Raw genomic sequence first — 144,179 nt, 5'->3', positions numbered from 1 at the left:
CACTACAGGAAGGATGTAGAAGCCATAGAAAGGGTGCAGAGGAGATCTACAAGGATGTTTCCCGGATTGGGGAGCAAGCCTTATGAGAATAGGTTGAGTGAATTCGGCCTTTTCTCCTTGGAGTGACGGAGGATGAGAGGTGACCTGATAGAGGTGTATAAGATGATGTGAGGTATTGATCGTGTGGATAGTCAGAGTCTTTTTCCCAGGGCTGAAATGGTTGCCACAAGAGGATTTAAGGTGCTGGAGAGTAGGTATAGAGGAGATGTCAGGAGTAAGTTTTTTACTCAGACAGTGGTGAGTGCATGGAATGGGCTGCCGGCAACGGTGGTGGAGGCAGATGCTATAGGGTCTTTTAAGAGACTTTTAGATAGGTACAAGGAGCTTAGTAAAATAGAGGGCTAAGCCTAGTAATTTCTAAGGTAGGGACATGTTCGACACAAATCTGTGGGCCAAAGGGCCTGTATTGTGCTTAGGGGTTCTATGTTTCTATGTTTCCTAGGAAAGCACCAAGCTACTGCATTGACAAATTTCATGACATATGTTGGTGATATGACACTGGAGTCTGAATCCAGCCTCCACCATTGATGGCCTGCAACTTTAAATTCTCCAGTGTTGGAGGAAAAAAATGTATTTTTGAGTCACAAAGTTGAAGTGGATATAACTATGTTACTAAAAATACAAGAGATTCTGCAGACATTGGAAATCTTGAGAAACAGACACAAAAAGCTGAAGGAATTCAGTAAGTCAGGCAGCATCTATGGAGGGAAATAAACAGTTGACATTTCAGAATGAGACCCTTCGTCAAGACTTAAAGGAAAGGTGTTCAAATTTCAAAGTAAAATTTAAGAAGCAAGGGAGGCAGAAGAAAGGAAATTATAGGCCAATTAGTCTGGCTTCAATGTTTGGAAAGATGTTGGAGTCTTTTATTAAGGATGAGGTTTCATGTTACTTGACGCACATGATAAAATAGGCCAAAGTCAGCATGTTTTCTAAAGAGGAAATCTTTCCTGATAAGTCTGTTGCAATTCTTTGAGGAAGTAACAGGCAGGATAGACAAAAGAGAATTGGTGGATGATGTTTATTTGGATTTTCAGAAAGCCTTTGACAAAGTGCCATACATGAGGCCACTTAACAAAATATGAACACATGGTATTATGGGAAATGTACCAAAATGAATAGGAGACTGGTGACTGACAGAAGGCAAAGAGTGCAAATAAAAGGGGACTTTTCTGGTTGGCTGCCAGTGACTAGTGATGTTCTGTAGGTGTCGATGTTGGGACCACCCTTTTTATATTGTGTGTCAAAGATTTGGAAGAAGGGATAGATGGCTTAGTGGCCAGTTTAAGGGATGATACATAGGCAGGGAGGACAAGTAGTGCTGTGAAAACAGGGTGTTTCCAGAAGAACAGATTGGGGGAATGGGCAAAGAAGTGGCAAATGGAATATAATATAGGAAAGTGCATGCCATGCACTTTGGTAGAAGGAATAAAGGCATGGATTATTTTGTAAATGGAGAAAAAAATTAAAAACTCAGGTGCAGAGGGACTTGGGAGTCCTTGTGCAAGATTCCTTAAAGGTTAACATGCAGGTTGAGTCAGAGGTGAGGAAGGCAAATGATTTGTGTTGGGCACATGGCCAAGTGGTTAAGGCGTTCGTCTAGTTATCTCAAGGTCGCTAGTTCGAGCCTGTGGCAGCGTGTTTGTGCCCTTGAACAAGGCACTTAATCACACATTGCCCTAGTCTGTGCGAGGAGTGGCGCCCCACACAGACTTCCAATCTGCGCCTTGTAAGGCATGAAAATATCCGACACAGGCCTTTCATGGTCTGAGTCGACATTCCCCAAGGCAAATGCAGTGTTAGCATTCATTTCAAGAGGATGATAGTACAAAAGCAAACATGTAAAGTTGAGTCAAGGCATTGGTCAAAGCAATTGGAGTATTGTGAGCAGTTTTGAGAGCCTTATCTAGGAAAGAATGTGCTGGCATTGGAGCTTCACGAGAACATTTGAGGGGTGTTTGATGGCTTTGGGCCTATGCTCGCTGAAGTCTCATTGGAATTTATCAAATATTGAAAGGTCTAGATAGATTGTATGTGGAAAGGATGTTTCCTATACTGGGTGAGCCTAAGACCAGAATGCACAGCCTCAGAATTGAGGAACATCCATTTAGAACAGAGACGAGGAAAAAAATTCCTTAACCCAAAGGTACAGAATCTGTGGAATCCTTTGCCATAGATGGCTGTGCAGGCCAGGACATTGGATATATTTAAGGTGGAGCTTGATATGTTATTGATTAATCAGGGCTTTCAAGTTTATGGAGGGAAGTCAGGCAAATGAGGTTGAGAGGGATAATAAATCGGCCATGATGGAATGGGAGAAAAGACTTGATGGACTAAATGGCCTAATTCTGCTCCTAGGTCACATAGTTTTCTGAATTGATTTAGATTTTTAATAGCTATGGTTTTCAGCTTTTTGATAATCAGTTAAATCTTGCAAGACATGTTTTAGATGTACAGTGCTCAATAGTAAGTTGATTGAAGGATTGCTTTCATTATGAATCAGGCATTCTGACTTCTCCTTGATCTCTGATCCATTCTATAAATACCCAAAGCTTTTGAGTGGTGTTAATGTTATCTTCTGGGTCAATATATACTGACAATCAGTGTAAAATTGTGCCCTTGTTAAATGATGAAATAAAACCTCTCACACAAACAAATGCACACTTTAATTAAGATAACAACTCAATGAGCACCTTATTGGGTTGTTTCATCATTAGTGGGTTGACCCCTTACCCACTGTTTTGAATCTTCACATGTTAGGATCATAAGACCATAAAATATTGGAAAAAAATTGAGCCATTTTACCCATCCGGTCTGCTCCACCATTCAATCATGGCTAAATTATTTTCACTCTCTAGAAAGATGCTTCGAAGTATTTAATCAGTTTTAGTATTATGAGATGTAGTTTCTTTCCTAGTAATGTCTTCCTCTCATTTCTCATGGACTTTTTAAAACCAGAGGGTTTTAAAACTGTGGATCTCCCCCTCCCCCTCCCTCTTTCAAATCTCTTACTCTCTCTTCTTTCAGTTAGTCCTGATGAAGGGTCTCAGCCCGAAATGTCGACTGTACATCTACCTATAGATGCTGCCTGGCCTGCTGCATTCCACCAGCATTTTGTGTGTGTTGCTTGAAATTCCAGCATCTGCAGATTTCCTCGTGTTTGCGAAAGAAACGAGTATGTAGTTTTCTTGTTTTAGTGCCAAAGACAATGTTCTTCAAAACCACTTGAGTCAGGAAGTATCACTGATCACAGAAGCAATAACATATCCAAATGCTCCGGTTATAGTTTCAGGATTGAAAAGAATATTTCAGTTTGTTTTCTCCATTTCTAGACCACAGCCTTTCAATTGATAGAATGTGCATACACTGAATATGCAGCCTGAATTACGCAACATCCTTTCATTGCCAGGTTGTCGATCTAAGGTTAACGTTCAGTCAATTTGAAAGAGCTGAAAAGTATTCTGAATTTATTATTTTAGAAAGGGGACATTTGGAACAGAAAATTAAGGGAATATTTGATTCTACTGCAGATGTAATTATTTTCTGAGGGCCATAGCTGACAAAGCAAATTAGGAAGCATCCACACGTGCAGATATTTATGCCACATTCTTAACAGGAATCCAATAACCATGGTATCAGTAGCAAATCCACTTTGAAAGGATGGGCTATATTGCTGTCAAGCCCACTGAATGTGCCTGGCTGCCTGAGCCTCCTAGGCCCCTATCTATCCAGTCATCCCTGCTGGGCTCTCGCTGCTGCACAACTGGTAAATGAAACACACGCCACCTTACCAAATCAGATTCCTAATGGCAACCTCTTGTGGTTCCTGCAATAAAAGATTAATTTGCTTTATCAAGTTTAAACCTTAGTGGGCGATAAATCATGTCAGAAAGAAATAAAATGGTGAAAGCATGGTGTTCTCCTCACTCAAAGAGGCACAGCAATTGTTTTGTTATTTCCTCATCCCTGAGCTCCTTGCCTCCCCAGGCACACATTTTGAGAACATATATACTTGTAATAGTAGCCTTTTGAGTGCAAAACAGAATGCTTGGCAAGATTAAATTGAAGTTTTCAAAATCTGTCAGGATTTTTATATCAGAGCTATTGTTTGTGATCAGAAGCAAACTCATTTGTGAAATTTGTACAAAAATAATAGATAAATAGAGCTTTCATTTGCATTTGGATTAACTAAAATGTATCTTACCAATCACATCTTTATGCTTGTATAGGTGAAATTCTCAGCACAGTTTCATGCATATGCTCTCAGAGAGGATTGAAGATTGGCATGTAGCAGCTATCTTGTCTCATGTTGATTGTACTTTGGACAGAATCTTTACAATGATAGACTGTGAGTATGAGTGACAAAATCTTCAAATAGCATATTTCTGAGGCCTTTGTTTGTTGTGACAATGGACAGATGACCACAGAGGAATGTCAGAGATTATAGAGCCTATGATTCATAAAAAGAAGTGTCTCAGATATTAGGCATATACTTTGCCAAAGAAGAGAATGTTTCTAGTCTTCCTGCTATTTCCTGCCAATTTCAGTGCTGAGAGAATTATCTGTTGTTGGAGATTCAACAGGAGGCAGACTGTCACTTGTCTTTTAGTATTTGGATTATAGAAACGATAGCCAACAATTCTGTCATGGTAAAAGTTGCATTATCTTGAATAGGTAAGCAATCTCACTTTGTGGCAAATTATTTGATTCTGTGAAATTTGATGGTGCCAAATATTCAATCAACAAAATACTAATTGTATTATCTCATTTAAACCTTGGTGACCAGAGCTTTTATTGGAGGCGTGTTCAGTTATTATTCTATTGTTTTGTTATGTTTCTCTTAGCATTATTAGCTTGTGTCAGCAGAGGGCAGCCACTCTGTATGCTTGCAAGATATCAATGAGCATTTGTTCAACAGGCTTCCAGGAAAATACTTGTAACACAATGTAATGGAGTAAGCATGATAGCGGATATGACTTCTGTACTGTAGGGCCATGTAGTGAGTCAACTAATACAGGAATTGCTAAATGAATGTCCAGATCAGACCTTTTTTCCTAGTAATATTATTGGATTTTTTCATTACTCTTTTATGCAATTAGAGTCCTGGGCTTTTCCGGATCAGAACCAAAAGCATTTTTTCTGTAAGAATGATGTATTGCAGTCCAGAATTAATGCCAGCCCATAAGTGCTGCAGGTGATTCCAAAATAGGCAAAGGTTGCCAGCAAAATGTAATATTAAAACTAATGATAGTTATGAATGTTTCTTCTGATGCCTTGCCATTGAAATTTAGCAGGGTGTAACTGGCAGAGCCTGTGACATCTGTGCAAACTGTAATTGCTGTTCACGAGAAAAGGAAGCTTTCTTAAGGGCATCTTTTCATGGTCACCAAGGGATTTCAAAACACAATAATGTGCAGAATTTTTGTCGGACGTGCACAGTATTAAACTGGGTTTTAATTTTGGTCAAGTAATGAGATTTATACCTGCGTGGCATCACAGTACTGGAAGGATTACAGAAAATGTTGAGATATTCTCCACATCAAAAGTTGTTGCTTTTGAGACTCAAATTGATCTGTATCGGAGCCATGAAAGGTACTCAGGTTTATCAAAGAAAAAGAGTGGGACTGCCAAATGTAGATACCCATGAATGAGGATAGCATAGGCAAAATATGGTTTATGTCAGACACAGAGAACTTAATACAGCTGAAATGTGAAATAACTGAGAAACAGAGCAAAATTAAAGGTGAAACTGGAGGGTATGGGCAAATGACAGCAAATAAAATAAAATAAATAAAAAAAGTTGTATTAATATCTAAACAACAGGGAGATAATTCAGAAAAGGCAAGGGTCAAAAACTATTAGAAATCAACATGTTATGTAATATGAAAAGGAAAAGGAAAGGTACGTTGCATCTGGAGTTTCTCCTGTTAGCGGACTATTTCCCTCCACGCCTCTCTGACGTAGTGGGAACCACGTACGAGGCAAGTTACAGCAGTGGTTTGCCATTGCCTTCTGCCGGGTGAGTTTCCAAAGAGATCACCAGCTCGTAACCCAGCACGGATGGAAAGCGTGCCAGCTGGATTCGAACTCGGGACCTTTCATCCCGAAGTTCGGCACTGATGCCACTACGCCACGAGCCGGGTCAATGTAATATGAAAGCAAAATAAAACCATTAGATATAGGAGCAGAATGAAGTCTGCTCCGCCATTTCATCATGGCTAATCCATTTCTCTCTCAGCCTCATTTTCCTGTCATCTCTCCCATAACCCTTCATGCCCCAACTAATCTTCAGCGGTTTAATTGAGGCACGACTGCGCAAGTGCATGGACGTCAGCCAGTTAGAAAAGCGAGAACAGTTTAAAAGGAGACAGCTTTATAGAGCGGAGTCAGAGGAGCGGGCAATGGAGGAGTGGGCAACAGAGTAGAGGGAGACAGAGTAGGAGGGCTTTGGTTCAATGGGGCTTCGGCGATAACGGGTCAAGGAGAGGTAGGTTGCCTGTGCAGAATACAGACAGGAAATATGTGTGTGAGGCCACTGTTCTATGCTTGGTGTCAGATGTGGGATGTCTGGGAGATTCCCAGCCTCCCGGATGGCCACATCTGCGCCAGGTGCATTGAGCTGCAGCTCCTTAGGGACTGTGTCAGGGAAATGGAGATGCAGCTCGATGACCTTCGTCTGGTCAGGGAGAGTGAGGAGGTGATAGATAGGAGCTATAGGCAGGTAGTCACACCGGGGCCTTGGGAGACAGTCAGGAGAGGGAAGGGCAGGAGTCAGATACTAGAGAGTACCCCTGTGGCTGTCCCCCTTAACAATAAATATCTGCTTGAGTACTGTTGTGGGGGGGGGGGGGAAACAACCTACATGGGGGAAGCAACAGTGGTCGTGCCTCTGGCACAGAGTCTGGCCCTGTGGCTCAGAAGGGCAGGGAAAGGAAGAGGAAGGCAGCAGTGAGAGGGGACTCTATAGTTAGGGGGTCAGACAGGCAATTCTGTGGACGCAGGAAAGAAACTCGGATGGTGGTTTGCCTCCCAGGTGCCAGGGTCCGGGATGTCTCTAATCGCGTCCAAGATATCCTGCAGTGGGAGGGAGAACAGCCAGAGGTCAGGGTACATATTGGTACCAGCAACATAGGCAGGAAAAGGGAGGAGGTCCTGAAAGCAGATGACAGGAGGTTAGGAAGGAAGTTGAGAAGCAGGACCACAAAGGTAGTCATCTTGGGATTACTACCTGTGCCACGTGACAGTGAGAATAGGAATAGAGTGAGGTGGAGGATAAATGTGTGGTTGAGGGATTGGAGCAGGGGGCAGGGATTCAGATTTAGACCATAACACCATAAGACCATGAATCATTGGGACCTCTTTTGGGGCAGGTGTGTCCTGTACAAAAAGGACGGGCTGCACTTGAATCCCAGGGGGACCAATATCCTGGTGGAGAGGTTTGCTAAGGCTATTGGGGAGAGTTTAAACTAGAATTGTTGGGGAGTGGGAACCCAACTGAAGAGACTGGAGAAGAGGTGGTTGGCCCATAAATAGAGAAAGCTTGGAGACAGTGTGAGAGAGAGGATAGGCAGGTGATAGAGAAATGATGTGCTCAGACCAATGGTTTGAGACGTGTCTGTTTTAATGCAAGGAGTATTATGAACAAAGAAGGTGAGCTTAGGGCATGGATCAGTACTTGTAGCTATGATGTTGTGGCCATTACAGAGAATTGGATGGCTCAGGGACAGGAATGGTTACTTCGAGTGCCAGGCTTTAGATGTTTCAGAAAGGACAGTGAGGGAGGTAAAAGAGGTGGAGGTGTGGCACTGCTGATCAGAGATAGTGTCATGGCTGCAGAAAAGGAGAAAGTCATGGAAGGATTGTCTACGGAGTCTCTGTAGGTGGAAGTTAAAAACAGAAAGGGGTCAATAACTCTACTGGCTGTTTATTATAGACCACCCAATAGTAACAGAGGCATCGAAGAGCAGATAGGGAGCCAGATTCTGAAAAGGTGTAATAATAACAGAGTTGTCATAGTGGGAAATTTTAATTTCCCAGATATCAATTGGCATCTCTCTAGAGGAAGGAGTTTAGATGGGGTGGAGCTTGTTAGGTGTGTTCAGGAAGGTTTCTTGACACAATATGTAGATGAGCCTACAAGAGGAGAGGCTATACTTGATCTGGTATTGGGAAATAATATAGAACATAGAATAGTACAGCATAGTACAGGCCTTTCGGCCCATAATGTTGTGCTGACCCTCAGACCCTCCCTCCCATAAAACCCCCAACCTTAAATTCCTCCATATACCTGTCTAGTAGTCTCTTAAATTTCACCAGAGTATCTGCCTCCACCACTGACTCAGGCAGTGCATTCCACGCACCAACCACTGTCTGAGTAAAAAACCTTTCTCTAATATCCTCCTTGAACTCCCCACCCCTTAGCTTAAAGCCACGTCCTCTTGTATTGAGCAGTGGTGCCCTGGGGAAGAGGCACTGGCTATCCACTCTATCTATTCCTCTTATTATCATGTACACCTCTGTCATGTCTCCTCTCATCCTCTTTCTCTCCAAAGAGTAAAGCCCTAGCTCCCTTAATCTCTGATCATAATGCATACTCTCTAAACCAGGCAGCATCTTGGTAAATCTCCTCTGTACCCTTTCCAATGCTTCCACATCCTTCCTATAATGAGGCAACCAGAACTGGACACAGTACTTCAAGTGTGGCCTAACCAGAGCTTTATAGAGCTGCATCATTACATCGCGACTCTTAAACTCTATCCTTTGACTTATGAAAGCTAACACCCCATAAACTTTCTTAACTACCCTATACACCTGTGAAGCAACTTTCAGGGATCTGTGGACATGTACCCCCAGATCCCTCTGCTCCTCCACACTACTGAGTATCCTGCCATTTAGTTTGTACTCTGCCTTGGAGTTTGTCCTTCCAAAGTGTACCACCTCACACTTCTCCGGGTTGAACTCCATCTGCCACTTCTCAGCCTACTTCTGCATCCTATCAATGTCTTTCTGCAATCTTCGACAATCCTCTACACTATCTACAACACCACCAACCTTTGTGTCGTCTGCAAACTTGCCAACCCACCACCCCTCTACCCCCACATCCAGGTCATTAATAAAGATCACGAAAAGCAGAGGTCCCAGAACAGATCCTTATCGGACACCACTAGTCACAATCCTCCAATCTGAATGTACTCCCTCCACCACAACCCTCTGCCTTCCGCAGGCAAGCCAATTCTGAATCCATCTGGCCAAACTTCCCTGGATCCCATGCCTTCTGACTTTCTGAATAAGCCTACCGTGTGGAACCTTGTCAAATGCCTTACTAAAATCCATATAGATCACATCCACTACAGTACCCTCATCTGTATGCCTGGTCACCTCCTCAAAGAACTCTATCAGGCCTGTTAGACACGATCTGCCCTTCACAAAGCCATGCTGGCTGTCCCTGATCAGACCATGATTCTCTAAATGCCCATAGATCCTATCTCTAAGAATCTTTTCCAACAGCTTTCCCATCACAGATGTAAGGCTCACTGGTCTATAATTACCCAGACTATCCCTACTACCTTTTTTGAACAAGGGGACAATATTCGCCTCCCTCCAATCCTCCGGTACCATTCCCATGGACAACGAGAACATAAAGATCTTAGCCAGAGGCTCAGCATTCTCTTCTCTCACCTTGTGGAGCAGCCTGGGGAATATTCCATCAGGCCCCGGGAACTTATCTGTCCTAATGTATTTTAACAACTCCAAAACCTCCTCTCCCTTAATATCAACATGCTCCAGAACATCAACCTCACTCATGTTGTCCTCACCATCATTAAGTTCCCTCTCATTGGTGAATACTGAAGAGAAGTATTCATTGAGAACCTCGCTCACTTCCACAGCCTCCAGGCACATCTTCCCACCTTTATCTCTAATCAGTCCTACCTTCGCTCCTGTCATCCTTTTTTTCCTTCACATAATTGAAGAATGCCTTGGGGTTTTCCTTCACCCTACTTGCCAAGGCCTTCTCATGCCCCCTTCTTGCTCTTCTCAGTCCCTTCTTAAGCTCCTTTCTTGCTTCCCTATATTCCTCAATAGACCCATCTGATCCTTGCTTCCTAAACCTCATGTATGGTGCCTTCTTCTACCTGACAAGATTTTCCACCTGACTTGTCACCCATGAACCCTTCATCCTACCATTCTTTATCTTCCTCACCGGGACAAATTTATCCCTAACATCCTGCAAGAGATCTCTAAACATGTCCATAGTATATTTCCCTGCAAAAACATCATCCCAATTCACACCCACTAGTTCTAGCCTTATAGCCTCATAATTTGCCCTTCTCCAATTAAAAATTTTCCTGTCCTCTCTGATTCTATCCTGTTCTATGATAAACCTGGTCAGGTGTTAGATCTCTCAGTGGGAGAGGATTTTGGAGATAGTGATGACAATTCTATCTCTTTTACCATAGCATTGAGGAGGGATAGGAACAGACAAGTTAGGAAAGTGCTTAATTGGAGTAATGGGAAATATGAGGCTGTCAGGCAGGAACTTGGAAACATAAATTGGGAACAGATGTTCTCAGAGAAGAGTACAGAAGAAATGTGGCAAATATTCAGGGGATATTTGTGTGGAGTTCTGCATAGGTATGCTCCAACAAGAAAGGGAAAGGATTGAAATGTATATACTTTCAATGTCAAAGCATTGTATGCACTGAGATATCAACTTTTTTATCTTGTTGAGCAGAGTCATGAAACAGGTTTCAATCAATTCAGAATCATGTGGGAAGTCCCAGAACTGTGGTGTGCAAAGGCTGTTGTAAATCTAGTCAAGAAGAAAAGAAGAGCTTACGAAAGGTTAAAAAAACTTGATAATGATAGAGATCTAGAAGATTACAAGGCGAGTAGGAAGGAGATAAGGAATTAAATTAGAAGAGCCAGAAGGGGCCCTCAGAAGGCCTTGGCAGACAGGATTAAGGAAAAGGAAAACCTCAAGGCCTTCTACAAGTCTGTGAAAAGCAAAAGGATACGCCATAGAGAATAGGACCAATCAAGTGTGACAGTGGAAAGTGTGTGTGGAACCGGAGGAGATAGCAGAGGTACTTAACAAATACTTTGTTTCAGTATTCACTACGGAAAAGGATCTTAGCGATTGTAGGGATGACTTACAGTGGACTGAAAAGCTTGAGCATGTAGATATTAAGAAGGAGGATGTGCTGGAGCTTTTGGAAAGCATCAAATTGGATAAGTCACCGGGAGTGGATAAGATGTACCCCAGGCTACTGTGGGAGGTGAGGGAGGAGATTGCTGAGCCACTGGTGATGATCTTTGCATCAATGGGGACAGGAGAGGATCCAAAGGATTGGAGGGTTGCAGATGTTGTTCCCTTATTCAAGAAAGGGAGTGGAGATAGCCCAGGAAATTATAGACCAGTGAGTCTTACTTCAGTGGTTGGTAAGTTAATGGAGAAGATCCTGAGAAGCAGGATTTATGAACATTTGGAGAGGTGTAATATGATTAGGAATAATCAGCATGGTTTTGTTAAAGGCAGGTAAGGTCTTACGAGCCTGATTGAATTTTTGAGGATGTGACTAAACACATTGATGAAGGTAGAGCAGTAGATGTAGTGTATATGGATTTCAGCAAGGCATTTGATAAGGTACCACATGCAAGGCTTATTGAGAAAGTAAGGAGGCATGGGATCCAAGGGGACATTGCTTTGTGGATCCAGAACTGCCTTGCCCACAGGAGGCACAGGGTGGCTGTAGATGGGTCATATTCTGCATGGAAGTCGGTCACCAGTGGTATGCCTCAGGGATCTGTTCTGGGACCCCTACTCTTCATGATTTTTATAAATGACCTGGATGGGGAAGTGGAGGGATGGGTTAGTAAATTTACTGATGACACAAAGGTTAGGGGTGTTGTGGGTAGTGTGGAGGGCTGTCAGAGGTTACAGCGGGACATTGATAGGATGCAAAACTGGGCTGAGAAGAGGCAGATGGAGTTAAACCCAGATAAGTGTGAGGTGGTTCATTTTGGTAGGTCAAATATGATGGCAGAATATAGTATTAATGGTAAGACTCTTGGCAGTGTGGAGGATCAGAGGAATCTTGGTGTCCGAGTCCATAGGACACCAAAGCAACTGCACATGTTGACTCTGTGGTTAAACCGGCATACAGCATTCTTCTTCATCAACCATGGGATTGAGTTTAAGAGCTGAGAGGTAATGTTGCAGCTATATAGGACCCTGGTCAGACTCCACTTGGAGTACTGTGCTCAGTTCTGGTTGCCTCACTACAGGAAGGATGTGGAAACCATAGAAAGGGTGCAGAGGAGATTTACAAAGATGTTGCCTGGATTGGGGAGCATGCCATGAGAGGGCACAGTTTTAAGGTGCTTGGAAGTAGGTATAGAGGAGAGGGCGGGGTAAGTTTTTTACGCAGAGAGTGGTGAGTGCGTGGAATAGGCTGCTAGCAATAGTGGTAGAGGCAGATACAATAGGGTCTGTTAGGAGACACCTGGATCACTACACAGAGCTTAGAAAAATAGAGGGCTATGGGTATCCATAGGTAATTTCTCAGGTAAGGATATGTTTGGTATAGCTTTGTAGACTGAAGGGCCTGTATTGTGTTGTAGATTTTCTATGTTTCTATAATCAAGATCCTGTCAACCTCTGTTTTAACTATACCCAGTGACTTGGCCTTCACAGCTGCCTGTTGCAACAAATTTTACAGATTCTGGCTGAAGAAATTCCTCCTCATCTCTGTTCTAAATGGACGTCCCTCTCTTCTGACTCTGTGCCCTCTAGTCTGAGAATATGTAGATAAGAGCCTTCAGTGAATATACTTCAACTCTCATGATTGGGGGAAGGTACTCAGTTGATGTTTTATTTTAGGTAAGGGTGGAATAAATAATATATTAAATTTTGGAATATTTGGTTTAGCATCTTCAAAAATGATTTAATAACCAGGAATGGGTGAAATATAACTCAAGTTGTTAAAAGGAAGAGATTTGGAATTTACTGAGACTAAAGGTACAAATTTTTCAATGTGCCTTAGCAAACAACTGCTAATATTATGTTCTCATTTTAAAAAGAAAAAGAAGATGAGCTAAATAATTACGAAATAGTGTAACTTTACTGGTGAGTAAATTATTGGAATTTGTTCTAATGGATAGTATAAACCTTCAATTGAAAGGTGCACATTAAAGGAGGACAGTTAGTATAAATCTGACTGTAAGGGGAAACAGGGTGGTTTCTATCAGGACAGTATGTTTTGTCTACACAGGATATAGCAAGATTTTTGAAGTGGTTCCAGGTATCAGTTTGTTCAAAATTGTTAAAGACCATGGCATCTAAGGTACAGTACCAAATAGGACCAAAATTTGTTCAGTCATAGGAAGCAAATGGTAAAGATTGAGGGAGTGATTTTGTGGTTGAAATGTAGATTCAATATTCAAGTTTATTTGTCACATGTACATCAAACATACAGTGAAATGTGTCGTTTGTGTTGACAACCAACACACCCAAGGGTGTACCGGATGCAACCTGAAAGAATCACCACAAATCACAGCATCAAACATAGCAAGCCCACAATATTCAGCAGACCAGTATAGAGCATGACAAGCAACAAACAACAACAGCAAAATGAAATCACCTTCCTCCCATCCATCCACACACATGTACAGCAGATCAATGAAATACCAAATATAGAAGGAGATTTTAGTTGTCAAGTAGGGGACCGTGCACAATTCTGATTTGATGGGGATGGACGTGAAAGTACAGAGGAACATCTGGAAAACTTCTGAAATGCCTGCTTTACTGCCGCTGCTACTGTGTGGTCCAGAATCTCCAGAGGAGAAAGCCCCAAATGCCACCTGCTATCAGGGACTCAGGAGTCGATCGACTCGGGACTTTGAGACTTTTTTTTACCGTGCCCATGGTCTGTTCTTCATCAAATTATGATATTGCTTTGCACTGCTGTAATTATATGTTATAATTATGTGTTTTTTGTCAGTGTCAGTCTTTGGTTTGTCCTGTTTTTCTATGATATCACTCTGGAGGAACATTGCATCATTTCTTAATGCATGCCTGCATTTCTAAATAACAATAAACGAGAACTGAGTGTTCTCATAATCTAAAAAATCTAAATATAAAATAATAATTAATAAGTAAATCAATTACAGTATACATATGTTGAATAAATTAAAAAACATGCAAAAACAGAAATAATATATATTAAAAAAGTGAGATAGTGTTCAAGGGTTCAATGTCCATTTAGGAATTGGATGGCAGAGGGGAAGAAGCTGTTCTTGAATCACTGAATATGTGCCTTCAGGTTTCTGTTTCTCCTACCTGATGGTAACTTAGAATAGTACAGCACAGTACAGGCCCCTAGGCCCACAATGTTGTGCTGACCCTTAAACCCTGCCTCCCATATAACCCCCCCAAACTTAAATTCCTCCATATACTTGTCTAGTAGTCTCTTAAATTTCACTAGTGTATCTGCCTCCACCACTGACTCAGGCAGTGCATTCCATGCACCAACCACTCTCTGAGTAAAAAACCTTCCTCTAATATCCCCCTGAACTTCCCACCCCTTACTTAAAGCCACGTCCTCTTGTATTGAGAAGTGGTGCCCTGGGGAAGAGGCACTGACTATCCACTCTATCTATTCCTCTTAATATCTTGTATACCTCTATCATGTCTCCTCTCATCCTCTTTCTCTCCAAAGAGTAAAGCCCTAGTTCCCTTAATCTCTGAATCCCTTAATCTCATAATCTCATAATGCATACTCTCTAAACCAGGCAGCATCCTGGTAAGTCTCCTCTGTACCCTTTCCAATGCTTCCACATCTTTCCGATAGTGAGGTGACCAGAACTGGACACAGTACTCCAAGTGTGGCCTAACTAGAGTTTTATAGAGCTGCATCATTACCTCACGACTCTTAAACTCTATCCCTCGACTTATGAAAGCCAACACCCCATAAGCTTTCTTAACTACCTTATCTACCTATGAGGCAACTTTCAGGGATCTGTGGACATGTACCCCCAGATCCCTCTGCTCCTCCACACTACCATGTATCCTGCCATTTACCTTGTACTCTGCCTTGGAGTTTGTCCTTCCAAAGTGTACCACCTCACACTTCTCCGGGTTGAACTCCATCTGCCACTTCTCAGCCCACTTCTGCATCCTATCAATGTCTCCCTGCAATCTGCACTATCTACAACACCACCAACCTTTGTGTCGTCTGCAAATTTGCCAACCCACCCTTTTACCCCCACATCCAGGCCGTTAATAAAAATCAATATCATTAAAAATCAGGTCATTAATAACAGTGAGAAAAAAGGCATGCCCTGGGTGCTGGGGGTTCTTAATAATGGATGCTGCGTTATTTTAAATTTAATTTTTTTTGCTCAGCATAACAAAATTTTCAATTTCCAGATACATTTACACTTACATTTCTTCCTCTCACAGATATCAAGTATCAGAACACTTCCATCAAAATATAGACATCACCACAACATCCTATACAAAAGCCCTTATTAGTATAGCAGACAGGTTTACATCTACATACTGCAGAAAAGGTTGCCATGTTTTATGAAAACTATTTATTTTTGAGTGTACCATACATGTCAAAAAGTCCAGAGGAATGTATTCCATGATTAATTTACGCCAACCAAAAAGTCCAGGGGCCTTATCGGACATCCACCAAAGTAAAATGTTCTTCCTCGCACAAAAAGTCAGGATGTTAAAAAGTTTTTTCTGATGTGCATTAATAATACGACTGCCGGGTAAGCCTAAGAGAAAAGACACTGGGTCCAGTTCAAGCTCCATCTTCAGAATCTTTTCCACTTCACCCAAAATATCACTCCAGTATGCCTGAAGTTTGGGACAAGTCCAAAAACAGTGGGTAAAAGTTCTGTATTTTCCTTACATTTAGAACACACTGGAGAAACCCCCGTCTTAAATTTCAAGAGACGATCTGGAGTCAGATGGGCTCGATGCAGAATTTTGAGTTGCAATGCCTTAGTTTTATTACAAACTGAAATTTTCTTTGCATTGTCACAGATGTCTTCCCAAGTTTCAGCTGAAATTTCTACTCCCAGCTCTTCTTCCCAGACCCTTCCCAGCTGTTCAGCCTCTCCACAAGAACATTCCCTCAGGATGCCGTAAAAAGTACTGATGGAGACTTCAACCTTAGAACAAAACACTCTCTTTTCTATGTTAGAACTTTTAGAAATCAGTTAACAATGATGTTTTTTTTTCCCTGAATATAATCTCTTATCTGAAAGAAAAAAAAAATCCTTGCAACACACATCAAAGTTGCTGGTGAATGCAGCAGGCCAGGCAGCATCTCTAGGAAGAGGTCAGTGCTGGCGAAGGGTCTCGGCCCAAAACGTCAACTGCACCTCTTCCTAGAGATGCTGCCTGGCCTGCTGCGTCCACCAGCAACTTTGATGTGTGTTGCTTGAATTTCCAGCATCTGCAGCATTCCCCGTGTTTACATTTTTTAAAAAAAATCCTTGTTGGGTATATTAAATTTCTGTACTATTTTGACTAAAAGACATCATCATTCCTTCACCAAACAAATCTCCTAGATGGAAGATACCCTTAGAAATCCAAAGTTTAAATCCAGAATCCATTATGCCAGGCTGAAAATCTGGACTGCCGGTTATTGGAGTGAAGGGTGATATTTTCGCTGCGTTGCCCTCAATTTGTCACACCACCCTCCAAGCCCTGACTGTATTAATTGTTATTGGATTGCGACAATATTCCTTAACTAGTTTCATCTTATTGAGGAAAAGCAAATTAATAAGAGAGTATTTTGCTTGTGAAGCTTCAATGTCTTGCAAGTTGAGGAGGGGTCCCTGCAAACCCAGTCTACCACATAAGATAAAAAGGAACTTAATTGATATTTTTTGATGTCTGGAAAATCCAGACCCCCCTAGACTACTGGGAAGCTGTAACTTAAACATTTTAATACAGGGTCTTTTTATGTTCCAGATGAAAGAAACAAACCAGCCATTTATTTTTTTTTAAGTATTTTGTTGGGTAAAAATGACTGGAGTCATTTGTATTGGGTAGAGCAGACGAGGAAGAATATTCATTTTGAGCAGGGATATTCGGCCAAGCCAAGAAATGGGAAGAGTGATCCATCGCTCAAGATCCTGTTTGAATTTGTCAAATAACTGTGTAAAGTTAGCTTTCAAAAATTGATCAAACGTAGGTGTGATAAATATGCCTAAGTAAACAAAACCTGTCTGTGACCATTTAAAGGGGAAAACACCCTGAGTGTCAGGTACCTGCTGCAGATTCCCCAGAGTCATAGCCTCTGATTTAGTAAAGTTGATTTTACATCCTGAAAAGACACTAAATGAATTGATGCATTGTATAAGGTGGTGCACTGATATAGCAGGGTTTGGTAAGAAATTTAGATCATCATCCACATACAATCTAATTTTATGTGATCTTAGTCCTACGCCGCAGACAACACCACGGTGGTTGGTCTGATCAGAGGGGATGACGAGATGGCCTACAGGGACGAGGTCCAGCACCTGGCTGCGAGGTGTGCCGATAACAATCTGGCCCTTAACACTCAGATGACCAAGGAGATCATTGTGGACTTCAGGCATGCCAAGAGTCACACTCACGTCCCCATCTACACCAATGGAACTGTAGTGGAGCATGTATCAAGCTTCAAATTCCTTGGTGTCCACATTTCCGAGAATCTGACCTGGTCCCTGAACTCCTCTATCGTGCTCAAAAAGGCGCAACAGCGCCTTTATTTCCTGCGGAGCATGAAGAAAGCTCACCTCTGTCCCAGGATCCTGATGGACTTTTACTGCTGTAACATTGAGAGCATACTGTTACGTACCCCGTAACTGGGTTGCCAAACCAGCAGAAATGAATCACTCAGTTGGAGTCTGGATTACTAGAACTAAGAAAGTTTTATTAAAGAAACAAGCAACACAGTACTCTAATCAAAAGGATAATAAATGCAACAGTTCAGCAATGATAAACACACATGTACACAGAATTAAGATAACAGGATCAATCAAGCTCTATCGTTGTCTAGGGGTAAATGACCAATTTCAAAGTGACGCAAAGTTCAGTTCAATTTTAGTTCAGTTCAGTTCGCAGAGTGGGGGGAAGGAGAGAGAGAGCAAAACGAATGAATATTCAGACGGCTTCCACACACAGACCTTCGCAGTTAGCTTTCGTGCGAGCCCTTTGTGATGTCATCTGAGGTCACTGACCGTGACCTCTGTTTCCTGATACGAATCGTTTCCCTGTGGTGAATCTGGCACCCAGGCAAGGGTGGACACACACCAGGTTCCTGCCGATCGTGCCTTTCCACCCTGAGCGTCTATGGCTTGATCCCGCGATCAGCCGTCCAAAAGCTTCCCACCGACTTGTGAGAGGCGCACCGTTTCCAGGGTCTCGTTACCTCGGGTGTTGTGTGTGTGTCGCCTTAGCGAACCTGTCCCTTTTTATCCCCCTGCTGGGTTATCGCCTGTCCATCACTTCAAACAGTTCAGGGTTCAAAGGGGGAGCCGCTCTTGACAGCTCCCTCCTTCTGTTACTCTCTCTCCCGTCCCTTCATTACACATCTCCAAATGCTGCTCCATTGTTTTCCTTATCTCTCTCTCTCCTGAAGACAGGTGGCAGACCAACTGCTGGTCACACAGGACAACTAACATCTTAATCTATGTGTATTCTTGTCACAATACTCACCAACTGCATCTCAGTGTGGTATGGCGATTGTCCCGTATCGGACCGCAAAGCACTCCAGTGTGTGGTGAAAACTGCCCAGTGGATTATCAGCACCCAATTGCCCTCCATTGAGAACATCTACCATAAACGCTGCCTGGGCAGGGTGAAAAGCATTATCAGGGATGCATCTCACCCTAACCATGGACATTTTACTCTCCTCCCATCCGGTAGGTGCTACAGGAGCCTCCATTCCCGTACCAGCAGGCACGGGAAGAGCTTCTTCCCCGAGGCTGTGACACTGCTGAACCTCTCATCACAGCGCTAAGCAGTATTGCATCCATATTGTACTGCCTCAGTACTTTAATATATGTGTGTTGTAGCACTTTTTTTATTCGCAGTTATTTTGTAAATAATACTATTCTTTGCATTTCTGGTCAGATGCTAAATGCATTTCATTGGCTTTGTATCTTTAGTCAGCACAATGACAATAGAGTTGAATCTAGTCTAATCCTATGTCTGGAGCAGATATTTTGGGGTCTCGCCGAATAGCCTCAGCCAATGGCTCGATCACTAGTGTGAAAAGTAGTGGTGATAAAGGGCAGTTCCTCAGAAAACTAAAATTATCCGACCTAATACCATTATTGCTGCCGAAGGGTCATTATTAAGAACCTTCACCCACTTAATAAAATTATTGCCCAAACCAAATCGTTCTAAAGTGAAAAAAAGATACGGCCATTCGACAGGATCAAAGGCCTTTTCTGCATCTAAGGAAACAACCAAGCCGTCCACTACCTGTTGCTGACATGCGTGAATCACATTAAGTAATCTTCTGATATTGTTAGATGATCTACGGCCTTTTACAAAACCTGTTTGATCCTCTTCCATGATAAAAGGGAGAGCAGTTTCTAATCGCAATGCTAAGGTTTTAGGTAAGATTTTAAAGTCAACATTTAACAATGAAATAGGCCTGTAGGAGGCACAATCTTCAGGGCTCTTTCCTTTCTTAAGAATTAGGAAGATATTAGCTTCTCTCAATGATGGTGGGAGGAGACCACAATTAAATGCATGATTGAACATGTTTAGCATAGGGGATGCTGCCTTTTTGAGACACTGCTCCTTGAAGATGTCTTGGGAACTTTGTAGGCTAGTATCCAAGATGGAGCTGACTAAATTTACAACTCTCTGCAGCTTCTTTCAGTCCTGTGCAGTAGACTCCTCCCCCCCCATATCAGACTGTCAGAATGCTCTCCTCGAGACATCTATAGAAGTTTTTGAGTGTATTTATTGCCATACTAAATCTCTTCAAACTCCTATGAAGTATAATCGCTGTCTTGCCTTCTTTATAACTGCATCGTTATGTTGGAAACAGGTTAGATCCTCAGAGATCTTGACACCCAGGAACTTGAAACTGCTCTCTCTCCCTCTCCACTTCTGATCCCCTAACTTCCTCCAGTAACTTCCCTACAATTGATGTGAGACTCACTGGTTTATAGTTTCAAGGGTTATCCCGAGCTCCCTTCTTGAATAATGGAACAACATAAACTACTCGCCAGTCCTCTGGAAGCTCTCCTGTGACTAAAGAGGACACAAAGGTATTGGTGACCCCAGAAGACCCCAGAAGTCTCACCTCTTGGCTCTCTCAATACTGAGGTATATCCTATCAGATCTTGGGGACTAATCCACCTTAATGCTCTTTCAGATACCCCAAACTACATACACTTTTATGTCAAAAATGCACCTGCAAATTTTTCCCCTCCACAATGATCACTGTATCCTCCACGTCCTTCTTCTTGCTAAAGCTGATGCAAAGTACTCATTCAGGACCTCACCAACATCCTTCACCTCAAAGCAAATGTTCTCTGCTTTATCCTTGAGTGGTCCAGGCTGTTCCCTAATTATCATCTTTCTCTTGGGCACCATGGCAACATAGTAGTTAGTGTGATGCCATCACAGCCTGGAGCTGAGTTTGTAGTTCAACTCGAACATCATTTGTAAGGAGTCTATATGTCCTCCCCATGGAATACAAGGGATTTCTCCAGGTATTCTGGCTTCCTGACACAGTCTAAAGACGTACCAGTTAGTAGTTAATTGGTGATTGTAAGTTTTCCAGTTTTCTAGAGTTAAATCAGGTGCTGCTGGACAGTGTGGCTCGAAAAGGCTGGAAGGGCCTTTTCCACACTATATCTTGAAATAAAGAATGCCTTGGGATTCTCTTTAATCCTACCTGCCAAGGATGTCTTATGGCCCCTCCTGGCTTGTCTAATTTCCTCCTTGGTTTCTGGCTTCTTTATAATCCTGAAGTACTCTGTTTAATCTTAACTTCCTAACCTTACATACATGTCCTTTCTCTTCTTGACTAAATTCATCACCTCTCTCAACATCTAAGTTCTCTTATCTTGCCATCCTTGTCCTTCCTTCCTACTGTCCTGTATTCTGTGCAGTTGATCGCTAAACATCCTCCACATATCGAATGTGGACTTAAACCAATTAAATCACCCTAGTTCCTGCCAAATACACTTTTAATTTGCCGGCTCTATTATAATACTCCCCTGCAAGGTCCAGACTTATCGTTATACATTGCTATCTTAAAACTTAAGGAGTTATGATCATTGTTCTCCCACTAAAAAGTCCATTACCCGGCTGGGCTCATCATCAAGGACCAGATCCACTTTGGGCCATCCTCTTGTTGGAATATCTGCATATTGATTAAGAAATCCTCCTGGATGCATTTAACAAATTCTTCCCAGTCTAAACTTAATGCATGAAGGAGTCCCCAATCTTTATTAGAGAAGTTGATGCCACCGACGACAACAACATTCCCTGCATATCTATTTCTCATTATCCTGATGGATGTGTAGCATAATCACATCAGAATAATTGCACTTTTCTTGTTTTTTTTTAGTTTTACCCATGTAGATTGAGTGGATTAGCCCTCCATAATGACACAATGAACTCTCTAACTACAGCTATGATATTGTCCCTGATAAATTGTTCAACTCTCCCTTCCCCGCACAAATCCCTTTGAGCTCCTTCTCTATCCATTCTAAAACATTGAAACCCTAAAAAAACGCACCCATTCAAATTCAAGTTCGGGTTAGGGTAATTAAACTATACACATGTAAACCACCAAACGAAACAATGTTCCTCCAGCCCAGGTGCACAATACTGTATATATAACTCATACGCAGCACATAAAGTAATATTACCACAAATAAAATAACAAATAATAGGGTGCATTTATGACACAGTTAAAAAGTTCAAAGTTTTCAATAGGTACATTTAATGTCAGAGAAATGTATGCAATGTACATCCTGAAATGCTTTTTCTTTGCAACCATCAGTAAACAGTATAACACTACTGGCACTTCAGGTGCAATGAGACCTGGGTGCTGACAGGAGTTCTGGTCTGGGGAAGAAGCTGTTTCCTATCCTAACTGTCCTTGTCCTAATGCTACGGTAGAGATTATTGCACAGATGGGAGGGATTATTGACAATGATAAGGGCCCTGTGTACTTTAGGATCCTGCGCCTCATAACTGAATATCTTTTATGGGCACAATATTATGATCCACACTCTATGTTCATTGCCCATACCCATCATCGTCCTAGCACACACTTCAGCCTGTCCATCCTCTGAACCCTTCCAATTTCTGACCTAGTTTTCTGGCTCCCGTGCCCCGCCAAGCACTCTGGAACAGCACTAGAAGCCTCCTGGCCAAGTTATTGTGTAAGGTTGCAACCCGTCGCTCTTGTACAGATCACTCCTGTCCCAGAGGAGCTTCTTTTCATCTAAGAGCCCAGAACCTAGGCCCTGCCCAGTTCCTCAGCCTCTCATTCACCTGGTCTTTCTTTCTGTTTCTGCCATGACTAGCATGTCGCATTGGGAGTAATTCAGAGATTATTGCCACTGTGGTCCAGATTTTCAACCTCTTTCCTAATTCCCAATTCTCACTGTGCAGGATCTCTTTCCCCCTTTCTATCTATATCATTGGTGGCAATGCACTTCCTGACTTCCTGCTCCTTTAAGTAATGTTCTAACTGACCTTTCCTGATTATTATAGGGTCACTACTTAGCTCTCGGCAGCATACAAACCTCAAAGCAACACACACAAAATGCTGGGGGAGCTCAGCAGGTCAGGCAGCGTCTGTGCAAATGAATAAATAGTTGAGGTTTCAGGCCGAACCCCACTTCAGGACTGTAAAGGAAGGGGGAAGATGCCAGAAAAAGAGGTGGGGGGAGGGGAAGGAGGATAACTAGAAGATGATAGGTGAAGCCAGGTGTTAGGAAAAATAAAGGGCTGAAAAAGAAGAAATCTGATAGGAGAGCAGAATGAACCATAGAAGAAAGGGAAGGAAGAGGGGACCCAGGGGCAGGTTGCAGACAGGTGAGAAGATGTAAGAGGCCAGAGTGGGGAATAAAAGAAGAGAAGAGGGGAAAACAATTTTTTTTACTAGAAGGAGAAATTGATATTCTTGCCATCAAGTTGGAGGCAACCCAGGTGGAATATAAGGTGTTGCTTTTTGACCCTGAGAGATTCACAAATGAAGTCTTGCCTCATCTGGAAGGACTGCTTTGGGCATTGAATGGAGCTGAGAAAGAAAGTGAATGGGCCAGGGTAGCACTTTGGGTGCTTGCAGGGATAAGTGCCAAGGGGGATGAATGGACAAGGGAATCATAGTGACAGAAATACCTGCAGAAAGTGGAGAGTGTGAGGGTGTGGTGGAGTGGAGGTAAACACATATTTGCTGGTAGGGTCCTTTTGGAGATGGCCAAAGTTGCAGAGAATGATGTGTTAGGTGCAGAAGTTCATGGGATGGTAGGTTATGGCAAGAGGAACATCACTGTTAAGACAATGGGAAGATGGAGTGAGTGAGTCAGCCAAATAGAGGAGTTGTGGGTGAGAGCAGCATCAATGATGGAGGGAGACACCCCACATTTTGAAGAAGGATGACATCTCTCATGTCCTGGAAAGGAAAGCCTCATCCTGGGAACACATGCAGCAGAGATGAAGGAATTGAGAGAAAGGAATAGCATTTTTACAGTAGTCAGGCTGGAAGGAAGAACAGTCAAAATTAACCATAGGAATCATTGAATTTATAAAAGATGTCGGTCAACAGTTTGTCGTCAGAGATGGGAACAGAAAGACGATTGTAATCTTCAAATACCTGTCCTGTCAATCAGAAATGACAGTTCAAATGGTGGTAAATTTCAATCCTCAAGTCTGCCTTCATCTAGAGTTGGTCCAAGATAAGGAGAGTGGTCCACATTTTCCTGGGTGTTATAGTGAATGTTTACCACAACAGAGGATGGTGACAGTTTATTGGTGGATCTTGGTCTTGTCCATCTTAAGTGTAAGGACCAGCTTCTCATCAGAGAGTTCTACCTCTGTTTACACACCAGCTTCTCATCAGAGAGTTCTGCCTCCATTTACACATCAGGTTCTCATCAGGGAGTTCTGCCTCCGTTTACAAACCAGCTTCTCATCAGGGAATTCTGCCTCCATTTACACACTAGCTTCTCGTCAGGGAGTTCTACCTCCATTAACACACCATCTTCTCATCAGGGAGGTCTACCTCCATTTACACAACTGTTTCTCATCAGGGAGCTCTTTCTCCATTTATACACAAGCATCTCGCCAGGGAGTTCTACATCCATTTAATCAACAGCTTCTCATCAGAGAGTTCTGCCTCCATTTACACACTTGCTTCTCATCAGAGACTTCTGCCTCCATTTACACACAAGGTTCTCATAAGTGAGCCCTACCTCCTTTTACACACCAGCATCTCGTCAGAGAGTTCTGCCTCCGTTTACACACCAGCTTCTCATCAGAGAGTTCTGCCTCCATTCACACACCAGCTTCTCATCAGAGAGTTCTGCCTCGATTTACACATCAGGCCCTCATCACGGAGTTCTGCCTACATTTACACAGCAGCTTCTCATCAGGGAGTTCTAACTACGTTTGCACAACGGCGTCTCATCAGAGAGTTCTGCTTCCATTCACACAAAAGCTTCTCAGCAGAGACTTCTGCCTCGATTTACACATCAGGCTCTCATCAGGGACTTCTGCCTAAATTTATACACCAGCTTCTCATCAGGGAGTTCTGCCTCCATTCTCACACCAGCTTCTCATCAGAGAGTTCTGCCTCCATTTACACACAAGCTTCTCATAAGTGAGCCCTACCTCCTTTTACACACCAGCATCTTGTCAGAGAGATCTGCCTCCGTTTACACACAAGCTTCTCGTCATGGAGTTTTACCTCCATTTACACACCAGCTTCTAATCAGGAAGTTCTTCTTGCATTTACACACCAGCTTCTCATCAGAGATTTCTAACTCAATTTACACACCAGCTTCTCATCACGAAGTTCTTACACTGTTTACACATCAGCTTCTCATCAGAGACTTCTGCCGCCATTCAAACACCAGCTTCTCAGCAGCGTGTCCTACCTCCTTTTACACACAAGCTTCACGTCAGAGAGGTCTGCCTCCATTTACATAGTAGCTTCTTGTCAGAGAGTTCTGCGTCCATTTACACACAAGCTTCTCCTCAGAGAGATCTACCTCCATTTTCACACAAGCTTCTCATCAGGATGTTCTGCCTCCGTTTACACCCGAGCTTCTTATCCGAGATTCTTGCTCCGTTTACATAACGAATTTTCATCAACGAGTTCTCCCTCCATTTACACACCAGCTTCTCAACAGGGAGTTCTTCCTGCGTTTACGCAGCAGCTTCTCATCACGGAGTTCTACCCTCAAATTTACACAGCAGCTTTTCATCAGGAGATCTACCTCCATTTACACACAGCTTCTGATCTGGGAGCTCTTCCTTTATTACACCCAAGCTTCTCGTCAGAGAGTTCTGCGTCCTTTTATACACAAGCTTCTCCTCAGAGAGTTCTACCTTCGTTTACACACAGGGTTCTCATCAGAGAGTTCTACCTCCGTTTACACACCAGCTTCTCGGCAGGGAGCTCTTTCTACATTTACACACCAATTTCTCGTCAGAGAGTTCTACCTCCATTTACACTCCAGCTTGTCATTACAGAGTTCTGCCTCCATTAAGACAGCAGCTTCTCATCAGGGCGTTCTTCCTCCATTTGCACAGAAGCTTCTCTCAGGGAGTTCCTCCTCCATTTACACACCAGCTTCTCAACAGGGAGATCTGCCTCCATTTACGCAGCAGCTTCTCATCAGGGAGTTCTGCCTCCATTGACGCACAGTCTTCTCATCAGGGAGTTGTGCCTCCATTTACACACTAGTTTCTTGTCAGGGAGCTTCTACCTCCATTTACACAACAGATTCTCATCAGGGAGTTGTACCTCCATTAAAATACCATCTACTCACCAGGGAGGTCTACCTCCATTTACACACCAGCTTCTCATCAGAGAGTTCTGCTGCTATTCAAACACTAGCTTCTCAGCAGCGTTTCCTACCTCTTTTTACACACAAGCTTCTCATCAGAGAGTTCTGACTCTGTTTACATACTAGCTTCCTGTCAGAGAGTTCTGCGTCCATTTACACACAAGCTTCTCCTCAGAGAGATCTACCTCCATTTGCACACCAGCTTCGTATCTGTGATCTCTTCCTCTTTTGCAAACAAGCTTCTCGTCAGAGAGTACCGCCTGTCTACACACCAGCTTTTTGTCAGAGAGTTCTACCTCAATTTACACACCAGCTTCTCATCACAAAGTTCTTACACTGTTTACGCACCAGCTTCTCATCAGAGATTTCTGCCGCCATTCAAACACCAGCTTCTCAGCAGCGTTTCCTACCTCCTTTTACACACAAGCTTCTCGTCAGAGAGTTCTGCCTCTGTTTACATACTAGCTTCCTGTCAGAGAGTTCTGCGTCTATTTACACACAAGCTTCTCCTCAGAGAGATCTACCTCCATTTGCGCACAAGCTTCTCATCAGAGACTTCTACCTCCATTTACACACCAGCTTCTCATCAGGATGTTCTGCCTCCGTTTACACACGAGCTTCTTATCCGAGAGTCTTGCTCCGTTTACATAACGAATTTTCATCAACGAGTTCTGCCTCCATTTTCACACCAGCTTTCCAACAGAGAGTTCTGCCTCCATTTACACGCCAGCTTTTCGACAGAGAGTTCTGCCTCCATTTACACACCAGCTTCTCAACAGGGAGTTCTTCCTGTATTTACACAGCAGCTTCTCATCAGGGAGTTCTACCCCCAAATTTACACAGCAGCTTCTCATCAGGGATCTCTTCCTCCGTTTACGCACCAGCTTCTCGTCCGAGAGTTCTACATCAATTTACACACCAGCTTCTCTTCAAAGGTTCTGCCTTCGCTTACACATCAGCTTCTCATCAGGGAGTTCTGCCTCCATTTATGCACAAGATTCTCATCAGCGAGTTCTGTCTCCATTTACACACCAGCTTCTCGTCAGGGAGTTGTACCTCCATTAAAACACCATCTACTCATCAGGGAGGTCTACCTCTATTTACACACCATCTTCTCATCAGGGCGTTCTGCCTCCATTTACACACCAGGTTCTCATCAGGGAGCTCTTCCTCTATTTATACACAAGCTTCTCATCAGGGAGTTCTACCTCCATTTGCACACCAGCTTCTCATCTGTGATCTCTTCCTCTTTTTACAAACAAGCTTCTCGTCAGAGAGTACCGCCTCTGTCTACACACCAGCTTTTTGTCAGAGAGTTCTACCTGAATTTACACACCAGCTTCTCATCACAAAGATCTCACACTGTTTACACACCAGCTTCTCATCAGAGAGTTCTGCCGCCATTCAAACACCAGCTTCTCAGCAGCGTGTCCTACCTCCTTTTACACACAAGCTTCTCGTCAGAGAGTTCTGCCTTCGTTTACATACTAGCTTCCTGTCAGCGAGTTCTGCGTCCATTTACACACAAGCTTCTCCTCAGAGAGATCTACCTCCATTTGCACGCAAGCTTCTCATCAGAGACTTCTACCTCCATTTACACACCAGCTTCTCATCAGGATGTACTGCCTCTGTTTACACACGAGCTTCTTATCCGAGAGTCTTGCTCCGTTTACATAACGAATTTTCATCAACGAGTTCTGCCTCCATTTTCACACCAGCTTTTCAACAGAGAGTTCTCCCTCCATTTAAACACCAGCTTCTCAACAGGGAGTTCTTCCTGCGTTTACACAGCAGCTTCTCATCAGGGAGTTCTACATCAATTTACACACCAGCTTCTCTTCAAAGGTTCTGCCTTCGTTTATACATCAGCTTCTAGTCAGAGAGTTCTGCGTCCATTTATAAACAAGCTTCTCCTCAGAGAGTTCTACCTCCGTTTACACACAGGCTTCTCATCAGAGAGTTCTACCTCCGTTTACACACCAGTTTCTTGTCAGGGAGCTCTTTCTATATTTACGCACAAACTTCTCGTCAGAGAGTTGTACCTCCATTTACACTCCAGCTTGTCATTAGAGAGTTCTGCCTCCATTAAGACACCAGCTTCTCATTAGGGTGTTTTTTCTCCATTTGCACAGAAGCTTCTCATCAGGGAGTTCCTCGTCCATTTACACACCAGCTTCTTAACAAGGAGATCTGCCTCCATTTACGCGGCAGCTTCTCATCAGGGAGTTCTGCCTCCATTTACGCACTAGATTCTCATCAGCGAGTTCTGTCTCCATTTACACACCAGCTTCTCGTCAGGGAGTTGTACCTCCATTAAAACACCATCTACTCATCAGGGAGGTCTACCTCCATTTACACACCATCTTCTCATCAGGGCGTTCTGCCTCCATTTGCACAGAAGCTTCTCATCAGGGAGCTCCTCCTCCATTTACACACCAGTTTCTCATCAGAGATTTCTACCTCCATTTACACACCAGCTTCTCATCAGGGATTTCTACCTCCTTCTACACGCTAGGTTCTCATCAGAGAGTTCTCCCTCCATTTGCACACCAGCTTCTCATCTGTGATCTCTTCCTCTTTTTGCAAACAAGCTTCTCGTCAGAGAGTTCTGTCTCCGTTTACGCACCAGCTTCTCGTCCGAGAGTTCGACATCAATTTACACACCAGCTTCTCTTCAAAGGTTCTGCCTTCGTTTACACAACAGCTTCTAGTCAGAGAGTTCTGCGTCCATTTATACACAGGCTTCTCATCAGAGAGTGCTACCTCCGTTTACACACCAGCTTCTCGTCTTGGAGCTCTTTCTTCATTTATGCACAAACTTCTCGTCAGAGAGTTCTACCTCCATTTACACTGCAGCTTGTCATTAGAGAGTTCTGCCTCCATTAAGACACCAGCTTCTCATCAGGGTGTTCTTTCTCCATTTGCACAGAAGCTTCTCATCAGGGAGCTCCTCGTCCATTTACACACCAGCTTCTCAACAGGGAGATCTGTCTCCATTTACGCAGCAGCTTCTCATCAGGGAGTTCTGCCTCCATTTACGCACAAGATTCTCATCAGCGAGTTCTGTCTCCATTTACACATCAGCTTCTCGTCAGTGAGTTGTACCTCCATTAAAACACCATCTACTCATCAGGGAGGTCTACCTCCATTTACACACCATCTTCTCATCAGGGCGTTCTGCCTCCATTTGCACAGAAGCTTATCATCAGGGAGCTCCTCCTCCATTTGCACACCAGCTTCTCATCAGAGATTTCTACCTCCATTTACACACCAGCTTCACATCAGGGATTTCTACCTCCTTCTACACACCAGGTTCTCATCTGCGATCTCTTCCTCTTTTTACAAACAGCGTCTCGTCAGAGAGTACCGCATCTGTCTACACACCAGCTTTTTGTCAGAGAGTTCTACCTGAATTTACTAACCAGCTTCTCATCACAAAGTTCTCACACTGTTTACACACCATCTTCTCATCAGAGAGTTCTGCCGCCATTCAAACACCAGCTTCTCAGCAGCGTTTCCTACCTCCTTTTACACACAAGCTTCTTGTCAGAGAGTTCTGCCTTTGTTTACATACTAGCTTCCTGTCAGAGAGTTCTGCGTCCATTTACACACAAGCTTCTCCTCAGAGAGATCTACCTCCATTTGCACACAAGCTTCTCATCAGAGACTTCTGCCTCCATTTACACACCAGCTTCTCAACAGGGAGTTCTTCCTGCATTTACACAGCAGCTTCTCATCAAAAAGATCTACCCCCACATTTACACAGCAGCTTTTCATCAGGAGATATACCTCCATTTACACACCAGCTTCTGATCAGGGAGCTCTTCCTCTATTATACACAAGGTTCTCATCAGAGAGTTCTTCCTCCGTTTACACACCAGCTCTCGTCAGTGAGTACTACCTCCATTTACACTCCAGCTTCTCATTAGAGAGTTCTGCCTGCATTAAGACACCAGCTTCTCATCAGGGTGTTCTTCTTCCTTTTGCACACCAGATTCTCATCAGGGCGTTCTGCCTCCATTTGCACACAAGCTTCTCATCAGGGAGTTCCTCTTCCTTTTACACACCAGCTTCTCATCAGGGCGTTCTGCCTCCATTTGCACATAAGCTTCTCATCAGGGATTTCACTCTCCATTTACACACCAGCTCCTCGTCAGAGAGTTCTGCCTCCGTTTACACACCAGCTTCTCATCAGAGAGTTCGGCCGCTATTCAAACACCAGCTTCTCAGCAGCGTTTCCTACCTCCTTTTACACACAAGCTTCTCGGCAGAGAGTTCTGCCTCCGTTTACATACTAACTTCTTGTCATAGAGTTTTGCGTCCATTTACACACAAGCTTTTCTTCAGAGAGATCTACCTCCATTTGCACGCAAGCTTCTCATCAGAGAGTTCTAACTCCATTTAAGCACAAGGATCGCATCAGAGAGTTCTACCTGCATTTACACACAAGCTTCTCCTCAGCGGGATCTAACTCCATTTACACACGCTTCTCATCAGAGTGTTCTTCCTCCGTTTACACACCAGCTTCTTATCCGGGAGTACTACCTCAATTTACACTCAAGCTTCTCATTAGAGAGTTCTGCCTCCGTTTACAAACCAGCTGCTCATCAGGGAGATCTGCCTCCATTTACCCAGCAGCTTTTCATCAGAGAGTTCTGCCTCCATTTACACACCAGCGTCTCATCAGAGAGTTCTGCCTTCGTTTAAACACCAGCTTCTCATCAGAGAGTTCTGCCGCTATTCAAACACTAGCTTCTCAGCAGAATTTCCTACCTCCTTTTACACACAAGCGTCTCATCAGAGAGTTCTGCCTCCGTTTACACACCAGCTTCTCATCAGGGAGTACTACCTCCATTTACACTCCAGCTTCTGATTAGAGAGTTCTGCCTGCATTAAGACACCAGCTTCTCATCAGGGCATTCTTCTTCCTTTTACACACCAGCTTCTCATCAGAGCGTTCTGCCTCCATTTACACACCAGCTTCTCATCGCGGAGTTCTACTTACATATGCACACCACTATATAAGGGAGTTCTTCCTCCATTTACACACCAGCTTCTCAACAGGGAGATCTGTCTCCATTTACGCAGCAGCTTCTCATCAGGGAGTTCTGCCTCCATTTACGCACAAGATTCTCATCAGCGAGTTCTGTCTCCATTTACACATCAGCTTCTCGTCAGTGAGTTGTACCTCCATTAAAACACCATCTACTCATCAGGGAGGTCTACCTCCATTTACACACCATCTTCTCATCAGGGATTTCTACCTCCTTCTACACACCAGGTTCTCATCTGCGATCTCTTCCTCTTTTTACAAACAAGCGTCTCGTCAGAGAGTACCGCATCTGTCTACACACCAGCTTTTTGTCAGAGAGTTCTACCTGAATTTACTAACCAGCTTCTCATCACAAAGTTCTCGCACTGTTTACACACCATCTTCTCATCAGAGAGTTCTGCCGCCATTCAAACACCAGCTTCTCAGCAGCGTTTCCTACCTCCTTTTACACACAAGCTTCTTGTCAGAGAGTTCTGCCTTTGTTTACATACTAGCTTCCTGTCAGAGAGTTCTGCGCCCATTTACACACAAGCTTCTCCTCAGAGAGATCTACCTCCATTTGCACACAAGCTTCTCATCAGAGACTTCTGCCTCCATTTACACACCAGCTTCTCAACAGGGAGTTCTTCCTGCATTTACACAGCAGCTTCTCATCAAAAAGATCTACCCCCACATTTACACAGCAGCTTTTCATCAGGAGATATACCTCCATTTACACACCAGCTTCTGATCAGGGAGCTCTTCCTCTATTATACACAAGGTTCTCATCAGAGAGTTCTTCCTCCGTTTACACACCAGCTCTCGTCAGTGAGTACTACCTCCATTTACACTCCAGCTTCTCATTAGAGAGTTCTGCCTGCATTAAGACACCAGCTTCTCATCAGGGTGTTCTTCTTCCTTTTGCACACCAGCTTCTCATCAGGGAGTTCCTCTTTCTTTTACACACCAGCTTCTCATCAGGGCGTTCTGCCTCCATTTGCACATAAGCTTCTCATCAGGGATTTCACTCTCCATTTACACACCAGCTCCTCGTCAGAGAGTTCTGCCTCCATTTACACACCAGCGTCTGATCAGAGAGTTCTGCCTCCATTTACACACCAGCTTCTCATCAGAGAGTTCTGCCGCCATTCAAACACCAGCTTCTCAGCAGCGTTTCCTACCTCCTTTTACACACAAGCTTCTTGTCAGAGAGTTCTGCCTTTGTTTACATACTAGCTTCCTGTCAGAGAGTTCTGCGTCCATTTACACACAAGCTTCTCCTCAGAGAGATCTACCTCCATTTGCACACAAGCTTCTCATCAGAGACTTCTGCCTCCATTTACACACCAGCTTCTCAACAGGGAGTTCTTCCTGCATTTACACAGCAGCTTCTCATCAAAAAGATCTACCCCCACATTTACACAGCAGCTTTTCATCAGGAGATATACCTCCATTTACACACCAGCTTCTGATCAGGGAGCTCTTCCTCTATTATACACAAGGTTCTCATCAGAGAGTTCTTCCTCCGTTTACACACCAGCTCTCGTCAGTGAGTACTACCTCCATTTACACTCCAGCTTCTCATTAGAGAGTTCTGCCTGCATTAAGACACCAGCTTCTCATCAGGGTGTTCTTCTTCCTTTTGCACACCAGATTCTCATCAGGGCGTTCTGCCTCCATTTGCACACAAGCTTCTCATCAGGGAGTTCCTCTTCCTTTTACACACCAGCTTCTCATCAGGGCGTTCTGCCTCCATTTGCACATAAGCTTCTCATCAGGGATTTCACTCTCCATTTACACACCAGCTCCTCGTCAGAGAGTTCTGCCTCCGTTTACACACCAGCTTCTCATCAGAGAGTTCGGCCGCTATTCAAACACCAGCTTCTCAGCAGCGTTTCCTACCTCCTTTTACACACAAGCTTCTCGTCAGAGAGTACTGCGTCCATTTACACACAAGCTTCTGCTCAGAGAGATCTACCTCCATTTACACAGAAGCTTCTCATCAGAGTGTTCTTCCTCCGTTTACACACCAGCTACTTGTCCGGAAGTACTACCTCAATTTAGACTCCAGCTTCTCATTAGAGAGTTCTGCCAGCATTCACACACCAGCTTCTCATCAGAGAGTTCTGCCACCATGCAAACAGCAGCTTCTCAGTAGCGTTTCCTACCCCCTTTTACACACAAGCTTCTCGTCAGAGAGTTCTGCCTCAGGTTACGTATTACCTTCTTGTCATAGAGTTCTGCGTCCATTTGCACACAAGCTTCTCATCAGGGAGTTCCTCTTCCTTTTACACACCAGCTTCTCATCAGGGCGTTCTGCCTCCATTTGCACATAAGCTTCTCATCAGGGATTTCACTCTCCATTTACACACCAGCTCCTCGTCAGAGAGTTCTGCCTCCATTTACACACCAGCGTCTGATCAGAGAGTTCTGCCTCCGTTTACACACCAGCTTCTCATCAGAGAGTTCGGCCGCTATTCAAACACCAGCTTCTCAGCAGCGTTTCCTACCTCCTTTTATACACAAGCTTCTCGGCAGAGAGTTCTGCCTCTATTTACATACTAACTTCTTGTCATAGAGTTTTGCGTCCATTTACACACAAGCTTTTCTTCAGAGAGATCTACCTCCATTTACACGCAAGCTTCTCATCAGAGAGTTCTAACTCCATTTAAGCACAAGGATCGCATCAGAGAGTTCTACCTGCATTTACACACAAGCTTCTCCTCAGCGGGATCTAACTCCATTTACACACGCTTCTCATCAGAGTGTTCTTCCTCCGTTTACACACCAGCTTCTTATCCGGGAGTACTACCTCAATTTACACTCAAGCTTCTCATTAGAGAGTTCTGCCTCCGTTTACACACCAGCGTCTCATCAGAGAGTTCTGCTTCCGTTTAAACACCAGCTTCTCATCAGAGAGTTCTGCCGCTATTCAAACACTAGCTTCTCAGCAGCGTTTCCTACCTCCATTTACACACAAGCGTCTCATCAGAGAGTTCTGCCTCCGTTTACACACCAGCTTCTCATCAGGGAGTACTACCTCCATTTACACTCCAGCTTCTGATTAGAGAGTTCTGCCTGCATTAAGACACCAGCTTCTCATCAGGGCATTCTTCTTCCTTTTACACACCAGCTTCTCATCAGAGCGTTCTGCCCCCATTTACATACCAGCTTCTCATCGCGGAGTTCTACTTACATATGCACACCACTATATAAGGGAGTTCTGCCTCCATTTACGCAGCAGCTGCTCATCAGGGAGTTCTACCTCCATTTACACACCAGCTTCTCATCAGGGAGTCCGACCTCCATTTGCAGACAAGCTTCTCATCGAGAGTTCTGCTGCCATTTACGCACCAGCTTCTCAGCAGCGTGCCTTACGTCCTCTTACACACAGCTTCTTGTCGGAGAGTTCTGCGTCCATATACACACAAGCTTATCCTCAGAGAGATTTACCTCTATTTACACACAAGCTTCTCATCGGAGACTTCTATGTCCATTTACACACAAGCTTCTCATCACAGTGTTTTTCCTCCGTTTACAAACCAGCTTCTTGTCCGGGAGTACTACCTCCATTTACACTCCAGCTTCTCATTAGAGAGTTCTGCCAGCATTTACACACCAGCTTCTCATCAGAGAGTTCTGCCTCTTTTTACACACCAGCTTCTCATCAGGGCGTTCTGCCTCCATTTGCACAAAAGCTTCTCATCAGAGAGTTCTGTCTCCATTTACACACCAGCTCCTCGTCAGAGAGTTCTGCCTCTACTTACACACCAGCATCTGATCAGAGAGTTCTGCCTCTGTTTACACACAAGCTTCTCATCAGAGACTTCGGCCGCTATTCAAACAAAAGCTTCTCAGCAGCGTTTCCTACCTCCTTTTACACACAAGCTTCTCGTCAGATTTCTGCCTCTGTTTACACACCAGCTTCTCATCAGAGAGTTCTGCCTCCATTTACACACCAGCTTCTCATCAGTGAGTTCTGCCTCCATTTACACACCAGCTGCTCATCAGGGAGTTCTACCTCCGTTTGCACACAAGCTTCTCGTCAGAGAGTTCTGCTGCCATTTACGCACCAGCTTCTCAGCAGCGTGCCTTGCGTCCTCTTACACACAGCTTCTTGTCGGAGAGTTCTGCGTCCATATACACACAAGCTTATCCTCAGAGAGATTTACCTCTATTTACACACAAGCTTATCCTCAGAGAGATTTACCTCTATTTACACTCCAGCTTCTCATTAGAGAGTTCTGCCAGCATTTACACATCAGCTTCTCATCAGAGAGTTCTGCCTCTTTTTACGCACCAGCTTCTCATCAGAGAGTTCTGCCTCCATTTACACACCAGCTTCTCAACAGGGAGTTCTACCTCCGTTTGCACACCAGCCTCTCGTCTGAGAGTTCCGCCTCCTTTTACGCACCAGCTTCTCATAACGAAGTTCTTCCACTGTTTACACACCAGCTTCTCATCAGAGAGTTCTGCCGCCATTTACGCACCAGCTTCTCAGCAGCGTTTCCTACCTCCTTTTACACACAACCTTCTCCTCGGAGAGTTCTGCGTCCATTTACACACAAGCTTGTCCTCAGAGAGATTTACCTCCATTAACACACAAGCTTCTCATCGGAGACTTCTATCTCCATTTACACACACGCTTCTCATCACAGTGTTCTTCCTCCGTTTGCAGACCCGCTTCTTGTACGTGAGTACTGCTTCAATTTACACTCCAGCTTCTCATTAGAGAGTTCTGCCAGCATTTACACACCAGCTTCTCATCAGAGAGTTTTGCCTCCGTTTACACACCAGCTTCTCATCAGTGAGTACTGTCTCCATTTACACACCAGCAGATCATCAGGGAGTTCTACATCCGTTTACACACCAGCTTCTCATCAGAGAGTTCTGCTTCCATTTACACACCAGCTTCTCATCAGAGAGTTCTGCCGCCATTCAAACACCAGCTTCTCAGCAGCATTTCCTACCTCCTTTTACAAAAAGCTTCTCGTCAGAGACTTCTACCTGCATTTACACACAAGCTACTCCTCCGGAATTTCTGCCTCCGTTTATACACAAGCTTCTCATCCGAGAGTTCTTCCTCCGTTTACACACCAGCTTCTCATCAGGGAGTACTAACTCCATTTACACTCCAGCTTCTCATCAGTGAGTTCTTCCTCCGTTTACACACCAGCTTCTCGTCAGTGAGTACTACCTCCATTTACACTCCAGCTTCTCATTAGAGAGTTCTGCCTGCATTAAGACACCAGCTTCTCATCAGGGTGTTCTTATTCCTATTACACACCAGCTTCTCATCTTGGCGTTCTGCCTCCATTTGCACAAAAGCTTCTCATCGGAGAGGTTTGTCTCCATTTACACACCAGCATCTGATCAGAGAGTTCTGCCTCCGTTTACACACAAGCTTCTCATCAGAGACTTCGGCCGCTATTCAAACAAAAGCTTCTCAGCAGCGTTTCCTACCTCCTTTTACACACAAGCTTCTCGTCAGATTTCTGCCTCTGTTTACATAATAACTTCTTGTCAGAGAGTTCTGCGTCCATTTACAAACAAGCTTCTCCTCAGACAGATCTAACTCCATTTACACACAAGCTTCTGATCAGAGAATTCTACCTCCATTTACACACGCTTCTCATCAGAATGTTCTTCCTCCGTTTACACACCAGCTACTTGTCCGGGAGCACTACCTCAATTTACACTCCAACTTCTCATTAGAGAGTTCTGCCAGCATTTACACACCAGCTTCTCATCAGAGAGTTCTGCCTCCATTTACACACCAGCTGCTCATTAGGGAGTTCTACCTCCGTTTACAGAACAGCTTCTCATCAGAGAGTTCTGCCTCCATTTACACACCAGCATCTCATCACAGAGTTCTGCCGCCATTCAAACACCAGCTTCTCAGCAGCGTTTCCTACCTGCTTTTACAAAAAGCTTCTCGTCAGAGAGTTCTGCCTCCGTTTACACACAAGCTACTCCTCAGAGAGATCTACCTCCATTTGCACACAAGCTTCTCATCAGAGAGTTCTACGTACATTTACAAACAAGCTTCTCCTCCGGAATTTCTGCCTCCGTTTATACACAAGTTTGTCATCAGAGATTTCTTCCTCCGTTTACACACCAGCTTCTCGTCAGGGAGCACTACCTCCATTTACACACCAGCTTCTCATCAGGGCGTTCTGCCTCCATTTGCACAAAAGCTTCTCATCAGAGAGTTCTGTCTCCATTTACACACCAGCTCCTCGTCAGAGAGTTCTGCCTCCACTTACACACCAGCATCTGATCAGAGAGTTCTGCCTCCGTTTACACACAAGCTTCTCATCAGAGACTTCGGCCGCTATTCAAACAAAAACTTCTCAGCAGCGTATCCTACCTCCTTTTACACACAAGCTTCTCGTCAGATCCCTGCCTCTGTTTACATAATAACTTCTTGTCAGAGAGTTCTGCGTCCATTTACACACAAGCTTCTCCTCAGACAGATCTAACTCCATTAACACACAAGCTTCTCATCGGAGACTTCTATCTCCATTTACACACAGGCTTCTCATCAGAGTGTTCTTCCTCCGTTTGCAGACCCGCTTCTTGTACGTGAGTACTACTTCAATTTACACTCCAGCTTCTCATTAGAGAGTTCTGCCGCCATTTACACACCAGCTCTCATCAAAGAGTTCTGCCGCCATTTACACACCAGCGTCTCATCAGAATTCTGCCTCCGTTTAAACAGCAGATTCTCATCAGCGAGTTCTGCCGCTATTCAAACACCAGCTTCTAAGCAGCGTTTCCTAACTCCTTTTACACACAAGCTTCTCGTCAGAGAGTTCTGCGTCCATTTACACACAAGCTTCTCCTCAGAGAGATCTACCTCCATTTACACAGAAGCTTCTCATCAGAGACGTCTACCTCCATTTACATCCGCTTCTCGTCAGAGAGTTCTGCCTCCGTTTACACACAAGCTACTCCTCAGAGAATTCTAACTCCATTCACACACAAGCTTCTCATCAGAGAGTTCTACCTGCATTTACGCACAAGCTTCTCCTCCGGAATTTCTGCCTCTGTTTATACACAAGCTTCTCAGCAGAGAGTTTTTCCTCCGTTTACGCACCGGCTTCTCGTCAGGGATTACTACCTCCATTTACACTCCAGCTTCTCATTAGTGAGTTCTGCCTCCATTTGCGCCGCAGCTTCTCATCAGGGAGTTCTACCTCCATTTACACACGCTTCTCTTCAGAGTGTTCTTCCTCCGTTTACACAGCAGTCTCTTGTCCGGGAGTACTACCTCAATTTACACTCCAGCTTCTCATTAGAGAGTTCTGCCAGCATTTAAACACCAGCTCTCATCAAAGAGTTCTGCCGCCATTTACACACATGCTTCTCATCAGCGTTCTGCCTACATTTACGCACCAGCTTCTCATCAGGGAGATCGGCCTCCATTTACCTGGCACTTTGCATCAGAGAGTTCTGTCTCCATTTACACACCAGCTCATCGCGGAGTTCTACTTACATATGCACACCAGCTATTGAAGGGAGTTCTGCCTCCATTTACGCAGCAGCTTCTCATCAGGGAGTTCTGCCTCCTTCACGCACAAGATTCTCAGCAGGGAGTTCTGTCTCCATTTACATACCAGCTGCTCGTCAGAGTGTTCTGCCACCATTTACACACCAGCTTCTCATCAGAGAATTCTGCCACTATTCAAAAACCTGCTTCTCTGCAGCGTTTCCTATCTCCTTTTACACACAAGCTTCTCGTCAGACATTTCTGCCTCTGTTTACATACTGACTTCTTTTCAGAGAGTTCTGTGTCCATTTACACACAAGATTTTCTTCAGAGAGATGTACCTCCATTTGCACACAAGCTTCTCATCAGAGACTTCTAACTCCATTTACACACAAGCTTCTCATCAAAGAGTTCTACCTGCATTTACACACAAGCTTTTCCTCAGAGAGATCTAATTCCTGTTACACAGAAGCATCTAATCAGAGACTTCTACCTCCATTTACACACGCTTCTCATCAGAGTGTTCTTCCTCTGTTTAAACACCAGCTTCTTGTCCGGGAGTACTACCTCAATTTACACTCAAGCTTCTCATTAGAGAGTTCTGCCAGCATTTACACACCGGCTTCTCATCAGTGAGTTCTGCCTTCATTTACACACCAGCTTCTCATCTGGGCGTTCTGCCTCCATTTGCCCACAAGCTTCTCATCAGGGAGTTCTAGTTACATATGCACACCACTATTTAAGGGAGTTCTGCCTCCATTTACGCAGCAGCTTTTCATCAGGGAGTTCTGTCTCCATTTACACACAAGTTTCTCTTCAGGGAACTCTACCTCCATTTACACAACAGATTCTCATCAGGGAGTTGTACCTCCATTAACACACCATCTACTCATCAGGGAGTTCTACATCCGTTTACACACCAGCTTCTCATCAGAGAGTTCTGCTTCCATTTACACACCAGCTTCTCATCAGAGTGTTCTGCCGCCATTCAAACACCAGCTTCTCAGCAGCATTTCCTACCTCCTTTTACAAAAAGCTTCTCGTCAGAGACTTCTACCTGCATTTACACACAAGCTACTCCTCCGGAATTTCTGCCTCCGTTTATACACAAGCTTCTCATCCGAGAGTTCTTCCTCCGTTTACACACCGGCTTTTCATCAGGGAGTACTAACTCCATTTACACTCCAGCTTCTCATCAGTGAGTTCTTCCTCCGTTTACACACCAGCTTCTCGTCAGTGAGTACTACCTCCATTTACACTCCAGCTTCTCATTAGTGAGTTCTGCCTCCATTTGCGCCGCAGCTTCTCATCAGGGAGTTCTACCTCCATTTACACACGCTTCTCTTCAGAGTGTTCTTCCTCCGTTTACACAGCAGTCTCTTGTCCGGGAGTACTACCTCAATTTACACACCAGCTTCTCATCAGAGAGTTCTGCCTACATTTACACACCAGCATCTGATCAGAGAGTTCTGCCTCCGTTTACACACCAGCTTCTCATCAGAGACTTCTGCCGCTATTCAAAAACCTGCTTCTCAGCAGCGTTTCCTACCTCTTTTTACACACAAGCTTCTCGTCAGGGAGTTCTGCCTCCGGTTACGTATTACCTTCTTGTCATAGAGTTCTGCGTCCATTTACACACAAGCTTCTCATCAGAGAGTTCTGCCTCCATTTACACACCAGCTTGTCATTAGAGAATTTTACCTCCATTAAGACACAAGCTTATTCTCAGTGCATTCTTTCTCCATTTGACCAGAAGCTTCTCATCAGGGATTTACTCCTCCATTTACACACCAGCTTCTCAACAGGGAGATCTGCCTCCATTTACGCAGCAGCTTCTCATCAGGGATTTCTGCCTCCATTTACACACGCTTCTCATCAGAGTGTTCTTCTTCCGTTTACACACCAGCTACTTGTCCGGGAGTACTACCTCAATTTAGACTCCAGCTTCTCATTAGAGAGTTCTGCCAGCATTTACACACCAGCTTCTCATCAGAGAGTTCTGCCTACATTTACAAACCAGCTTCTGATCAGGGAGTTCTACCTCCGTTTGCACACAAGCTTCTCGTCAGAGAGTTCTGCCGCCATTTACGCAACAGCTTCTCCTCAGAGAGATTTACCTCCATTAACACACAAGCTTCTCATCGGAGACTTCTTTCTCCATTCACATACAAGCTTCTCTTCAGAGAGTTCTTCCTCCGTTTACACACCAGCATCTCATCAGGGAGTACTACCTCCATTTACACTGCAGCTTCCCATTAGAGAGTTCTGCCTGCATTAAGACACCAGCTTCTCATCAGGGCATTCTTCTTCCTTTTACACACCAACTTCTCATCTGGGCGTTCTGCCTCCATTTGCCCACAAGCTTCTCATCAGGGAGTTCTAGTTACATATGCACACCACTATTTAAGGGAGTTCTGCCTCCATTTACGCAGCAGCTTTTCATCAGGGAGTTCTGTCTCCATTTACACACAAGTTTCTCTTCAGGGAACTCTACCTCCATTTACACAACAGATTCTCATCAGGGAGTTGTACCTCCATTAACACACCATCTACTCATCAGGGAGTTCTACATCCGTTTACACACCAGCTTCTCATCAGAGAGTTCTGCTTCCATTTACACACCAGCTTCTCATCAGAATGTTCTGCCGCCATTCAAACACCAGCTTCTCAGCAGCATTTCCTACCTCCTTTTACAAAAAGCTTCTCGTCAGAGACTTCTACCTGCATTTACACACAAGCTACTCCTCCGGAATTTCTGCCTCCGTTTATACACAAGCTTCTCATCCGAGAGTTCTTCCTCCGTTTACACACCGGCTTTTCATCAGGGAGTACTAACTCCATTTACACTCCAGCTTCTCATCAGTGAGTTCTTCCTCCGTTTACACACCAGCTTCTCGTCAGTGAGTACTACCTCCATTTACACTCCAGCTTCTCATTAGAGAGTTCTGCCTGCATTAAGACACCAGCTTCTCATCAGGGTGTTCTTATTCCTATTACACACCAGCTTCTCATCTGGGCGTTCTGCCTCCATTTGCACAAAAGCTTCTCATCGGAGAGGTCTGTCTCCATTTACACACCAGCTTCTCATCAGGGAGTTCTACCTCTGTTTACACACAAGCTTCTCGTCAGAGATTTCTGCGTCCATATACGCACAAGCTTATCCACAGAGATTTACCTCTATTTACACACAAGCCTCTCATCGGAGACTTCTATCTCCATTGACACACAAGCTTCTCATCACAGTCTTCTTCCTCCATTTACACACCAGTTTCTTGTCCAGGAGTACTACCTCCATTTACACTCCAGCTTCTCATTAGAGAGTTTTGCCAGCATTTACCCATCAGCTTCTCATCAGAGAGTTCTTCCTCCGTTTACACACCAGCTTCTCGTCAGGGAGCACTACCTCCATTTACACACCAGCTTCTCATCTGGGCGTTCTGCCTCCATTTACACACAAGATTCTCATTAGGGAGTTCCTCTTCCTTTTACACACCAGCTTCTCATCAGGACGTTCTGCCTCCATTTGCACAAAAGCTTCTCATCAGAGAGTTCTGTCTCCATTTACACACCAGCTCCTCGTCAGAGAGTTCTGCCTCCACTTACACACCAGCATCTGATCCGCGAGTTCTGCCTCCGTTTACACACAAGCTTCTCATCAGAGACTTCGGCCGCTATTCAAACAAAAGCTTCTCAGCAGCGTTTCCTACCTCCTTTTACACACAAGCTTCTCGTCAGATTTCTGCCTCTGTTTACATAATAACTTCTTGTCAGAGAGTTCTGCGTCCATTTACACACAAGCTTCTCCTCAGACAGATCTAACTCCATTTACACACAAGCTTCTGTGCAGAGAATTCTACCTCCATTTACACACGCTTCTCATCAGAATGTTCTTCCTCCGTTTACACACCAGCTACTTGTCCGGGAGCACTACCTCAATTTACACTCCAACTTGTCATTAGAGAGTTCTGCCAGCATTTACACACCAGCTTCTCATCAGAGAGTTCTGCCTCCATTTACACACCAGCTGCTCATCAGAGAGTTCTGCCTCCATTTACACAACAGCTTCTCACCAGGGAGTTCTACCTCCGTTTGCAGACCAGCCTCTCGTCTGAGAGTTCCGCCTCCTTTTACGCACCAGCTTCTCATAACGAAGTTCTTCCACTGTTTACACACCAGCTTCTCATCAGAGAGTTCTGCCGCCATTTACGCACCAGCTTCTCAGCAGCATTTCCTACCTCCTTTTACACACAACCTTCTCCTCGGAGAGTTCTGCGTCCATTTACACACAAGCTTGTCCTCAGAGAGATTTACCTCCATTAACACACAAGCTTCTCATCGGAGACTTCTATCTCCATTTACACACACGCTTCTCATCACAGTGTTCTTCCTCCGTTTGCAGACCCGCTTCTTGTACGTGAGTACTGCTTCAATTTACACTCCAGCTTCTCATTAGAGAGTTCTGCCGCCATTTACACTCCAGCGTCTCATCAGAGTTCTGCCTCCGTTTAACCAGCAGCTTCTCATCAGCGAGTTCTGCCGCTATTCAAACACCAGCTTCTAAGCAGCGTTTCCTACCTCCTTTTACACACAAGCTTCTCCTCAGAGAGATCTACCTCCATTTGCACACAAGCTTCTCATCAGAAACTTCTACCTCCATTTACACACGCTTCTCATCAGAGTGTTCTTCCTCTGTTTACACACCAGCTTCTTGTCTGGGAGTACTACCTCAAATTACACTCAAGCTTCTCATTAGAGAGTTCTGCCAGCATTTACACACCAGCTTCTCATCAGAGAGATTTGCCTCCATTTACACACCAGCTTCTCATCAGAGAGTTCTGCCGCCATTCAAACACCAGCTTCTCAGCAGCGTTTCCTACCTCCTTTTACACACAAGCTTCTCGTCAGAGAGTTCTGCCTCTGTTTACATACTACCTTCTTGTCAGAGATTTCTGCGTCCATATACACACAAGCTTATCCTCAGAGATTTACCTCTATTTACACACAAGCCTCTCATCGGAGACTTCTATCTCCATTTACACACCAGCTTCTTGTCCAGGAGTACTACCTCCATTTACACTCCAGCTTCTCATTAGAGAGTTCTGCCAGCATTTACCCATCAGCTTCTCATCAGAGAGTTCTTCCTCCGTTTACACACCAGCTTCTCGTCAGGGAGCACTACCTCCATTTACACACCAGCTTCTCATCTGGGCGTTCTGCCTCCATTTGCACACAAGATTCTCATTAGGGAGTTCCTCTTCCTTTTACACACCAGCTTCTCATCAGAGACTTCGGCCGCTATTCAAACAAAAGCTTCTCAGCAGCGTTTCCTACCTCCTTTTACATACAAGCTTCTCGTCAGATTTCTGCCTCTGTTTACATAATAACTTCTTGTCAGGGAGTTCTGCGTCCATTTACACACAAGCTTCTCCTCAGAGAGATCTACCTCCATTTACACAGAAGCTTCTCATCAGAGACGTCTACCTCCATTTACATCCGCTTCTCGTCAGAGAGTTCTGCCTCCGTTTACACACAAGCTACTCCTCAGAGAATTCTAACTCCATTCACACACAAGCTTCTCATCAGAGAGTTCTACCTGCATTTACGCACAAGCTTCTCCTCCGGAATTTCTGCCTCTGTTTATACACAAGCTTCTCATCAGAGAGTTTTTCCTCCGTTTACGCACCAGCTTCTCGTCAGGGATTACTACCTCCATTTACACTCCAGCTTCTCATTAGTGAGTTCTGCCTCCATTTGCGCCGCAGCTTCTCATCAGGGAGTTCTACCTCCATTTACACACGCTTCTCTTCAGAGTGTTCTTCCTCCGTTTACACAGCAGTCTCTTGTCCGGGAGTACTACCTCAATTTACACTCCAGCTTCTCATTAGAGAGTTCTGCCAGCATTTAAACACCAGCTCTCATCAAAGAGTTCTGCCGCCATTTACACACATGCTTCTCATCAGAGCGTTCTGCCTACATTTACGCACCAGCTTCTCATCAGGGAGATCGGCCTCCATTTACCCGGCACTTTTCATCAGAGAGTTCTGTCTCCATTTACACACCAGCTCATCGCGGAGTTCTACTTACATATGCACACCAGCTATTGAAGGGAGTTCTGCCTCCATTTACGCAGCAGCTTCTCATCAGGGAGTTCTGCCTCCTTCACGCACAAGATTCTCAGCAGGGAGTTCTGTCTCCATTTACATACCAGCTGCTCGTCAGAGTGTTCTGCCTCCATTTACACACCAGCTTCTCATCAGAGAGTTCTGCCGCTATTCAAAAACCTGCTTCTCTGCAGCGTTTCCTATCTCCTTTTACACACAAGCTTCTCGTCAGACATTTCTGCCTCTGTTTACATACTGACTTCTTTTCAGAGAGTTCTGTGTCCATTTACACACAAGATTTTCTTCAGAGAGATGTACCTCCATTTACACACAAGCTTCTCATCAGAGACTTCTACCTGCATTTACACACAAGCTTTTCCTCAGAGAGATCTAATTCCTGTTACACAGAAGCATCTAATCAGAGACTTCTACCTCCATTTACACACGCTTCTCATCAGAGTGTTCTTCCTCCGTTTAAACACCAGCTTCTTGTCCGGGAGTACTACCTCAATTTACACTCAAGCTTCTCATTAGAGAGTTCTGCCAGCATTTACACACCAGCTTCTCATCAGGGAGTTCTACCTCTGTTTGCACACCAGCTTCTCGTCTGAGAATTCTGCCTCCATTTACACTCCAGCTTCTCATTAGAGAGTTCTGCCTGCATTAAGACACCAGCTTCTCATCAGGGCATTCTTCTTCCTTTTACACACCAGCTTCTCTTCTGGGCGTTCTGCCTCCATTTGCACACAAGCTTCTCATCAGAGAGTTCTGCCTCCATTTACACACCAGCTTCTCAGCAGTGTGCCTTACCTCCTCTTATACACAAGCAACTCGTCGGAGAGCTCTGCCTCCGTTTACACAGAAGCTTCTCCTCAGAGAGATTAACTTCCATTTACACACAAGCTTCTCATCAGAGAGTTCTTCCTCCGTTTACACACCAGCTTCTCGTCAGGGAGTACTACCTCCATTTACACTGCAGCTTCCCATTAGTGAGTTCAGCCCGCATTAAGACACCAGCTTCTCATCTGGGCGTTCTGCCTCCATTTGCCCACAAGCTTCTCATCAGAGAGTTCTAGTTTCATATGCACACCAGCTATTTAAGGGAGTTCTGCCTCCATTTACGCAGCAGATTCTCATCAGGGAGTTCTGCCTCCATTCACGCACAAGATTCTCAGTAGGGAGTTCTGTCTCCATTTACGCAACAGCTCCTCGTCAGAGAGTTCTGCCTCCATTTACACACCAGCATCTGATCAGAGAGTTCTGCCTCCGTTTACACACCAGCTTCTCATCAGAGTGTTCTGCCGCCATTCAAACAGCAGCTTCTCAGCAGCGTTTCCTACCTCCTTTTACACACAAGCTTCTCGTCAGAGAGTACTGCGTCCATTTACACACAAGCTTCTGCTCAGAGAGATCTACCTCCATTTACACACAAGCTTCTCGTCAGGGAGTTCTGCCTCCGGTTACGTATTACCTTCTTTTCATAGAGTTCTGCGTCCATTTACACACAAGCTGCTCATCAGAGAGTTCTGCCTCCATTTACACACCAGCTTGTCATTAGAAAGTTTTGCCTCCATTAAGACACAAGCTTATCCTCAGTGCATTCTTTCTCCATTTGACCAGAAGCTTCTCATCAGGGATTTACTCCTCCATTTACACACCAGCTTCTCAACAGGGAGATCTGCCTCCATTTACGCAGCAGCTTCTCATCAGGGAGATCTGCCTCCATTTACGCAGCAGCTTCTCATCAGGGATTTCTGCCTCCATTTACACACGCTTCTCATCAGAGTGAACTTCCTCCGTTTACACACCAGCTACTTGTCCGGGAGTACTACCTCAATTTAGACTCCATCTTCTCATTAGAGAGTTCTGCCAGCATTTACACACCAGCTTCTCATCAGAGAGTTCTGTCTACATTTACAAACCAGCTTCTGATCAGGGAGTTCTACCTCCGTTTACACACAAGCTTCTCGTCAGAGAGTTCTGCCGCCATTTACGCAACAGCTTCTCCTCAGAGAGATTTACCTCCATTAACACACAAGCTTCTCATCGGAGACTTCTTTCTCCATTCACACACAAGCTTCTCTTCAGAGAGTTCTTCCTCCGTTTACACACCAGCATCTCATCAGGGAGTACTACCTCCATTTACACTGCAGCTTCCCATTAGAGAGTTCTGCCTGCATTAAGACACCAGCTTCTCATCAGGGCATTCTTCTTCCTTTTACACACCAGCTTCTCATCTGGGCGTTCTGCCTCCATTTGCCCACAAGCTTCTCATCAGGGAGTTCTAGTTACATATGCACACCAGCTATTTAAGGGAGTTCTGCCTCCATTTACACACCAGCTTCTCAACAGGGCTTTCGGACGCCATTTGCACAGAAGCTTCTCGTCAGTGATTTCTGCATCCGTTTACTCACCAGCTTCTCGACCAAGAGTTCTACATCAATTTACATATCCGCTTCTCAACAGGAAGCTCTGCCACCGTGTACACACCAGCTTCTGATTAGAGACTTCTGCTGCCAATTACAATCAAGCTTCTCAGCAGAGAGATCTACCTCCATTTACACAGAAGCTTCTCATCAGAGACTTCTACCTCCATTTACACATGCTTCTCATCAGTGTTCTTCCTCCGTCTACACACCAACTACTTGTCCGGGAGTACTACCTCAATATAGACTCCAGCTTCTCATCAGAGAGTTCTGCCTACATTTACACACCATCTGCTCATCAGGGAGTTCTACCTCCATTTACACACCAGCTTCTCGTCAGAGAGTTCTGCCGCCATTTACCCACAAGCTTAGCTTATGAGAGATTTACCTCCATTTACACACAAGCTTCTCATCAGAGTGTTCTTCCTCCGTTTACACACCAGCTTCTTGTCCGGGAGTACTACCTCAATTTACACTCCAGCTTCTCATCAGAGAGTTCTGCCTACATTTACACACCAGCTTCTCATCAGGGAGATCTGCCTCCATTTACCCAGCAGCTTTTCATCAGAGATTTCTGCCTCGATTTACACACCAGCTTCTCATCAGAGAGTTCTGCCTCTATTCAAACACCAGCTTCTCAGCAGCGTTTTCTACCTCCGTTTACACACAAGCTTCTCATAAGGGAGTTCCTCCTACATTTACACACAATCTCCTCGTCAGAGAGTTCTGCCTCCGTTTACACACAAGCTACTCCTCAGAGAGATCTACCTCCATTTACACACAAGCTTCTCCTCGGAGAGTTCTGCCTCCATTTACACACAAGCTTCTCATCAGAGTGTTCTTCCTCCGTTTACACACCAGCTTCTCATCGCAGAGTTCTACTTACATATGCACACCAGCTATTTAAGGGAGTTCTGCCTCCATTTACGCAGCAGCTTCTCATCAGAGTGTTCTGCCGCCATTCAAACACCAGCTTCTCAGCAGCATTTCCTACTTCCTTTTACACACAAGCTTTTCGTCAGAGAGTTCTGCCTCCGTTTACATACTAACTTCTTGTCACAGAGTTCTGCGTCCATTTACACAGAAGCTTTTCTTCAGAGAGATCTACCACCATTTGCACACAAGTTTCTCCTCAGAGAGATCTTCCTCCATTTGCACTCAAGCTTCTCTTCAGAGAGTTGTACCTGCATTTACACACAAGCTTCTCCTCCGGAATTTCTGTCTGCGTTTACACACCAGCTTCTCCTGCGGGATTTCTGCCTGCATTTACACACATGCTTCTCATCAGAGAGTTCTGCTCCACTTACACACCCGCTGCTCATCAGGGAGTTCTACCCCCGTTTACACACCAGCTTCCCATCAGAGAGTTCTGCCTACATTTACTCATCAGCTTTTCATCAGAGAGTTCTGCCTCCATTTCCACACCAACGTCTTATCAGAGAATTCTGACGCCGTTTACACACCAGCTTCTCATCAGAGAGTTCTGCCGCTATTCAAACAGGAGCTTCTCAGCAGCGTTTCCTACCTCCTTTTACACACAAGCTTCTCGTCAGGGAGTTCTGCCTCCGGTTACGTATTAGCTTCTTGTCATAGAGTTCTGCGTCCATTTACACACAAGATTCTCTTCAGAGAGATCTACCTCCATTTGCACACAAGATTCTCATCAGAGACTTCTAACTCCATTTACACACAAGCTTCTCATCAGAGCGTTCTTCCTCCGTTTGCACACCAGCTTCTCGTCAGGGAGTATTACCTCCATTTACACTCCAGCTTCTCATTAGAGAGCTCTGCCTGCATTAAGACACCAGCTTCTCATCAGGGCATTCTTCTTCCTTTTACACACCAGCTTCTCATCTGGGCGTTCTGCCTCCATTTGCCCACAAGCTTCTCATCAGGGAGTTCTACTTACATATGCACACCAGCTATTTAAGGGAGTTCTGCATCCATTTACACAGCAGCTTCTCATCAGGGAGTTCTGCCTCCATTCACGCACAAGATTCTCAGCAGGGAGTTCTGTCTCCATTTACACAACAGCTCCTCGTCAGAGAGTTCTGCCTCCATTTACACACCAGCATCTGATCAGAGAGTTCTGCCTCCGTTTACACAGCAGCTTCTCATCAGAGTGTTCTGCCGCCATTCAAACAGCAGCTTCTCAGCAGCGTTTCCTACCTCCTTTTACACACAAGCTTCTCGTCAGAGAGTACTGCGTCCATTTACACACAAGCTTCTGCTCAGTGAGATCTACCTCCATTTACACAGAAGCTTCTCATCAGAGTGTTCTTCCTCCGTTTACACACCAGCTACTTGTCCGGAAGTACTACCTCAATTTAGACTCCAGCTTCTCATTAGAGAGTTCTGCCAGCATTTACACACCAGCTTCTCATCAGAGAGTTCTGCCTACATTTACACAGCAGCATCTGATCAGAGAGTTCTGCCTCCGTTTACACACCAGCTTCTCATCAGAGAGTTCTGCCACCATGCAAACAGCAGCTTCTCAGTAGCGTTTCCTACCCCCTTTTACACACAAGCTTCTCGTCAGAGAGTTCTGCCTCAGGTTACGTATTACCTTCTTGTCATAGAGTTCTGCGTCCATTTACACACAAGATTCTCTTCAGAGAGATCTACCTCCATTTGCACACAAGCTTCTCATCAGTGTCTTCTAACTCCATTTACACACAAGCTTCTCAACAGGAAGATCTGCCTCCATTTACGCAGCAGCTTCTCATCAGGGATTTCTGCCTCCATTTACACACGCTTCTCATCAGAGTGAACTTCCTCCGTTTACACACCAGCTACTTGTCCAGGATTACTACCTCAATTTAGACTCCAGCTTCTCATTAGAGAGTTCTGCCAGCATTTACACACCAGCTTCTCATCAGAGAGTTCTGCCTACAATTACAAACCAGCTTCTGATCAGGGAGTTCTACCACCATTTGCACACAAGCTTCTCGTCAGAGAGTTCTGCCTCCATTTACGCAGCAGCTTCTCATCAGGGAGTTCTGCCTCCATTTACACACTAGTTTCTCTTCAGGGAACTCTCCCTCCATTTACACAACAGATTCTCATCAGGGATTTCTACGTCTATTTACACACAAGATTCTCATCAAGGAGTTGTACCTCCATTAACACACCATCTACTCATCAGGGAGGTAAACCTCCATTTACACACCAGCTTCTCAACAGGGCTTTCGGACGCCATTTGCACAGAAGCTTCTCGTCAGTGACTTCTGCATCCGTTTACTCACCAGCTTCTCGACCAAGAGTTCTACATCAATTTACATATCCGCTTCTCAACAGGAAGCTCTGCCACCGTGTACACACCAGCTTCTGATCAGAGACTTCTGCTGCCAATTACAATCAAGCTTCTCAGCAGAGAGTCCCACCTCCTTTTACACACAAGCTTCTCGTCAGAGAGTACTGCGTCCATTTACACACAAGTTTCTCCTCAGAGAGATCTACCTCCAATTACACAGAAGCTTCTCATCAGAGACTTCTACCTCCATTTACACACGCTTCTCATCAGAGTGTTCTTCCTCCGTTTACACACCAGCTACTTGTCCGGGAGTACTACCTCAATTTAGACTCCAGCTTCTCATTAGAGAGTTCTGCCAGCATTTACACACCAGCTTCTCATTAGAGAGTTCTGCCTACATTTACACACCATCTGCTCATCAGGGAGTTCCACCTCCATTTACACACCAGCTTCTCATCAGAGAGTTCTGCGCCATTTACGCAACAGCTTCTCAGCAGCATGCCCTACGTCCTTTTACACACAAGCTTCTCATCAGAGTGTTCTTCCTCTGTTTACACACCAGCTTCTTGTCTGGGAGTACTACCTCCATTTACAATCCAGCTTCTCATTAGAAAGTTCTGCCAGCATTTACACACCAGCTCTCCTCAAAGAGTTCTGCCGCCATTTACACTCCAGGTTCTCATCAGAGAGTTCTACCTCTGTTTACACACAAGCTTCTCGTCAGGGAGTTCTGCCTCCGGTTACGTATTACCTTCTTGTCATAGAGTTCTGCATCCATTTTCACACAAGATTCTCTTCAGAGAGATCTACCTCCATTTGCACACAAGCTTCTCATCAGAGAGTTCTGCCTCCATTTCCACACCAGCTTGTCATTAGAGAGTTTTGCCTCCATTAAGACACCAGCTTCTCCTCAGGGCATTCTTTCTCCATTTGACCAGAAGCTTCTCATCAGGGAGTTACTCCTCCATTTACACACCAGCTTCTCAACAGGGAGACCTGACTCCATTTACGCAGCAGCTTCTTTAGCAGGGATTTCTGCCTCCATTTACACACTAGTTTCTCTTCAGGGAGCTCTACCTCCATTTACACAACAGATTCTCAACAGGGATTTCTACCTCTATTTACACACAAGATTCTCATCAGGGAGTTGTATCTCCATTAACACACCATCTACTCATCAGGAAGGTAAACCTCCATTTACACACCAGCTTCTCATCAGTGCGTTCTGACTTCATTTGTACAGAATCTTCTCGTCAGTGACTTTTGCATCCGTTTACTCACCAGCTTCTCGACTAAGAGTTTTACATCAATTTACATATCCACTTCTCAACAGGAAGCTCTGCCACCGTGTACACACCAGCTTCTGATCAGAGACTTCTGCTGCCAATTACAATCAAGCTTCTCAGCAGAGAGATCTACCTCCATTTACACAGAAGCTTCTCATCAGAGACTTCTACCTCCATTTACACATGCTTCTCATCAGAGTGTTCTTCCTCCGTCTACACACCAGCTACTTGTCCGGGAGTACTACCTCAATATAGACTCCAGCTTCTCATTAGAGAGTTCTGCCAGCATTTACACACCAGCTTCTCATCAGAGAGATCTGCCTACATTTACAAACCAGCTTCTGATCAGGGAGTTCTACCTCCGTTTGCACACAAGCTTCTCGTCAGAGAGTTCTGCCGCCATTTACACACAAGCTTAGCTTAAGAGAGATTTACCTCCATTTACACACAAGCTTCTCATCAGAGTGTTCTTCCTCCGTTTACACACCAGCTTCTTGTCCGGGAGTACTACCTCAATTTACACACCAGCTTCTCATCAGGGAGATCTGCCTCCATTTACCCAGCAGCTTTTCATCAGAGATTTCTGCCTCGATTTACACACCAGCTTCTCATGAGTTCTGCCACTATTCAAACACCAGCTTCTCAGCAGCGTTTCCTACCTCCTTTTACACACAAGCTTCTCATCAGGGAGTTCCTCCTACATTTACACACAATCTCCTCGTCAGAGAGTTCTGCCTCCGTTTACACACAAGCTACTCCTCAGAGAGATCTACCTCCGTTTACACACAAGCTTCTCATCAGAGTGTTCTTCCTCCGTTTACACACCAGCTTCTTGTCCAGGAGTACTACCTCAATTTACACTCCAGCTTCTCATTAGAAAGTTCTGCCAGCATTTACACACCAGCTCTCATCAAAGAGTTCTGCCGCCATTTACACACCAGGTTCTCATCAGAGAGTTCTGCCTACATTTACACACCAGCTTCTCGTCAGAGAGTTCTGCGTCCATTTACACACAAGCTTCTCCTCAGAGAGATCTACCTCCATTTACACAGAAGCTTCTCATCAGAGACATCTACCTCCATTTACATCCGCTTCTCGTCAGAGAGTTCTGCCTCCGTTTACACACAAGCTACTCCTCAGAGAATTCTAACTCCATTCACACACAAGCTTCTCATCAGAGAGTTCTACCTGCATTTACGCACAAGCTTCTCATCAGAGCGTTCTGCCAACATTTACGCACCAGCTTCTCATCAGGGAGATCGGCCTCCATTTACCCGGCACTATTCATCAGAGAGTTCTGTCTCCATTTACACACCAGCTCATCGCGGAGTTCTACTTACATATGCACACCAGCTATTGAAGGGAGTTCTGCCTCCATTTACGCAGCAGCTTCTCATCAGGGAGTTCTGCCTCCTTCACGCACAAGATTCTCAGCAGGGAGTTCTGTCTCCATTTACATACCAGCTGCTCGTCAGAGAGTTCTGCCTCCTTTTACACACCAGCTTCTCATCAGAGACTTCTGCCGCTATTCAAAAACCTGTTTCTCTGCAGCGTTTCCTACCTCCTTTTACACGCAAGCTTCTCGTCAGGGAGTTCTGCCTCCGGTTACGTATTAGCTTCTTGTCATAGAGTTCTGCGTCCATTTACACACAAGATTCTCTTCAGAGGGATCTACCTCCATTTGCACACAAGATTCTCATCAGACTTCTAACTCCATTTACACACAAGCTTCTCATCAGAGAGTTCTGTCTCCATTTACACACCAGCGCCTCGTCAGAGTGTTCTGCCGCCTTTTACGCACCAGCTTCTCAGCAGCGTGCCTTACGTCCTTTTACACACAGCTTCTCGTCTGAGAATTCTGCGTCCATATCCACACAAGCTTATCCTCAGAGAGATTTACCTCTATTTACACACAAGCTTCTCATCGGAGACTTCTATCTCCATTTACTCACAAGCTTCTCATCACAGTGTTCTTCCTCCGTTTACACAGCAGCTTCTTGTCCGGGAGTACTACCTCAATTTACACTCCAGCTTCTCATTAGAGGGTTCTGCCAGCATTTACACACCAGCTCTCATCATGGAGTTTTGCCGCCATTTACACACCAGGTTCTCATCAGAGAGTTCTGCCCACATTTACACACCAGCTTCTCATCAGAGAGTTCTGCCTCCATTTACCCAGCAGCTTCTTATCAGAGAGTTCTGCCTCCGTTTACACACCAGCTTCTCATCAGGGAGTTCTCCCTCCGTTTGCATACCAGCTTCTGGTCAGAGAGTTCCGCCTCCGTTTATGCACCAGCTTCTCATAACGAAGTTCTTCCACTGTTTACACACGAGCTTCTCATCAGAGCGTTCTGCCGCCATTTACGCAACAGCTTCTCAGCAGGGAGTTCTGCCTCCATTTACACACAAGCATCTCATCAGAGAGTTCTTCCTCCGTTTACACACCAGCTTCTTGTCCAGGAGTACTACCTCAATTTACACTCCAGCTTCTCATTAAAGAGTTCTGCCAGCATTTAAACAACAGCTCTCATCAAAGAGTTCTGCCGCCATTTACACACCAGCTTCTCATCGCGGAGTTCTACTTACATATGCACACCAGCTATTTACGGGAGTTCTGCCTCCATTTACGCAGCAGCTTCTCATCAGAGTGTTCTGCCGCCATTCAAACACCAGCTTCTCAGCAGCATTTCCTACCTCCTTTTACACACAAGCTTCTCGTCAGAGAGTTCTGCCTCCGTTTACATACTAACTTCTTGTCACAGAGTTCTGCGTCCATTTACACAGAAGCTTTTCTTCAGAGAGACCTACCACCATTTGCACACAAGTTTCTCCTCAGAGAGATCTTCCTCCATTTGCACACAAACTTCTCTTCAGAGAGTTGTACCTGCATTTACACACAAGCTTCTCCTCCGGAATTTCTGTCTGCGTTTACACACAAGCTTCTCCTCCGGAATTTCTGTCTGCGTTTACACACATGCTTCTCATCAGAGACTTCTAACTCCATTTACACACAAGCTTCTCATCAGAGAGTTCTGCCTCCATTTACACACAAGCTTCTCATCAGAGAGTTCATCCTCCGTTTACACACCAGCTTCTCGTCAGGGAGTACTACCTCCATTTACACTCCAGCTTCTCATTAGAGAGCTCTGCCTGCATTAAGACACCAGCTTCTCATCAGGGCATTCTTCTTCTTTTTACACACCAGCTTCTCATCTGGGCGTTCTGCCTCCATTTGCCCACAAGCTTCTCATCAGGGAGTTCTACTTACATATGCACACCAGCTATTTAAGGGAGTTCTGCATCCATTTACGCAGCAGCTTCTCATCAGGGAGTTCTGTCTCCATTCACGCACAAGATTCTCAGCAGGGAGTTCTGTCTCCATTTACACAACAGCTCCTCGTCAGAGAGTTCTGCCTCCGTTTACACACCAGAATCTGATCAGAGTGTTCTGCCGCCATTCAAACAGCAGCTTCTCAGCAGCGTTTCCTACCTCCTTTTACGCACAAGCTTGTCGTCAGAGAGTACTGCGTCCATTTACACACAAGCTTCTGCTCAGAGAGATCTACCTCCATTTACACAGAAGCTTCTCATCAGAGTGTTCTTCCTCCGTTTACACACCAGCTACTTGTCCGGGAGTACTACCTCAATTTAGACTCCAGCTTCATATTAGAGAGTTCTGCCAGCATTTACACACCAGCTTCTCATCAGAGAGTTCTGCCTACATTTACACACCAGCATCTGATCAGAGAGTTCTGCCTCCGTTTACACACCAGCTTCTCATCAGAGAGTTCTGCCGCCATGCAAACAGCAGCTTCTCAGCACCGTTTCCTACCTCCATTTACACACAAGCTTCTCATCAGAGTGTTCTTCCTCCGTTTACACACAATCTCCTCGTCAGAGAGTTCTGCCTCCGTTTACACACAAGCTACTCCTCAGAGAGATCTACCTCCGTTTACACACAAGCTTCTCATCAGAGTGTTCTTCCTCCGTTTACACACCAGCTTCTTGTCCAGGAGTACTACCTCAATTTACACTCCAGCTTCTCATTAGAAAGTTCTGCCAGCATTTACACACCAGCTCTCATCAAAGAGTTCTGCCGCCATTTACACACCAGGTTCTCATCAGAGAGTTCTGCCTACATTTACACACCAGCTTCTCGTCAGAGAGTTCTGCGTCCATTTACACACAAGCTTCTCCTCAGAGAGATCTACCTCCATTTACACAGAAGCTTCTCATCAGAGACATCTACCTCCATTTACATCCGCTTCTCGTCAGAGAGTTCTGCCTCCGTTTACACACAAGCTACTCCTCAGAGAATTCTAACTCCATTCACACACAAGCTTCTCATCAGAGAGTTCTACCTGCATTTACGCACAAGCTTCTCATCAGAGCGTTCTGCCAACATTTACACACCAGCTTCTCATCAGAGAGATCTGCCTACATTTACAAACCAGCTTCTGATCAGGGAGTTCTACCTCCGTTTGCACACAAGCTTCTCGTCAGAGAGTTCTGCCGCCATTTACACACAAGCTTAGCTTAAGAGAGATTTACCTCCATTTACACACAAGCTTCTCATCAGAGTGTTCTTCCTCCGTTTACACACCAGCTTCTTGTCCGGGAGTACTACCTCAATTTACACACCAGCTTCTCATCAGGGAGATCTGCCTCCATTTACCCAGCAGCTTTTCATCAGAGATTTCTGCCTCGATTTACACACCAGCTTCTCATGAGTTCTGCCACTATTCAAACACCAGCTTCTCAGCAGCGTTTCCTACCTCCTTTTACACACAAGCTTCTCATCAGGGAGTTCCTCCTACATTTACACACAATCTCCTCGTCAGAGAGTTCTGCCTCCGTTTACACACAAGCTACTCCTCAGAGAGATCTACCTCCGTTTACACACAAGCTTCTCATCAGAGTGTTCTTCCTCCGTTTACACACCAGCTTCTTGTCCAGGAGTACTACCTCAATTTACACTCCAGCTTCTCATTAGAAAGTTCTGCCAGCATTTACACACCAGCTCTCATCAAAGAGTTCTGCCGCCATTTACACACCAGGTTCTCATCAGAGAGTTCTGCCTACATTTACACACCAGCTTCTCGTCAGAGAGTTCTGCGTCCATTTACACACAAGCTTCTCCTCAGAGAGATCTACCTCCATTTACACAGAAGCTTCTCATCAGAGACATCTACCTCCATTTACATCCGCTTCTCGTCAGAGAGTTCTGCCTCCGTTTACACACAAGCTACTCCTCAGAGAATTCTAACTCCATTCACACACAAGCTTCTCATCAGAGAGTTCTACCTGCATTTACGCACAAGCTTCTCATCAGAGCGTTCTGCCAACATTTACGCACCAGCTTCTCATCAGGGAGATCGGCCTCCATTTACCCGGCACTATTCATCAGAGAGTTCTGTCTCCATTTACACACCAGCTCATCGCGGAGTTCTACTTACATATGCACACCAGCTATTGAAGGGAGTTCTGCCTCCATTTACGCAGCAGCTTCTCATCAGGGAGTTCTGCCTCCTTCACGCACAAGATTCTCAGCAGGGAGTTCTGTCTCCATTTACATACCAGCTGCTCGTCAGAGAGTTCTGCCTCCTTTTACACACCAGCTTCTCATCAGAGACTTCTGCCGCTATTCAAAAACCTGTTTCTCTGCAGCGTTTCCTACCTCCTTTTACACGCAAGCTTCTCGTCAGGGAGTTCTGCCTCCGGTTACGTATTAGCTTCTTGTCATAGAGTTCTGCGTCCATTTACACACAAGATTCTCTTCAGAGGGATCTACCTCCATTTGCACACAAGATTCTCATCAGACTTCTAACTCCATTTACACACAAGCTTCTCATCAGAGAGTTCTGTCTCCATTTACACACCAGCGCCTCGTCAGAGTGTTCTGCCGCCTTTTACGCACCAGCTTCTCAGCAGCGTGCCTTACGTCCTTTTACACACAGCTTCTCGTCTGAGAATTCTGCGTCCATATCCACACAAGCTTATCCTCAGAGAGATTTACCTCTATTTACACACAAGCTTCTCATCGGAGACTTCTATCTCCATTTACTCACAAGCTTCTCATCACAGTGTTCTTCCTCCGTTTACACAGCAGCTTCTTGTCCGGGAGTACTACCTCAATTTACACTCCAGCTTCTCATTAGAGGGTTCTGCCAGCATTTACACACCAGCTCTCATCATGGAGTTTTGCCGCCATTTACACACCAGGTTCTCATCAGAGAGTTCTGCCCACATTTACACACCAGCTTCTCATCAGAGAGTTCTGCCTCCATTTACCCAGCAGCTTCTTATCAGAGAGTTCTGCCTCCGTTTACACACCAGCTTCTCATCAGGGAGTTCTCCCTCCGTTTGCATACCAGCTTCTGGTCAGAGAGTTCCGCCTCCGTTTATGCACCAGCTTCTCATAACGAAGTTCTTCCACTGTTTACACACGAGCTTCTCATCAGAGCGTTCTGCCGCCATTTACGCAACAGCTTCTCAGCAGGGAGTTCTGCCTCCATTTACACACAAGCATCTCATCAGAGAGTTCTACCTCCATTTACACACAAGCTTCTCATCAGAGTGTTCTTCCTCCGTTTACACACCAGCTTCTTGTCCAGGAGTACTACCTCAATTTACACTCCAGCTTCTCATTAAAGAGTTCTGCCAGCATTTAAACAACAGCTCTCATCAAAGAGTTCTGCCGCCATTTACACACCAGCTTCTCATCGCGGAGTTCTACTTACATATGCACACCAGCTATTTACGGGAGTTCTGCCTCCATTTACGCAGCAGCTTCTCATCAGAGTGTTCTGCCGCCATTCAAACACCAGCTTCTCAGCAGCATTTCCTACCTCCTTTTACACACAAGCTTCTCGTCAGAGAGTTCTGCCTCCGTTTACATACTAACTTCTTGTCACAGAGTTCTGCGTCCATTTACACAGAAGCTTTTCTTCAGAGAGACCTACCACCATTTGCACACAAGTTTCTCCTCAGAGAGATCTTCCTCCATTTGCACACAAACTTCTCTTCAGAGAGTTGTACCTGCATTTACACACAAGCTTCTCCTCCGGAATTTCTGTCTGCGTTTACACACAAGCTTCTCCTCCGGAATTTCTGTCTGCGTTTACACACATGCTTCTCATCAGAGACTTCTAACACCATTTACACACAAGCTTCTCATCAGAGAGTTCTGCCTCCATTTACACACAAGCTTCTCATCAGAGAGTTCATCCTCCGTTTACACACCAGCTTCTCGTCAGGGAGTACTACCTCCATTTACACTCCAGCTTCTCATTAGAGAGCTCTGCCTGCATTAAGACACCAGCTTCTCATCAGGGCATTCTTCTTCTTTTTACACACCAGCTTCTCATCTGGGCGTTCTGCCTCCATTTGCCCACAAGCTTCTCATCAGGGAGTTCTACTTACATATGCACACCAGCTATTTAAGGGAGTTCTGCATCCATTTACGCAGCAGCTTCTCATCAGGGAGTTCTGACTCCATTCACGCACAAGATTCTCAGCAGGGAGTTCTGTCTCCATTTACACAACAGCTCCTCGTCAGAGAGTTCTGCCTCCGTTTACACACCAGAATCTGATCAGAGTGTTCTGCCGCCATTCAAACAGCAGCTTCTCAGCAGCGTTTCCTACCTCCTTTTACGCACAAGCTTGTCGTCAGAGAGTACTGCGTCCATTTACACACAAGCTTCTGCTCAGAGAGATCTACCTCCATTTACACAGAAGCTTCTCATCAGAGTGTTCTTCCTCCGTTTACACACCAGCTACTTGTCCGGGAGTACTACCTCAATTTAGACTCCAGCTTCATATTAGAGAGTTCTGCCAGCATTTACACACCAGCATCTGATCAGAGAGTTCTGCCTCCGTTTACACACCAGCTTCTCATCAGAGAGTTCTGCCGCCATGCAAACAGCAGCTTCTCAGCACCGTTTCCTACCCCCTTTTACACACAAGCTTCTCATCAGAGAGTTCTGCCTCCGGTTACGTATTACCTTCTTGTCATAGAGTTCTGCGTCCATTTACACACAAGATTCTCTTCAGAGAGTTCTGCCTACATTTACAAACCAGCTTCTGATCAGGGAGTTCTACGTCCGTTTGCACACAAGCTTCTCGTCAGAGAGTTCTGCCGCCATTTACGCAACAGCTTCTCCTCAGAGTGATTTACCTCCATTAACACACAAGCTTCTCATCGGAGACTTTTTTCTCCATTCACACACAAGCTTCTCTTCAGAGAGTTCTTCCTCCGTTTACACACCAGCATCTCATCAGGGAGTACTACCTCCATTTACACTGCAGCTTCCCATTAGAAAGTTCTGCCTGCATTAAGACACCAGCTTCTCATTAGGGCATTCTTCTTCCTTTTACTCACCAGCTTCTCGACCAAGAGTTCTACATCAATTTACATATCCGCTTCTCAACAGGAAGCTCTGCCACCGTGTACACAGCAGCATCTGATCAGAGACTTCTGCTGCCAATTACAATCAAGCTTCTCAGCAGAGAGTCCCACCTCCTTTTACACACAAGCTTCTCGTCAGAGAGTACTGCGTCCATTTACACACAAGTTGCTCCTCAGAGAGATCTACCTCCATTTACACAGAAGCTTCTCATCAGAGACTTCTACCTCCATTTACACACGCTTCTCATCAGAGTGTTCTTCCTCCGTTTACACACCAGCTACTTGTCCGGGAGTACTACCTCAATTTAGACTCCAGCTTCTCATTAGAGAGTTCTGCCAGCATTTACACACCAGCTTCTCATCAGGGAGTTCTACCTCCATTTACACACCAGCTTCTCATCAGAGAGTTCTGCCGCCATTTACGCAACAGCTTCTCAGCAGCATGCCCTACGTCCTTTTACACACAAGCATCTCGTCGGAGAGTTTTGCGTCCATTTACACACATGCTTAGCTTAAGAGAGATTTACCTCCTTTTACACACAAGCGTCTCATCAGAGTGTTCTTCCTCCGTTTACACACCAGCTTCTAGTCCGGGAGTACTACCTCCATTTACAATCCAGCTTCTCATTAGAAAGTTCTGCCAGCATTTACACACCAGCTCTCATCAAAGAGTTCTGCCTCCGTTTACACACCAGCTTCTCATCAGAGAGTTCTGCCGCTATTCAAACACCAGCTTCTCAGCAGCATTTCCTACCTCCTTTTACACACAAGCTTCTCGTCAGAGAGTTCTGCCTCCCTTTACATACTAACTTCTTGTCACAGGGTTCTGCGTCCATTTACACAGAAGCTTTTCTTCAGAGAGATCTTCCTCCATTTGCACACAAGCTTCTCATCAGAGAGTTGTACCTGCATTTACACACAAGCTTCTGCTCCGGAATTTCTACCTGCGTTTACACACAAGCTTCTCCTCTGGAATTTCTGCCTGCTTTTGCACACATGCTTCTCATCAGAGAGTTCTGCTCCACTTACACACCAGCTGCTCATCAGGGAGTTCTACCCCCGTTTACACACCAGCTTCTCATCAGAGAGTTCTGCCTACATTTACACACCAGCTTCTCATCAGGGAGATCTGCCTTCATTTACCCAGCAGCTTTTCATCAGAGAGTTCTGCCTCCATTTACACACCAGCGTCTTATCAGAGAGTTCTGCCTCCGTTTAAACACCAGCTTCTCATCAGAGAGTTCTGCCTCCATTTGCACAGAAGCTTCTCGTCAGAGAGTTCTGCCTGCATTTACACACAAGCTTCTCATCAGGGAGATCTGCCTCCATTTACGCAGCAGCTTCTCATCAGGGATTCCTGCCTCCATTTACACACTAGTTTCTCGTCAGGGAGCTCTACCTCCATTTAGACACCAGCTTCTCATCAGGGCTTTCTGACTCCATTTGCACAGAAGCTTCTCGTCAGAGAGTTCTGCCTGCATTTACACACAAGCTTCTCCTCAGAGAGATCTACCTCCATTTACACAGAAGCTTCGCATCAGAGACTTCTACCTCCATTTACACACGCTTCTCATCAGAGTGTTCTTCCTCCGTTTACACACCAGTCTCTTGTCCGGGAGTACTACCTCAATTTGTACTCCAGCTTCTCATTAGAGAGTTCTGCCAGCATTTACACACCAGCTCTCATCAAAGAATTCTGCTGCCATTTGCACACCAGGTTCTCATCAGAAAGTTCTACCTCTGTTTACACACCAGCTTCACATCAGAGAGTTCTGCCTACATTTACACACCAGCTTCTCATCAGGGAGATCTGCCTCCATTTACCCAGCAGCTTTTCATCAGAGAGTACTGCTTCGATTTACACACCAGCGTCTCATCAGAGAGCTCTGCCGCTATTCAAACACCAGCTTCTCAGCAGCATTTCCTACCTCCTTTTACACACAAGCTTCTCGTCAGAGAGTTCTGCCTCCGTTTACATACTAACTTCTTGTCACAGGGTTCTGCGTCCATTTACACAGAAGCTTTTCTTCAGAGAGATCTTCCTCCATTTGCACACAAGCTTCTCATCAGAGAGTTGTACCTGCATTTACACACAAGCTTCTGCTCCGGAATTTCTGCCTGCGTTTACACACAAGCTTCTCCTCCGGAATTTCTGCCTGCTTTTGCACACATGCTTCTCATCAGGGAGGTCTACCCCCGTTTACACACCAGCTTTTTATCAGAGAATTCTGTCTCCATTTACACACCAGCGTCTTATCGGAGAGTTCTGCCGCCGTTTAAACACCAGCTTCTCATCACAGACTTCTGCCGCTATTCAAACACCAGCTTCTCAGCAGCGTTTCCTACCTCCTTTTACACACAAGCTTCTCGTCAGGGAGTTCTGCCTCCATTTACACACCAGCTTGTCATTAGAGAGTTTTGCCTCCATTAAGTGACCAGCTTCTCCTCAGGGCATTCTTTCTCCATTTGACCAGAAGGTTCTCATCAGGGAGTTCCTCCTCCATTTACACACCAGCTTCTCAACTGGGAGATCTGCCTCCATTTACGCAGCAGCTTCTCATCAGGGATTGCTGCCTCCGTTTACACACTAGTTTCTCGTCAGGGAGCTCTACCTCCATTTACACAACAGATTCTCATCAGGGAGTTCTACCTCCATTTACAGACCAGCTTCTCATCATGACATTCTGACTCCATTTGCACAGAAGCCTCTCGTCAGAGAGTTCTGCCTCCGTTTACTCACCAGCTTCTCGACGAAGAGTTCTACATCAATTTACATATCCGCTTCTCAACAGGAAGCTCTGCCACCGTGTCCACACCAGCTTCTGATCAGAGAGTTCTGCCGCCAATTACAATCAAGTTTCTCAGCAGAGAGTCCTACCTCCTTTTACACACCAGCTTCTCGTCAGAGAGTTCTGCGTCCATTTACACACAAGCTTCTCCTCAGAGAGATCTACATCCATTTACACAGAAACTTCTCATCAGAGACGTCTACCTCCATTTACATCCGCTTCTCGTCAGAGAGTTCTGCCTCCGTTTACACACAAGCTACTCCTCAGAGAATTCTAACTCCATTCACACACAAGCTTCTCATCAGAGTGTTCTACCTGCATTTACGCACAAGCTTCTCCTCCGGAATTTCTGCCTCTGTTTATACACAAGCTTCTCATCAGAGAGTTTTTCCTCCGTTTACGCACCAGCTTCTCGTCAGGGATTACTACCTCCATTTACACTCCAGCTTCTCATTAGTGAGTTCTGCCTCCATTTGCGCCGCAGCTTCTCATCAGGGAGTTCTACCTCCATTCATGCACAAGATTCTTATCACGGAGTTCTGTCTCCATTTACACACCAGCTCATCGCGGAGTTCTACTTACATATGCACACCAGCTATTGAAGGGAGTTCTGCCTCCTTCATGCACAAGATTCTCAGCAGGGAGTTCTGTCTCCATTTACATACCAGCTGCTCGTCAGAGAGTTCTGCCTCCATTTACACATCAGCGTCTGATCAGAGAGTTCTGCCTTCTTTTACACACCAGCTTCTCATCAGAGACTTCTGCGGCTATTCAAAAACCTGTTTCTCTGCAGCGTTTCCTACCTCCTTTTACACGCAAGCTTCTCGTCAGGGAGTTCTGCCTCCGGTTACGTATTACCTTCTTGTCATAGAGTTCTGCGGCCATTTACACACAACATTCTCTTCAGAGAGATCTACCTCCATTTACACACAAGCTTCTCATCAGAGAGTTCTGTCTCCATTTACACACCAGCGCCTCGTCAGAGTGTTCTGCCGCCATTTACGCACCAGCTTTTCAGCAGCGTGCCTTACGTCCTTTTACACAGCTTCTCGTCTGAGAATTCTGCGTCTATATCCACACTAGCTTATCCTCAGAGAGATTTAGCTCTATTTACACACAAGCTTCTCATTGGAGAGTTCTGTCAGCATTTACACACCAGCTCTCATCAAGGAGTTTTGCCGCCATTTACACACCAGGTTCTCATCAGAGAGTTCTGCCTACATTAACACACCAGCTTCTCATCAGAGAGTTCTGCCTCCATTTACACACCAGCTTCTCATCAGGGAGATCTGCCTCCATTTACCCAGCAGCTTCTTATCAGAGAGTTCTGCCTCCGTTTGCATACCAGCTTCTGGTCAGAGAGTTCCGCCTCCGTTTATGCACCAGCTTCTCATAACGAAGTTCTTCCACTGTTTACACACGAGCTTCTCATCAGAGCGTTCTGCCGCCATTTGCGCAACAGCTTCTCAGCAGGGAGTTCTGCCTCCATTTACACACCAGCATCTCATCAGAGAGTTCTTCCTCCATTTACACACAAGCTTCTCCTCGGAGAGTTCTGCCTCCATTTACACACAAGCTTCTCATCAGAGTGTTCTTCCTCCGTTTACACACCAGCTTCTTGTCCAGGAGTACTACCTCAATTTACACTCCAGCTTCTCATTAAAGAGTTCTGCCAGCATTTAAACAACAGCTCTCATCAAAGAGTTCTGCCGCCATTTGCACACAAGCTTCTCATCAGAGAGTTCTGCCTACATTTACGCACCAGCTTCTCATCAGGGAAATCGGCCTCCATTTACTCGGCAGCTTCTCATCAGAGAGTTCTGCCGCCATTTACACACCAGCTTCTCATCGCGGAGTTCTACTTACATATGCGCACCAGCTATTTAAGGGAGTTCTGCCTCCATTTATGCAGCAGCTTCTCATCAGAGTGTTCTGCCGCCATTCAAACACCAGCTTCTCAGCAGCATTTCCTACCTCCTTTTACACACAAGCTTCTCGTCAGAGAGTTCTGCCTCCGTTTACATACTAACTTCTTGTCACAGAGTTCTGCGTCCATTTACACAGAAGCTTTTCTTCAGAAAGATCTACCACCATTTGCACACAAGTTTCTCCTCAGAGAGATCTTCCTCCATTTGCACACAAGATTCTCTTCAGAGAGTTGTACCTGCATTTACACACAAGCTTCTCCTCCGGAATTTCTGTCTGCGTTTACACACAAGCTTCTCCTCCGGAATTTCTGCCTGCGTTTACACACATGCTTCTCATCAGAGAGTTCTGCTCCACTTACACACCAGCTGCTCATCAGTGAGTTCTACCCCCGTTTACACACCAGCTTGTCATTAGAGAGTTTTGCCTCCATTAAGACACAAGCTTCTCCTCAGGGCATTCTTTCTCCATTTGACCAGAAGCTTCTCATCAGGGAGTTACTCCTCCATTTACACACCAGCTTCTCAACAGGGAGATCTGCCTAATTTCCGCAGCAGCTTCTCATCAGGGATTTCTGCCTTCATTTACACACGCTTCTCATCATAGTGAACTTCCTCCGTTTACACACCAGCTACTTGTCCGGGAGTGTTACCTCAATTTGGACTCCAGCTTCTCATTAGAGAGTTCTGCCAGCATTTACACACCAGCTTCTCATCAGAGAGTTCTGCCTACATTTACAAACCAGCTTCTGATCAGGGAGTTCTACCTCCGTTTGCACACAAGCTTCTCGTCAGAGAGTTCTGCCGCCATTTACGCAACAGCTTCTCCTCAGAGAGATTTACCTCCAATAACACACAAGCTTCTCATCGGAGACTTCTTTCTCCATTCACACACAAGCTTCTCTTCAGAGAGTTCTTCCTCCGTTTACACACCAGCATCTCATCAGGGAGTACTACCTCCATTTACACTGCAGCTTCCCATTAGAGAGTTCTGCCTGCATTAAGACACCAGCTTCTCATCTGGGCGTTCTGCCTCCATTTGCCCACAAGCTTCTCATCAGGGAGTTCTAGTTACATATGCACACCAGCTATTTAAGGGAGTTCTGCCTACATTTACACACCAGCTTCTCATCAGAGAGTTCTGCCGCTATTCAAACACCTGCTTCTCAGCAGCGTTTCCTACGTCCTTTTACACACCAGCTCCTCGTCAGAGAGTTCTGCCTCCATTTACATACCAGCGTCTGATCAGAGAGTTCTGCCTCCGTTTAAACACAAGCTTCTCATCAGAGAGTTCTGCCGCCATTCAAACACCAGCTTCTCAGCAGCATTTCATACCTCCTTTTACACACAAGCTTCTCGTGAGAGTTCTGCCTCCGTTTACATTCTAACTTCTTGTCATAGAGTTCTGCGTCCATTTACACAGAAGCTTTTCTTCAGAGAGATCTACCTCCATTTGCACACAAGTTTCTCCTCAGAGAGATCTTCCTCCATTTGCACACAAGCTTCTCATCAGCGAGTTGTACCTGCATTTACACACCAGCTGCTCATCAGGGAGTTCAACCCCCGTTTACACACCAGCTTCTCATCAGAGAGTTCTGCTGCTATTCAAACACCTGCTTCTGAGCAGCGTTTCCTACCTCCTTTTACACACAAGCTTCTCGTCAGAGAGTTCTGCCTCCGTTTACACAAAAGCTACTCCTCAGATAGATCTAACTCCATTCACACACAAGCTTCTCATCAGAGAGTTCTACCTGCATTTACGCATAAGCTTCTCCTCTGGAATTTTTACCTCTGTTTATACACAAGTTTCTCATCAGAGAATTCTTCCTTCGTTTACGCACCAGCTTCTCGTCAGGGAGTACTACCTCCATTTACACTCCAGCTTCTCATTAGTGAGTTCTGCCTCCATTTGCGCCGCAGCTTCTCATCAGGGAGTTCTACCTCCATTCACGCACAAGATTCTTATCACGGAGTTCTGTCTCCATTTACACACCAGCTTCTCGTCAGAGAGTTCTGCTTCCATTTACACACCAGCGTCTCGTCAGAGAGATTTACCTCCATTAACACACAAGCTTCTCATCGGAGACTTCTATCTCCAAATACACACATGCTGCTCCTCAGAGAGATCTACCTCCATTTACACAGAAACTTCCCATCAGAGACTTCTGCCTCCATTTACACACGCTTCTCGTCAGAGAGTTCTGCCTCCGTTTACACACAAGCTACTCCTCAGAGAAATCTAACTCCATTCACACACAAGCTTCTCATCAGAGAGTTCTACCTGCATTTACGCACAAGCTTCTCCTCGGGAATTTCTGCCTCCGTTTATACACAAGCTTCTCATCATAGAGTTCTTCCTCCGTTTACGCAGCAGCTTCTCATCAGGGAGTTCTGCCTCTTTCACGCACAAGATTCTCAGCAGGGAGTTCTGTCTCCATTTACATACCAGCTCCTCGTCAGAGAGTTCTGCCTCCATTTACACACCAGCGTCTGATCAGAGAGTTCTGCCTCCTTTTACACACCAGCTTCTCATCAGAGAGTTCTGCCGCCATTCAAACACCTGCTTCTCAGCAGCGTTTCCTACCTCCTTTTACACACAAGCTTCTCGTCAGTGAGTTCTGCCTCCGTTTACATACTAACTTCTTGTCACAGAGTTCTGCGTCCATTTCCACAGAAGCTTTTCTTCAGGGAGATCTACCTCCATTTGCACACAAGCTTCTCATCAGAGCGTTGTACCTGCATTTACACACAAGCTTCTCCTCCGGAATTTCTGCCTGCGTTTACACACAAGCTTCTCATGAGAGAGTTCTTCCTACGTTTACAAACCAGGTTCTCATGAGAGTTCTGCCTCCACTTACACACCAGCTGCTCATCAGGGAGTTCTACCTCCGTTTACACACCAGCTTCTCATCAGAGAGTTCTGCCGCTATTGAAACACCAGCTTCTCAGCAGCGTTTCTTACCTCCTTTTACACACAAGCTTCTCGTCAGGGAGTTCTGCCTGCGGTTACGTATTAGCTTCTTGTCATAGACTTCTGCCTCCATTTACGCAGCAGCTTCTCATCAGTGATTTCTGCCTACATTTACATACTAGTTTCTCGTCAGGGAGCTCTACCTACATTTACACAACAGATTCTCATAAGGCAGTTCTACCTCCATTGACACACCAGCTTCTCATCAGGGTGTTCTGACTCCATTTGCACAGAAGCTTCTTGTCAGAGAGTTCTGCCTCCGTTTACTCACCAGCTTCTCGACCAAGAGTTCTACATCAATTTACATATCCGCTTCTCAACAGGAAGCTCTGCCACCGTGTACACACCAGCTTCTGATCAGAGAGTTCTGCCGCCAATTACAATCAAGCTTCTCAGCAGAGAGATCTACCTCCATTTACACACGAGCTTCTCGTCAGAGAGTTCTGCCTACATTTACACAGCAGCTTCTCATCAGGGAGATCTGCCTCCATTTACCCAGTAGCTTTTCATCAGAGAGTTCTGCCTCGATTTACACACCAGCGTGTCATCAGAGAGTTCTGCCTCCGTTTAAACACCAGCTTCTCATCAGAGAGTTCTGCCTCCATTTACACAGCAGCTTCTCATCAGGGAGATCTGCCTCCATTTACCCAGTAGCTTTTCATCAGAGAGTTCTGCCTCGATTTATACACCAGCGTCTCATCAGAGAGATCTTCCTCCGTTTAAACTCCAGCTTCTCATCAGAGAGTTCTGCTGCTATTCAAACACCTGCTTCTCAGCAGCGTTTCCTACCTCCTTTTACACACAAGCTTCTCGTCAGAGAGTTCTGCTGCTATTCAAACACCTGCTTCTCAGCAGCGTTTCCTACCTCCTTTTACACACAAGCTTCTCGTCAGAGAGTTCTACCTCCGTTTACACACAAACTACTCCTCAGAGAGATCTAACTCCATTCACACACAAGCTTCTCATCAGAGAGTTCATCCTCCTTTTACGCACCAGCTTCTCGTCAGGGAGCACTACCTCCATTTACACTCCAGCTTCTCATTAGTGAGTTCTGCCTCCATTTGCGCCGCAGCTTATCATCAGGGAGTTCTACCTCCATTCACGCACAAGATTCTCATCACGGAGTTCTGTCTCCATTTACATACCAGCTCCTCGTCAGAGAGTTCTGCCTCCATTTACACACCAGCGTCTGATCAGAGGGTTCTGTCTCCTTTTACACTCCAGCTTCTCATCAGAGAGTTCTGCCGCCATTCAAACACCAGCTTCTCAGCAGCGTTTCCTACCTCCTTTTACACACAAGCTTCTCGTCAGAGAGTTCTGCCTCCGTTTACATACTAACTTCTTGTCACAGAGTTCTGCGTCCATTTACACAGAAACTTTTCTTCAGGGACACCTACCTCCATTTGCACATAAGCTTCTCATCAGGGAGTTCCTCCTCCATTTACACACCAGATTCTCGTCAGAGAGTTCTGCTTCCATTTCCACACAAGCTTCTCATCAGAGTTTTCTTCCTCCGTTTACACAGCAGCTTCTTGTCCGGCAATACTACCTCAATTTACGCTCCAGCTTCTCATTAGAGAGTTCTGCCAGCATTTAAACACCAGCTCTCATCAAAGGGTTCTGCCGCCATTTACACACAAGCTTCTCATCAGAGTTCTGCTTCCGTTTGCACACCAGATTCTCAACAGAGAGTTCTGCCGCCGTTCAAACACCAGCTTCTCAGCAGCGTTTCGTACCTCCTTTCAAACACAAGCTTCTCCTCAGAGAGTTCTGCCTCTGTGTACATACTACCTTCTTGTCAGAGAGTCCTGCGTCCATTTACTCTGAAGCTTCTGCTCAGAGAGATCTACATCGATTTGCACACAAGCTTCTCATCAGGGAGTTCTGTCTCCATTTACACACCAGCGTCTCATCAGAGAGATCTACCTGCATTTACTGACAAGCTTCTCCTCTGGAAGTTCTGCCTCCGTTTACACAGAAGCTTCTCCTCAGAGAGATTAACTTCCATTTACACACAAGCTTCCCATCGGAGACTTGTATATCCATTTATACACAAGCTTCTCATCAGAGTGTTCTTCCTCCGTTTACGCAGCAGCTTCTTGTCCGGGAGTACTACCTCAATTTACACTCCAGCTTCTCATTAGAGAGTTCTGCCAGCATTTAAACACCAGCTCTCATCAAAGAGTTCTGCCGCCATTTACATACAAGCTTCTCATCGGAGAGTGCCGCCTACATTTACGCACCAGCTTCTCATCGGGGAGATCGGCCTCCATTTACACGGCACTTTTCATCAGAGAGTTCTGTCTCCATTTACACACCAGCTTCTCATCGCGGAGTTCTACTTTCATATGCACACCAGCTATTTAAGGGAGTTCTGCCTCCATTTACGCAGCAGCTTCTCATCAGGGAGATCTGCCTCCTTCACGCATAAGATTCTCAGCAGAGAGTTCTGTCTCCATTTACATACCAGCTCCTCGTCAGAGAGTTCTGCCTCCATTTACACACCAGCGTCTGATCAGAGAGTTCTGCCTCCTTTTACACACCAGCTTCTCATCAGAGAGTTCTGCCGCCATTCAAACACCAGCTTCTCAGCAGCGTTTCCTACCTCCTTTTACACACAAGCTTCTCCGCAGAGAGTTCTGCCTCTGTTTACATACTAACTTCTTGTCACAGAGTTCTGCGTCCATTTACACAGAAACTTTTCTTCAGGGAGTTACTCCTCCATTTGCACACAAGCTTCTCATCAGAGAGTTGTACCTGCCTTCACACACAAGCTTCTCATCAGAGAGTTGTACCTGCATTTACACACAAGCTTCTCCTCCGGAATGTCTGCCTGCCTTTACACACAAGCTTCTCGTCAGAGAGTTCTTCCTCCGTTTACAAACCAGGTTCTCATCAGAGAGTTCGGCCTCTACTTACACACCAGCTTCTCATCAGGGAGATCTGCCTTCATTTATCCAGCAGCTTTTCATCAGAGAGTTCTGCCTCCATTTACATACCAGCGTCTTATCAGAGAGTTCTGCCACCGTTTAAACACCAGCTTCACATCAGAGAGTTCTGCCGCTATTCAAACACCAGGTTCTCAGCAGCGTTTCTTACCTCCTTTTACACACAAGCTTCTCGTCAGGGAGCTCTGCCTCCGGTTACATATTAGCTTCTTGTCATAGAGTTCTGCATCCATTTACACACAAGATTCTCTTCAGAGAGATCTACCTGCATTTGCACACAAGCTTCTCCTCAGGGCATTCTTTCTCCAGTTGAGCAGAAGCTTCTCATCAGGGAGTTACTCCTCCATTTACACACCAGCTTCTCAACAGGGAGATCTGCCTCCATTTACGCAGCAGCTTCTCATCAGGGATTCCTGCCTCCATTTACACACTAGTTTCTCGTCAGGGAGCTCTACCTCCATTTAGACACCAGCTTCTCATCAGGGCGTTCTGACTCCATTTGCACAGAAGCTTCTCGTCAGAGAGTTCTGCCTGCATTTACACACAAGCTTCTCCTCAGAGAGATCTACCTCCATTTACACAGAAGCTTCGCATCAGAGACTTCTACCTCCATTTACACACGCTTCTCATCAGAGTGTTCTTCCTCCGTTTACACACCAGCCTCTTGTCCGGGAGTACTACCTTAATTTGGACTCCAGCTTCTCATTAGAGAGTTCTGCCGCCATTCAAACACCAGCTGCTCAGCAGCATTTCCTACCTCCTTTTACACACAAGCTTCTCATCAGAGAGTTTTTCCTCCGTTTACGCACCGGCTTCTCGTCAGGGATTACTACCTCCATTTCACTCCAGCTTCTCATTAGTGAGTTCTACCTCCATTCACGCACAAGCTTCTTATCAGAGTGTTCTTCCTTCGTTTACACAGCAGTCTCTTGTCCGGGAGTACTACCTCAATTTACACTCCAGCTTCTCATTAGAGAGTTCTGCCAGCATTTAAACACCAGCTCTCATCAAAGAGTTCTGCCGCCATTTACACACATGCTTCTCATTAGAGCGTTCTGCCTACGTTTACGCACCAGCTTCTCATCAGGGAGATCGGCCTCCATTTACCCGGCACTTTTCATCAGAGAGTTCTGTCTCCATTTACACACCAGCTCATCGCGGAGTTCTACTTACATATGCACACCAGCTATTGAAGGGAGTTCTGCCTCCATTTACGCAGCAGCTTCTCATCAGAGAGTTCTGCCTCCATTTACACACCAGCTTCTCATCAGAGACTTCTGCCGCTATTCAAAAACCTGCTTCTCTGCAGCGTTTCCTACCTCCTTTTACACGCAAGCTTCTCGTCAGGGAGTTCTGCCTCCGGTTACGTATTACCTTCTTGTCATAGAGTTCTGCGTCCATTTACACACAAGATTCTCTTCAGAGAGATCTACCTTCATTTACACACAAGCTTCTCATCAGAGAGTTCTCTCTCCATTCACACCAGCGCCTCGTCAGTGTTCTGCCGCCATTTACGCACCAGCTTCTCAGCAGCGTGCCTTACGTCCTTTTACACACAGCTTCTCGTCTGAGAATTCTGCGTCCATATCCACACAAGCTTATCCTCAGAGAGATTTACCTCTATTTACACACAAGCTTCTCATCGGAGACTTCTATCTCCATTTAGTCACAAGCTTCTCATCACAGTGTTCTTCCTCCGTTTACACAGCAGCTTCTTGTCCGGGAGTACTACCTCCATTTACACTCAAGCTTCTCATAAGAGAGTTCTGCCAGCATTTACACACCAGCTCTCATCAAGGAGTTTTGCCGCCATTTACACACCAGGTTCTCATCAGAGAATTCTGCCTACATTTACACACCAGCTTCTCATCAGAGTTCTGCCTCCATTTACACACCAGCTTCTCATCAGGGAGATCTGCCTCCATTTACCCAGCAGCTTCTTATCAGAGAGTTCTGCCTCCATTTACACACCAGCTTCTCATCAGGGAGTTCTCCCTCCGTTTGCATACCAGCTTCTGGTCAGAGAGTTCCGCCTCCGTTTATGCACCAGCTTCTCATAACGAAGTTCTTCCACTGTTTACACACGAGCTTCTCATCAGAGCCTTCTGCCGCCGTTTACGCAACAGCTTCTTAGCAGGGAGTTCTGCCTCCATTTACACACCAGCATCTCATCAGAGAGGTCTGTCTCCATTTACACACCAGCGTCTCATCAGAGAGTTCTGCCTCCGTTTAAACACCAGCTTCTCATCAGAAAGTTCTGCCGCTGTTCAAACACCAGCTTCTCAGCAGCGTGCCCTACCTCCTTTTACACACAAGCTTCTCGTCAGAGAGATCTACCTCCATTTGCACACCAGCTTCTCATCAGAGACTTCTAACTCCAGTCACACACAAGCTTCTCGTCAGGGAGTACTACCACCATTTACACTCCAGCTTCTCATTAGAGAGTTCTGTCTGCATTAAGACACCAGCTTCTCATCAGGGTGTTCTTCTTCCTTTTACACACCAACTTCTCATCTGGGCGTTCTGCCTCCATTTGCACACAAGCTTCTCATCAGGGAGTTCCTCTTCCTTTTACACACAAGCTTCTCATCAGAGAGTTCTGCCTCCATTTGCACACCAGCGTCTGATCAGAGAGTTCTGCCTCCGTTTACACACCAGCTTCTCATCAGAGAGTTCTGCCGCCATTGAAACACCAGCTTCTAAGCAGCATTTCCTATCTCCTTTTACACACAAGCTTCTCGTCAGAGAGTTCTGCCTCCGTTTACATACTAACTTCTTGTCAGAGAGTTCTGCGTCCATTTACACACAAGCTTCTCTTCAGAGAGATCTACCTCCATTTGCACACAATCTTCTCATCAGAGACTTCTAACTCCATTTACACACAAGCTTCTCATCAGAGAGTTCTGCCTCAGTTTACATACAAACTTCTCATCAGGGACGTCTATCTCCATTGACACAGCAGCTTCTTATCAGAGAGTTGTGCCTCGATTTACACATCCGGCTCTCATCAGAGAGTTCTGCCTCCGTGTACACAGCAGCTTCTCATCAGGGAGATCTGCCTCCATTTACCCAGTAGCTTTTCATCAGAGAGTTCTGCCTCGATTTATACACCAGCGTCTCATCAGAGAGATCTTCCTCCGTTTAAACTCCAGCTTCTCATCAGAGAGTTCTGCTGCTATTCAAACACCTGCTTCTCAACAGCGTTTCCTACCTCCTTTTACACACAAGCTTCTCGTCAGAGAGTTCTACCTCCGTTTACACACAAACTACTCCTCAGAGAGATCTAACTCCATTCACACACAAGCTTCTCATCAGAGAGTTCATCCTCCTTTTACGCACCAGCTTCTCGTCAGGGAGCACTACCTCCATTTACACTCCAGCTTCTCATTAGTGAGTTCTGCCTCCATTTGCGCCGCAGCTTATCATCAGGGAGTTCTACCTCCATTCACGCACAAGATTCTCATCACGGAGTTCTGTCTCTATTTACATACCAGCTCCTCGTCAGAGAGTTCTGCCTCCATTTACACACCAGTGTCTGATCAGAGGGTTCTGTCTCCTTTTACACTCCAGCTTCTCATCAGAGAGTTCTGCCGCCATTCAAACACCAGCTTCTCAGCAGCGTTTCCTACCTCCTTTTACACACAAGCTTCTCGTCAGAGAGTTCTGCCTCCGTTTACATACTAACTTCTTGTCACAGAGTTCTGCGTCCATTTACACACAAGATTTTCTTCAGAGAGATGTACCTCCATTTGCACACAAGCTTCTCATCAGAGACTTCTAACTCCATTTACACACAAGCTTCTCATCAGAGAGTTCTACCTGCATTTACACACAAGCTTCTCCTCAGAGAGGTCTAACTGCCGTTACACAGAAGCTTCTGATCGGAGACTTCTACCTCCATTTAAACACGCTTCTCATCAGAGTGTTCTTCCTCCGTTTACACACCAGCTTCTTTTCCGGGAGCACTACCTCAACTTACACTCAAGCTTCTCATTATAGAGTTCTGCCTCCATTTACACACCAGCTTCTCGTCTGAGAGTTCTGCCTCCTTTTACGCACCAGCTTCTCATAACGAAGTTCTTCCACTGTTTACACACAGGCTTCTCATCAGAGAGTTCTGCCTACATTTACACACAAGCTTCTCATCAGGGAGATCTGCCTCCATTTACCCGGCAGCTTTTCATCAGAGTTCTGCCTCCATTTACACACCAGCGTCACATCAGATGTTCTGCTTCCGTTTACACACCAGCTTCTCATCAGAGAGTTTTGCCGCTATTCAAACACCAGCTTCTCAGCAGCGTTTCCTACCTCCTTTTACACAAGCTTGTCGTCAGAGAGTTCTGCCTCCGTTTACATACTAACTACTTGTCACAGAGTTCTGCGTCCATTTACACACAAGATTTTCTTCAGAGAGATGTACCTCCATTTGCACACAAGCTTCTCATCAGAGACTTCTAACTCCATTTACACACAAGCTTCTCATCAGAGAGTTCTACCTGCATTTACACACAAGCTTCTCCTCAGAGAGGTCTAACTGCCGTTACACAGAAGCTTCTGATCGGAGACTTCTACCTCCATTTAAACACGCTTCTCATCAGAGTGTTCTTCCTCCGTTTACACACCAGCTTCTTTTCCGGGAGCACTACCTCAACTTACACTCAAGCTTCTCATTATAGAGTTCTGCCTCCATTTACACACCAGCTTCTCGTCTGAGAGTTCTGCCTCCTTTTACGCACCAGCTTCTCATAACGAAGTTCTTCCACTGTTTACACACAGGCTTCTCATCAGAGAGTTCTGCCTACATTTACACACAAGCTTCTCATCAGGGAGATCTGCCTCCATTTACCCGGCAGCTTTTCATCAGAGTTCTGCCTCCATTTACACACCAGCGTCACATCAGATGTTCTGCTTCCGTTTACACACCAGCTTCTCATCAGAGAGTTTTGCCGCTATTCAAACACCAGCTTCTCAGCAGCGTTTCCTACCTCCTTTTACACAAGCTTGTCGTCAGAGAGTTCTGCCTCTGTTTACATACTAACTTCTTGTCACAGAGTTCTGCGTCCATTTACACAGAAGCTTTTCTTCAGAGAGATCTACCTCCATTTGCACACAAGTTTCTCCTCAGAGAGATCTTCCTCCATTTGCACACAAGCTTCTCATCAGAGAGTTGTACCTGCATTTACACACAAGCTTCTCCTGAGGAATTCTGCCTGCGTTTACACACAAGCTTCTCCTCCGGAATTTCTGCCTGCGTTTACACACATGCTTCTCATCAGAGAGTTCTGCTCCACTTACACACCAGCTGCTCATCAAGGAGTTCTACCCCCGTTTACACACCAGCTTCTCATCAGAGAGTTCTGCCGACATTTACACACCAGCTTCTCATCAGGGAGATCTGCCTTCATTTACCCAGCAGCTTTTCATTAGAGAGTTCTGCCTCCTTTTACACACCAGCGCCTTATCAGAGAGTTCTGCCGCCGTTTAAACACCAGCTTCTCATCAGAGAGTTCTGCCGCCGTTTAAACACCAGCTTCTCAGCAGCGTTTCCTACCCCCTTTTACACACAAGCTTCTCGTCAGGGAGTTCTGTCTCTGGTTACGTATTAGCTTCTTGTCATAGAGTTCTGCGTCCATTTACACACAAGATGCTCTTCAGAGAGATCTACCTCCATTTGCACACAAGCTTCACATCAGAGAGTTCTGCCTCCATTTACACACCAGCTTGTCATGAGAGAGTTTTGCCTCCATTAAGTCACCAGCTTCTCCTCAGGGCATTCTTTCTCCATTTACACACAAGCTTCTCATCAGAGAGTTCTTCCTCCGTTTACACACCAGCTTCTCGTCAGGGAGTACTAACTCCATTTACACTGCAGCTTCCCATTAGAGAGTTCTGCCTGCATTAAGACACCAGCTTCTCATCAGGGTGTTCTTATTCCTATTACACACCAGCTTCTCATCTGGGCGTTCTGCCTCCATTTGCCCACAAGCTTCTCATCAGGGAGTTCTACTTACATATGCACACCAGCTATTTAATAGAGTTCTGCCTCCATTTACGCAGCAGCTTCTCATCAGGGAGTTCTGACTCCATTCACGCACAAGAATCTCGTCAGAGAGTTCTGCCTCCATTTACACACCAGCTTCTCATCAGAGAGTTCTGCCGCCATTCAAACAGCAGCTTCTCAGCAGCGTTTCCTACCTCCTTTTACACACAAGCTTCTCGTCAGAGAGTTCTGCCTCCGTTTACATACTAACTTCTTGTCACAGAGTTCTGCGTCCATTTACACAGAAGCTTTTCTTCAGGGAGATCGACCTCCATTTGCACACAAGCTTCTCCTCAGTGAGATAATCCTCCATTTACACACAAGCTTCTCCTCCGGAATTTCTGCCTGCGTTTACACACAAGCTTCTCATCAGAGGGTTCTTCCTCCGTTTACCCACCAGGTTCTCATCAGAGAGTTCTGCCTCCACTTACACACCAGCTTCTCATCAGAGACATCTGCCGCTATTCAAAAACCTGCTTCTCAGCAGCGTTTCCTACCTCCTTTTACACACAAGCTTCTCGTCAGGGAGTTCTGCCTCCGGTTACGTATTACCTCCTTGTCATAGAGTTCTGCGTCCATTTACACACAAGATTCTCTTCAGAGAGATCTACCTCCATTTGCACACAAGCTTCTCATCAGAGTCTTCGAACTCCATTTACACACAAGCTTCTCATCAGAGAGTTCTGCCTCCATTTACACACCAGCTTGTCATTAGAGAGTTTTACCTCCATTAAGACACCAGCTTCTCCTCAGGGCATTCTTTCTCCATTTGACCAGAAGCTTCTCATCAGGGAGTTACTCCTCCATTTACACACCAGCTTCTCAACAGGGAGATCTGCCTCCATTTACGCAGCAGATTCTCATCAGGGATTTCTGCCTCCATTTACACACTAGTTTCTCTTCAGGGAACTCTACCTCCATTTACACAACAGATTCTCATCAGGGATTTCTACCTCTATTTACACACGAGATTCTCATCAGGGAGTTGTACCTCCATTAACACACCATCTACTCATCAGGGAGGTAAACCTGCATTTACACACCAGCTTCTCATCAGGGGGTTCTGACTATATTTGCACAGAAGCTTCTCGGCAGTGACTTCAGCATCCGTTTACTCACCAGCTTCTCGACCAAGAGTTCTACATCAATTTACATATCCGTTTCTCAACTGGAAGCTCTGCAACCGTGTACTCACCAGCTTCTGATCAGAGACTTCTGCTGCCAATTACAATCAAGCTTCTCAGCAGAGAGTCCTACCTCCTTTTACACACAAGCTTCTCGTCAGAGAGTACTGCGTCCATTTACACACAAGCTTCTCCTCAGAGAGATCTACCTCCATTTACACAGAAGCTTCTCATCAGAGAATTCTACCTCCATTTACACACACTTCTCATCAGAGTGTTCTTCCTCCGTTTACACACCAGCTACTCGTCCGGGAGTACTACCTCAATATAGACTCCAGCTTCTCATTAGAGAGTTCTGCCAGCATTTACACACCAGCTTCTCATCAGAGAGTTCTGCCTACATTTACACACCATCTGCTCATCAGGGAGTTCGAACTCCATTTACACACCAGCTTCTCATCATAGAGTTCTGCCTACATTTACAAACCAGCTTCTGATCAGGGAGTTCTACCTCCGTTTGCACACAAGCTTCTCATCAGAGTGTTGTTCCTCCGTTTACACACCAGCTTCTTGTCCGGGAGTACTACCTCAATTTAAACTCCAGCTTCTCATTGGCAAGTTCTGCCAGCATTTACACACCAGCTCTCATCGAAGAGTTCTGCCGCCATTTCCACACCAGGTTCTCATCAGAGAGTTCTGCCTCCACTTACACACCAGCTGCTCATCAGGGAGTTCTACCTCCGTTTACACACCAGCTTCACATCAGAGAGTTCTGCCTCGATTTACACACCAGCGTCTCATCAGAGAGCTCTGCCTCTGTTTAAACACCAGCTTCTCATCTGAGAGTTCTGCCGCTATTCAAACACCAGCTTCTCAGCAGCGTTTCCTACCTCCTTTTACACACAAGCTTCTCGTCAGAGAGTTCTGCCTACGTTTACACACAAGCTACTCCTCAGAGAGAACTACCTCCATTTACACACAAGCTTCTCATCAGAGTGTTCTCCCACCGTTTACACACCAGCACTTGTCCGGGATTACTACCTCAATTTACACTCCAGCCTCTCATTGAAGAGTTCTGCCAGCATTTAAACACCAGCTTCTCATCAGGGAGTTTTGCTCCATTCACGCACAAGATTATCAGCAGGGAGTTCTGTCTCCATTTACACACCAGCTCCTCGTCAGGGAGTTCTGCCTCCATTCACACACCAGCGTCTGATCAGAGAGTTCTGCCTCCGTTTACACACCAGCTTCTCATCAGAGAGTTCTGCCTACATTTACACACCAGCTTCTAAGCAGCGTTTCCTACCTCCTTTTACACACAAGCTTCTCGTCAGAGAGTTCTGCCTCTGTTTACATACTAACTTCTTGTCACAGAGTTCTGCGTCCATTTACACAGAAGCTTTTCTTCAGAGAGATCTACCTCCATTTGCACACAAGTTTCTCCTCAGAGAGATCTTCCTCCATTTGCACACAAGCTTCTCATCAGAAAGTTGTACCTGCATTTACACACAAGCTTCTCCTCCGGAATTTCTGCCTGCGTTTACACACATGCTTCTCATCAGAGAGTTCTGCTTCACTTACGCACCAGCTGCTCATCAGGGAGTTCTACCCCCGTTTACACACCAGCTTCTCATCAGGGAGATCTGCCTTCATTTACCCAGCAGCTTTTCATCAGAGAGTTCTGCCTCCATTTAAACACCAGCTTGTCATTAGAGAGTTTTGCCTCCATTAAGTCACCAGCTTCTCCTCAGGGCATTCTTTCTCCATTTGCCCACAAGCTTCTCATCAGGGAGTTCTACTTACATATGCACACCAGCTATTTAATAGAGTTCTGCCTCCATTTACACACCAGCATCTGATCAGAGAGTTCTGCCTCCGTTTACACACCAGCTTCTCATCAGAGAGTTCTGCCGCCATTCAAACAGCAGCTTCTCAGCAGCGTTTCCTACCTCCTTTTACACACAAACTTCTCGTCAGAGAGTTCTGCCTCCGTTTACATACTAACTTCTTGTCACAGAGTTCTGCGTCCATTTACACAGAAGCTTTTCTTCAGGGAGATCGACCTCCATTTGCACACAAGCTTCTCCTCAGTGAGATAATCCTCCATTTGCACACAAGCTTCTCATCAGAGAGTTGTACCTGCATTTACACACAAGCTTCTCCTCCGGAAATTCTGCCTGCGTTTACACACAAGCTTCTCATCAGAGGGTTCTTCCACCGTTTACCCACCAGTTTCTCATCAGAGACTTCTACCTCCATTTACACACGCTTCTCATCAGAGTGTACTTCCTCCGTTTACACACAAGCTACTTGCCCGGGAGTACTACCTCAATTTAGACTCCAGCTTCTCATTAGAGAGTTCTGCCAGCATTTACACACCAGCTTCTCATCAGAGAGTTCTGCCTACATTTACACACCATCTGCTCATCAGGGAGTTCTACCTCCATTTACACACCAGCTTCTCATCAGAGAGTTCTGCCTACATTCACAAACCAGCTTCTGATCAGGGAGTTCTACCTCCGTTTGTACACAAGCTTCTCGTCAGAGAGTTCTGCCGCCATTTACGCACCGGCTTCTCATCAGGGAAATCGGACTCCATTTACTCGGCAGCTTCTCATCGCGGAGTTCTACTTACACATGCACACCAGCTACTTAAGGGAGTTCTGCCTCCATTTATGCAGCAGCTTCTCATCACGGAGTTCTGTCTCCATTTGCACACCAGCTTCTCGTCAGAGAGTTCTGCCGCTATTCAAACACCAGCTTCTTTGCAGCGTTTCCTACCTCCTTTTACACACAAGCTTCTCGTCAGGGAGTTCTGCCTCCGGTTACGTATTAGCTTCTTGTCATAGAGTTCTGCGTCCATTTACACACAAGATTCTCTTCAGAGAGATCTACCTCCATTTGCACACCAGCTTGTCATTAGAGAGTTTTGCTTCCATTAAGTCACCAGCTTCTCCTCAGGGCATTCTTTCTCCATTTTCACACACGCTTTTCATCAGAGAGTTACTCCTCCATTGACACACCAGCTTCTCAACAGGGAGATCTGCCTCCATTTACGCAGCAGCTTCTCATCAGGGATTTCTGCCTCTATTTACACACGAGATTCTCATCAGGGAGTTGTACCTCCATTAACACACCATCTACTCATCAGGGAGGTAAACCTGCATTTACACACCAGCTTCTCCTCAGGGCGTTCTGACGCCATTTGCACAGAAGCTTCTCGTCAGTGACTTCTGCATCCGTTTACTCACCAGCTTCTCGACCAAGAGTTCTACATCAATTTACATATCAGCTTCTCAACAGGAAGCTCTGCCACCGTGTACACACCAGCTTCTGATCAGAGACTTCTGCTGCCAATTACAATCAAGCTTCTCAGTAGAGAGTCCTACCTCCTTTTACACACAAGCTTCTCGTCAGAGAGTACTGCGTCCATTTACACGCAAGCTTCTCCTCAGAGAGATGTACCTCCATTTACACAGAAGCTTCTCATCAGAGACTTCTACCTCCATTTACACACGCTTCTCATCAGAGTGTTCTTCCTCCGTTTACACACAAACTACTTGTCCGGGAGTACTACCTCAATTTAGACTCCAGCTTCTCATTAGAGAGTTCTGCCAGCATTTACACACCAGCTTCTCATCAGAGAGTTCTGCCTACATTTACACACCATCTGCTCATCAGGGAGTTCTACCTCCGTTTGCACACAAGCTTATCGTCAGAGATTTCTGCCGCCATTTACGCACCAGCTTCTCATCAGGGAAATCGGACTCCATTTACTCGGCAGCTTCTCATCGCGGAGTTCTACTTACACATGCACACCAGCTACTTAAGGGAGTTCTGCCTCCATTTACGCAGCAGCTTCTCATCACGGAGTTCTGTCTCCATTTGCACACCAGCTTCTCGTCAGAGAGTTCTGCCTCCATTTACACACCAGCGTCTGATCAGAGAGTTCTGCCGCTATTCAAACACCAGCTTCTTTGCAGCGTTTCCTACCTCCTTTTACACACAAGATTCTCGTCTGGGAGATCTACCTCCATTTGCACACAGGCTTCTCATCAGAGAGTTCTGCCTCCATTTACACACCAGCTTGTCATTAGAGAGTTTTGCCTCCATTAAGTCACCAGCTTCTCCTCAGGGCATTCTTTCTCCATTTTCACACAAGCTTCTCATCAGAGAGTTACTCCTCCATTGACACACCAGCTTCTCAACAGGGAGATCTGCCTCCATTTACGCAGCAGCTTCTCATCAGTGAGTTCTGCCTCCATTTACACAGCAGCTTCTCATCAGGGAGTTCTGCCTCCATTTACCAACTAGCTTTTCATCAGAGAGTTCTGCCTCCGTTTACACACCAGCTTCTCGTCAGAGAGTTCTGCCTCCGTTTACACAGAAACTTTTCTTCAGGGAGATCTACCTCCATTTGCACACAAGCTTTTCCTCAGAGAGATCTTCCTCCATTTGCACAGAAGCTACTCATCAGAGAGTTGTACCTGCATTTACACACAAGCTTCTCCTCCGGAATTTCTGCCTGCCTTTACACACAAGCTTCTCATCAGAGTTCTTCCTCCGTTTACAAACCAGGTTCTCATCAGAGAGTTCTGCCTCCACTTACACACCAGCTGCTCATCAGGGAGATCTGCCTTCATTTACTCGGCAGCTTTTCATCAGAGAGTTCTGCTCCATTTACACACCAGCTTCTCATCAGGGAGTTCTACTTACATATGCACACCAGCTATTTAAGGGAGTTCTGCCTCCATTTACGCAGCAGCTTCTCATCAGTGAGTTCTGCTTCCATTTACCAAGTAGCTTTTCATCAGAGAGTTCTGCCTCCGTTTACACACCAGCTTCTCGTCAGAGAGTTCTGCCTCCGTTTACATACTAACTACTTGTCACAGAGTTCTGCGTCCATTTACACAGAAACTTTTCTTCAGGGAGATCTACCTCCATTTGCACACAAGCTTTTCCTCAGAGAGATCTTCCTCCATTTGCACACAAGCTTCTCATCAGAGAGTTGTACCTGCATTTACACACAAGCTTCTCCTCCGGAATTTCTGCCTGCCTTTACACACAAGCTTCTCATCAGAGTTCTTCCTCCGTTTACAAACCAGGTTCTCATCAGAGAGTTCTGCCTCCACTTACACACCAGCTGCTCATCAGGGAGATCTGCCTCCATTTACGCAGCAGCTTCTCATCAGTGAGTTCTGCTTCCATTCACGCACAAGATTCTCGTCAGAGAGTTCTGCCTCCATTTACACACCAGCATCTGATCAGAGAGTTCTGCCTCCGTTTACACACCAGCTTCGTATCAGAGTGTTCTGCCGCCATTCAAACAGCAGCTTCTGAGCAGCGTTTCCTACCTCCTTTTACACACAAGCTTCTCGTCAGAGAGTTCTGCCTCCGTTTACATACTAACTCCTTGTCACAGAGTTCTGCGTCCATTTACACAGAAGCTTTTCTTCAGGGAGATCTGCCTCCATTTGCACACAAGCTTCTCCTCCGGAATTTCTGCCTGCGTTTACACACAAACTTCTCATCAGAGGGTTCTTCCTCCGTTTACACACCAGGTTCTCATCAGAGAGTTCTGCCTCCTTTTAAACACCAGCTTCTCATCAGAGACTTCTGCCGCTATTCAAAAACCCGCTTCTCAGCAGCGTTTCCTACCTCCTTTTACACACAGGCTTCTCGTCAGTGAGTTCTGCCTCCGGTTACGTATTACCTTCTTGTCATAGAGTTCTGCGTCCATTTACACACAAGATTCTCTTCGGAGAGATCTACCTCCATTTGCACACAAGCGTCTCATCAGAGTCTTCTAACTCCATTTACACACAAGCTTCTCATCAGAGAGTTCTGCCTCCATTTACACAGCAGCTTGTCATTCGAGAGTTTTGCCTCCATTAAGACACCAGCTTCTCCTCAGGGCATTCTTTCTCCATTTGACCAGAAGCTTCTCATCAGGGAGTTACTCCTCCATTTACACACCAGCTTCTCAACAGGGAGATCTGCCTCCATTTACGCAGCAGTTTCTTATCAGGGATTTCTACCTCTATTTACGCACAAGATTCTCATCAGGGAGTTGTACCTCCATTAACACACCATCTGCTCATAAGGGAGGTAAACCTGCATTTACACACCAGCTTCTCATCAGGGTGTTCTGACGCCATTTGCACAGAAGCTTCTCGTCAGTGACTTCTGCATCCGTTTACTGACCAGCTTCTCGACCAAGAGTTCTACATCAATTTACATATCAGCTTCTCAACAGGAAGCTCTGCCACCGTGTACACAGCAGCTTCTGATCAGAGACTTCTGCTGCCAATTACAATCAAGCTTCTCAGCAGAGAGTCCTACCTCCTTTTACACACAAGCTTCTCGTCAGAGAGTTCTGCCTACATTTACAAACCAGCTTCTGATCAGGGGTTCTACCTCCGTTTGCACACAAGCTTCTCGTCAGAGAGTTCTGCCGCCATTTACGCAACAGCTTCTCAGCAGCGTGCCCTACGTCCTTTTACACACAAGCTTCTCGTCGGAGAGTTTTGCGTCCATTTACACACAAGCTCAGATTAAGAGAGATTTACCTCCATTTACACACAAGCTTCTCATCAGAGTGTTCTTCCTCCGTTTACACACCAGCTTCTTGTCCGGGAGTACTACCTCAATTTACACTCCAGCTTCTCATTAGAAAGTTCTGCCAGCATTTACACTCCAGCTCTCATCAAAGAGTTCTGCCGCCATTTACACACCAGGTTCTCATCAGAGAGTTCTGCCTCCACTTACACACCAGCTGCTCATCAGTGAGTTCTACCTCCGTTTACACACCAGCATCACATCAGAGAGTTCTGCCTACATTTACACACCAGCTTTTCATCAGAGAGTTCTGCCTCGATTCACACACCAGCGTCTCATCAGAGAACTCTGCCTCTGTTTAAACACCAGCTTCTCATCAGAGAGTTCTGCCGCTATTCAAACACCTGCTTCTCAGCAGCGTTTCCTACCGCAATTCACACAAAAGCTTCTCATCAGAGAGTTCTGCCTCCGTTTACACACAAGCTACTCCTCAGAGAGATCTACCTCCATTTGCACACAAGCTTCTCATCAGAGTGTTCTTCCTCTGTTTAGACACCAGCTTCTTGTCCGGGAGTACTACCTCAATTTACACTCCAGCTTCTCATTAAAGAGTTCTGCCAGCATTTAAACACCAGCTCTCATCAAAGTGTTCTGCCGCAATTTACACACAAGCTTCTCATCAGAGAGTTCTGCCTACATTTACGCACCAGCTTCTCATCAGGGAAATCGGCCTCCATTTACTCGGAAGCTTTTCATCAGAGAGTTCTGCCTCCATTTACACACCAGCTTCTCATCGCGGAGTTCTACTTACATATGCACACCAGCTATATAAGGGAGCTCTACCTCCATTTACGCAGCAGCTTCTCATCAGGGAGTTCTGCCTCATTTCACGCACAAGATTCTCAGCAGGGAGTTCTGTCTCCATTTACACACCAGCTCCTCGTCAGAGAGTTCTGCCTCCATTTACACACCAGCGTCTGATCAGAGAGTTCTGTCTCCGTTTACACACCAGCTTCTCATCAGAGTGTTCTGCCGCCATTCAAACACCAGCTTCTCAGCAGCATTTCATACCTTCTTTTACACACAAACTTCTCGTGAGAGTTCTGCCTCCGTTTACATACTAACTTCTTGTCACAGAGTTCTGCGTCCATTTACACAGAAGCTTTTCTTCAGAGAGATCTACCTCCATTTGCACACAAGTTTCTCCTCAGAGAGATCTTCCTCCATTTGCACACAAGCTTCTCATCAGCGAGTTGTACCTGCATTTACACACAAGCTTCTCCTCCGGAAATTCTGCCTGTGTTTACACACATGCTTCTCATCAGAGTGTTCTGCTCCACTTACACACCAGCTGCTCATCAGGGAGTTCTTCCCCCGTTTACACACCAGCTTCTCATCAGAGAGTTCTGCATCCATTTACACACCAGCTTCTCATCAGTGAGTTCTGCCTCCATTTACACAGCAGCTTCTCATCAGGGAGATCTGCCTCCATTTACCCAGTAGCTTTTCATCAGAGAGTTCTGCCTCCGTTTAAACACCAGCTTCTCATCAGAGAGTTCTACCTGCATTTACGCATAAGCTTCTCCTCTGGAATTTTTACCTCTGTTTATACACACGTTTCTCATCAGAGAATTCTTCCTTCGTTTACGCACCAGCTTCTCGTCAGGGAGTACTACCTCCATTTACACTCCAGCTTCTCATTAGTGAGTTCTGCCTCCATTTGCGCCGCAGCTTCTCATCAGGGAGTTCTACCTCCATTCACGCACAAGATTCTTATCACGGAGTTCTGTCTCCATTTACACACCAGCTTCTAGTCAGAGAGTTCTGCTTCCATTTACACACCAGCGTCTCGTCAGAGAGATTGACCTCCATTAACACACAAGCTTCCCATTGGAGACTTCTATCTCCAATTACACACATGCTTCTCCTCAGAGAGATCTACCTCCATTTACACAGAAACTTCCCATCAGAGACTTCTACCGCCATTTACACACGTTTCTCGTCAGAGAGTTCTGCCTCCGTTTACACACAAGCTACTCCTAAGAGAAATCTAACTCCATTCACACACAAGCTTCTCATCAGAGAGTTCTACCTGCATTTACGCACAAGCTTCTCCTCGGGAATTTCTGCCTCCGTTTATACACAAGCTTCTCATCATAGAGTTCTTCCTCCGTTTACGCAGCAGCTTCTCATCAGGGAGTTCTGCCTCCTTCACGCACAAGATTCTCAGCAGGGAGTTCTGTCTCCATTTACACACCAGCGTCTGATCAGAGAGTTCTGCCGCCATTCAAACACCTGCTTCTCAGCAGCGTTTCCTATCTCCTTTTACACACAAGCTTCTCGTCAGTGAGTTCTGCCTCCGTTTACATACTGACTTCTTGTCACAGAGTTCTGCGTCCATTTACACAGAAGCTTTTCTTCAGGGAGATCTACCTCCATTTGCACACAAGCTTTTCCTCAGAGAGATCTTCCTCTATTTGCACACAAGCTTCTCATCAGAGAGTTGTACCTGCATTTACACACAAGCTTCTCCTCCGGAATTTCTGCCTGCGTTTACACACAAGCTTCTCATCAGAGAGTTCTTCCTCCACTTACACACCAGCTGCTCATCAGGGAGTTCTACCTCCGTTTACACACCAGCTTCTCATCAGAGAGTTCTGCCTACCTTTACACACCAGCTTCTCATCAGAGAGATCTGCCTTCACTTACCCAGCAACTTTTCATCAGAGAGTTCTGCCTCCATTTACACACCAGCGTCTTATCAGAGAGTTCTGCCTCCGTTTAAACACCAGCTTCTCATTAGAGAGTTCTGCCGCTATTGAAACACCAGCTTCTCAGCAGCGTTTCTTACCTCCTTTTACACACAAGCTTCTCGTCAGGGAGTTCTGCCTGCGGTTACGTATTAGCTTCTTGTCATAGACTTCTGCATCCATTTACACACAAGATTCTCTTCAGAGAGATCTACCTGCATTTGCACACAAGCTTCTCATCAGAGACTTCTAACTCCGTTTACACACAAGCATCTCATCAGAGAGTTCTGCATTTGCACACCAGCTTGTCATTAGAGAAATTTGCCTCCATTAGTCACCAGCTGCTCCTCAGGGCATTCTTTCTCCATTTGACCAGAAGCTTCTCATCAGGGAGTTCCTCCTCCATTTACACACCAGCTTCTCAACAGGGAGATCTGCCTCCATTTACGCAGCAGCTTCTCATTAGTGATTTCTGCCTACACTTAAATACTAGTTTCTCGTCAGGGAGCTCTACCTCTATTTACACAACAGATTCTCATAAGGCTGTTCTACCTCCATTTACACACCAGCTTCTCATCAGGGTGTTCTGACTCCATTTGCACAGAAGCTTCTTGTCAGAGAGTTCTGCCTCCCTTTACTCACCAGCTTCTCGACCAAGAGTTCTACATCAATTTACATATCCGCTTCTCAACAGGAAGCCCTGCCACCGTGTCCACACCAGCTTCTGATCAGAGAGTTCTGCCGCCAATTACAATCAAGCTTCTCAGCAGAGAGTCCTACCTCCTTTTACACACAAGCTTCTCGTCAGAGAGTTCTGCGTCCATTTACACACAAGCTTCTCCTCAGAGAGATCTACCTCCATTTACACAGAAGCTTCGCATCAGAGACTTCTACCTCCATTTACACACGCTTCTCATCAGAGTGTTCTTCCTCCGTTTACACACCAGCACTTGTCCGGGATTACTACCTCAATTTAGACTCCAGCTTCTCATTAGAGAGTTCTGCCAGCATTTACACACCAGCTTCTCATCAGATAGTTCTGACTCCATTTACACACCAGCTTGTCATCAGTGAGTTCTGCCTCCATTTACACAGAAGCTTCTCATCAGGGAGATCTGCCTCCATTTACCCAGTAGCTTTTCATCAGAGAGTTCTGCCTCGATTTACACACCAGCTTCTCATCAGAGAGTTCTGCCTCCGTTTAAACATCAGCTTCTCATCAGAGAGTTCTGCCGCTATTCAAACACCTGCTTCTCAGCAGCGTTTCCTACCTCCATTCACACACAAGCTTCTCATCAGAGAGTTCTTCCTCCGTTTACGCACCAGCTTCTCGTCAGGGAGTACTACCTCCATTTACACACCAGCTTCTCATCAGAGAGTTCTGCCGCCATTTAAACACCAGCTTCTAAGCAGCGTTTCCTGCCACCTTTTACACACAAGCTTCTCGTCAGAGAGTTCTGCCTCCGATTACACACCAGCTTCCAGTCAGAGAGTTCTACGTCCATTTATACACAAGCTTCTCCTCAGAGAGATCTACCTCCATTTGCACACAAGCTGCTCATCAGAGACTGCTAACTCCATTTACACACCAGCGTCTCATCAGAGAGTTCTGCTTCCGTTTACACACCAGATTCTCATCAGAGAGTTCTGCCGCCGTTCAAACACCAGCTTCTCAGCAGCGTTTCGTACCTCCTTTTAAACACAAGCTTCTCCTCAGAGAGTTCTGCCTCTGTTTACATACTACCTTCTTGTCAGAGAGTCCTGCGTCCATTTACTCAGAAGCTTCTGCTCAGAGAGATCCACATCGATTTGCACACAAGCTTCTCATCAGGGAGTTCTGTCTCCATTTACACACCAGCGTCTCATCAGAGAGATCTACCTCCACTTGCACACAAGCTTCTCCTCGGAGAGTTCTGCGTCCATTTACACACAAGCTTCTCCTCAGAGATATTTACTTCCATTAACACACAAGCTTCTCATCAGAGTGTTCTTCCTCCGTTTACACAGCAGCTTCTTGTCCGGGAGTACTACCTCAATTTACACTCCAGCTTCTCATTAGAGAGTTCTGCCAGCATTTAAACACCAGCTCTCATCAAAGAGTTCTGCCGCCATTTACACACAAGCTTCTCATCAGAGAGTGCCGCCTACATTTACGCACCAGCTTCTCATCGGGGAGATCGGCCTCCATTTACCCGGCACTATTCATCAGAGATCTGTCTCCATTTACACACCAGCTTCTCATCGCGGAGTTCTACTTACATATGCACACCAGCTATTTAAGGGAGTTCTGCCTCCATTTACGCAGTAGCTTCTCATCAGGGAGTTCTGTCTCCATTTACATACCAGCTCCTCGTCAGGGAGTTCTGCCTCCATTTACACACCAGCGTCTGATCAGAGAGTTCTGCCCCTTTTACACACCAGCTTCTCATCAGAGAGTTCTGCTGCCATTCAAACACCAGCTTCTCAGCAGCGTTTCCTACGTCCTTTTACACACAAGAGAGTTCTGCCTCCGTTTACATACTAACTTCTTGTCACAGAGTTCTGCGTCCATTTACACAGAAACTTTTCTTCAGGGAGATCTACCTCCATTTGCACACAAGCTTTTCCTCAGAGAGATCTTCCTCCATTTGCACGCAAGCTTCTCATCAGAGAGTTGTACCTGCATTTACACACAAGCTTCTCCTCCGGAATTTCTGCCTGCCTTTACACACAAGCTTCTCATCAGAGAGTTGTACCTGCATTTACAGACAAGCTTCTCCTCCGGAATGTCTGCCTGCCTTTACACACAAGCTTCTCATCAGAGAGTTCTTCCTCCGTTTACACACCAGCTTCTCATCAGAGAGTTCTGCCTCTACTTACACACCAGCTTCTCATCAGGGAGATCTGCCACCGTTTAAACAGCAGCTTTTCATCAGAGAGTTCTGCCTCCATTTACACACCAGCGTCTTATCAGAGAGTTCTGCCACCGTTTAAACACCAGCTTCACATCAGAGAGTTCTGCCGCTATTCAAACACCAGGTTCTCAGCAGCGTTTCTTACTTCCTTTTACACACAAGCTTCTCGTCAGGGAGCTCTGCCTCCGGTTACGTATTAGCTTCTTGTCATAGAGTTCTGCATCCATTTACACAAAAGATTCTCTTCAGAGAGATCTACCTGCATTTGCACACAAGCTTCTCATCAGAGACTTCTAAGTCCATTTACACACAAGCATCTCATCAGAGAGTTCTGCCTCCATTTACACACCAGCTTGTCATTACAGAGTTTTGCCTGCATTAAGTCACCAGCTTCTCCTCACGGCATTCTTTCTCCATTTGAGCAGAAGCTTCTCATCAGGGAGTTACTCCTCCATTTACACACCAGCTTCTCAACAGGGAGATCTGCCTCCATTTACGCAGCAGCTTCTCATCAGGGATTCCTGCCTCCATTTACACACTAGTTTCTCGTCAGGGAGCTCTACCTCCATTTAGACACCAGCTTCTCATCAGGGCGTTCTGACTCCATTTGCACAGAAGCTTCTCGTCAGAGAGTTCTGCCTCCGTTTACTCACCAGCTTCTCGACCAAGAGTTCTGCATCAATTTACATATCCGCTTCTCAACAGGAAGCTCTGCCACCGTGTACACACCAGCTTCTGATCAGAGAGTTCTGCCGCCAATTACAATCAAACTTCTCAGCAGAGAGTCCTACCTCCTTTTACACACAAGCTTCTCCTCAGAGAGATCTACCTCCATTTACACAGAAGCTTCGCATCAGAGACTTCTACCTCCACTTACACACGCTTCTCATCAGAGTGTTCTTCCTCCGTTTACACACCAGCCTCTTGTCCGGGAGTACTACCTCAATTTGGACTCCAGCTTCTCATTAGAGAGTTCTGCCAGCATTTACACACCAGCTTCTCATCAGTGAGTTCTGCCTCCATTTACACAGCAGCTTCTCATCAGGGAGATTTGCCTCCATTTACCCAGTAGCTTTTCATCAGAGAGTTCTGCCTCGATTTACGCACCAGCGTCTCATCAGAGAGTTCTGCCTCCGTTTAAACACCAGCTTCTCATCAGAGAGTTCTGCCGCTATTCAAACACCTGCTTCTCAGCAGCGTTTCCTACCTCAATTCACACACAAGCTTCTCATCAGAGAGTTCTACCTGCATTTACGCACAAGCTTCTCCTCCGGAATTTTTGCCTCGGTTTATACACAAGCTTCTCATCAGAGAGTTCTTCCTCCGTTTACGCACCAGCTTCTCGTCAGGGAGTACTACCTCCATTTACACTCCAGCTTCTCATTAGTGAGTTCTGCCTCCGATTACACACCAGCTTCTAGTCAGAGAGTTCTACGTCCATTTATACACAAGCCTCTCCTCAGAGAGATCTACCTCCATTTGCACACAAGCTGCTCATCAGAGACTGCTAACTCCATTTACACACCAGCGTCTCATCAGAGAGTTCTGCTTCCGTTTACACACCAGATTCTCATCAGAGAGTTCTGCCGCCGTTCAAACACCAGCTTCTCAGCAGCGTTTCGTACCTCCTTTTAAACACAAGCTTCTCCTCAGAGAGTTCTGCCTCTGTTTACATACTACCTTCTTGTCAGAGAGTCCTGCGTCCATTTACTCAGAAGCTTCTGCTCAGAGAGATCCACATCGATTTGCACACAAGCTTCTCATCAGGGAGTTCTGTCTCCATTTACACACCAGCGTCTCATCAGAGAGATCTACCTCCACTTGCACACAAGCTTCTCCTCGGAGAGTTCTGCGTCCATTTACACACAAGCTTCTCCTCAGAGATATTTACTTCCATTAACACACAAGCTTCTCATCAGAGTGTTCTTCCTCCGTTTACACAGCAGCTTCTTGTCCGGGAGTACTACCTCAATTTACACTCCAGCTTCTCATTAGAGAGTTCTGCCAGCATTTAAACACCAGCTCTCATCAAAGAGTTCTGCCGCCATTTACACACAAGCTTCTCATCAGAGAGTGCCGCCTACATTTACGCACCAGCTTCTCATCGGGGAGATCGGCCTCCATTTACCCGGCACTATTCATCAGAGATCTGTCTCCATTTACACACCAGCTTCTCATCGCGGAGTTCTACTTACATATGCACACCAGCTATTTAAGGGAGTTCTGCCTCCATTTACGCAGTAGCTTCTCATCAGGGAGTTCTGTCTCCATTTACATACCAGCTCCTCGTCAGGGAGTTCTGCCTCCATTTACACACCAGCGTCTGATCAGAGAGTTCTGCCCCTTTTACACACCAGCTTCTCATCAGAGAGTTCTGCTGCCATTCAAACACCAGCTTCTCAGCAGCGTTTCCTACGTCCTTTTACACACAAGAGAGTTCTGCCTCCGTTTACATACTAACTTCTTGTCACAGAGTTCTGCGTCCATTTACACAGAAACTTTTCTTCAGGGAGATCTACCTCCATTTGCACACAAGCTTTTCCTCAGAGAGATCTTCCTCCATTTGCACGCAAGCTTCTCATCAGAGAGTTGTACCTGCATTTACACACAAGCTTCTCCTCCGGAATTTCTGCCTGCCTTTACACACAAGCTTCTCATCAGAGAGTTGTACCTGCATTTACAGACAAGCTTCTCCTCCGGAATGTCTGCCTGCCTTTACACACAAGCTTCTCATCAGAGAGTTCTTCCTCCGTTTACAAACCAGGTTCTCATCAGAGAGTTCTGCCTCTACTTACACACCAGCTGCTCATCAGGGAGTTCTACCTCCGTTTACACACCAGCTTCTCATCAGAGAGTTCGGCCTACATTTACACACCAGCTTCTCATCAGGGAGATCTGCCACCGTTTAAACAGCAGCTTTTCATCAGAGAGTTCTGCCTCCATTTACACACCAGCGTCTTATCAGAGAGTTCTGCCACCGTTTAAACACCAGCTTCACATCAGAGAGTTCTGCCGCTATTCAAACACCAGGTTCTCAGCAGCGTTTCTTACTTCCTTTTACACACAAGCTTCTCGTCAGGGAGCTCTGCCTCCGGTTACGTATTAGCTTCTTGTCATAGAGTTCTGCATCCATTTACACAAAAGATTCTCTTCAGAGAGATCTACCTGCATTTGCACACAAGCTTCTCATCAGAGACTTCTAAGTCCATTTACACACAAGCATCTCATCAGAGAGTTCTGCCTCCATTTACACACCAGCTTGTCATTACAGAGTTTTGCCTGCATTAAGTCACCAGCTTCTCCTCACGGCATTCTTTCTCCATTTGAGCAGAAGCTTCTCATCAGGGAGTTACTCCTCCATTTACACACCAGCTTCTCAACAGGGAGATCTGCCTCCATTTACGCAGCAGCTTCTCATCAGGGATTCCTGCCTCCATTTACACACTAGTTTCTCGTCAGGGAGCTCTACCTCCATTTAGACACCAGCTTCTCATCAGGGCGTTCTGACTCCATTTGCACAGAAGCTTCTCGTCAGAGAGTTCTGCCTCCGTTTACTCACCAGCTTCTCGACCAAGAGTTCTGCATCAATTTACATATCCGCTTCTCAACAGGAAGCTCTGCCACCGTGTACACACCAGCTTCTGATCAGAGAGTTCTGCCGCCAATTACAATCAAACTTCTCAGCAGAGAGTCCTACCTCCTTTTACACACAAGCTTCTCGTCAGAGAGTTCTGCGTCCATTTACACACAAGCTTCTCCTCAGAGAGATCTACCTCCATTTACACAGAAGCTTCGCATCAGAGACTTCTACCTCCACTTACACACGCTTCTCATCAGAGTGTTCTTCCTCCGTTTACACACCAGCCTCTTGTCCGGGAGTACTACCTCAATTTGGACTCCAGCTTCTCATTAGAGAGTTCTGCCAGCATTTACACACCAGCTTCTCATCAGTGAGTTCTGCCTCCATTTACACAGCAGCTTCTCATCAGGGAGATTTGCCTCCATTTACCCAGTAGCTTTTCATCAGAGAGTTCTGCCTCGATTTACGCACCAGCGTCTCATCAGAGAGTTCTGCCTCCGTTTAAACACCAGCTTCTCATCAGAGAGTTCTGCCGCTATTCAAACACCTGCTTCTCAGCAGCGTTTCCTACCTCAATTCACACACAAGCTTCTCATCAGAGAGTTCTACCTGCATTTACGCACAAGCTTCTCCTCCGGAATTTTTGCCTCGGTTTATACACAAGCTTCTCATCAGAGAGTTCTTCCTCCGTTTACGCACCAGCTTCTCGTCAGGGAGTACTACCTCCATTTACACTCCAGCTTCTCATTAGTGAGTTCTGCCTCCGATTACACACCAGCTTCTAGTCAGAGAGTTCTACGTCCATTTATACACAAGCCTCTCCTCAGAGAGATCTACCTCCATTTGCACACAAGCTGCTCAGAGACTGCTGTCTACATTTAAACACGATTCTCATCAGAGAGTTCTGCATCCGTTTACACACCAGATTCTCTTCAGAGACTTCTGCCGCCGTTCAAACACCAGCTTCTCAGCAGCGTTTCGTACCTCCTTTTAAACACAAGCTTCTCCTCAGAGAGTTCTGCCTCTGTTTACATACTACCTTCTTGTCAGAGAGTCCTGCGTCCATTTACTCAGAAGCTTCTGCTCAGAGAGATCTACATCGATTTGCACACAAGCTTCTCATCAGCGAGTTCCTCCTCCATTTACACACCAGATTCTCATCAGATTTTTCTGCCTCCATTTACACACCAGCTTCTCATCGCGGAGTTCTACTTACATATGCACACCAGCTATATAAGGGAGTTCTGCCTCCATTTGCGCCGCAGCTTCTCATCCGGGAGTTCTACCTCCATTCAAGCACAAGATTCTCATCACGGAGTTCTGTCTCCATTTACACACCAGCGTCTCATCAGAGAGATCTACCTCCATTTACACACAAGCTTCTCCTCAGAGATATTTACTTCCATTAACACACAAGCTTCTCATCGGGGTCTTCTATCTCCATTTACACACAAGCTTCTCATCAGAGTGTTCTTCCTCCGTTTACACAGCAGCTTCTTGTCCGGGAGTACTACCTCAATTTACACTCCAGCTTCTTATTAGAGAGTTCTGCCAGCATTTAAACACCAGCTCTCATCAAAGAGTTCTGTCGCCATTTACACACCAGCTTCTCATCGCGGAGTTTTACTTACATATGCACACCAGCTATTTAAGGGAGTTCTGCCTCCATTTACGCAGCAGCTTCTCATCAGAGAGTTCTGCCGCCATTCAAACACCAGCTTCTCAGCAGCGTTTCCTACCTCCTTTTACACACAAGCTTCTCGTCAGAGAGTTCTGCCTCCGTTTACATACTAACTTCTTGTCACAGAGTTCTGCGTCCATTTACACAGAAACTTTTCTTCAGGGAGATCTACCTCCATTTGCACACAAGCTTTTCCTCAGAGAGATCTTCCTCCATTTGCACACAAGCTTCTCATCAGAGAATTCTGCCTCCACTTACACACTAGCTGCTCATCCGGGAGTTCTACCTCGGTTTATAGACCAGCTTCTCATCAGAGAGTTCTGCTTACATTTACATACCAGTTTCTCATCAGGGAGATCTGCCTTCATTTACCCAGCAGCTTTTCATCAGAGAGTTCTGCCTCCGTTTAAACACTAGCTTCCCATCAGAGAGTTCTGCCGCTATTCAAACACCAGCTTCTCAGCAGCGTTTCTGACCTCCTTTTACACACAAGCTTCTCGTCAGGGAGTTCTGCCTCCGGTTATGTATTAGTTTATTGTCATAGAGTTCTGCATCCATTTACACACAAGATTCTCTTCAGAGAGTTCTGCCTCCATTTACACACCAGCTTGTCATTAGAGAGTTTTGCCTCCATTAAGTCACCAGCTTCTCCTCAGGGCATTCTTTCTCCGTTTGACCAGAAGCTTCTCATCAGGGAGTTACTCCTCCATTTACACACTAGTTTCTCGTCAGGGAGCTCTACCTCCATTTACACAACAGATTCTCATCAGGGAGTTCTACCTCCATTTCCACACATGTTTCTCATCAGGGCGTTCTGACTACATTTGCACAGAAGCTTCTCGTCAGAGAGTTCTGCCTCCGTTTACTCACCAGCTTCTCGACCAAGAGTTCTACATCAATTTACATATCCGCTTCTCAACAGGAAGCTCTGCCACCGTGTACACACAAGCTTCTCATCAGAGAGTTTTGCCTCCATTTACACACCAGCTTGTCATCAGTGAGTTCTGCCTCCATTTACACAGCAGCTTCTCATCAGGGAGATCTGCCTCCATTTACCCAGTAGCTTTTCATCAGAGAGTTCTGCCTCGATATACACAGCAGCGTCTCATCAGAGAGTTCTGCCTCCGTTTAAACACCAGCTTCTCATCGGAGAGTTCTCCGCTATTCAAACACCTGCTTCTCAGCAGCGTTTCCTACCTCCATTCACACACAAGCTTCTCATCAGAGAGTTCTACCTGCATTTACGCACAAGCTTCTCCTCCGGAATTTTTGCCTCCGTTTTCCACAAGCTTCTCATCAGAGAGTTCTTCCTCCGTTTACGCACCAGCTTCTCGTCAGGGAGTACTACCTCCATTTACACTCCAGCTTCTCATCAGTGAGTTCTGCCTCCATTTGCGCCGCAGCTTCTCATCAGGGAGTTCTACCTCCATTCACGCACAAGATTCTCATCACGGAGTTTTGTGTCCACTTACACACCAGTTTCTCGTCAGAGAGTTCTGCCTCCATTTACACGCCAGCGTCTCATCAGAGAGTTCTGCCTCCGTTTACACACCAGCTTCTCATCAGAGAGTTCTGCCGCCATTTAAACACCAGCTTCTAAGCAGCGTTTCCTGCCTCCTTTTACACACAAGCTTCTCGTCAGAGAGTTCTGCCTCCGATTACACACCAGCTTCCAGTCAGAGAGTTCTACGTCCATTTATACACAAGCTTCTCCTCAGAGATATCTACCTCCATTTGCACACAAGCTGCTCATCAGTGACTGCTAAATCCATTTACACACCAGCGTCTCATCAGAGAGTTCTGCTTCCGTTTACACACAGCAGATTCTCATCAGAGAGTTCTGCCGCCGTTCAAACACCAGCTTCTCAGCAGCGTTTCGTACCTCCTTTTAAACACAAGCTTCTCCTCAGAGAGTTCTGCCTCTGTTTACATACTACCTTCTTGTCAGAGAGTCCTGCGTCCATTTACTCAGAAGCTTCTGCTCAGAGAGATCTACATCGATTTGCACACAAGCTTCTCATCAGGGAGTTCTGTCTCCATTTACACACCAGCGTCTCATCAGAGAGATCTACCTCCATTTACACACAAGCTTCTCTTCGGAGAGTTCTGCGGCCATTTACACACAAGCTTCTCCTCAGAGATATTTACTTCCATTAACACACAAGCTTCTCATCGGAGACTTGTATCTCCATTTATACACAAGCTTCTCATCAGAGTGTTCTTCCTCCGTTTACACAGCAGCTTCTTGACCGGGAGTACTACCTCAATTTACACTCCAGCTTCTCATTAGAGAGTTCTGCCAGCATTTACACACCAGCTTCTCATCAATGAGTTCTGCCTCCATTTACACAGCAGCTTCTCATCAGGGAGATCTGCCTCCATTTACCCAGTAGCTTTTCATCAGAGAGTTCTGCCTCGATTTACGCACCAGCGTCTCATCAGAGAGTTCTGCCTCCGTTTAAACACCAGCTTCTCATCAGAGAGTTCTGCCGCTATTCAAACACCCGCTTCTCAGCAGCGTTTCCTACCTCCATTCACACACAAGCTTCTCTTCAGAGAGATCTACCTGCATTTGCACACAAGCTTCTCATCAGAGACTTCCAAGTCCATTTACACACAAGCATCTCATCAGAGAGTTCTTCCTCCGTTTACGCACCAGCTTCTCGTCAGGGATAACTACCTCCATTTACACTCCAGCTTCTCATTAGTGAGTTCTGCCTCCATTTGCGCCGCAGCTTCTCATCAGGGAGTTCTAACTCCATTCACGCACAAGATTCTCATCACGGAGTTTTGTGTCCACTTACACTCCAGCTTCTCGTCAGAGAGTTCTGCCTCCATTTACACGCCAGCGTCTCATCAGAGAGTTCTGCCTCCGTTTACACACCAGCTTCTCATCAGAGAGTTCTGCCACCATTTAAACACCAGCTTCTCAGCAGCGTTTCCTGCCTCCTTTTACACACAAGCTTCTCGTCAGAGAGTTCTGCCTCCGATTACACACCAGCTTCTAGTCAGAGAGTTCTACGTCCATTTATACACAAGCTTCTCCTCAGAGAGTTCTACCTCCATTTGCACACAAGCTGCTCAGAGACTGCTGTCTACATTTACACACGATTCTCATCAGAGAGTTCTGCATCCGTTTACACACCAGATTCTCTTCAGAGACTTCTGCCGCCGTTCAAACACCAGCTTCTCAGCAGCGTTTCGTACCTCCTTTTAAACACAAGCTTCTCCTCAGAGAGTTCTGCCTCTGTTTACATACTACCTTCTTGTCAGAGAGTCCTGCGTCCACTTACTCAGAAGCTTCTCCTCAGAGAGATCTACATCGATTTGCACACAAGCTTCTCATCAGCGAGTTCCTCCTCCATTTACACACCAGATTCTCATCAGATTTTTCTGCCTCCATTTACACACCAGCTTCTCATCGCGGAGTTCTACTTACATATGCACACCAGCTATATAAGGGAGTTCTGCCTCCATTTGCGCCGCAGCTTCTCATCGGGGAGTTCTACCTCCATTCAAGCACAAGATTCTCATCACGGAGTTGTCTCCATTTACACACCAGCGTCTCATCAGAGAGATCTACCTCCATTTACACACAAGCTACTCCACGGAGAGTTCTGCGTCCATTATACACAAGCTTCTCCTCAGAGATATTTACTTCCATTAACACACAAGCTTCTCATCGGAGACTTGTATCTCCATTTACACACAAGCTTCTCATCAGAGTGTTCTTCCTCCGTTTACACAGCAGCTTCTTGTCCGGGAGTACTACCTCAATTTACACTCCAGCTTCTCATTAGAGAGTTCTGACAGCATTTAAACACCAGCTCTCATCAAAGAGTTCTGCCGCCATTTAAACACCAGCTTCTAAGCAGCGTTTTCTGCCTCCTTTTACACACAAGCTTCTCGTCAGAGAGTTCTGCCTCCGATTACACACCAGCTTCTAGTCAGAGAGTTCTACGTCCATTTACACACAAGCTTCTCATCAGAGTGTTCTTCCTCCGTTTACACAGCAGCTTCTTGTCCGGGAGTACTACCTCAATTTACACTCCAGCTTCTCATTAGAGAGTTCTGACAGCATTTAAACACCAGCTCTCATCAAAGAGTTCTGCCGCCATTTAAACACCAGCTTCTAAGCAGCGTTTTCTGCCTCCTTTTACACACAAGCTTCTCGTCAGAGAGTTCTGCCTCCGATTACACACCAGCTTCTAGTCAGAGAGTTCTACGTCCATTTATACACAAGCTTCTCCTCAGAGAGATCAACCTCCATTTGCACACAAGCTGCTCATCAGAGACTGCTAACTCCATTTACACACCAGCGTCTCATCGCGGAGTTCTACTTAGATATGCACACCAGCTATATAAGGGAATTCTGCCTCCATTTGCGCCGCAGCTTCTCATCCGGGAGTTCTACCTCCATTCAAGCACAAGATTCTCATCACGGAGTTCTGTCTCCATTTACACACCAGCGTCTCATCAGAGAGATCTACCTCCATTTACACACAAGCTTCTCCTCAGAGATATTTACTTCCATTAACACACAAGCTTCTCATCGGAGTCTTGTATCTCCATTTACACACAAGCTTCTCATCAGAGTGTTCTTCCTCCGTTTACACAGCAGCTTCTTGTCCGGGAGTACTACCTCAATTTACACTCCAGCTTCTTATTAGAGAGTTCTGCCAGCTTTTAAACACCAGCTCTCATCAAAGAGTTCTGTCGCCATTTACACACCAGCTTCTCATCGCGGAGTTCTACTTACATATGCACACCAGCTATTTAAGGGAGTTCTGCCTCCTTTTACACACCAGCTTCTCATCAGAGAGTTCTGCCGCCATTCAAACACCAGCTTCTCAGCAGCGTTTCCTACCTCCTTTTACACACAAGCTTCTCGTCAGAGAGTTCTGCCTCCGTTTACATACTAACTTCTTGTCACAGAGTTCTGCGTCCATTTACACAGAAACTTTTCTTCAGGGAGATCTACCTCCATTTGCACACAAGCTTTTCCTCAGAGAGATCTTCCTCCATTTGCACACAAGCTTCTCATCAGAGAGTTGTACCTGCATTTACACACAAGCTTCCCCTCCGGAATTTCTGCCTGCCTTTACACACAAGCTTCTCATCAGAGAGTACTTCCTCCGTTTTCAAACCAGGTTCTCATCAGAGAGTTCTGCCTCCACTTACACACCAGCTGCTCATCCGGGAGTTCTACCTCTGTTTATAGACCAGCTTCTCATCAGAGAGTTCTGCTTACATTTACATACCAGTTTCTCATCAGGGAGATCTGCCTTCATTTACCCAGCAGCTTTTCATCAGAGAGTTCTGCCTCCGTTTAAACACTAGCTTCCCATCAGAGAGTTCTGCCGCTATTCAAACACCAGCTTCTCAGCAGCGTTTCTTACCTCCATTTACACACAAGCTTCTCGTCAGGGAGTTCTGCCTCCGGTTATGTATTAGCTTCTTGTCATAGGGTTCTGCATCAATTTACACACAAGATTCTCTGCAGAGAGATCTACCTCCATTTGCACTCAAGCTTCTCATCATAGACTTCTAACTCCATTTACACACAAGCATCTCATCAGAGAGTTCTGCCTGCATTTACACACCAGCTTGTCATTAGAGAGTTTTGCCTCCATTAAGTCACCAGCTTCTCCTCAGGGCATTCTTTCTCCGTTTGACCAGAAGCTTCTCATCAGGGAGTTACTCCTCCATTTACGCAGCAGCTTCTCATCAGGGATTTCTGCTTCCATTTACACACTAGTTTCTCGTCAGGGAGCTCTACCTCCATTTACACAACAGATTCTCATCAGGGCGTTCTGACTACATTTGCACAGAAGCTGCTCGTCAGAGAGTTCTGCCTCCGTTTACTACCCAGCTTCTCGACCAAGAGTTCTACATCAATTTACATATCCGCTTCTCAACAGGAAGCTCTGCCACCGTGTACACACCAGCTTCTGATCAGAGAGTTCTGCCGCCAATTACAATCAAGCTTCTCAGCAGAGAGTCCTACCTCCTTTTACACACAAGCTTCTCATCAGAGAGTTTTGCCTCCATTTACACACCAGCTTGTCATCAGTGAGTTCTGCCTCCATTTACACAGCAGCTTCTCATCAGGGAGATCTGCCTCCATTTACCCAGTAGCTTTTCATCAGAGAGTTCTGCCTCGATATACACAGCAGCGTCTCATCAGAGAGTTCTGCCTCCGTTTAAACACCAGCTTCTCATAAGAGAGTTCTGCCGCTATTCAAACACCTGCTTCTCAGCAGCGTTTCCTACCTCCATTCACACACAAGCTTCTCATCAGAGAGTTCTACCTGCATTTACGCACAAGCTTCTCCTCCGGAATTTTTGCCTCCGTTTATACACAAGTTTCAAATCAGAGAGTTCTTCCTCCGTTTACGCACCAGCTTCTCGTCAGGGAGTACTACCTCCATTTACACTCCAGCTTCTCGTCAGTGAGTTCTGCCTCCATTTGCGCCGCAGCTTCTCATCAGGGAGTTCTACCTCCATACACGCACAAGATTCTCATCACGGAGTTTTGTGTCCACTTACACACCAGCTTCTCGTCAGAGAGTTCTGCCGCCATTTAAACACCAGCTTCTAAGCATCGTTTCCTGCCTCCTTTTACACACAAGCTTCTCGTCAGAGAGTTCTGCCTCCGATTACACACCAGCTTCCAGTCAGAGAGATCTACCTCCATTTGCACACAAGCTGCTCATCAGTGACTGCTAAATCCATTTACACTCCAGCGTCTCATCAGAGAGTTCTGCTTCCGTTTACACACCAGATTCTCATCAGAGAGTTCTGCCGCCGTTCAAACACCAGCTTCTCAGCAGCGTTTCGTACCTCCTTTTAAACACAAGCTTCTCCTCAGAGAGTTCTGCCTCTGTTTACATACTACCTTCTTGTCAGAGAGTCCTGCGTCCACTTACTCAGAAGCTTCTCCTCAGAGAGATCTACATCGATTTGCACACAAGCTTCTGATCAGCGAGTTCCTCCTCCATTTACACACCAGATTCTCATCAGATTTTTCTGCCTCCATTTACACACCAGCTTCTCATCGCGGAGTTCTACTTACATATGCACACCAGCTATATTAGTGAGTTCTGCCTCCATTTGCGCCGCAGCTTCTCTTCAGTGAGTTCTACCTCCATTCACGCACAAGATTCTCATCACGGAGTTCTGTGTCCACTTGCACACCAGCTTCTCGTCAGAGAGTTCTGCCTCCATTTACACGCCAGCGTCTCATCAGAGAGTTCTGCCTCCGTTTACACACCAGCTTCTCATCAGAGAGTTCTGCCGCCATTTAAACACCAGCTTCTCAGCAGCGTTTGCTGCCTCCTTTTATACACAAGCTTCTCCTCAGAGAGATCTACCTCCATTTGCACACAAGCTGCTCATCAGAGACTTCTAACTCCATTTACACACCAGCGTCTCATCAGAGAGTTCTGCTTCCTTTTACACACCAGGTTCTCATCAGAGAGTTCTGCCGCCATTCAAACACCAGCTTCTCAGCAGCGTTTCCTACCTCCTTTTACACACAAGCTTCTCGTCAGAGAGTTCTGCCTCCGTTTACATACTAACTTCTTGTCACAGAGTTCTGCGTCCATTTACACAGAAACTTTTCTTCAGGGACACCTACCTGCATTTGAACATAAGCTTCTCATCAGGGAGTTCCTCCTCCATTTACACACCAGATTCTCATCAGATTGTTCTGCCTCCATTTACAGACTAGCTTCTCATCGCGCAATTCTACTTACATATATGCACACCAGCTATATAAGGGAGTTCTGCCTCCATTTGCGCCGCAGCTTCTCATCAGGGAGTTCTACCTCCATTCACGGACATGATTCTCATCACTGAGTTCTGTCTCTATTTACTCACCAGCTTCTCGTCGGAGAGTTCTGTTTCCATTTCCACACCAGCGTCTCATCAGAGTGATCTACCTCCATTTACACACAAGCTTCTCCTCGGAGAGTTCTGCGTCCATTTACACACAAGCTTCTCCTCAGAGAGATTTACCTCCATTAACACACAAGCTTCTCATCGGAGACTTCTATCTCCATTTACACACAAGCTTCTCATCAGAGTTTTCTTCCTCCGTTTACACAGCAGCTTCTTGTCCGGCAGCACTACCTCAATTTACACTCCAGCTTCTCATTAGAGAGTTCTGCCAGCATTTAAACACCAGCTCTCATCAAAGGGTTCTGCCGCCATTTACACACAAGCTTCTCATCAGAGAGTTCTGCTTCCGTTTACACACCAGATTCTCATCAGAGAGTTCTGCCGCCGTTCAAACACCAGCTTCTCAGCAGCGTTTCGTACCTCCATTTAAACACAAGCTTCTCCTCAGAGAGTTCTGCCTCTGTTTACATACTACCTTCTTGTCAGAGAGTCCTGCGTCCATTTACTCAGAAGCTTCTGCTCAGAGAGATCTACATCGATTTGCACACAAGCTTCTCATCAGGTAGTTCTGTCTCCATTTACACACCAGCGTCTCATTAGAGAGATCTACCTCCATTTACACACAAGCTTCTCTTCGGAGAGTTCTGCGGCCATTTACACACAAGCTTCTCCTCAGAGGTATTTACTTCCATTAACACACAAGCTTCTCATCAGAGTGTTCTTCCTCCGTTTACACAGCAGCTTCTTGTCCGGGAGTACTACCTCAATTTACACTCCAGCTTCTCATAAGAGAGTTCTGCTAGCATTTAAACACCAGCTCTCATCAAAGAGTTCTGCCGCCATTTACACACAAGCTTCTCATCAGAGAGTGCCGCCTACCTTTACGCACCAACTTCTCATCAGGGAGATCGGCCTCCATTTACCCGGCACTTTTCATCAGAGAGTTCTGTCTCCATTTACACACCAGCTTCTCATCGCGGAGTTCTACTTACATATGCACACCAGCTATTTAAGGGAGTTCTGCCTCCATTTACGCAGCAGCTTCTCATCAGGGAGTTCTGCCTCCTTCACGCACAAGATTCTCAGCAGGGAGTTCTGTCTCCATTTACATACCAGCTCCTCGTCAGAGAGTTCTGCCTCCATTTACACACCAGCGTCTGATCAGAGAGTTCTGCCTCCTTTTACACACCAGCCTCTCATCAGAGAGTTCTGCCGCCATTCAAACACCAGCTTCTCAGCAGCGTTTCCTACCTCCTTTTACACACAAGCTTCTCGTCAGAGAGTTCTGCCTCTGTTTACATACTAACTTCTTGTCACAGAGTTCTGCGTCCATTTACACAAAAAATTTTCTTCTGGGAGATCTACCTCCATTTGCACACAAGCTTTTCCTCAGAGAGATTTTCCTCCATTCGCACACAAGCTTCTCATCAGAGAGTTGTACCTGCATTTACACACAAGCTTCTCCTCCGGAATTTCTGCCTGCCTTTACACACAAGCTTCTCCTCCGGAATGTCTGCCTGCCTTTACACACAAGCTTCTCGTCAGAGAGTTCTTCCTCCGTTTACAAACCAGGTTCTCATCAGAGAGTTCTGCCTCTACTTACACACCAGCTGCTCATCAGGGAGTTCTACGTCCGTTTACACACCAGCGTCTTATCAGAGAGTTCTGCCACCGTTTAAACACCAGCTTCACATCAGATAGTTCTGCCGCTATTCAAACACCAGGTTCTCAGCAGCGTTTCTTACTTCCTTTTACACACAAGCTTCTCGTCAGGGAGCTCTGCCTCCGGTTACGTATTAGCTTCTTGTCATAGAGTTCTGCATCCATTTACACACAAGATTCTCTTCAGAGAGATCTACATGCATTTGCACACAAGCTTCTCATCAGAGACTTCTAAGTCCATTTACACACAGGCATCTCATCAGAGAGTTCTGCCTCCATTTACACACCAGCTTGTCATTAGAGAGTTTTGCCTCCATTAAGTCACCAGCTTCACCTCAGGGCATTCTTTCTCCATTTGAGCAGAAGCTTCTCATCAGGGAGTTACTCCTCCATTTACACACCAGCTTCTCAACAGGGAGATCTGCCTCCATTTACGCAGCAGCTTCTCATCAGGGATTCCTGCCTCCATTTACACACTAGTTTCTCGTCAGGTAGCTCTACCTCCATTTAGACACCAGCTTCTCATCAGGGCGTTCTGACTCCATTTGCACAGAAGCTTCTCGTCAGAGAGTTCTGCCTCCGTTTACTCACCAGCTTCTCGACCAAGAGTTCTGCATCAATTTACATATCCGCTTCTCAACAGGAAGCTCTGCCACCGTGTACACACCAGCTTCTGATCAGAGAGTTCTGCCGCCAATTACAATCAAGCTTCTCAGCAGAGAGTCCTACCTCCTTTTACACACAAGCTTCTCGTCAGAAAGTTCTGTGTCCATTTACACACAAGCTTCTCCTCAGAGAGATCTACCTCCATTTACACAGAAGCTTCGCATCAGAGACTTCTACCTCTATTTACACACGCTTCTCATCAGAGTGTTCTTCCTCCGTTTACACACCAGCCTCTTGTCCGGGAGTACTACCTCAATTTGGACTCCAGCTTCTCATTAGAGAGTTCTGCCAGCATTTACACACCAGCTTCTCATCAGAGAGTTATGCCTCCATTTACACACAAGCTTGTCATCAGTGAGTTCTGCCTCCATTTACACAGCAGCTTCTCATCAGGGAGATCTGCCTCCACTTACCCAATAGCTTTTCATCAGAGAGGTCTGCCTCGATTTACACACCAGCTTCTCATCAGAGAGTTCTGCCTCCGTTTAAACACCAGCTTCTCATCAGAGAGTTCTGCCGCTATTCAAACACCTGCTTCTCAGCAGCGTTTCCTACCTCCATTCACACACAAGCTTCTCATCAGAGAGTTCTGCCTCCGTTTACACACAAGCTACTCCTCAGAGAGATCTAACTCCATTTACACAGAAGCTTCGCATCAGAGACTTCTACCTCTATTTACACACGCTTCTCATCAGAGTGTTCTTCCTCCGTTTACACACCAGCCTCTTGTCCGGGAGTACTACCTCAATTTGGACTCCAGCTTCTCATTAGAGAGTTCTGCCAGCATTTACACACCAGCTTCTCATCAGTGAGTTCTGCCTCCATTTACACAGCAGCTTCTCATCAGGGAGATCTGCCTCCACTTACCCAATAGCTTTTCATCAGAGAGGTCTGCCTCGATTTACACACCAGCTTCTCATCAGAGAGTTCTGCCTCCGTTTAAACACCAGCTTCTCATCAGAGAGTTCTGCCGCTATTCAAACACCTGCTTCTCAGCAGCGTTTCCTACCACCATTCACACACAAGCTTCTCATCAGAGAGTTCTACCTGCATTTACGCACAAGCTTCTCCTCCGGAATTTTTGCCTCCGTATATACACAAGCTGCTCATCAGAGACTGCTAACTCCATTTACACACCAGCGTCTCATCAGAGAGTTCTGCTTCCGTTTACACACCAGATTCTCATCAGAGAGTTCTGCCGCCGTTCAAACACCAGCTTCTCAGCAGCGTTTCGTACCTCCTTTTAAACACAAGCTTCTCCTCAGAGAGTTCTGCCTCTGTTTACATACTACCTTCTTGTCAGAGAGTCCTGCGTCCATTTACTCAGAAGCTTCTGCTCAGAGAGATCCACATCGATTTGCACACAAGCTTCTCATCAGGGAGTTCTGTCTCCATTTACACACCAGCGTCTCATCAGAGAGATCTACCTCCATTTACACACAAGCTTCTCCTCGGAGAGTTCTGCGTCCATTTACACACAAGCTTCTCCTCAGAGATATTTACTTCCATTAACACACAAGCTTCTCATCAGAGTGTTCTTCCTCCGTTTACACAGCAGCTTCTTGTCCGGGAGTACTACCTCAATTTACACTCCAGCTTCTCATTAGAGAGTTCTGCCAGCATTTAAACACCAGCTCTCATCAAAGAGTTCTGCCGCCATTTACACACAAGCTTCTCATCAGAGAGTGCCGCCGACATTTACGCACCAGCTTCTCATCAGGGAGATCGGCCTCCATTTACCCGGCACTATTCATCAGAGATCTGTCTCCATTTACACACCAGCTTCTCATCGCGGAGTTCTACTTACATATGCACACCAGCTATTTAAGGGAGTTCTGCCTCCATTTACGCAGTAGCTTCTCATCAGGGAGTTCAGTCTCCATTTACATACCAGCTCCTCGTCAGAGAGTTCTGCCTCCATTTACACACCAGCGTCTGATCAGAGAGTTCTGCCCCTTTTACACACCAGCTTCTCATCAGAGAGTTCTGCCGCTATTCAAACACCAGGTTCTCAGCAGCGTTTCTTACTTCCTTTTACACACAAGCTTCTCGTCAGGGTGCTCTGCCTCCGGTTACGTATTAGCTTCTTGTCATAGAGTTCTGCATCCATTTACACAAAAGATTCTCTTCAGAGAGATCTACCTGCATTTGCACACAAGCTTCTCATCAGAGACTTCTAAGTCCATTTACACACAAGCATCTCATCAAAGAGTTCTGCCTCCATTTACACACCAGCTTGTCATTACAGAGTTTTGCCTCCATTAAGTCACCAGCTTCTCCTCAGGGCATTCTTTCTCCATTTGAGCCGAAGCTTCTCATCAGGGAGTTACTCCTCCATTTACACACCAGCTTCTCAACAGGGAGATCTGCCTCCATTTACGCAGCAGCTTCTCATCAGGGATTCCTGCCTCCATTTACACACTAGTTTCTCGTCAGGGAGCTCTACCTCCATTTAGACACCAGCTTCTCATCAGGGCGTTCTGACTCCATTTGCACAGAAGCTTCTCGTCAGAGAGTTCTGCCTCCGTTTACTCACCAGCTTCTCGACCAAGAGTTCTGCATCAATTTACATATCCGCTTCTCAACAGGAAGCTCTGCCACCGTGTACACACCAGCTTCTGATCAGAGAGTTCTGCCGCCAATTGCAATCAAACTTCTCAGCAGAGAGTCCTACCTCCTTTTACACACAAGCTTCTCGTCAGAGAGTTCTGCGTCCATTTACACACAAGCTTCTCCTCAGAGAGATCTACCTCCATTTACACAGAAGCTTCGCATCAGAGACTTCTACCTCCACTTACACACGCTTCTCATCAGAGTGTTCTTCCTCCGTTTACACACCAGCCTCTTGTCCGGGAGTACTACCTCAATTTGGACTCCAGCTTCTCATTAGAGAGTTCTGCCAGCATTTACACACCAGCTTCTCATCAGTGAGTTCTGCCTCCATTTACACAGCAGCTTCTCATCAGGGAGATCTGCCTCCATTTACCCAGTAGCTTTTCATCAGAGAGTTCTGCCTCGATATACGCACCAGCGTCTCATCAGAGAGTTCTGCCTCCGTTTAAACACCAGCTTCTCATCAGAGAGTTCTGCCGCTATTCAAACACCCGCTTCTCAGCAGCGTTTCCTACCTCCATTCACACACAAGCTTCTCTTCAGAGAGATCTACCTGCATTTGCACACAAGCTTCTCATCAGAGACTTCCAAGTCCATTTACACACAAGCATCTCATCAGAGAGTTCTTCCTCCGTTTACGCACCAGCTTCTCGTCAGGGATAACTACCTCCATTTACACTCCAGCTTCTCATTAGTGAGTTCTGCCTCCATTTGCGCCGCAGCTTCTCATCAGGGAGTTCTAACTCCATTCACGCACAAGATTCTCATCACGGAGTTTTGTGTCCACTTACACTCCAGCTTCTCGTCAGAGAGTTCTGCCTCCATTTACACGCCAGCGTCTCATCAGAGAGTTCTGCCTCCGTTTACACACCAGCTTCTCATCAGAGAGTTCTGCCACCATTTAAACACCAGCTTCTCAGCAGCGTTTCCTGCCTCCTTTTACACACAAGCTTCTCGTCAGAGAGTTCTGCCTCCGATTACACACCAGCTTCTAGTCAGAGAGTTCTACGTCCATTTATACACAAGCTTCTCCTCAGAGAGTTCTACCTCCATTTGCACACAAGCTGCTCAGAGACTGCTGTCTACATTTACACACGATTCTCATCAGAGAGTTCTGCATCCGTTTACACACCAGATTCTCTTCAGAGACTTCTGCCGCCGTTCAAACACCAGCTTCTCAGCAGCGTTTCGTACCTCCTTTTAAACACAAGCTTCTCCTCAGAGAGTTCTGCCTCTGTTTACATACTACCTTCTTGTCAGAGAGTCCTGCGTCCACTTACTCAGAAGCTTCTCCTCAGAGAGATCTACATCGATTTGCACACAAGCTTCTCATCAGCGAGTTCCTCCTCCATTTACACACCAGATTCTCATCAGATTTTTCTGCCTCCATTTACACACCAGCTTCTCATCGCGGAGTTCTACTTACATATGCACACCAGCTATATAAGGGAGTTCTGCCTCCATTTGCGCCGCAGCTTCTCATCGGGGAGTTCTACCTCCATTCAAGCACAAGATTCTCATCACGGAGTTGTCTCCATTTACACACCAGCGTCTCATCAGAGAGATCTACCTCCATTTACACACAAGCTACTCCACGGAGAGTTCTTCGTCCATTATACACAAGCTTCTCCTCAGAGAGATCAACCTCCATTTGCACACAAGCTGCTCATCAGAGACTGCTAACTCCATTTACACACCAGCGTCTCATCGCGGAGTTCTACTTACATATGCACACCAGGTATATAAGGGATTTCTGCCTCCATTTGCGCCGCAGCTTCTCATCGGGGAGTTCTACCTCCATTCAAGCACAAGATTCTCATCACGGAGTTCTTTCTCCATTTACACACCAGCGTCTCATCAGAGAGATCTACCTCCATTTACACACAAGCTACTCCTCAGAGATATTTACTTCCATTAACACACACGCTTCTCATCGGAGTCTTGTATCTCCATTTACACACAAGCTTCTCATCAGAGTGTTCTTCCTCCGTTTACACAGCAGCTTCTTGTCCGGGAGTACTACCTCAATTTACACTCCAGCTTCTTATTAGAGAGTTCTGCCAGCTTTTAAACACCAGCTCTCATCAAAGAGTTCTGTCGCCATTTGCACACCAGCTTCTCATCGCGGAGTTCTACTTACATATGCACACCAGCTATTTAAGGGAGTTCTGCCTCCATTTACGCAGCAGCTTCTCATCAGGCAGTTCTGCCTCCTTCACGCACAAGATTCTCAGCAGGGAGTTCTGTCTCCATTTACATACCAGTTCCTCGTCAAAGAGTTCTGCCTCCATTTACACACCAGCGTCTGATCAGAGAGTTCTGCCTCCTTTTGCACACCAGCTTCTCATCAGAGAGTTCTGCCGCCATTCAAACACCAGCTTCTCAGCAGCGTTTCCTACCTCCTTTTACACACAAGCTTCTCGTCAGAGAGTTCTGCCTCCGTTTACATACTAACTTCTTGTCACAGAGTTCTGCATCCATTTACACAGAAACTTTTCTTCAGGGAGATCTACCTCCATTTGCACACAAGCTTTTCCTCAGAGAGATCTTCCTCCATTTGCACACAAGCTTCTCATCAGAGAGTTGTACCTGCATTTACACACAAGCTTCCCCTCCGGAATTTCTGCCTGCCTTTACACACAAGCTTCTCATCAGAGAGTACTTCCTCCGTTTTCAAACCAGGTTCTCATCAGAGAGTTCTGCCTCCACTTACACACCAGCTGCTCATCCGGGAGTTCTACCTCTGTTTATAGACCAGCTTCTCATCAGAGAGTTCTGCTTACATTTACATACCAGTTTCTCATCAGGGAGATCTGCCTTCATTTACCCAGCAGCTTTTCATCAGAGGGTTCTGCCTCCGTTTAAACACTAGCTTCCCATCAGAGAGTTCTGCCGCTATTCAAACACCTGCTTCTCAGCAGCGTTTCCTACCTCCATTCACACACAAGCTTCTCATCAGAGAGTTCTACCTGCATTTACGCACAAGCTTCTCCTCCGGAATTTTTGCCTCGGTTTATACACAAGCTTCTCATCAGAGTGTTCTTCCTCCGTTTACGCACCAGCTTCTCGTCAGGGAGTACTACCTCCATTTACACTCCAGCTTCTCATTAGTGAGTTCTGCCTCCATTTGCGCCGCAGCTTCTCATCAGGGTGTTGTACCTCCATTCACGCACAAGATTCTCATCACGGAGTTTTGTGTCCACTTACACACCAGCTTCTCGTCAGAGAGTTCTGCCTCCATTTACACGCCAGCGTCTCATCAGAGAGTTCTGCCTCCGTTTACACACCAGCTTCTCATCAGAGAGTTCTGCCACCATTTAAACACCAGCTTCTAAGCAGCGTTTCCTGCCTCCTTTTACACACAAGCTTCTCGTCAGAGAGTTCTGCCTCCGATTACACACCAGCTTCTAGTCAGAGAGTTCTACGTCCATTTATACACAAGCCTCTCCTCAGAGAGATCTACCTCCATTTGCACACAAGCTGCTCAGAGACTGCTGTCTACATTTAAACACGATTCTCATCAGAGAGTTCTGCATCCGTTTACACACCAGATTCTCTTCAGAGACTTCTGCCGCCGTTCAAACACCAGCTTCTCAGCAGCGTTTCGTACCTCCTTTTAAACACAAGCTTCTCCTCAGAGAGTTCTGCCTCTGTTTACATACTACCTTCTTGTCAGAGAGTCCTGCGTCCATTTACTCAGAAGCTTCTTCTCAGAGAGATCTACATCGATTTGCACACAAGCTTCTCATCAGCGAGTTCCTCCTCCATTTACACACCAGATTCTCATCAGATTTTTCTGCCTCCATTTACACACCAGCTTCTCATCGCGGAGTTCTACTTACATATGCACACCAGCTATATAAGGGAGTTCTGCCTCCATTTGCGCCGCAGCTTCTCATCGGGGAGTTCTACCTCCATTCAAGCACAAGATTCTCATCACGGAGTTCTGTCTCCATTTACACACCAGCGTCTCATCAGAGAGATCTACCTCCATTTACACACAAGCTTCTCCTCAGAGATATTTACTTCCATTAACACACAAGCTTCTCATCGGAGTCTTCTATCTCCATTTACACACAAGCTTCTCATCAGAGTGTTCTTCCTCCGTTTACACAGCAGCTTCTTGTCCGGGAGTACTACCTCAATTTACACTCCAGCTTCTTATTAGAGAGTTCTGCCAGCATTTAAACACCAGCTCTCATCATAGAGTTCTGTCGCCATTTACACACCAGCTTCTCATCGCGGAGTTTTACTTACATATGCACACCAGCTGTTTAAGGGAGTTCTGCCTCCATTTACGCAGCAGCTTCTCATCAGAGAGTTCTGCCGCCATTCAAACACCAGCTTCTCAGCAGCGTTTCCTACCTCCTTTTACACACAAGCTTCTCGTCAGAGAGTTCTGCCTCCGTTTACATACTAACTTCTTGTCACAGAGTTCTGCGTCCATTTACACAGTAACTTTTCTTCAGGGAGATCTACCTCAATTTGCACACAAGCTTTTCCTCAGAGAGATCTTCCTCCATTTGCACACAAGCTTCTCATCAGAGAGTTGTACCTGCATTTACACACAAGCTTCCCCTCCGGAATTTCTGCCTGCCTTTCCACACAAGCTTCTCATCAGAGAGTTCTTCCTCCGTTTGCAAACCAGGTTCTCATCAGAGAATTCTGCCTCCACTTACACACCAGCTGCTCATCCGGGAGTTCTACCTCGGTTTATAGACCAGCTTCTCATCAGAGAGTTCTGCTTATATTTACATACCAGTTTCTCATCAGGGAGATCTGCCTTCATTTACCCAGCAGCTTTTCATCAGAGAGTTCTGCCTCCGTTTAAACACTAGCTTCCCATCAGAGAGTTCTGCCTGCATTTACACACCAGCTTGTCATTAGAGAGTTTTGCCTCCATTAAGTCACCAGCTTCTCCTCAGGGCATTCTTTCTCCGTTTGACCAGAAGCTTCTCATCAGGGAGTTACTCCCGCATTTACGCAGCAGCTTCTCATCAGGGATTTCTGCCTCCATTTACACACTAGTTTCTCGTCAGGGAGCTCTACCTCCATTTACACAACAGATTCTCATCAGGGAGTTCTACCTCCATTTCCACACAAGTTTCTCATCAGGGCGTTCTGAGTACATTTGCACAGAAGCTTCTCGTCAGAGAGTTCTGCCTCCGTTTACTACCCAGCTTCTCGACCAAGAGTTCTACATCAATTTACATATCCGCTTCTCAACAGGAAGCTCTGCCACCGTGTACACACCAGCTTCTGATCAGAGAGTTCTGCCGCCAATTACAATCAAGCTTCTCAGCAGAGAGTCCTACCTCCTTTTACACACAAGCTTCTCATCAGAGAGTTTTGCCTCCATTTACACAGCAGCTTCTCATCAGGGAGATCTGCCTCCATTTACCCAGTAGCTTTTCATCAGAGAGTTCTGCCTCGATATAAACAGCAGCGTCTCATCAGAGAGTTCTGCCTCCGTTTAAACACCAGCTTCTCATAAGAGAGTTCTGCCGCTATTCAAACACCTGCTTCTCAGCAGCGTTTCCTACCTCCATTCACACACAAGCTTCTCATCAGAGAGTTCTACCTGCATTTACGCACAAGCTTCTCCTCCGGAATTTTTGCCTCCGTTTATACACAAGCTTCTCATCAGAGAGTTCTTCCTCCGTTTACGCACCAGCTTCTCGTCAGGGAGTACTACCTCCATTTACACTCCAGCTTCTCGTCAGTGAGTTCTGGCTCCATTTGCGCCGCAGCTTCTCATCAGGGAGTTCTACCTCCATACACGCACAAGATTCTCATCACGGAGTTTTGTGTCCACTTACACACCAGCTTCTCGTCAGAGAGTTCTGCCTCCATTTACACGCCAGCGTCTCATCAGAGAGTTCTGCCTCCGTTTACACACCAGCTTCTCATCAGAGAGTTCTGCCGCCATTTAAACACCAGCTTCTAAGCAGCGTTTCCTGCCTCCTTTTACACACAAGCTTCTCGTCAGAGAGTTCTGCCTCCGATTACACACTAGCTTCCAGTCAGAGAGTTCTACGTCCATTTATACACAAGCTTCTCCTCAGAGAGATCTACCTCCATTTGCACACAAGCTGCTCATCAGTGACTGCTAAATCAATTTACACACCAGCGTCTCATCAGAGAGTTCTGCTTCCGTTTACACACCAGATTCTCATCAGAGAGTTCTGCCGCCGTTCAAACACCAGCTTTTCAGCAGCGTTTCGTACCTCCTTTTAAACACAAGCTTCTCCTCAGAGAGTTCTGCCTCTGTTTACATACTACCTTCTTGTCAGAGAGTCCTGCGTCCATTTACTCAGAAGCTTCTCCTCAGAGAGATCTACATCGATTTGCACACAAGCTTCTCATCAGCGAGTTCCTCCTCCATTTACACACCAGATTCTCATCAGATTTTTCTGCCTCCATTTACACACCAGCTTCTCATCGCGGAGTTCTACTCACATATGCACACCAGCTATATAAGAGAGTTCTGCCTCCATTTGCGCCGCAGCTTCTCATCGGGGAGTTCTACCTCCATTCAAGCACAAGATTCTCATCACGGAGTTCTGTCTCCATTTACACACCAGCGTCTCATCAGAGAGATCTACCTCCATTTACACAGAAGCTTCGCATCAGAGACTTCTACCTCCATTTACACACGCTTCTCATCAGAGTGTTCTTCCTCCGTTTACACACCAGCCTCTTGTCCGGGAGTACTACCTCAATTTGGACTCCAGCTTCTCATCAAAGAGTTCTGCCGCCATTTACACACAAGCTTCTCATCAGAGAGTGCCGCCTACATTTACGCACCAGCTTCTCATCAGGGAGATCGGCCTCCATTTACCCGGCACTTTTCATCAGAGTTCTGTCTCCATTTACACACCAGCTTCTCATCGCGGAGTTCTACTTACATATGCACACCAGCTATTTAAGGGAGTTCTGTCTCCATTTACGCAGCAGCTTCTCATCAGGGAGTTCTGCCTCCTTCACGCACAAGATTCTCGTCAGAGAGTTCTGCCTCCATTTACACACCAGCGTCTGATCAGAGAGTTCTGCCTACTTTTACACACCAGCTTCTCATCAGAGAGTTCTGCCGCCATTCAAACACCAGCTTCTCAGCAGCGTTTCCTACCTCCTTTTACACACAAGCTTCTCGTCAGAGAGTTCTGCCTCCGTTTACATACTAACTTCTTGTCACAGAGTTCTGTGTCCATTTACACAGAAACTTTTCTTCAGGGAGATCTACCTCCATTTGCACACAAGCTTTTCCTCAGAGAGATCTTCCTCCATATGCACACAAGCTTCTCATCAGAGAGTTGTACCTGCATTTACACACAAGCTTCTCCTCCTGAATGTCTGCCTGCCTTTACACACAAGCTTCTCATCAGAGAGTTCTTCCTCCGTTTACAAACCAGGTTCTCATCTGAGAGTTCTGCCTCTACTTACACACCAGCTGCTCATCAGGGAGATCTGTCTTCATTTATCCAGCAGCTTTTCATCAGAGAGTTCTGCCTCCATTTACACACCAGCGTCTTATCAGAGAGCTCTGCCACCGTTTAAACACCAGCTTCACATCAGAGAGTTCTGCCGCTATTCAAATACCAGCTTCTCAGCAGCGTTTCCTACCTCCTTTTACACACAAGCTTCTCGTCAGGGAGCTCTGCCTCCGGTTACGTATTAGCTTCTTGTCATAGAGTTCTGCATCCATTTACACACAAGATTCTCTTCAGAGAGATCTACCTGCATTTGCACACAAGCTTCTCATCAGAGACTTCTAAGCCCATTTACACACAAGCATCCCATCAGAGAGTTCTGCCTCTATTTACACACCAGCTTGTCATTAGAGAGTTTTGCCTCCATTAAGTCACCAGCTTCTCCTCAGGGCATTCTTTCTCCATTTGAGCAGAAGCTTCTCATCAGGGAGTTACTCCTCCATTTACACACCAGCTTCTCAACAGGGAGATCTGCCTCCATTTACGCAGCAGCTTCTCATCAGGGATTCCTGCCTCCATTTACACACTAATCTCTCGTCAGGGAGCTCTGCCTCCATTTAGACACCAGCTTCTCATCAGGGCGTTCTGAGTTCATTTGCACAGAAGCTTCTCGTCAGAGAGTTCTGCCTCCGTTTACTCACCAGCTTCTCGACCAAGAGTTCTGCATCAATTTACATATCCGCTTCTCAACAGGAAGCTCTGCCACCGTGTACACACCAGCTTCTGATCAGAGAGTTCTGCCGCCAATTACAATCAAGCTTCTCAGCAGAGAGTCCTACCTCCTTTTACACACAAGGTTCTCGTCAGAGAGTTCTGCGTCCATTTACACACAAGCTTCTCCTCAGAGATATCTACCTCCATTTACATAGAAGCTTCGCATCAGAGACTTCTACCTCCATTTACACACGCTTCTCATCAGTGTTCTTCCTCCGTTTACACACCAGCCTCTTATCCAGGAGTACTACCTCAATTTGGACTCCAGCTTCTCATTAGAGAGTTCTGCCAGCATTTACACACCAGCTTCTCATCAGAGAGTTATGCCTCCATTTACACACCAGCTTGTCATCAGTGAGTTTTACCTCCATTTGCACAGCAGCTTCTCATCAGGGAGATCTGCCTCCATTTACCCTGTAGCTGTTCATCAGAGAGTTCTGCCTCCGTTTAAACACCAGCTTCTCATCAGAGAGTTCTACGTCCATTTATACACAAGCTTCTCCTCAGAGAGATCTACCTCCATTTGCACACAAGCTGCTCATCAGTGACTGCTAAATCCATTTACGCACCAGCGTCTCATCAGAGAATTCTGTTTCCGTTTACACACCAGATTCTCATCAGAGAGTTCTGCCGCCGTTCAAACACCAGCTTCTCAGCAGAGTTTCGTACCTCCTTTTAAACACAAGCTTCTCCTCAGAGAGTTCTGCCTCTGTTTACATACTACCTTCTTGTCAGAGAGTCCTGCGTCCATTTACTCAGAAGCTTATCCTCAGAGAGATCTACATCGATTTGCACACAAGCTTCTCATCAGCGAGTTCCTCCTCCATTTACACACCAGATTCTCATCAGATTTTTCTGCCTCCATTTACACACCAGCTTCTCATCGCGGAGTTCTACTTACATATGCACACCAGCTATATAAGGGAGTTCTGCCTCCAATGCGCCGCAGCTTCTCATCGGGGAGTTCTACCTCCATTCACGCACAAGATTCATATCACGGAGTTCTGTCTCCATTTACACACCAGCGTCTCATCAGAGAGATCTGCCTCCATTTGCACAGAAGTACCGCATCAGAGACTTCTACCTCCATTTACACACGCTTCTCATCAGAGTGTTCTTCCTCCGTTTACACACCAGCCTCTTGTCCGGGACTACTACCTCAATTTGGACTCCAGATTCTCATCAAAGAGTTCTGCCGCCATTTACACACAAGCTTCTCATCAGAGAGTGCCGCCTACATTTACGCACCAGCTTCTCATCAGGGAGATCGGCCTCCATTTACCCGGCACTTTTCATCAGAGTTCTGTCTCCATTTACACACCAGCTTCTCATCGCGGAGTTCTACTTACATATGCACACCAGCTATTTAAGGGAGTTCTGCCTCCATTTACGCAGCAGCTTCTCATCAGGGAGTTCTGCCTCCTTCACGCACAAGATTCTCAGCAGGGAGTTCTGTCTCCATTTACATACCAGCTCCTCGTCAGAGAGTTCTGCCTCCATTTACACACCAGCTTCTCATCAGAGAGTTCTGCCGCCATTCAAACACCAGCTTCTCAGCAGCGTTTCCTACCTCCTTTTACACACAAGCTTCTCGTCAGAGAGTTCTGCCTCCGTTTACATACTAACTTCTTGTCACAGAGTTCTGCGTCCATTTACACAGAAACTTTTCTTCAGGGAGATCTACCTCCATTTGCACACAAGCTTTTCCTCAGAGAGATCTTCCTCCATATGCACACAAGCTTCTCATCAGAGAGCTGTACCTGCATTTACACACAAGCTTCTCCTCCGGAATTTCTGCCTGCCTTTACACACAGGCTTCTCATCAGAGAGTTGTACCTGCATTTACACACAAGCTTCTCCTCCGGAATGTCTGCCTGCCTTTACACACAAGCTTCTCATCAGAGAGTTCTTCCTCCGTTTACAAACCAGGTTCTCATCTGAGAGTTCTGCCTCTACTTACACACCAGCTGCTCATCAGGGAGATCTGCCTTCATTTATCCAGCAGCTTTTCATCAGAGCGTTCTGCCTCCATTTACACACACGCGTCTTATCAGAGAGCTCTGCCACCGTTTAAACAACAGATTCTCATCAGGGAGTTCTGACTACATTTGCACAGAAGCTTCTCGTCAGAGAGGTCTGCCTCCGTTTACTCACCAGCTTCTCGACCAAGAGTTCTACATCAATTTACATATCCGCTTCTCAACAGGAAGCTCTGCCACCGTGTACACACCAGATTCTGATCAGAGAGTTCTGCCTCCATTTACACACCAGCTTGTCATTAGAGAGTTTTGCCTCCATTAAGTCACCAGCTTCTCCTCAGGGCATTCTTTCTCCATTTGAGCAGAAGCTTCTCATCAGGGAGTTACTCCTGCATTTACACACCAGCTTCTCAACTGGGAGATCTGCCTCCATTTACGCAGCAGCTTCTCATCAGGGATTCCTGCCTCCATTTACACACTAGTTTCTCGTCAGGGAGCTCTACCTCCATTTAGACACCAGCTTCTCATCAGCGCGTTCTGACTCCATTTGCACAGAAGCTTCTCGTCAGAGAGTTCTGCCTCCGTTTACTCACCAGCTTCTCGACCAAGAGTTCTGCATCAATTTACATATCCGCTTCTCAACAGGAAGCTCTGCCACCGTGTCCACACCAGCTTCTGATCAGAGAGTTCTGCCGCCAATTACAATCAAGCTTCTCAGCAGAGAGTCCTACCTCCTTTTACACACAAGCTTCTCGTCAGAGAGTTCTGCGTCCATTTACATAGAAGCTTCGCATCAGAGACTTCTACCTCCATTTACACACGCTTCTCATCAGAGAGTTCATCCTCCGTTTACACACCAGCCTCTTGTCCGGGAGTACCACCTCAATTTGGACTCCAGCTTCTCATTAGAGAGTTCTGCCAGCATTTACCCACCAGCTTCTCATCAGAGAGTTATGCCTCCATTTACACACCAGCTTGTCATCAGTGAGTTTTGCCTCCATTTGCACAGCAGCTTCTCATCAGGGAGATCTGCCTCCATTTACCCAGTAGCTTTTCATCAGAGAGTTCTACCTCGATTTACACACCAGCGTCTCATCAGAGAGTTCTGCCTCCGTTTAAACACCTGCTTCTGATCAGAGAGTTCTGCCGCTATTCAAACACTTGCTCCTCAGCAGCGTTTCCTACCTCCATTCACACACAGGCTTCTCTTCAGAGAGATCTACCTGCATTTGCACACAAGTTTCTCATCAGAGACTTCTAAGTCCATTTACACACAAGCATCTCATCAGAGAGTTCTTCCTCCGTTTACGCACCAGCTTCTCGTCAGGGATAACTACCTCCATTTACACACCAGCTTCTCGTCGGAGAGTTCTGCCTCCATTTACACACCAGCGTCTCATCAGAGAGTTCTGCCTCCGTTTACACACCAGCTTCTCATCAGAGAGTTCTGCCGCCATTTAAACACCAGCTTCTAAGCAGCGTTTACTGCCTCCTTTTACACACAAGCTTCTCGTCAGAGAGTTCTGCCTCCGATTACACACCAGCTTCCAGTCAGAGAGTTCTACGTCCATTTATACACAAGCTTCTCCTCAGAGAGCTCTACCTCCATTTGCACACAAGCTGCTCATCAGAGACTGCTGTCTACATTTACACACGATTCTCATCAGAGAGTTCTGCATCCGTTTACACACCAGATTCTCATCAGAGAGTTCTGCCGCCGTTCAAACACCAGCTTCTCAGCAGCGTTTCGTACCTCCTTTTAAACACAAGCTTCTCCTCAGAGAGTTCTGCCTCTGTTTACATACTACCTTCTTGTCAGAGAGTCCTGCGTCCATTTACTCAGAAGCTTCTGCTCAGAGAGATCTACATCGGTTTGCACACAAGCTTCTCATCAGGGAGTTCTGTCTCCATTTACACACCAGCGTCTCATCAGAGAGATCTACCTCCATTTACACACAAGCTTCGCCTCGGAGATTTCTGCGTCCATTTACACACAAGCTTCTCCTCAGAGATATTTACTTCCATTAACACAAAAGCTTCTCATCGGAGTGTTCTTCCTCCGTTTACACAGCAGCTTCTTGTCCGGGAGTACTACCTCAATTTACACTCCAGCTTCTCATTCGAGAGTTCGGCCAGTATTTAAACACCAGCTCTTATCAAAGAGTTCTGCCGCCATTTACACACAAGCTTCTCATCAGAGAGTGCCGCCTACATTTACGCACCAGCTTCTCATCAGGGAGATCGGCCTCCATTTACCCGGCACTTTTCATCAGAGAGTTCTGTCTCCATTTACACACCAGCTTCTCAGCGCGGAGTTCTACTTACATATGCACACCAGCTATTTAAGGGAGTTCTGCCTCCATTTACGCAGCAGCTTCTCATCAGGGAGATCTGCCTCCTTCACGCATAAGATTCTCAGCAGGGAGTTCTGTCTCCATTTACATACCAGCGTCTGATCAGAGAGTTCTGCCTCCTTTTACACAACAGCTTCTCATCAGAGAGTTCTGCCGCCATTCAAACACCAGCTTCTCAGCAGCGTTTCCTACCTCCTTTTACACACAAGCTTCTCGTCAGAGAGTTCTGCCTCCGTTTACATACTATCTTCTTGTCACAGAGTTCTGCGTCCATTTACACAGAAACTTTTCTTCAGGGAGATCTACCTCCATTTGTACACAAGCTTCTCATCAGAGAGTTGTACCTGCATTTACACACAAGCTTCTCCTCCGGAATTTCTGCCTGCCTTCACACACAAGCTTCTCATCAGAGAGTTGTACCTGCATTTACACACAAGCTTCTCCTCCGGAATGTCTGCCTGCCTTTACACACAAGCTTTTCATCAGAGAGTTCATCCTCCGTTTACAAACCAGGTTCTCATCAGAGAGTTCTGCCTCTACTTACACACCAGCTGCTCATCAGGGAGTTCTACCTCCGTTTACACACCAGCTTCTCATCAGGGAGATCTGCCTTCATTTATCCAGCAGCTTTTCATCAGAGAGTTCTGCCTCCATTTACACACCAGCGTCTTATCAGAGAGTTCTGCCACCGTTTTAACATCAGCTTCACATCAGAGAGTTCTGCCGCTATTCAAACACCAGGTTCTCAGCAGCGTTTCTTACCTCCTTTTACACACAAGCTTCTCGTCAGGGAGCTCTGCCTCCGGTTACGTATTAGCTTCTTGTCATAGCGTTCTGCATGCATTTGCACACACGCTTCTCATCAGAGACTTCTAAGTCCATTTACACACAAGCATCTCATCAGAGAGTTCTGCCTCCATTTACACACCAGCTTGTCATTAGAGAGTTTTGCCTCCATTAATTCACCAGCTTCTCCTCAGGGCATTCTTTCTCCATTTGAGCAGAAGCTTCTCATCAGGGAGTTACTCCTTCATTTACACACCAGCTTCTCAACAGGGAGATCTGCCTCCATTTACGCAGCAGCTTCTCATCAGGGATTCCTGCCTCCATTTACACACTAGTTTCTCGTCAGGGAGCTCTACCTCCATTTAGACACCAGCTTCTCATCAGGGCGTTCTGACTCCATTTGCACAGAAGCTTCTCATCAGAGTGTTCTTCCTCCGTTTACACAGCAGCTTCTTGCTCGGGAGTACTACCTCAATTTACACACCAGCTTCTCATTAGAGAGTTCTGCCGCCATTTAAACACCAGCTTCTAAGCAGCGTTTTCTGCCTCCTTTTACACACCAGCTTCTAGTCAGAGAGTTCTACGTCCATTTATACACAAGCTTCTCCTCAGAGAGATCAACCTCCATTTGCACACAAGCTGCTCATCAGAGACTGCTAACACCATTTACACACCAGCGTCTCATCGCGGAGTTCTACTTACATGTGCACACCAGGTATATAAGGGAATTCTGCCTCCATTTCCGTCGCAGCTTCTCATCGGGGAGTTCTACCTCCATTCAAGCACAAGATTCTCATCACGGAGTTCTGTCTCCATTTACACACCAGCGTCTCATCAGAGAGATCTACCTCCATTTGCACACAAGCTTCTCCTCAGAGATATTTACTTCCATTAACACACAAGCTTCTCATCGGAGACTTGTATCTCCATTTACACACAAGCTTCTCATCAGAGTGTTCTTCCTCCGTTTACACAGCAGCTTCTTGTCCGGGAGAACTACCTCAATTTACACTCCAGCTTCTCATTATAGAGTTCTGCCAGCATTTAAACACCAGCTCTCATCAAAGAATTCTGCCGCTATTTACACACAAGCTTCTCATCAGAGAGAAGCCGCCTACTTTTACGCACCAGCTTCTCATCAGGGAGATCGGCCTCCATTTACCCGGCACTTTTCATCAGAGAGTTCTGTCTCCATTTACACACCAGCTTCTCATCGCGGAGTTCTACTTACATATGCACACCAGCTATTTAAGGGAGTTCTGCCTCCATTTACGCAGCAGCTTCTCATCAGGGAGTTCTGCCTCCTTCACGCACAAGATTCTCAGCAGGGAGTTCTGTCTCCATTTACATACCACCTCCTCGTCAGAGAGTTCTGCCTACTTTTACACACCAGCTTCTCATCAGAGAGTTCTGCCGCCATTCAAACACCAGCTTCTCAGCAGCGTTTCCTACCTCCTTTTACACACAAGCTTCTCGTCAGAGAGTTCTGCCTCCGTTTACATACTAACTTCTTGTCACAGAGTTCTGCGTCCATTTACACATAAACTTTTCTTCAGGGAGATCTACCTCCATTTGCACACAAGCTTTTCCTCAGAGAGATCTTCCTCCATTTGCACACAAGCTTCTCATCAGAGAGTTGTTCCTGCATTTACACACAAGCTTCCCCTGCGGAATTTCTGCCTGCCTTTACACACAAGCTTCTCATCAGAGAGTTCTTCCTCCGTTTGCAAACCAGGTTCTCATCAGAGAGTTCTGCCTCCACTTACACACCAGCTGCTCATCCGGGAGTTCTACCTCTGTTTATAGACCAGCTTCTCATCAGAGAGTTCTGCTTACATTTACATACCAGTTTCTCATCAGGGATATCTGCCTTCATTTACTCAGCAGCTTTTCATCAGAGAGTTCTGCCTCCATTTACACACCAGCGTCTTATCAGAGAGTTCTGCCTCCGTTTAAACACTAGCTTCTCATCAGAGAGTTCTGCCGCTATTCAAACACCAGCTTCTCAGCAGCGTTTCTTACCTCCTTTTACACACAAGCTTCTCGTCAGGGAGTTCTGCCTCCGGTTATGTATTAGCTTCTTGTCATAGAGTTCTGCATCCATTTACACACAAGATTCTCTTCAGAGAGATCTACCTCCATTTGCACTGAAGCTTCTCATCATAGACTTCTAACTCCATTTACACACAAGCATCTCATCAGAGAGTTCTGCCTCCATTTACACACCAGCTTGTCATTAGAGAGTTTTGCCTCCATTAAGTCACCAGCTTCTCCTCAGGGCATTCTTTCTCCGTTTGACCAGAAGCTTCTCATCAGGGAGTTACTCCTCCATTTACGCAGCAGCTTCTCATCAGGGATTTCTGCCTCCATTTACACACTAGTTTCTCGTCAGGGAGCTCTACCTCCATTTACAGAACAGATTCTCATCAGGGATTTCTGCCTCCATTTACAGACTAGTTTCTCTTCAGGGGGTTCTACCTCCATTTAGACACCAGCTTCTCATCAGGGCGTTCTGACTCCATTTGCACAGATGCTTCTTGTCAGAGAGTTCTGCCTCTGTTTACTCGCCAGCTTCTCGACCAAGAGTTCTACATCAATTTACATATACGCTTCTCAACAGGAAGCTCTGCCACCGTGTACACACCAGCTTCTGATCAGAGAGTTCTACCGCCAATTACAATCAAGCTTCTCAGCAGAGAGTCCTTCCTCCTTTTACACACAAGCTTCACGTCAGAGAGTTCTGCGTCCATTTACTCAGAAGCTTCTCCTCAGAGAGAGCTACATCTATTTGCACACAAGCTTCTCATCAGGGAGTTCCTCCTCCATTTACACACCAGATTCGCATCGCAGAGTTCTACTTACATATGCACACCAGCTATATAAGGGAGTTCTGCCTGCATTTGCGCCGCAGTTTCTCATCAGGGAGTTCTACCTCCATTGACGCACAAGATTCTCATCACGGAGTTCTGTCTCCATTTACACACCAGCTTCTCGTCAGAGAGTTCTGCTTACATTTACACACCAGCGTCTCATCAGAGGGATCTACCTCCATTTACACACAAGCTTCTCCTCGGAGAGTTCTGAGTCAATTTACACACAAGCTTCTCCTCAGAGAGATTTACCTCCATTAACACACAAGCTTCCAATCGGAGACTTCTATCTCCATTTACAGACAAGTTTCTCATCAGAGTGTTCTTCCTCCGTTTACATACCAGCTTCTTGTTCGGGAGTGCTACCTCAATTTGCACTCCATCTTCTCATTAGAGAGTTCTGCCAGCATTTAAACACCAGCTTCTCATCGCGGAGTTCTACTTACATATGCACACCAGCTATTTAAGGGAGTTCTGCCTGCATTTACGCAGCAGCTTCTCATCAGGGAGTTCTGCCTCCTTAACGCACAAGCTTCTCAGCAGGAAGTTCTGTCTCCATTTAAATACCAGCGCCTCGTCAGAGAGCTCTGCCTCCATTTACACACCAGCGTCTGATCAGAGATTTCTGCCTCCTTTTACACACCAGCTTCTCATCAGAGAGTTCTGCCGCCATTCAAACACCAGCTTTTCAGCAGCGTTTCCTACCTCCTTTCACACACCAGCTTCTCGTCAGGGAGTACTACCTCCATTTACACTCCAGCTTCTCATTAGTGAGTTCTGCCTCCATTTGCGCCGCAGCTTCTCTTCAGGGAGTTCTACGTCCATTCACGCACAAGATTCTCATCACGGAGTTCTGTGTCCACATACACACCAGCTTCTCGTCAGAGAGTTCTGCCTCCATTTACACGCCAGCTCCTCATCAGAGAGTTCTGCCTCCTTCACGCACAAGATTCTCAGCAGGGAGTTCTGCGGCCATTTAAACAACAGTTTCTCAGCAGTGTTTCCTGCCTCCTTTTACACACAAGCTTCTCATCAGAGAGTTCTGCCTCCGATTACACACCAGCTTCTCATCGCGGAATTCCACTTACATATGCACACCAGCTATATAAGGGAGTTCTGCATCCATTTGCGACGCAGCTTCTCATCAGGGAGTTATACCTCCATTTACACAACAGCTTCTCGTCAGAGAGTTCTGCTTCCATTTACACACCAGCGTCTCATCAGAGAGATCTACCTCCATTTACAAACAAGCTTCTCCTCGGAGAGTTCTGAGTCCATTTAAACACAAGCTTCTCCTCAGAGAGATTTACCTCCATTAACACACAAGCTTCTCATCAGAGTGTTCTTCCTCCTTTTACACACCAGCTTCTTGTCCGGGAATACTACCTCAATTTACACTCCAGCTTCTCATTAGAGAGTTCTGCGAGCATTTAAACACCAGCTCTCATCAAAGAGTTCTGCCGTCATTTACACACAAGCTTCTCATCAGAGAGTTCTGCCTCCATTTACACACCAGCTTCTCATCGCGGAGTTCTACTTAGATATGCACACCAGCTATTTAAGTGAGTTCTGCTCCATTTACGCAGCAGCTTCTCATCAGGGAGTTCTGCCGCCTTCACGCACAAGATACTCAGCAGGGAGTTCTGTCTCCATTTACATACCAGCTCCTCGTCAGAGAGCTCTGCCTCCATTTACACACGAGCATCTGATCAGAGAGTTCTGCCTCCTTTTACACACCAGCTTCTCATCAGAGAGTTCTGCCGCCATTCAAACACCAGCTTCTCAGCAGCGTTTCCTACCTCCTTTTACACACAAGCTTCTCGTCAGAGAGTTCTGCCTCCGTTTACATACTAATTTCTTGTCAGAGAGTTCTGCGTCCATTTACACAGAAACTTTTCTTCAGGGAGATCCACCTCAATTTGCACACAAGCTTTTCCTCAGAGAGATCTTCTTCCATTTGCACACAAGCTTCTCATCAGAGAGTTGTACCTGCATTTACACACAAGCTTCTCCTCCGGAATTTATGACTGCCCTTACACACAAGCTTGTCACGAGAGAGTTCTTCCTCCGTTTACACACCAGCTTCTTATCAGGGAGATCTGCCTTCATTTACGCAGCAGCTTCTCATCAGGGATTCCTGCCTCCGTTTACACACTAGTTTCTCGTCAGGGAACTCTACCTCCATTTGCACACAAGCTGCTCATCAGAGACTTCTAAATCCATTTATACACCAGCGTCTCATCAGAGAGTTCTGCTTCCGTTTACACACCAGGTTCTAATCAGAGAGTTCTGCCGCCGTTCAAGCACCAGCTTCTCAGCAGCGTTTCCTACCTCCTTTTAAACACAAGCTTCTCCTCAGAGAGTTCTGCCTCTGTTTAAATACTACCGTCTTGTCAGAGAGTTCTGCGTCCATTTACACAGAAGCTTCTCCTCAGAGAGATTTACATCGATTTGCACACAAGCTTCTCATCAGGGAGTTCCTCCTCCATTTACACACCAGATTCTCACCAGATTGTTCTGCCAGCATTTAAAAACCAGCTCTCATCAAAGAGTTCTGCCGTCATTTACACACCAGCTTCTCATCGCGGAGTTCTACTTACATATGCACACCAGCTATTTCAGGGAGTTCTGCCTCCATTTACGCAGCAGCTTCTCATCAGGGAGTTCTGCCTCCGTCACGCACAAGATTCTCAGCAGGGAGTTCTGCCTCCATTTACACACCAGCGTCTGATCAGAGAGTTCTGCCTCCTTTTACACACTAGCTTCTCATCAGAGAGTTCTGCCGCCATTCAAACACCAGCTTTTCAGCAGCGTTTCCTACCTCCTTTTGCACACAAGCTTCTCGTCAGAGAGTTCTGCCTCCGTTTACATACTAACTTCTTGTCACAGAGTTCTGCGTCCATTTACACAGAAACTTTTCTTCAGGGAGATCTACCTCCATTTGCACACAAGCTTTTCCTCAGAGAGATCTTCCTCCATATGCACACAAGCTTCTCATCAGAGAGCTGTACCTGCATTTACACACAAGCTTCTCCTCCGGAATTTCTGCCTGCCTTTACACACAGGCTTCTCATCAGAGAGTTGTACCTGCATTTACACACAAGCTTCTCCTCCGGAATGTCTGCCTGCCTTTACACACAAGCTTCTCATCAGAGAGTTCTTCCTCCGTTTACAAACCAGGTTCTCATCTGAGAGTTCTGCCTCTACTTACACACCAGCTGCTCATCAGGGAGATCTGCCTTCATTTATCCAGCAGCTTTTCATCAGAGCGTTCTGCCTCCATTTACACACACGCGTCTTATCAGAGAGCTCTGCCACCGTTTAAACAACAGATTCTCATCAGGGAGTTCTGACTACATTTGCACAGAAGCTTCTCGTCAGAGAGGTCTGCCTCCGTTTACTCACCAGCTTCTCGACCAAGAGTTCTACATCAATTTACATATCCGCTTCTCAACAGGAAGCTCTGCCACCGTGTACACACCAGATTCTGATCAGAGAGTTCTGCCTCCATTTACACACCAGCTTGTCATTAGAGAGTTTTGCCTCCATTAAGTCACCAGCTTCTCCTCAGGGCATTCTTTCTCCATTTGAGCAGAAGCTTCTCATCAGGGAGTTACTCCTGCATTTACACACCAGCTTCTCAACTGGGAGATCTGCCTCCATTTACGCAGCAGCTTCTCATCAGGGATTCCTGCCTCCATTTACACACTAGTTTCTCGTCAGGGAGCTCTACCTCCATTTAGACACCAGCTTCTCATCAGCGCGTTCTGACTCCATTTGCACAGAAGCTTCTCGTCAGAGAGTTCTGCCTCCGTTTACTCACCAGCTTCTCGACCAAGAGTTCTGCATCAATTTACATATCCGCTTCTCAACAGGAAGCTCTGCCACCGTGTCCACACCAGCTTCTGATCAGAGAGTTCTGCCGCCAATTACAATCAAGCTTCTCAGCAGAGAGTCCTACCTCCTTTTACACACAAGCTTCTCGTCAGAGAGTTCTGCGTCCATTTACACACAAGCTTCTCCTCAGAGATATCTACCTCCATTTACATAGAAGCTTCGCATCAGAGACTTCTACCTCCATTTACACACGCTTCTCATCAGAGAGTTCATCCTCCGTTTACACACCAGCCTCTTGTCCGGGAGTACCACCTCAATTTGGACTCCAGCTTCTCATTAGAGAGTTCTGCCAGCATTTACCCACCAGCTTCTCATCAGAGAGTTATGCCTCCATTTACACACCAGCTTGTCATCAGTGAGTTTTGCCTCCATTTGCACAGCAGCTTCTCATCAGGGAGATCTGCCTCCATTTACCCAGTAGCTTTTCATCAGAGAGTTCTACCTCGATTTACACACCAGCGTCTCATCAGAGAGTTCTGCCTCCGTTTAAACACCTGCTTCTGATCAGAGAGTTCTGCCGCTATTCAAACACTTGCTCCTCAGCAGCGTTTCCTACCTCCATTCACACACAGGCTTCTCTTCAGAGAGATCTACCTGCATTTGCACACAAGTTTCTCATCAGAGACTTCTAAGTCCATTTACACACAAGCATCTCATCAGAGAGTTCTTCCTCCGTTTACGCACCAGCTTCTCGTCAGGGATAACTACCTCCATTTACACACCAGCTTCTCGTCGGAGAGTTCTGCCTCCATTTACACACCAGCGTCTCATCAGAGAGTTCTGCCTCCGTTTACACACCAGCTTCTCATCAGAGAGTTCTGCCGCCATTTAAACACCAGCTTCTAAGCAGCGTTTACTGCCTCCTTTTACACACAAGCTTCTCGTCAGAGAGTTCTGCCTCCGATTACACACCAGCTTCCAGTCAGAGAGTTCTACGTCCATTTATACACAAGCTTCTCCTCAGAGAGCTCTACCTCCATTTGCACACAAGCTGCTCATCAGAGACTGCTGTCTACATTTACACACGATTCTCATCAGAGAGTTCTGCATCCGTTTACACACCAGATTCTCATCAGAGAGTTCTGCCGCCGTTCAAACACCAGCTTCTCAGCAGCGTTTCGTACCTCCTTTTAAACACAAGCTTCTCCTCAGAGAGTTCTGCCTCTGTTTACATACTACCTTCTTGTCAGAGAGTCCTGCGTCCATTTACTCAGAAGCTTCTGCTCAGAGAGATCTACATCGGTTTGCACACAAGCTTCTCATCAGGGAGTTCTGTCTCCATTTACACACCAGCGTCTCATCAGAGAGATCTACCTCCATTTACACACAAGCTTCGCCTCGGAGATTTCTGCGTCCATTTACACACAAGCTTCTCCTCAGAGATATTTACTTCCATTAACACAAAAGCTTCTCATCGGAGTGTTCTTCCTCCGTTTACACAGCAGCTTCTTGTCCGGGAGTACTACCTCAATTTACACTCCAGCTTCTCATTCGAGAGTTCGGCCAGTATTTAAACACCAGCTCTTATCAAAGAGTTCTGCCGCCATTTACACACAAGCTTCTCATCAGAGAGTGCCGCCTACATTTACGCACCAGCTTCTCATCAGGGAGATCGGCCTCCATTTACCCGGCACTTTTCATCAGAGAGTTCTGTCTCCATTTACACACCAGCTTCTCAGCGCGGAGTTCTACTTACATATGCACACCAGCTATTTAAGGGAGTTCTGCCTCCATTTACGCAGCAGCTTCTCATCAGGGAGATCTGCCTCCTTCACGCATAAGATTCTCAGCAGGGAGTTCTGTCTCCATTTACATACCAGCTCCTCGTCAGAGAGTTCTGCCTCCACTTACACACCAGCGTCTGATCAGAGAGTTCTGCCTCCTTTTACACAACAGCTTCTCATCAGAGAGTTCTGCCGCCATTCAAACACCAGCTTCTCAGCAGCGTTTCCTACCTCCTTTTACACACAAGCTTCTCGTCAGAGAGTTCTGCCTCCGTTTACATACTATCTTCTTGTCACAGAGTTCTGCGTCCATTTACACAGAAACTTTTCTTCAGGGAGATCTACCTCCATTTGTACACAAGCTTCTCATCAGAGAGTTGTACCTGCATTTACACACAAGCTTCTCCTCCGGAATTTCTGCCTGCCTTCACACACAAGCTTCTCATCAGAGAGTTGTACCTGCATTTACACACAAGCTTCTCCTCCGGAATGTCTGCCTGCCTTTACACACAAGCTTTTCATCAGAGAGTTCATCCTCCGTTTACAAACCAGGTTCTCATCAGAGAGTTCTGCCTCTACTTACACACCAGCTGCTCATCAGGGAGTTCTACCTCCGTTTACACACCAGCTTCTCATCAGGGAGATCTGCCTTCATTTATCCAGCAGCTTTTCATCAGAGAGTTCTGCCTCCATTTACACACCAGCGTCTTATCAGAGAGTTCTGCCACCGTTTTAACATCAGCTTCACATCAGAGAGTTCTGCCGCTATTCAAACACCAGGTTCTCAGCAGCGTTTCTTACCTCCTTTTACACACAAGCTTCTCGTCAGGGAGCTCTGCCTCCGGTTACGTATTAGCTTCTTGTCATAGCGTTCTGCATGCATTTGCACACACGCTTCTCATCAGAGACTTCTAAGTCCATTTACACACAAGCATCTCATCAGAGAGTTCTGCCTCCATTTACACACCAGCTTGTCATTAGAGAGTTTTGCCTCCATTAATTCACCAGCTTCTCCTCAGGGCATTCTTTCTCCATTTGAGCAGAAGCTTCTCATCAGGGAGTTACTCCTCCATTTACACACCAGCTTCTCAACAGGGAGATCTGCCTCCATTTACGCAGCAGCTTCTCATCAGGGATTCCTGCCTCCATTTACACACTAGTTTCTCGTCAGGGAGCTCTACCTCCATTTAGACACCAGCTTCTCATCAGGGCGTTCTGACTCCATTTGCACAGAAGCTTCTCATCAGAGTGTTCTTCCTCCGTTTACACAGCAGCTTCTTGCTCGGGAGTACTACCTCAATTTACACACCAGCTTCTCATTAGAGAGTTCTGCCGCCATTTAAACACCAGCTTCTAAGCAGCGTTTTCTGCCTCCTTTTACACACCAGCTTCTAGTCAGAGAGTTCTACGTCCATTTATACACAAGCTTCTCCTCAGAGAGATCAACCTCCATTTGCACACAAGCTGCTCATCAGAGACTGCTAACACCATTTACACACCAGCGTCTCATCGCGGAGTTCTACTTACATGTGCACACCAGGTATATAAGGGAATTCTGCCTCCATTTCCGTCGCAGCTTCTCATCGGGGAGTTCTACCTCCATTCAAGCACAAGATTCTCATCACGGAGTTCTGTCTCCATTTACACACCAGCGTCTCATCAGAGAGATCTACCTCCATTTGCACACAAGCTTCTCCTCAGAGATATTTACTTCCATTAACACACAAGCTTCTCATCGGAGACTTGTATCTCCATTTACACACAAGCTTCTCATCAGAGTGTTCTTCCTCCGTTTACACAGCAGCTTCTTGTCCGGGAGAACTACCTCAATTTACACTCCAGCTTCTCATTATAGAGTTCTGCCAGCATTTAAACACCAGCTCTCATCAAAGAATTCTGCCGCTATTTACACACAAGCTTCTCATCAGAGAGAAGCCGCCTACTTTTACGCACCAGCTTCTCATCAGGGAGATCGGCCTCCATTTACCCGGCACTTTTCATCAGAGAGTTCTGTCTCCATTTACACACCAGCTTCTCATCGCGGAGTTCTACTTACATATGCACACCAGCTATTTAAGGGAGTTCTGCCTCCATTTACGCAGCAGCTTCTCATCAGGGAGTTCTGCCTCCTTCACGCACAAGATTCTCAGCAGGGAGTTCTGTCTCCATTTACATACCACCTCCTCGTCAAAGAGTTCTGCCTCCATTTACACACCAGCGTCTGATCAGAGAGTTCTGCCTACTTTTACACACCAGCTTCTCATCAGAGAGTTCTGCCGCCATTCAAACACCAGCTTCTCAGCAGCGTTTCCTACCTCCTTTTACACACAAGCTTCTCGTCAGAGAGTTCTGCCTCCGTTTACATACTAACTTCTTGTCACAGAGTTCTGCGTCCATTTACACAGAAACTTTTCTTCAGGGAGATCTACCTCCATTTGCACACAAGCTTTTCCTCAGAGAGATCTTCCTCCATTTGCACACAAGCTTCTCATCAGAGAGTTGTTCCTGCATTTACACACAAGCTTCCCCTGCGGAATTTCTGCCTGCCTTTACACACAAGCTTCTCATCAGAGAGTTCTTCCTCCGTTTGCAAACCAGGTTCTCATCAGAGAGTTCTGCCTCCACTTACACACCAGCTGCTCATCCGGGAGTTCTACCTCTGTTTATAGACCAGCTTCTCATCAGAGAGTTCTGCTTACATTTACATACCAGTTTCTCATCAGGGATATCTGCCTTCATTTACTCAGCAGCTTTTCATCAGAGAGTTCTGCCTCCATTTACACACCAGCGTCTTATCAGAGAGTTCTGCCTCCGTTTAAACACTAGCTTCTCATCAGAGAGTTCTGCCGCTATTCAAACACCAGCTTCTCAGCAGCGTTTCTTACCTCCTTTTACACACAAGCTTCTCGTCAGGGAGTTCTGCCTCCGGTTATGTATTAGCTTCTTGTCATAGAGTTCTGCATCCATTTACACACAAGATTCTCTTCAGAGAGATCTACCTCCATTTGCACTGAAGCTTCTCATCATAGACTTCTAACTCCATTTACACACAAGCATCTCATCAGAGAGTTCTGCCTCCATTTACACACCAGCTTGTCATTAGAGAGTTTTGCCTCCATTAAGTCACCAGCTTCTCCTCAGGGCATTCTTTCTCCGTTTGACCAGAAGCTTCTCATCAGGGAGTTACTCCTCCATTTACGCAGCAGCTTCTCATCAGGGATTTCTGCCTCCATTTACACACAAGCTTCTCGTCAGGGAGTTCTGCCTCCGGTTATGTATTAGCTTCTTGTCATAGAGTTCTGCATCCATTTACACACAAGATTCTCTTCAGAGAGATCTACCTCCATTTGCACTGAAGCTTCTCATCATAGACTTCTAACTCCATTTACACACAAGCATCTCATCAGAGAGTTCTGCCTCCATTTACACACCAGCTTGTCATTAGAGAGTTTTGCCTCCATTAAGTCACCAGCTTCTCCTCAGGGCATTCTTTCTCCGTTTGACCAGAAGCTTCTCATCAGGGAGTTACTCCTCCATTTACGCAGCAGCTTCTCATCAGGGATTTCTGCCTCCATTTACACACTAGTTTCTCGTCAGGGAGCTCTACCTCCATTTACAGAACAGATTCTCATCAGGGATTTCTGCCTCCATTTACAGACTAGTTTCTCTTCAGGGGGTTCTACCTCCATTTAGACACCAGCTTCTCATCAGGGCGTTCTGACTCCATTTGCACAGATGCTTCTTGTCAGAGAGTTCTGCCTCTGTTTACTCGCCAGCTTCTCGACCAAGAGTTCTACATCAATTTACATATACGCTTCTCAACAGGAAGCTCTGCCACCGTGTACACACCAGCTTCTGATCAGAGAGTTCTACCGCCAATTACAATCAAGCTTCTCAGCAGAGAGTCCTTCCTCCTTTTACACACAAGCTTCACGTCAGAGAGTTCTGCGTCCATTTACTCAGAAGCTTCTCCTCAGAGAGAGCTACATCTATTTGCACACAAGCTTCTCATCAGGGAGTTCCTCCTCCATTTACACACCAGATTCGCATCGCAGAGTTCTACTTACATATGCACACCAGCTATATAAGGGAGTTCTGCCTGCATTTGCGCCGCAGTTTCTCATCAGGGAGTTCTACCTCCATTGACGCACAAGATTCTCATCACGGAGTTCTGTCTCCATTTACACACCAGCTTCTCGTCAGAGAGTTCTGCTTACATTTACACACCAGCGTCTCATCAGAGGGATCTACCTCCATTTACACACAAGCTTCTCCTCGGAGAGTTCTGAGTCAATTTACACACAAGCTTCTCCTCAGAGAGATTTACCTCCATTAACACACAAGCTTCCAATCGGAGACTTCTATCTCCATTTACAGACAAGTTTCTCATCAGAGTGTTCTTCCTCCGTTTACATACCAGCTTCTTGTTCGGGAGTGCTACCTCAATTTGCACTCCATCTTCTCATTAGAGAGTTCTGCCAGCATTTAAACACCAGCTTCTCATCGCGGAGTTCTACTTACATATGCACACCAGCTATTTAAGGGAGTTCTGCCTGCATTTACGCAGCAGCTTCTCATCAGGGAGTTCTGCCTCCTTAACGCACAAGCTTCTCAGCAGGAAGTTCTGTCTCCATTTAAATACCAGCGCCTCGTCAGAGAGCTCTGCCTCCATTTACACACCAGCGTCTGATCAGAGATTTCTGCCTCCTTTTACACACCAGCTTCTCATCAGAGAGTTCTGCCGCCATTCAAACACCAGCTTTTCAGCAGCGTTTCCTACCTCCTTTCACACACCAGCTTCTCGTCAGGGAGTACTACCTCCATTTACACTCCAGCTTCTCATTAGTGAGTTCTGCCTCCATTTGCGCCGCAGCTTCTCTTCAGGGAGTTCTACGTCCATTCACGCACAAGATTCTCATCACGGAGTTCTGTGTCCACATACACACCAGCTTCTCGTCAGAGAGTTCTGCCTCCATTTACACGCCAGCTCCTCATCAGAGAGTTCTGCCTCCTTCACGCACAAGATTCTCAGCAGGGAGTTCTGCGGCCATTTAAACAACAGTTTCTCAGCAGTGTTTCCTGCCTCCTTTTACACACAAGCTTCTCATCAGAGAGTTCTGCCTCCGATTACACACCAGCTTCTCATCGCGGAATTCCACTTACATATGCACACCAGCTATATAAGGGAGTTCTGCATCCATTTGCGACGCAGCTTCTCATCAGGGAGTTATACCTCCATTTACACAACAGCTTCTCGTCAGAGAGTTCTGCTTCCATTTACACACCAGCGTCTCATCAGAGAGATCTACCTCCATTTACAAACAAGCTTCTCCTCGGAGAGTTCTGAGTCCATTTAAACACAAGCTTCTCCTCAGAGAGATTTACCTCCATTAACACACAAGCTTCTCATCAGAGTGTTCTTCCTCCTTTTACACACCAGCTTCTTGTCCGGGAATACTACCTCAATTTACACTCCAGCTTCACATTAGAGAGTTCTGCGAGCATTTAAACACCAGCTCTCATCAAAGAGTTCTGCCGTCATTTACACACAAGCTTCTCATCAGAGAGTTCTGCCTCCATTTACACACCAGCTTCTCATCGCGGAGTTCTACTTAGATATGCACACCAGCTATTTAAGTGAGTTCTGCTCCATTTACGCAGCAGCTTCTCATCAGGGAGTTCTGCCGCCTTCACGCACAAGATACTCAGCAGGGAGTTCTGTCTCCATTTACATACCAGCTCCTCGTCAGAGAGCTCTGCCTCCATTTACACACGAGCATCTGATCAGAGAGTTCTGCCTCCTTTTACACACCAGCTTCTCATCAGAGAGTTCTGCCGCCATTCAAACACCAGCTTCTCAGCAGCGTTTCCTACCTCCTTTTACACACAAGCTTCTCGTCAGAGAGTTCTGCCTCCGTTTACATACTAATTTCTTGTCAGAGAGTTCTGCGTCCATTTACACAGAAACTTTTCTTCAGGGAGATCCACCTCAATTTGCACACAAGCTTTTCCTCAGAGAGATCTTCCTCCATTTGCACACAAGCTTCTCATCAGAGAGTTGTACCTGCATTTACACACAAGCTTCTCCTCCGGAATTTATGACTGCCCTTACACACAAGCTTGTCACGAGAGAGTTCTTCCTCCGTTTACACACCAGCTTCTTATCAGGGAGATCTGCCTTCATTTACGCAGCAGCTTCTCATCAGGGATTCCTGCCTCCGTTTACACACTAGTTTCTCGTCAGGGAACTCTACCTCCATTTGCACACAAGCTGCTCATCAGAGACTTCTAAATCCATTTATACACCAGCGTCTCATCAGAGAGTTCTGCTTCCGTTTACACACCAGGTTCTAATCAGAGAGTTCTGCCGCCGTTCAAGCACCAGCTTCTCAGCAGCGTTTCCTACCTCCTTTTAAACACAAGCTTCTCCTCAGAGAGTTCTGCCTCTGTTTAAATACTACCGTCTTGTCAGAGAGTTCTGCGTCCATTTACACAGAAGCTTCTCCTCAGAGAGATTTACATCGATTTGCACACAAGCTTCTCATCAGGGAGTTCCTCCTCCATTTACACACCAGATTCTCACCAGATTGTTCTGCCAGCATTTAAAAACCAGCTCTCATCAAAGAGTTCTGCCGTCATTTACACACCAGCTTCTCATCGCGGAGTTCTACTTACATATGCACACCAGCTATTTCAGGGAGTTCTGCCTCCATTTACGCAGCAGCTTCTCATCAGGGAGTTCTGCCTCCGTCACGCACAAGATTCTCAGCAGGGAGTTCTGCCTCCATTTACACACCAGCGTCTGATCAGAGAGTTCTGCCTCCTTTTACACACTAGCTTCTCATCAGAGAGTTCTGCCGCCATTCAAACACCAGCTTTTCAGCAGCGTTTCCTACCTCCTTTTGCACACAAGCTTCTCGTCAGAGAGTTCTGCCTCCGTTTACATACTAACTTCTTGTCACAGAGTTCTGCGTCCATTTACACAGAAACTTTTCTTCAGGGAGATCTACCTCCATTTGCACAGAAACTTTTGCTCAGAGAGATCTTCCTCCATTTGCACAAAAGCTTCTCATCAGAGAGTTGTATCCGCATTTACAGACAAGCTTCTCCTCCGGAATTTCTGCCTACCTTTATACACAAGCTTCTCATCAGAGAGTTCTGCCTACATTTACGCACCAGCTTCTCATCAGGGAGATCTGCCTTCATTTACCCAGCAGCTTTTCGTCAGAGAGTTCTGCCTCCATTTACACTCCAGCGTCTTATCAGAGAGTTCTGCCTCCGTTTAAACACCAGCGTCTCATCAGAAAGTTCTGCCTCCATTTACACACCAGCTTGTCATTAGAGAGTTTTGCCTCCATTAAGTCACCAACTTCTCCTCAGGGCATTCTTTCTCCATTTGACCAGAAGCTTCTCATCAGGGAGTTACTCCTCCATTTACACACCAGCTTCTCAACAGGAAGCTCTGCCACCGTGTACACAGCAGCTTCTGATCAGAGAGTTCTGCTGCCAATTACAATCAAGCTTCTCAGCAGAGAGTCCTACCTCCTTTTACACACAAGCTTCTCGTCAGAGAGTTCTGCGTCCATTTACACACTAGCTTCTCCTCAGAGAGATCTACCTCCATTTACACAGAAGCTTCGCATCAGAGACTTCTACCTCCATTTACACAGGCTTCTCATCAGAGTGGTCCTCCGTTTACACACCAGCTACTTGTTCGGGAGTACGACCTCAATTTAGACTCCAGCTTCTCATTAGAGAGTTCTGCTAGCATTTACACACCAGCTTCTCATCAGAGAGTTCTGCCTTCATTTACACACAAGCTTCTCATCAGGGAGATCTGCCTCTATTTACCCAGTAGCTTTTCATCAGAGAGTTCTGCCTCCATTTACACACCAGCCTCTTATCAGAGAGTTCTGACTCCGTTTAAACACCAGCCTCTCATCAGAGAGTTCTGCTGCTATTCAAACATCAGCTTCTCAGCAGCGTTTCTTACCTCCTTTTACACACAAGCTTCTCGTCAGGGAGTTCTGACTCCGGTTACGTATTAGCTTCTCGTCATAGAGTTCTGCATCCATTTACACACAAGATTCTCTTCAGAGAGATCTACCTGCATTTGCACAGAAGCTTCTCATCAGAGACTTCTAACTCCATTTACACACAAGCATCTCATCAGAGAGTTCTGCCTCCATTTACACACCAGCTTCTCATCAGGGAGATCTGCCTCCATTTACCCAGTAGCTTTTCATCAGAGATTTCTGCCTCCATTTACACACCAGCGTCTCATCAGGGAGTTCTGCCTCCGTTTAAACACCAGCTTCTCATCAGAGAGTTCTGCCTCCGTTTACACACAAAGCTACTCCTCAGAGAGATCTAACTCCATTCACACACAGGCTTCTCATCAGAGAGTTCTACATGCATTTACGCACAAGCTTCTCCTCCGGAATTTTGCCTCCGTTTATACACAAGCTTCTCATCAGAGAGTTCTTCCTCCGTTTACGCACCAGCTTCTCGTCAGGGAGTACTACCTCCATTTACACTCCAGCTTCTCATTAGAGAGTTCTGCTAGCATTTACACACCAGCTTCTCATCAGAGTGTTCTGCCTTCATTCACGCACAAGATTGGCATCACGGAGTTCTGTGTCCATTTAGACACCAACTTCTCGTCAGAGAGTTGTGCCTCCATTTACAGACCAGCTTCTCATCAGGGAGATCTGCCTTCATTTACCCAGCAGCTACTCATCAGGGAGTTCCTCCTCCATTTACACACCAGATTCTCATCAGATTGTTCTGCCTCCATTTACACACCAGCTTCTCATCGCGGTGTTCTACTTACATGTGCACACCAGCTATATAAGGGAGTATTGCCTCCATTTGCGCCGCAGCTTCTCATCAGGGAGTTCTACCTCCATTCACGCACAGGATTCTCATCACGAAGTTTTGTGTCCATTTGCACACCAGCTTCTCATCAGAGAGTTCTGCCTCCGTTTACACACCAGCTTCTCATCAGAGAGTTCTGCCGCCATTTAAACACCAGCTTCTCAGCAGAGAGTTCTGCTTTCCATTACACACCAGCTTCTAGTCAGAGAGTTCTGCGTCCATTTATACACAAGCTTCTCCTCAGAGAGATCTACCTCCATTTGCACACAAGCTGCTCATCAGAGTCTTCTAAATCCATTTATACTCCAGCGTCTCATCAGAGAGTTCTGCTTCCGTTTACACACCAGGTTCTCATCAGAGATTTCTGCCGACGTTCAAACACCGGCTTCTCAGCAGCGTTTCCTACCTCCTTTTAAACATAAGCTTCTGCTCAGAGAGTTCTGCCTCTGTTTACATACAACCGTCTTGTCAGAGAGTTCTGCGTCCATTTACTCAGAAGCTTCTCCTCAGAGAGATCTACATCGATTTGCACACAAGCTTCTCATCAGGGAGTTCCTCCTCCATTTACACACCAGCTTCTCATCAGATTGTTCTGCTCCATTTACACACCAGCTTTTCATCGCGGAGTTCTACTTACATATGCACACCTGCTATTTAAGGGAGTTCTGCCTCCATTTACGCAGCAGCTTCTCATCAGGGAGTTCTGCCTCCTTCACGCACAAGATTCTCAGCAGGGAGTTCTGTCTCCATTTACACACCAGCATCTGATCAGAGAGCTCTGCCTCCATTTACACACCAGCTTGTCATTAGAGAGTTTTGCCTCCATTAAGTCACCAGCTTCTCCTCAGGGCATTCTTTCTCCATTTGACCAGAAGCTTCTCATCAGGGAGTGACTCCTCCATTTACACACCAGCTTCTCATGAGGGATTTCTGCCTCCATTTACACACTAGTTTCTCGTCAGGGTGCTCTACCTCCATTTACACAACAGATTCTCATCAGGGAGTTCTACCTCCATTTACACACCAGCTTCTCATTAGGGCGTTCTGACTCCATTTGCACAGAAGCTTCTCGTCAGAGAGTTCTGCCTCCGTTTAATCTCCAGCTTCTCGACCAAGAGTTCTACATCAATTTACATATCCGCTTCTCAACAGGAAGCTCTGCCACCGTGTACACAGCAGCTTCTGATCAGAGAGTTCTGCCGCCAATTACAATCAAGCTTCTCAGCAGAGAGTCCTACCTCCTTTTACACACAAGCTTCTCGTCAGAGAGTTCTGCGTACATTTACACACAAGCTTCTCCTCAGAAGGATCTACCTCCATTTACACAGAAGCTTCGCATCAGAGACTTCTATCTCCATTTACACAAACTTCTCATCAGAGTGTTCTTGCTCCGTTTACTCACCAGCTACTTGTCCGGGAGTACTACCTCAATTTAGACTCCAGCTTCTCATCTGAGAGTTCTGCCTCCATTTACACACCAGCTTCTCATCAATGAGTTCTGCATCCATTTGCACACCAGCTTCTCATCAGGGTGATCTGCCTCCATATACCCAGTAGCTTTTCATCAGAGAGTTCTGCCTCGATTTACACACCAGCGTCTCATCAGAGAGTTCTGCCTCCGTTTAAACACCAGCTTCTCATCAGAGAGTTCTGCCGCTATTCAAACACCTGCTTCTCAGCAGCGTTTCCTACCTCCTTTTACACACAAGCTTCTCGTCAGAGAGTTCTGCCTCCGTTTACACACAAAGCTACTCCTCAGAGAGATCTAACTCCATTCACACACAGGCTTCTCATCAGAAAGTTCTACATGCATTTACGCACAAGCTTCTCCTCCGGAATTTTTGCCTCCGTTTATACACAAGCTTCTCATCAGAGAGTTCTTCCTCCGTTTACGCATCAGCTTCTCGTCAGGGAGTACTACCTCCATTTACACTCCAGCATCTCATTAGTGAGTTCTGCCTCCATTTGCGCCGCAGCTTCTCATCAGTGAGTTCTACCTGCATTCACGCACAAGATTCTCATCACGGAGTTCTGTGTCCATTTAGACACCAGCCTCTCGTCAGAGAGTTGTGCCTCCATTTACACACCAGCTTCTCATCAGGGAGATCTGACTTCATTTACACAGCATCTTCTCATCAGGGAGTTCCTCCTCCATTTACAAACCAGATTCTCATCAGATTGTTCTGGCTCCATTTACACACCAGCTTCTCATCGCGGTGTTCTACTTACATGTGCACACCAGCTATATAAGGGAGTAATGCCTCCATTTGCGCCGCAGCTTCTCATCAGGGAGTTCTACCTCCATTCACGCACAGGATTCTCATCACGGAGTTCTGTGTCCATTTACACACCAGCTTCTCGTCAGAGAGTTGTGCCTCCATTTACACACCAGCTTCTCATCAGGGAGATCTGCCTTCATTTACCCAGCAGCTTCTCATCAGGGAGTTCCTCCTCCATTTACACACCTGATTCTCATCAGATTGTTCTGCCTCCGTTTACACACCAGCTTCTCATCAGGGAGATCTGCCTTCATTTACCCAGCAGCTTCTCATCAGGGAGTTCCTCCTCCATTTACACACCTGATTCTCATCAGATTGTTCTGCCTCCGTTTACACACCAGCTTCTCATCAGAGAGTTCTGCCGCCATTCAAACACCAGCTTTTCAGCAGCGTTTCCTACCTCCTTTTGCACACAAGCTTCTCGTCAGAGAGTTCTGCCTCCGTTTACACACCAGCTTCGCATCAGGGAGATCTGCCTTCATTTACCCAGCAGCTTCTCATCAGGGAGTTCCTCCTCCATTTGCACACCAGATTCTCATCAGATTGTTCTGCCTCCGTTTACACACCAGCTTCTCATCAGAGAGTTCTGCCGCCATTCAAACACCAGCTTTTCAGCAGCGTTTCCTACCTCCTTCTGCACACAAGCTTCTCGTCAGAGAGTTCTGCCTCCGTTTACATACTAACTTCTTGTCACAGAGTTCTGCGTCCATTTACACAGAAACTTTTCTTCAGGGAGAGCTTCCTCCATTTGCACACAAACTTTTGCTCAGAGAGATCTTCCTCCGTTTGCACACAAGCTTCTCATCAGAGAGTTGTATCCGCATTTACACACAAGCCTCTCCTCCGAAATTTCTGCCTGCCTTTACACACAAGCTTCTCATCAGACAGTTCTTCCTCCGTTTACAAACCAGCTTCTCATCAGAGAGTTCTGCCTACATTTACGCACCAGCTTCTCATCAGGGAGATCTGCCTTCATTTACCCAGCGGCTTTTCATCAGAGAGTTCTGCCTCCATTTACACTCCAGCCTCTTATCAGAGAGTTCTGCCTCCGTTTAAACACCAGCTTCTCATCAGAGAGTTCTGCCTTCCATTACACACCAGCTTCTAGTTAGAGAGTTCTGCGTCCATTTATACACAAGCTTCTCCTCAGAGAGATCTACCTCCATTTGCACACAATCTGCTCATCAGAGACATCTAAGTCCATTTATACTCCAGCGTCTCATCAGAGAGTTCTGCTTCCGTTTACACACCAGGTACTCATCAGAGTTCTGCCGCGTTCAAACACCGGCTTCTCAGCAGCGTTTCCTACCTCCTTTTAAACATAAGCTTCTCCTCAGAGAGTTCTGCCTCTGTTTACATACAACCGTCTTGTCAGAGAGTTCTGCGTCCATTTACTCAGAAGCTTCTCCTCAGAGAGATCTACATCGATTTGCACACAAGCTTCTCATCAGGGAGTTCCTCCTCCATTTACACACCAGCTTCTCATCAGATTGTTCTGCTCCATTTACACACCAGCTTTTCATCGCGGAGTTCTACTTACATATGCACACCAGCTATTTAAGGGAGTACTGCCTCCATTTACTCAGCAGCTTCTCATCAGGGAGTTCTGCCTCCTTCACGCACAAGATTCTCAGCAGGGAGTTCTGTCTCCATTTACATACCAGTTCCTCGTCAGAGAGTTCTGCCTCCATTTACACACCAGCATCTGATCAGAGAGTTCTGCCTCCATTTACACACCAGCTTGTCATTAGAGAGTTTTGCCTCCATTAAGTCACCAGCTTCTCCTCAGGGCATCCTTTCTCCATTTGTCCAGAAGCTTCTCATCAGGGAGTGACTCCTCCATTTACACACCAGCTTCTCAACAGGGAGATCTGCCTCCATTTACGCAGCAGCTTCTCATCAGGGATTTCTGCCTCCATTTACACACTAGTTTCTCGTCAGGGTGCTCTACCTCCATTTACACAACAGATTCTCATCAGACAGTTCTACCTCCATTTACACACCAGCTTCTCATCAGGGCGTTCTGACTACATTTGCACAGAAGCTTCTCGTCAGAGAGTTCTGCCTCCGTTTACTCTCCAGCTTCTCGACCAAGAGTTCTACATCAATTTACATATCCGCTTCTCAACAGGAAGCTCTGCCACCATGTACACAGCAGCTTCTGATCAGAGAGTTCTGCCGCCAATTACAATCAAGCTTCTCAGCAGAGAGTCCTACCTCCTTTTATACACAAGCTTCTCGTCAGAGAGTTCTGCGTCCATTTACACACAAGCTTCTCCTCAGAGAGATCTACCTCCATTTACACAGAAGCTTCGCATCAGAGACTTCTACCTCCATTTACACAAACTTCTCATCAGAGTGTTCTTCCTCCGTTTACACACCAGCTACTTGTCCGGGAGTACTACCTCAATTTAGACTCCAGCTTCTCATTAGAGAGTTCTGCCAGCATTTGCACACCAGCTTCTCATCAGAGAGTTCTGCCTCCTTTTACACACAAACTTCTCGTCAGAGAGTTCTGCCTCCGTTTACACACAAGCTACTCCTCAGAGAGATCTAACTCCATTCACACACAAACTTCTCATAAGAGAGTTCTACCTGCATTTACGGACATGCTTCTCCTCCGGAATTTTTGCCTCCGTTTATACACAAGCTTCTCATCAGAGAGTTCTTCCTCCGTTTACGCACCAGCTTCTCGTCAGGGAGTACTACCTCCATTTGCACTCCAGCTTCTCATTTGTGAGTTCTGCCTGCATTTGCGCCGCAGCTTCTCATCAGGGTGTTGTACCTCCATTCACGCACGAGATTCTCATCACGGAGTTCTGTGTCCATTTACACACCAGCTTCTCGTCAGAGAGTTGTGCCTCCATTTACACACCAGCTTCTCATCAGGGAGATCTGCCTTCATTTACCCAGCAGCTTCTCATCAGGGAGTTCCTTCTCCATTTACACACCAGATTCTCATCAGATTGTTCTGCCTCCGTTTACACA

This window comes from Mobula birostris, chromosome 7, assembly GCF_030028105.1.
Source record: "Mobula birostris isolate sMobBir1 chromosome 7, sMobBir1.hap1, whole genome shotgun sequence".
NCBI classification, from domain to species: domain Eukaryota; kingdom Metazoa; phylum Chordata; class Chondrichthyes; order Myliobatiformes; family Myliobatidae; genus Mobula; species Mobula birostris.
The sequence above is the reverse complement of the archived record's forward strand: the minus strand, read 5'-3'. Positions refer to the sequence as shown.